The sequence below is a fragment of the Quercus robur genome, chromosome 8, assembly GCF_932294415.1.
Source record: "Quercus robur chromosome 8, dhQueRobu3.1, whole genome shotgun sequence".
Taxonomy (NCBI): domain Eukaryota; kingdom Viridiplantae; phylum Streptophyta; class Magnoliopsida; order Fagales; family Fagaceae; genus Quercus; species Quercus robur.
This window is the reverse complement of record NC_065541.1, coordinates 40,290,327-40,412,222: the sequence shown is the minus strand read 5'-3', so window position 1 is coordinate 40,412,222 and position 121,896 is coordinate 40,290,327. Positions and strand designations below refer to the sequence as shown.

The 121,896-nt window shown below is 36.9% G+C and overlaps 4 protein-coding genes across 10 annotated transcripts; all 4 read left to right on the top strand.

The window, feature by feature from the left end:
* The first annotated feature begins 2,166 nt into the window (after window positions 1-2,166).
* LOC126695493 (xanthohumol 4-O-methyltransferase-like) lies at window positions 2,167-35,056 on the top strand. 7 transcript variants are annotated; one of them, XM_050392255.1, is made up of 3 exons: window positions 2,167-3,092; window positions 24,009-24,126; window positions 34,811-35,056. In XM_050392255.1, the coding sequence occupies exons 1-3, from the start codon at window positions 2,325-2,327 to the stop codon at window positions 34,927-34,929; spliced, it is 1,005 nt and encodes a 334-aa protein (XP_050248212.1). In that variant the 5' UTR covers window positions 2,167-2,324; the 3' UTR covers window positions 34,930-35,056. The 7 variants fall into 7 exon arrangements, with proteins under 7 accessions (XP_050248212.1, XP_050248214.1, XP_050248215.1 ...); XM_050392257.1 differs by lacking the exon at window positions 34,811-35,056 and adding an exon at window positions 34,715-34,741 and having other exon boundaries at window positions 2,171-3,092; window positions 24,009-24,092; XM_050392254.1 differs by lacking the exon at window positions 24,009-24,126 and adding an exon at window positions 5,750-5,867 and having other exon boundaries at window positions 2,173-3,092.
* Window positions 35,057-39,121: 4,065 nt separating this feature from the next.
* On the top strand, window positions 39,122-41,704 carry LOC126696287 (xanthohumol 4-O-methyltransferase-like). Its single transcript, XM_050393050.1, has 2 exons — window positions 39,122-39,909; window positions 41,405-41,704. Exons 1-2 carry the CDS (start codon window positions 39,145-39,147, stop codon window positions 41,702-41,704), a joined length of 1,065 nt encoding a protein of 354 aa, XP_050249007.1. The 5' UTR covers window positions 39,122-39,144.
* A 2,218-nt stretch (window positions 41,705-43,922) lies between these two features.
* On the top strand, window positions 43,923-46,849 carry LOC126695496 (xanthohumol 4-O-methyltransferase-like). The gene is made up of 2 exons (XM_050392260.1): window positions 43,923-44,709; window positions 46,550-46,849. Exons 1-2 carry the CDS (start codon window positions 43,951-43,953, stop codon window positions 46,847-46,849), a joined length of 1,059 nt encoding a protein of 352 aa, XP_050248217.1. The 5' UTR covers window positions 43,923-43,950.
* Window positions 46,850-60,289: 13,440 nt separating this feature from the next.
* Window positions 60,290-63,438, top strand: LOC126695494 (xanthohumol 4-O-methyltransferase-like). The gene is made up of 2 exons (XM_050392259.1): window positions 60,290-61,179; window positions 63,020-63,438. Exons 1-2 carry the CDS (start codon window positions 60,409-60,411, stop codon window positions 63,314-63,316), a joined length of 1,068 nt encoding a protein of 355 aa, XP_050248216.1. The 5' UTR covers window positions 60,290-60,408; the 3' UTR covers window positions 63,317-63,438.
* Window positions 63,439-121,896: the final 58,458 nt, after the last annotated feature.

Sequence of the window (121,896 nt, the reverse complement as noted above, 5' to 3'; positions counted from 1 at the left end):
TCTCTCTCATCAAATTGAACGCTTGAAACCCTAGCCTCTCTCCACAAATTGGAGCTTCTGATCAAAATCCATGGCCGATAAACCTAGCCTTTGTTTTGCCAATATATGCATTGAAGGATGGCAATGGAGCTCATGGTTTTGGCCACTATTGAGCTTAATATAGAGAAATCTGGGAGAGAGGGAATTCGGTAGATGAAAGCTATTGTTGTGATGGCTTATGTGAATGACTGTGGTCAATAGTGGTGGTGATAGATGTTTGGTGAAGAGGGATTTGAGAGCCACCCTTATTCTGACTCATGGTGGTTGTTGGTGGTGACCACAAGAGATCCAGCTATGGAAGTTCAAAGCTTGACTGAGATTGATGAGGATTTAGAGAGAGATAGATATGAGAGTCATAGATTAGAGAGAAAAATGGGTATAATATGTTTGGTTAGTGAGAAAGTGTGGGAAAGTGTGATTTGAGATGATGTCTAGTTGGTGAGAAAATGTAGGAAAGTAAAATAAATTTTAATTTAGTAATTTAGTCATCTTTTATATATATATAGGTTGAGTTTAAATTACACCTGATGTAACTTTAAGCAAAATTACACCACTTAATAACTTATTATTGTATTCATATTTTGAAAATCCAACCGTTGAATTATATGTTCTATATGTTCTTAATATATATGCCAAATTTCATACTAATCGGATGTAATTATTGTGAAAGTTGTCAAGCGCCGCTATAGGTCCATTATTATTATTATTATTTATTTATTTTGGGGTTTGACCTATGTTAGCACTTTGTAATCACCACAATAGGCCCTGTGTTTAAAAATGCAGCTATAGACCCTTAAAGACATGGCTATAAACCTCCCCTATTACAACACTCTTAAAGCGCCACTATAGAGTACCTATAGTGGCATTTTTCGAAAACACCGCTATAGCCTTCCTTTTTTGTTGTGCATGCTCAGGCTTTGCATATAAAAGGAATGAAAATAACAAAGGATAGAAATTTGTAGTAATTTTGATAATAGATGTGTGTTGGCAGTAATTATGCAAGTTATCAACACATTTTCCTTTTACTACACTTTTGATTTTAAAATGATATAATTAATACTATACTCAATTAATGTGGATATAATACTCAAAATATATACATATATAGAAGATGTAATTCAAATTTAAAAATCGACCAAGAAACAATTAAATAATGAATAACAATATTTGATTATAGGATAAAGTTTAGTTATAAACTTGGTTGTAGCAAAAAACTACAATTTCACTTAATATTTTTTTATTGGATGTGAATTTTTATAAATCCATCATTAGATTATATTTTCTTTTTATATGTTCCATACTTGCAAAATTTTTAGAAAATTAAATATCAATAACTATGTCATCAATCGTATATTTAAATTTCAAGTTCTTTAATCTAAAATTATGGATAAAAAATAAGTTTAGAATCGGATAGTAAATAATATCTGACTGAAACAAAATTTGATATATTTATTAAGAATATAAAAAACATTCAGGATCTGCTTAGATACCGCTTGTTGCTGAAAATTGAAAACTAAAAATACTGTATCAAAATAATTTTTAAATATGTGAATAGTATCGTGAAACTCAATTTTAAAGTTGTTTTTTTTTTTTAAAAATACTTACAAATCTCGTAAATAGTGCACGAAACCCACCCTTATTTCAGTTAAAAAATATTCAAGATCTGCTTAGATATCGCTTATTACTGAAAATTATAAACTAAAAATACTGTAGTAAATTAATTTTTAAATATATAAATAGTATCGTAAAACTTAATTTTAAAGTTTTTTTTTTTTAAAAAATATTTACAAATCTCATAAATAGTACATGAATCCCACTCTTATTTCAGTTAAACGCCGGAACGCATGTAAACGTGCGTTCCAAACGTACACTCAATCCAATAAATTTTTTTTTTTTTTTGGGCTAAATCAATCCAATAATTTCAAAATGTCATGTTATTATTTTTTATTTTGGTTGGAAATTGTATCCCTGGTCGGCCGAGTACAGCTGGGTTTGGCCATCACTATTCACATAGTAATCCAAACGTACACTCAATCCAATAATTTTTTTTTTTTTTTTGGGGTAAATCAATCCAATAATTTCAAAATATGTAGTGTCATATAGGATACGACAAGACTTCTACCAAAAAGGAGATATGATGTTTTAACCTTCTTTAAGTTGGAGACACTCAAAGCCAAGTCAGGAAATTATATACTGCTTTTACCCCTGGTTCCACTTCATTTGAGAGAGAGAGTACCGGGTGTGTGTGTGTGTGTGTGTGTGTGTGTGTGTGTGTGTTTTTGAGAATGGAAGCAAAAGAAGCTGAAGCAGAGCTACAAGGGCAAGCTGATATATGGAAATACATGTTGAGCTTTGCAGATTCCATGGCAGTGAAATGTGCTGTGGAGCTCCGCATAGCTGACATTATAAACATGCATGGTGGCCCAATGACCTTGTCCCAGATAATAGCTGGTATTCCTGATGCACACTCCCCAGATATCAGCTACCTCACACGCATCATGAGATTGCTAGTCCGCAGAAAGATCTTCACCACACAGTCAGATCATCATCCATCAGAAGGTGGAGACACTCTGTACGGCCTGACCCACTCATCAAGATGGCTGTTGCATGATTCCAAGATGACCCTAGCTCCTATGCTACTCATGGAGGACCATCCTTTGCTAATGGCGCCGTGGCACTGTTTCAGCCAATGTGTCAAAGAAGGTGGCATAGCCTTTAAAAAGACTCATGGCCGTGAGGTTTGGGATTTTGGTTCTGTAAATCCTGAATTCAACAAATTGTTCAATGATGGCATGGCTTGTACGGCCAATATTGTGATGAATACTATTGTCTCTGAGTATAAAGATGGTTTTGGTTCTGTGGGATCATTAGTTGATGTGGGAGGTGGGACCGGTAGTGTGCTAGCTGAGATTGTGAAATCCTATCCACACATCAAAGGTATTAACTTTGATCTACCACATGTTGTTGCTATGGCACCCATTTATGATGGAATCACACATGTTGGAGGAGACATGTTTGAAGCCATTCCAAACGCTGATGCAGTTTTCATGAAGGTATGTACATATATTGTTTTGAGATGCAAATTTTTTTTTTAAGCCATTATTATTATTATTATTATTATTATTAATTATTATCGTTGTTTTCCTTAGCTCACAGTTGCGGCTTTAGAATTTTTTTTTTCCAGGATTGGGTTGAAGTAATTATTGAATTGTTAAAGGAGTTTTCTATTTTTTGTATTTGAAATGTTAAAAATGGGCTTTTTATTAAATATTTTGGGGTTGATTGATCTCATATGGTTGTTGTTTGGATTATTTTTCTGTTATTTGAGTTAATTTTTACCAGAAATGTTATGTTTATAATATTTTTGTAATAATTTCATATCAAATTCTATGTGATAAGTTATGGATGTGTAAAAAAATGATGTCAAAGATGTCAATAACATGTCACGACCTAATCATTTGTTATGCAAATGTTTTTGAATGTAGCATTACTCAATTTTTATTTTTATTATTATTTTTTGAGTGACTTCCATGACATTTTAAAAACAAAAATCTAATGGATAAAAAAGTGATTTTGAAAGTGGGATAGGGGATATTTGTTTGGTTTCTGTATTCAAATAATTATTTTTAGTTTTTAAATAACATTACATGTATTTTTACACATTATTTTCACATTTTTTTTAACCATAAGTATGTTTACAAATGATTTCAAATAATAATTTTTCAGTTTTTAAACAAAATGTACCAAATGGGCTCATAATCTATGGGCTTTAATTTCATGAGTTTTACTTATTTGGAATGTTGGATCTGTTTTGGGAGTAATTGTTCTGATGCTCTATGCCCAATTTGCGGTCACTAGTATTTTTATCTTTTGGTCTTAAATGGGTTATGCCAATGATGGGTTTGAGTTGCTTCTTTGTTTGATATGGATTTTTCGGCAATAGAATAGCAGAAGGGTTTGGAATGTAATGTTGTTTTGTCTCTTGTAAAGGATTTGGTGTGAAATGAAATTTGATAGGATTAAGCTTCCCCTTATAGGCAAAAATACCTATACTTTTAGTTCCATGGTTCAGTGGACATGTGCAGATGGCAGTATACCTTCTTTGTAAAAAGTTTTGAACATTTTGTCTTTGTAATTTGTTACGTTTGAGCGGAAACAATACTCTTACTGTGTACTTCAGTTATTCCTTCTACTTAAACAAATTCTTACAAATCGAAAAGCAAAATTAATGAGTTTTAGCCCAGCGTTTTTGCTGTTCATGTTACTGTTCATGAACAGTAACAGTATATTTCTTATTTTCCTTCCTCAGTTTGTGTGTCTGCACACTGTTCATAAGACCCACAAAATTTACTTTTTAGCAATTTTTCATTAAAAATGGGGTCTTACGGCACTATTCACACATTTAAAAATTATTTTGCTATAGTATTTTCAGTTTTAACAAAATAAGTTCTAACCAAATTTACATTTACTGTATACTTCAGTTATTCCTTCTACTTAAAAAAATTCTTACAAATCGAAAAGCAAAATTAATGAGTTAGCGCCCAGCGTTTTTGTAAGGCTTTTGTGATGAACTCTCTTTGTTTGTAATAAATAAAAATGAAATGCAATTTTTTTTTTTTTATGAAAAAGAAAGAAATGCAAATTTGATTAATGCTTGTATACTAAAAGCAGTGGAACGTTACGGTTTTTCAAATATAATATGACGTGGCAGTATAGGATAGTTGACGTGGCAAAAAATAATATCTTATTTGGGCCATTAGCTACGTCAGCATATAATGGCAGAGACCAAATTGATATAATTAAAAGATTAAGAACCAAATTGACATATGATGTAAAAGATTTAATTTTGTAATTTACCCAACATTTTATAATTATTATGCATATAAGGATAGTGAGTATTTTGGAAATATTATAATTTTTAAAGTTGTTATGTGTATTAAGGAATAACTATTACATTTTTTGATAATTGAGAATAACTATTACATTTCTTCTAGAGATGAATCAATTTTATGGAATTGCTATGAATAACTATTCCACATAAGGAAAAATCAACCAAACCCTATTCCACAGAAATAAAAAATTCCATTATGTATAAAATCTGTTGCATTGTACCCAACATGCTAAGGAATAATTATTTCATGTAGTAAAGATATAACCAAATAATTATTACTCATGAATAACCATTCCAATATAGGATCTATTACAACATACAAACATGCCATAAGTGTTAGTTTGTCATGTTTGCCTATAGTTACTACCTCATGTTACTACTTCTCAAAAACTATATAATATATTATATTATTGGGCATTATACAAATTATTGTGTTGTTGCTATTTTATTTTATTATAATTTTTTTAACTCAACCATAAAACAAAAGAAAGAAAAAGTGATTGTGGAATGGATTGCATAGAAAATATGGCAGATGTTTCCAAAGACTTTTAGTTGAAGTTTTATCATTTCTATGAATAACAAGTTTATAACACGTATTTATGCACAAAAGCATTCAATGGTAATGATTATGAGGTGGACTTATTTAGGTGAGTGGGATGATATCTTCACTTTCATGTTGAGCATTATAAATAGGCTATTTGGCACTAAAATTAAGAAAATTAAAATGAAAACACTTGGCACTAAAATGTAGTACAATTAGAAGTTAATTTATATTCGATTTGGATTTTGATTGTGACATTGCCACTTTGAATTATGCAGTGGATCATGCATGATTGGAATGATGAAAGTTGTGTCAAGATTTTGAAAAATTGCCGAAAAGCAATACCAGAAGAGACTGGAAAAGTTATTATTGTAGATGTTGTGCTACAGCCAGAGGGTAACGGTCTATTTGATGACACATGTTTAGTATTTGATTTGCTTATGATTGCACATTCCTCAGGTGGCAAGGAAAGGACTGAACTCGAGTGGAAGAAAGTATTGGAAGAAGGAGGCTTTCCTCGCTACAATATCATCAAAATTTCAGCTTTACCATCCATTATTGAGGCGTACCCAAAGTGATATGGTTATGATGTAGTCATTATTATAATGTTACTAGTTTCCAACATATGTAATGCATGAGAAAGTTTGACAAATAAATTGTTATCTACATTACAGATTATTTTAGTAAGTTGTTGAAAAACTTGAATGGTGGCTAGTGTTTATAATTTGCTCGAGATATAAAGGTTGAAATATGAGGGCATCCTAGCTTCCAAGAATTTAGAGAGAGAGAGAGAGAGAGAGAGAGAGAGAGAGAGAGAGTTTAATTTCTAATAGATCTCATTACAAGACCAAAGTTCTATTTATACATGCTCAAATCCTAATCAATGAGGCTAATCTACTTAATCGGTCTAGCAGCTACTTATACCCATTGGCATAACTACCTCCAAAGCCCAACCTTCTAAGCAATCCTTACTTTAAAATCCCCTTGAGGAGCTGTTGTCCAACTAATTGAATTAGTCCCAGACTCAGTAAGGTATTGGTATTGCTTTGCTTTTTAGGCTGTGTTTGGTTCGTGTAAAAGTATTTCCGGAAAATATTCTATTTTCCGGAAATGCTATTTTCCGGAAAGGAAAATGTTTTCATGTGTTTGGTTGCATTTCAAAAAATATTTCGGAAAATATTTTCTGATGTTTGTTTGTGTTCTTGAAAATAGCATAGAAAACACATTTTCACATTTTCTTGGTTACCAAACGATTATATAATATCATTTATTCATCAAAACACAAACAAAACCCAGAAAAAAATCATCAAATCCGGACAAACGAAGGCGAGCTCGCGATCGGAGAGATCGCGATCGGCGCGATCGCGCTCGGCGGCGCGATGCGTCGATCGCGATGAGATCGCGATCGGCGCGATCGTGATCGGAGCGGTCGGCGCGATCGCGCTCGGCGGCGCGATGCGTCGATCGCGATCGCGATCGACGCGTTCGCGCGATCGCGATCTCTCCGATCGGCGCATCGCGATCGCGCGAAGATCGACGCTTCGCGCGAAGATCGAAGCTGAGATCGCGATCGGAGCTCTGGGTGGCTGGATCGATCGGAGCTCTCGCACTTCGTTGGCTTCGATCTCGCTCGTTGGCTTCGATCTCGTTCGTGGATCGGGGTTCGTGATCTCGCTCGTTGAAACGCAGTGTTCTTCGATTGTTTTTTTTTTTTGTTCTTTCTCTCTCGCTTCTGTTTTCTGTTCTCTGTTTTTTCTCTCTCTCTCTGCGTTTTGCAAGCCACGGAAATGAATTGAAGTGAAAATGAGGGCAGAATTTCATTTCCGTGGTCAAGGCTTCAAACTTCGGTCAACAGGAAAACGTTTTACGGAAAATAATATTTTCCGTGGTTGGCCAAACGCCCTATTTTCCAGAAAACGTTTTCCTGAATTCGTTTGAAGCCGATTCAAACGCACCCTTAGTCTTAACTCCAATGGGAAAATAAAGGAGCAAGAATTTAAATTCCAATTAATTGCCTTGTACCAAAAAATGAAGGAGACCTGGGTTTATTAGCTGCTGGACCAAAGAACATAGCTTTGCTTGCTAAGCTTAATTGGAGATTATATGGGGGAAATGACCAAGCCTGGGCTAGAGTTCTTCGAAGCAAGTGTGCAACTCCCTAAAAACCCTGCTCACGGACCAGCTGGTTTGGCATTAAGAAGGGTGAAGAAATTTTTGTAAAAGGTTCTAAGTGGCTAATTGGTTCAATAGTCATTTAAATAAATGTATTACATATTTATAGTAAAAATCTAGAAACCATGAGTAATACACTAATACGTATACACGGTATACTTTTGAAGTGAGGATGAATCTTTGAAGTGAACCTTCCGGCCTACATGTGAAAATATCCATATTTAGTAATACACTTTTATTCGAGGATGTCAATATTTAGCATTTTCTTTAAATAGTTAGTGAATTTAACATTTTAATTTTATTCATGATGAGATTTGATGTGTATTTAAAAAAAAAAAAAAGAGATTTAACTTATGCAGATATAGATAATATTTTGACTCTTTGACTTTGAAGTACTAGATGATCAAAGCCCTGTTAAAATATAATTTGCAATTGACAAGTGGCTCCATATGTGTCAAAGAAAGAAGCAACTGAAATCTAATGGTCCGTTTGGATTGAGGGAGAGGGAGGGGGAGTAGAGTAGAGTAGAGTAGAGTAAATTTAGCACAAAATTAGCTTTTTTAGCCAACTCAACTCTACTTTACTCCCCTTCACTCCCCCTCCTTTCCCCCTCCATCCAAACAAGCCATAAGTGTCAACAAATGAAGAATCCAGCACCAAGCAAGCATGCAAGTAGACACCTCATGGACAAGTGTCAATTAAAGAGAAATGAAGCAAACTTCTGTGGTATTCTTGAAGCTTGTAGTCATCCTAAACTCCTAACACATCTATATATAGATGTGAGTTGTAAATGAAGTTGTAACATTCGAAAAAGAAATAAAAATTGCAATGAAATAGAGTTTCAGCAATACCCTGTTTTTTTTTTTTTTTTTCATATCTAGTGTAACAGCAACTTAAATACTAAATTCTAGGATTTTTTTAAAAAATAACTACAAAACCCATACTATATTATAAGTTAGCCAACGTTTCAAACTTATTTCATTTCTAACAATTCGAGTTTAGTGGACTCGATTTATCCAGAAACTGATACTGACAAACTAGGAAATCGAGTTCAAAAAACTCGGTTTCCATGTACAGAAACCGAGTTCATTGAACTCGGTTTATCTACATAGAAATCGAGTTCATTGAACTCAGTTTCTATACATGGAAACCGAGTTCATTGAACTCGATTTCCATGTCTCATCCATCTCCTCCCCACTCGGTCTTTGTATGCATGAAATAACTTAACCCCCGTTTTACTCTCCACAAAACAGAGCATACTTCACAAGGCATCAGAATCACTGTTAAAACTATTCAAATAGCTAGGAAGTCCCTCTAGTTTGGTGTAGAGTTTCATGTCATGTTCAGATAGCAAACAAAAGTCTAACATCATCACTGTACTTTGATAGCTTTGTGTACTATAATATTTTCCAAAGTAATGTTTAGTCTTAGAGCTTTGTAACTGATTTTGTCTTTCTTGAAATCATAATGCTTTGTTTTGTGGAGAGTAAAACAGGGGTGGTGTAGTTTGAACAAAAACTGAGTGGGGAAACATGGCTGTAACTGATTTTGTCTTTCTTGAAATCATAATGCTCTGTTTTTTGGAGAGTAAAACAGGGGTGGTGTAGTTTAAACAGGGGTGGTGTAGTTTGAACAAAAATCGAGTGGGGAAGCATGGATGAGACATGGAAATCGAGTTCAAAGAACTCGGTTTCTGTGTATAGAAACCGAGTTCAATGAACTTGGTTTCCATACATGGAAACCGAGTTTTTGAACTCGATTTCTGTGTATATAAACCGAGTTCAATGAACTCGGTTTCTGTACATGGAAACCGAGTTCATTGAACTCGATTTCCTAGTTTGTCTTCTGGGTAAATCGAGTCCACTGGACTCGAATTGTTAGAAATGAAATAACTTTGAAACGGTGGCTAACTTATGATATAGTATGAGTTTTGTAGTTATTTTTTAAAAAAAACCCTAAATTCTACTCCTAGCCATATTGTTCTAAACTTGCACCAACAAATTTGGTATCAGAGCACCAACCCCTTTTGTCCTAGAATTATAAACCAGACAACCATAAACCATGGTAGCAAGTACAAGTATAGCGATCTTCAACTATGCCCAAAACATCGTTCCCATCTTCACAGCTATGATTTTTGGAGCACACAAAAGAAGACACTCTTCATCTCACAAGATTTGTGGGATTTAATTGAAGAAGGCTATGAACAGCCAGAAGATTTGTCAACTTTGGCAGCAGCAAAGCTAAAGGAGTACAAGCAAAACTATTTTCCCTAGAATTTGTGGTGCAACTAAATCTAAAGAAGCATGGGAAATTTTGAAAAAGCAATTTAGTGGCTATGATAAAGTAATTTCTATTAAACTACAAAATCTTTGGAGAGAATTTGATAACTTGCAAATGAAAGAAAATGAAACTGTGCAAGAATTTTTCTCTAAAGTTTCAACAATAATAAATCAAATTAGAGGCTATGGAGATAATGTAAATGATCAAAAAATTGTAGAGAAAATACTAAGAAGTTTGTCAATAAAATTTGAACATGTGGTTGCTACAATTGAAGAAGCTAAAGATTTATCAAAGCTCATGAGCTTTGTGGATCTCTTGAAGCACATGAAAAAAGGATGGGTAGATTTTCTACTCAATCTTTTGAATAAGCATTTCAATCTAAAGTGAAAAGTATAGACAATAAAAACACAAAAAATGAACAAGAAAATAAAGCCAGCAATTCCTCCCAACAAAGGAATCAAATTGGAGGAGGACGAGGAAAACATAATTTTAGAGGTCAAGGCAAAGGAAAAAGAAGTTTTTCAAGCCAAAGAAAATTTTCTAGTAACTCAATGCATAATCTGTAAAAAATCTGGACATGAGTCCAAAAATTGCTATTTTCGATGCACTAAGTGTAAAATCCCAAATCACTCTCAAAGAGACTACTGGTATAAAGATGATAAAAGTGCTAAAGAAGAACATCATGTCAACTTCACTAAGGAGGTTGAAAATGAACATGTGTTTTTCTCATGTATGTCTGTACAACAAGAACCAAGAAGTACATGGTATCTGGATAGTGCTTGCAGTAATCATATGACAAGAAGCAAAGAATTTTTCGTGAGTCTTGATGAAATGTGCTGTGGAGCTCCGCATAGCTGACATTATAAACATGCATGGTGGCCCAATGACCTTGTCCCAGATAATAGCTGGTATTCCTGATGCACACTCCCCAGATATCAGCTACCTCACACGCATCATGAGATTGCTAGTCCGCAGAAAGATCTTCACCACACAATCACATCATCATCCATCAGAAGGTGGAGACACTCTGTACGGCCTGACCCACTCATCAAGATGGCTGTTGCATGATTCCAAGATGACCCTAGCTCCTATGCTACTCATGGAGGACCATCCTTTGCTAATGGCGCCGTGGCACTGTTTCAGCCAATGTGTCAAAGAAGGTGGCATAGCCTTTAAAAAGACTCATGGCCGTGAGGTTTGGGATTTTGGTTCTGTAAATCCTGAATTCAACAAATTGTTCAATGATGGCATGGCTTGTACGGCCAATATTGTGATGAATACTATTGTCTCCGAGTATAAAGATGGTTTTGGTTCTGTGGGATCATTAGTGACGTGGGAGGTGGGACCGGTAGTGTGCTAGCTGAGATTGTGAAATCCTATCCACACATCAAAGGTATTAACTTTGATCTACCACACGTTGTTGCTATGGCACCCATTTATGATGGAATCACACATGTCGGAGGAGACATGTTTGAAGCCATTCCAAATGCTGATGCAGTTTTCATGAAGGTACGTATTATTATTATTATTATCCTTAGCTCACAGTTGCGACTTTAGATTTTTATTTTATTTTTATTTTTTTCGGATTGGGTTGAAGTAATTATAGAATTATTAAAGGAATTTTCTATTTTTGGTTTTTGAAATGTTAAAAATGGGCTTTTTATTAAATATTTTGGGGTTGTTTGATCTCATATGGTTGTTCTTTGGATTATTTTTCTGTTATTTGAGTTAATTTTTATAAGTAATGTTATGTTTATAATATTTTCGTAATAATTTTATATCAAATTTTACATGACAAGTTATGAATGGGTAAAAAAATGATGTCAATGATGTGATCAATAACAAGTCATGACTTAAGATTTGTTATGAAATATTTTTGATTGTAGCATTACTCAATTTTTATTTTTTTATTATTATTTTTTGAGTAATTCTACTTCCACACCATTTTAAAAACAAAAATCTAATGGATAAAAAAGTGATTTCGAGAGTGGTATAATCTCTAGGCTTTAATTTCATGAGTTTTACTTATTTGGAATGTTGGATCTATTTTGGGAGTAATTGTTCATGATGATGCCGAAAATCATCAGTAAGCTGCACAATACTCATGTGCTCAAAGCAAAACATGCGAAACAAAGACAAAGAAAAACCCTAGGAGAGTACTGGTGCAGTATCGACCGAAGACCCTCCGAAAATTAGGTCAGAAAACTTTTCAATACTCTAGAGTGCTAGAACTGGGGTAAATTATGTGTACCTTGTTTTCTGAGGGCCTTTGGGTTTTTATAGTAGTGTAAAACTGACATCTGTTTCTTGCGTAGAAAGACATTTCATTATGGAGAAGATTATCATTAATAGGCATATATTACTGGATCCTTCTCATGTTAGGATTCTATTCATATTGAAACTCTATCAACTAGGGTTAATTGTGGGACACAAGTTGTTTCCAGTTAAGATTCCTTGAAGGTCACTTAAACCATGTGGATGCCACGTGGCCTTGAGATCTGACCACCTTGCGCCTGTGCATCTTGGATCCGTCCACTGTTAGCCCACTGGTCTAGCATCGTCAGGTTTATTTTAATGGATCTGTCGTCCTTAATTTTACCCTCTTCATTTGCCCTCTCACTCCATGAGTCCGTGATCTTTGAGTGGATGGACCCGTGGGGTGATGGTTCAATTTGCCTCCTAAGAAACACACCCAGCCTGATATGCTGGCTTAGGGTCATTAATGTCGTAGGGACATGTGGTGTCTATATAGTGGTCCATCTCTTGGAACAAAATGTCCCTTCGTTTTCCATGCCGTTCCCTCTATATAAACCTGCCTCTTTAACCCTCATTTTTTACTTTCCACAGAAATCTTACAATCAGAGTGCTACCGTCACTCTTGACAAACGAGCATACCTTCCACCTAGTGCATCTGTCATCTACACCTTTTTGCTGCTTATCTTCAACTGGTAAGTACTCTTCTCCTTCCATTAAATTTGTCACTTTTTAGACGTTGTACTCTCGTCATTTATTAGATCTGTCAGTGTCTTAGAGTTTACCGTCACGTGTAGGTGATAGATGTCTAGTCCATCAAGTAACCAATCGTGTGTTCGCGATGAGGTGGGCTACGATGAGGTGTTTCCATCAGGTCAAAAAGATCTTGACACTTTAAGTGAAGAGAGGAATCCGTCGGCCACCTCTCCTTCAAGGGATGAGGGTTTGGAGATGGATAGGTTAGAGGGTGAGGGTGACTCTAGTGACGGCCTAGATGGTGTTGAACCCCCAATCCAATCCATCGTAGGTCTTGATGGATTTAGGGAGTTCATAATGCTTCTTTTGTGGATGGTTAATGATTTTGTTTCTACAATCAAAGAATCACACTTCAAAACACTTAGGGATAAGTATTAGATACCCGTTCATATACCCCCTCATCTACCTTACAAATCAGAGAAGTGTTATTATGAGGGTGTTGAGGACGTAGGAGTCTACGAGTAAATGCTGAAGGCGGGGCTCAGATTCCCCCTAAGTGCACTCCATCGTCGCCTCCTCCAGTACCTTGGGTTGGTCGTCACCTAGATCTCTTTAAACGCCTGGAGGGTCATCCTTGGCATGGAGGTTTTGTATAGGGCTATGTCTGACGGAGTACGGAGGTTGACAGTGGAAGGATTCTTTCATTATTACCATCCTGCTGAGATTGCTCAGTCTAAGGGCATGTATAGCTTCTAGCCCAGGAGCCCGTTGCTGAGGCTCATTTGTGAGACTCTCGACTCCAACAGGGATTTGAAAAGTCGTTATTTCTTTATGGAGGGTGACGAGTGGATGTGTCACCCCGGTGACCATGAATATATGCCCGTCGATAAAACATGGGGCATAATGCCCCCGTTTGGTATGCATTCATCCATATTCAGGTTCTCTATTGTTTTAAGTTTTCTTCATGTTATTTTGACCATCCGTCTCCTATTGTAACTCGGGACTGTCCACAAGTTTCGCTTGAACAATGGAGCTTTTTGGAAAATATTTTCAACAAAACTAAACTATCTGAGAGGACGTGGGCAAATTTGGTCACCTTAGACACTCTACATTGGTATTGTGACGGACCAGAGCCAACTACAGCCACCTGTTGCTACGACCTTTAAGTTCGCCAACGTAAATCTGTCACCCTACACTTTGGTTTCTTTCTTTTTACTTTATTTAACTCTAGAAATCCGTCTCCTATTGTAACTCGGGACTGTCCACAAGTTTCGCTTGAATAGTGGAACTTTTTGGAAAATATTTTCAACAAAACTAAACTATCTGAGAGGACGCGGGCAAATTTGGTCACCTTAGACACTCTACATTGGTATTGTGACGGACCAGAGCCAACTATAGCCACCCGTTGCTACGACCTTTAAGTTCGCCAACGTAAGTTTGTCACCCTACACTTTGGTTTCTTTCTTTTTACTTTATTTAACTCTAGACATCCGTTTACCTTTGTGAAGAGATGGACGCCGCCAAGAGAAGGGCCTATATTAAACAGCAAGCTGCTTTGAAAAAACAAGCGGAGGGTTAGCCTTCTAAGGGGACGGGTTCTTCTAACCCGTCCACTAAGAGGAAGTAGTTGGAGAAGACTGACCGTCTTCCAAAGAAGCCTAAAACTGTCCCCGAACTCGTTGTGGGGTTGAAAGCTGAAACCAAGAAGCTTGGCCCATGAAAGGGCAAGGGACTCATGATGGGCTCGGTCCTCGTCACTGAAAAAGCACCCGTCCTCCTTCGTGAGGACTCTAAGTATGTATTGGAGCAGCTCTCATCCATCATCATGGCTGATGATTATGAGGACTTGAGCAACCACGCAACCGAGGCCATGGGGGAGACGGGTCTCTTTTGCATTGCTCAGGTAACTACGTTCGTCCACTTTCTCTTTTCCTTCCCTTCAACTTGCCTTGTTACTAACCCTTTTATCTTCAGGCAATGTTGATGATGAAGGGGTTGATAAGCCGTTGCCTGAACCATGAGACGACATTAGACCGTATAAGGGCAAAGGCGAGATCGACGGAGGACGAGTTGAATGAGTTGAAGGCCTGGAAGACAGTCCGGGAGAAGAAGCTCACTTTGTCAGAGGAAGCTAGGGGTGAGTTGGAAAAGCAGATGAAGCTATTAAGGCAGGTCTTGGCAGACAAGGAGAAAGAAATCAGTGACGCCAAGGACTGGCTCTGTCAGGTGAAGGATGAAGTGATATGTGAGTACTGTGACTCCGACACCCTTCTGGTGGTAGAGCTCGGAGAATCCTTTGCCGAAGGCTTTGACGACTGCCTCCATCAAGTCAAAGCTTCTTATCCAGACCTGGACTTATCCCATGTGACTATTGATGTCTAAGCCCAGACCTCAGTTCAGCCCATCCACTCTGAGAGCACGGACAAACTATTTGCTAATGATGCCCTCGTTGACGACCCTCGTGGTGATGGAGAGATTGCCCTCGTCGTAGACAGCATCGGTCACCAGCACGCAGTACACTTAGTTGTAGATGAAAACACTCCCGTCCAACTGTAGCTTTATTTATTTATTTATTTTTATGGTGGAAATGTAAACTTTTTGAAGAATAGTTTATGTTTAATTTATCTGTCACTTTTTGTATTCAGACTTCTCCCTCTATGAGCTTTTAGTAATACTTGATTACTTATTTTATCCGTCTACTTTTTATTCCTGTAGATGAATCTTTTCAGCTTATGGTTTCATCTGTCCACTTTTATGGATCTCAATGGACTAGTGATTTTAATTCAGTGTGGTTGAATCCATCTATATTATGGATCTTATAATTTTTTGATCATCCTCTTGGATGAACCCATCCTTTTATGGATTTAATTTCAACATGTGGTTGAAACCGTCCACTTTATGGACTTCATAATTTTCTGATCATCCTCTTGGATGAACCCGTCTTTTTATGGACTAGTAATTTTAATTCAACGTGTGGTTGAACCCATCCAATTTATGAATTTTATCATGAATATGTCCACTTATGGACTCAATAATACTAACTCACCCTTATGGGATGAACTCGTCCACTTATGGACTTATTTATGAATCTGTCTACTTGTGGACTCAATTAACTCGTCCGCTTGTGGACTTTTTATTCAAAGCATCCTTGTAGGATGGACTCGTCCATTTGTGGACTTGATAATTTCCAAGCATCCTTATGGGATGAACTCGTCCACTTGTAGACTTGATAACGAAAGTAGTTTAGTAGAGAAAATATACACAACTTATATTTGAATAACTCCTCTTATTTTTGGTAAATGTGTGCATAAGTAAAAGATTGTTCTTAAAAAGGATAAAAAACTTGCCCTTTGGGCTTAAAAGGTACTGTAAAAAATTTAACTAAAAGAAATAAACTGGAAATGAGGAGTATCACTCTTTATGCTATCTTCTACTAGTAGTAATTTCGGAGATGCTTTGTGTTCCATAGATGGTGTAACCTCTGTTCGTCCAATGTTTCCAAGTGGTATGTGCCTTTCCTCTGCCATGACGTGATTTTATAGGGTCCCTTCTAGTTAGGGCCGAGCTTTCCTTAGGTAGGGTCTTTAGCTGTGCCCATTACTTTCCTCAAGACGAGGTCTCTAACCTTGAAGTCTCGGTGTTTGACTCGAGAGTTGTAGTGCTTGGCCATGAGGTCTTGGTGTCGTGCGAGTCTTTGTTCAGCTGTTGCCCTGACTTCGTCTAATAGATCCAGCTGTAGACGCATAGTCTCGTCGTTCCTTCTTTCATCATAATTATCCACTTTGTAGCTTGTGAGTTCGACCTCTACTGGGATGACTACCTCGCTTCCATAAGCTAATCGAAACAGTGTTTCCCCTGTAGGCATCCTTGTTGTCGTCCTATATGCCCATAGTACGCTTGGCAGCTCTTCTAGCCATACACCATTTGCCCCATCGAGCCGAGTCTTAATGATTTTAAGCAAGGATCGGCTCGTGACCTCAACTTGCCCATTGGCTTGTGGGTGGGCGGGGGAGGAGCAGTGGTTCTTGATTCCCAACTGTGAGCAAAAATCTCTGAAAGAGTCGTTGTCGAATTGTTTCCCAGTTATCTAATACGAAGACTCTGGGGATTCCATACCTACAGACGATGTTTCTCCAAATGAAGCTTCTCACATTCTTCTCCGTAATGGTCGCCAAGGCTACTGCTTCTACACACTTAGTGAAATAGTCTATATCGACTATAAGGAACTTCAGCTGTCGCATTGCTATCGAGAATGGACCTATGATGTCAAGTCCCCATTGAGCGAATGGACACGGGGCTATCATCGGGGTCAATTCTTCAGTTGGCTGTCTGATGACGTTGCTGAATCTTTGACATTTGTCACATGCTTTGACTTAAGTTTGGGTATCCTTCTACATAGTAGGCCAATAGTATCTAGCTCTAATCAGTTTGTGAACCAATGACCGCGATCCTGAATGATTGCCGCAGATCCTTTCGTGTACTTCTCTCATGACATAGTTCACTTTTTCGGGGCTTAAACACATAAGGTACGGGCAGGAGAAGCCTCTCATGTACAAGACGTCCTTTATCATAACAAATCGTGCCACTTGGACCTTTAGCTTTCTTGCAACTGCCTTATCGTTTGGTAATGCGTTGTTTTTTAAGTAGGAGATTAACGACGTGGTCCAGTTGCCTTCATAGTTAATTTCCTGTATATCGACAAGATCTATTAATGGTGAAAATTGAACAAAAGACAGTACCTTGCTGGGGATGATCATGTGTTTTGCTGACGCGGCTTTGGCAAGATGGTCGGCTTGCTCATTCTCTCCTTTGGGGATTTGAACAACCTTGTCCTTTAAGTCGTCTACCCTTCTCTTTACTTGCTCTAGGTACTTCTTTATCCTTTTGCCCTTACATTCGTAATCCCCGTTTACTTGGTTGGTGACGACTTGAGAGTTACAATGAATGACCACGCTCGCGGCCCCTGCCGCTTTAGCGTGATCTAGTCCTATCACCAAAGCTTCGTACTTTGCTTCATTGTTGGTAGTAGGGAAGTCGAGATGAATCATGCATTTAATTTCATCCCCTTCCAGAGATTGAAGCACAATACCTGCCCCTCTAGCTTGCTGGTTGGACGATCCGTTAGTATGTACATTCCATCGAGGATACTCTTCTACCTCCTGGCTTTCTCTGTTAGTGAATTTTGCAATGAAGTCAGTGACTACATATCCCTTAACGGCACTACGCAGTTGATACTATGTGTTAACCTCACTTAACTTTATCGCCCATAATGCTACTCGTCCAGCAGCTTCAGGATTGCTCATTGCTTGTCGTAAAGGCTTGTTAGTGAGGACAATCATTGTGTGGGCTTGGAAGTACAGCTTGAGCTTGCGGGCTACTATAACCAAAGCGAAGGTGAGATTCTCCATTGGTGGGTACCTTTCCTCTGCCCTACGAAGCGCTCGGCTGGCATAATATACGGGTTTTTGTACCTTGTCTTCTTCTCTAATTAAGGCCGTGCTGATGGTGGCCGGTGATACAGCCAAATAGAGGAATAATTCTTCCCTTGGCTTCAATGGACTCAACAATGGTGGGGAGGAGAGGTAGGCCTTCAGGTCCTTAAACGCTTGCTAACACTCGGCTGTCCACTCAAAAGATTTCTTCAACGTGCAGAAGAAAGGTAGACATTTTTCTGTCGCTCTCGACACGAACCTATTAAGCACGGCCATCTTGCTATTGAGGCTTTGCACTTCTTTCACGTTCTTAGGGGGTGCCATTTCTATTATGGCCTAGATCTTGTCTGGGTTAGCCTTGATGCCTCTCCAGGATATCATGAACCCTAGGTATTTTCTTGCGGTTACTTCGAAGGCACACTTGCCTGGATTGAGTTTCGTGTTGTAGGAACAAAGGGTGTCGAATGTTTCCCTGAGATCCTTCAAGTGATCGTCCTTCCGTTTTTTACTAGCATGTTGTCAACATAGACCTAGACATTTCTCCCCATCTACTGTGCGAACATCTTGTTCATGAGCCTCTGATATGTTGTGCCTGCGTTTTTGAGGCCAAATGGCATTACTTTAAAGCAAAAAAGGCCCTGGCTAATAACGAATGAAGTCTTCTCCTGATTTGCTTCGGCCATTTTGATTTGGTTGTGACCCGAAAAAGCATCCATGAGGCTTAATAACTAGTGTCGGGCCGTAGAGTCAACTAGGACGTCGACCCTTGGGAGGGGGTAGCTATCTTTGGGGCATGCTTTGTTTAGGTCTGTGAAATCCACGCACATCCTCCATTTCTCGATGACTTTCTTGACCATTACCACGTTTGCTAGCCACTCGGGGTAGTAAACTTCCCTGATGAAGTTCGCTTCTTGTAGCTTGCGAACTTCCTTCATTATAGCTTGGTCTCGTTCTGGGGTGAATACCCGCTTCTTCTGATGGATGGGTGGAGAAGAAGGCGACACATTCAGCCTGTGCATCATGACCGAAGGGTCTATTCCTGGCATGTCTTCATGGCTCCAAGTGAATACATCCCGGTTATCTTTGAGAAAAGTTGTAAGTGCTTAGCGGACCATCGGGCTGGCGAGGGTACCAATCCTGGTTATTCGATCAGGCTTGGAGTCGTCGAGAAGTATCTCTTCAAGCCTTTCAACAGGCTCTATCACTGTCTGGTGTTCTTCTATGTTCATGGCTTGGAGGTGGTCGTCTATCTCCATCATAGCTATGTACCATTCGCGTGCGGCCACCTGATTTCTGCGTAGCTCTCCTACTCCATAATCGGTAGGGAATTTAATCATTAAGTGGTAGGTCGAGGTTACAGCCTTCCATGAATTAAGGGTAGGTCATCCTAGGATGGCATTGTAAGTGAACGAGTAGTCAACCACAAGGAATGTTACATCCTTAGTGATCTGTTGGGGGTAGTCGCCTACTGTGATGGATAATGTGACTGTACCAAGGGGGAACACCCTTGTTCCTCCAAAACCAGCAAGTGGAGCGTTCGTTGAAACCAGTCGCTCTATATCAATCCTCATCTGTTGGAATGTTGGATAGTAATGGATGTCAGTTGAGCTGCAATTGTTAACCATAACCCGGTGTGTGTTGTAATCCCCTACTCGTATGCTGACGACAAGTGTGTCAACATGTGGGTGGTGAAGACGTCGGGCATCTTCTTCCGAGAATTCGATGATGGGGTTGTCGATCCACGACATCTTTGGCACCAAACCCGCTAGCTGGACGTTCTAAACCATTCTGAGGTAAGTCTTACGAGCCTTTTTGGACGACCTAGTAGCTATTGTGCCCCTTACTATTATTCTTATATCTCCTATGGGCGGCTTAGGACACTCGTTCTTCCATCAAGGAACCTGCTCTTGAGGTGGATCTGCTCTCTCCTTGCTGACGAACCTCTGCAGCTTTCCTTGCCTGATAAGGGCTTCAATTTGTTGCTTCAAGTCATAGCAATCAGCGATGTCATGGCTGTGATCATGGTGGAAGCGGCAGTATTTGTCTCTAGACCTTTTATTAGGATCTCCTTTCAGTTTGTTGGGAAAGGTCAGGGCTCCTTCGTCCTTAATTTGCATCAAGATTTAGTCGATCGGGGCAGTTAGTAGAGTGAAGCTTATGAACTTCCCTATAGGGGGCTTGGAGCGTCTGTCCTCCCGCCATTCTTTGATCCTAACCATCTTTCGCCCCCTGTCCGACCGTATGTCTTCTTATCTATCCCTTTTCTTAGGCTTCTCTTCTCGACCCAATAGTGTGTCTTCCGCATTCATGTACTTGGTCGCCCTGTAAAGCACATCTGACACAGTCTTTGGGTCGTTCTTATACAGAGAAAATAGGAACTTACCTTTCCGTTACCCATTGGTGAATGCCGCCACGAGTATCTTGTTGTCCGCTTCGTCGATCGAGAGGGCCTCCTTGTTAAAGTGGGTTATGTAAGATTTCAGCGTCTCATCCTCTCGTTGCTTAATGTTCATTAGGCATGTAGTAGACTTCTTATACCTGTGCCCCTAGATGAAGTGTGAGGCAAACTGGACGCTTAGCTCCTTAAAGGTACTAATGGGGTTGGGTGTCAGCCTGTTGAACCAGATCCTTGCGGGTCCCTTCAGCGTGGTGGGGAAGGCTCTGCACATGATCTCATCTAGCACCCCTTGAAGGTGCATCAGAGTCTTGAAAGACTCCAAGTGATCTAAGGGGTCCTTGGATCCGTCGTAATTTTCCACTTGTGGCATACAAAACTTCGGTGGAAGTGGGAATGAAGTGATGGATGCTGTGAATGGCGAATCAGTTCGATGGACCAAGTCATTGAGGTCGCTAGACACTCGTCTTCTAAGGGTGTTCATCATAAAATCCATCCGTTCCTTCATCATCTGCATTTTGGTGATTATGTGAGGTGGAACCGTATCGGTGATGGATGGCCAGCTAGCATCCTGTCGTTCTGGTCTGCTTAGGGCGTTGCTACCTTTCGGACCTTCTTGGTTCCTTCTCTCAGCGTTGGTGCCTTCTTGGTCTTCCTCCTTAGTATTAAGGTTTGCATTCTTTTGACGCAACTGTTCTTCTAGGTTATGGTTTTGTTTGGTGAGGCACTCCAAAGCAACGACAAGAGTTTGAACCTGTCTCTCGAGGGCGGTCTTGCATGGTTCATCTCCTTGAGCGTCGTTAGTGGTTGCCATCGAGTGAGTGAGCACCATGTAACTCTTTGTCCGGGAAGCGATAGTATGGCTTACAAGTCGCAATTTCCCACAGACGGCGCCAACTGATGATGTTGAAAATCGTTAGTAAGCCGCACAATACTCACATGCTCGAAGCAAGACCTGCGAACAAAGACAGAATAAACCTAGGAGAGTACCGGTGCGGTACCGGCTAAAAACCCTCCGAAGGTTAAGTCAGAAAACTTTTCACAACTCTAGAGTGTCAGAGCTTGGGTAAATTATGCGTACCTTGTTTTCTGAGGGCATTTAGGTTTTTATAGTAGTGTAAAACTGACCCCTGTTTCTTGTGTAGGAAGGCGTTTCCTTATGGAGAAGATCATCACTAATGGACGTATATTACGGGATCCTTCTCACATTAGGATTCTATTCATATTGGGACTCTATCGACTAGGGTTAATCGTGGGACGCCAGTTGTTTCCATTTAAGATTTCTTGGAGGTCACTTAAACCATGTGGATGCCACGTGGCCTTGAGATCCGTCCACCTTGCGCCTACGCATCTTGGATCCGTCCACTGTTAGCCCACTGATCTAACAACGTCAGGTTTATTTAAATGGACCCGTCATCCCTAATTTTACTCTCTTCAGTTTAGATGCTCTATGCCCAATTTGCGGTCACTAGTATTTTTATCTTTTGGTCTTAAATGGGTTATGCCAATGATGGGTATGAGTTGCTTCTTTGTTTGATATTGATTTTTCGGCAATAGAATAGTAGAAGGGTTTGTAATGTAATGTTGTTTTGTCTCTCGTAAAGGATTTGGTGTGAAATGAAATTTGATACGATTAATAAGCTTCCCCTTGATAGGCAAAAATACCTATTCTTTTAGTTCTTTGGTTCAGTGGACATTTGCAGATGGCAGTATACCTTCTTTGTAAAAAGTTTTGAACTTTTTGTCTTTGTAATTTGTTACGTTTGAGCGGAAACAATACTCTTACTGTGTACTTCAGTTATTCCTTCTACTTTAAAAAATTCTTACAAATCGAAAAGCAAAATTAATGAGTTAGCCTAGCGTTTTTGTAAGGCTTTTGTGATGAACTCTCTTTGTTTGTAATAAATAAATAAAAAAGAAATGCAATTTTTTTTTTTTTTTTGATGAAAAAGAAAGAAATGCAAAATTTGCTCAAGGTTAGTTGACGTGGAAAAAAATAATATGACGTGGCAGTATAGATTAGTTGACGTGGCAAAAAATAATATCTTATTTGGGCCATTAGCCACATCAGCATATAATGACAGAGACCAAATTGATACAATTGAAAGATTAAGAACCAAATTGACATATGAGTGGAGTTGTAGTGTGTTTTTGTGTTAGAACTCCTTTCCCTCTCCCTTGTGTGTGTGTGTGTGTGTTTGTTTCTCCAAAAAAGAAAAAAAAGAATGGGCAATTGTCTCACATTGCTTAAGAGAGTGTGTTGTGTGTAGTATAACTTGCCCCATCATCCCTTAAAAGTTACCATGACTTTTGAGTGGAGTTGTGGTGTGTCTTTGTGTTAGAACCCATTTCCCTTTCCCTTGTGTGTGTGTGTTTGTTTCTCAAAAAAAAAAAAAAAAAAAAAAAAAAAAAAAAATTGACATATGATGTAAATGATCTAATTTTGTAATTTACCCAAAATTTTATAATTGTTATGCATATAAGGATAGTGAGTATTTTGGAAATATTATAATTTTTAAAGTTGTTATGTGTATTAAGGAATAACTATTACATTTTTTGATTATTGAGAATAACTATTACATCTCTTCTAGAGATGAATCAATTTTATGGAATTGCTATGAATAACTATTCCACATTTGGAAAAATCAACCAAACCCTATTCCACAGAAATAAAAAATTCCATTATGTATAAGATCTATTGTATCGTACCAAACATGCTAAGGAATAATTATTTCATGTAGTAAAGATACAACCAAATAATTATTACTCATGAATAACCATTCCAATATAGGATCTATTACAACATATAAACATGCCATAAGTGTTAGTTTGTCATGTTTACCTATAGTTACTACCCCATGTTACTACTTCTCAAAAACTATATAATATATTATATTATTGGGCATTATACAAATTATTGTGTTGTTACTATTTTATTTTATTATAATTTTTTTTTAACTCAACCTTAAAACAAAAGAAAGAAAAAGTGATTGTGGAATGGATTGTATAGAAAATATGGCAGATGTTTCCAAAGACCTTTAGTTGAAATTTTATCATTTCTATGAATAACAAGTTTATAACACGTATTTATGCACAAAAGCATTCAATGGTAATGATTATGAGGTGGACTTATTTAGGTGAGTGGGATGATATCTTCACTTTCATGTTGAGTATTATAAATAGGCTATTTGGCACTAAAATTTAGAAAATTAAAATGAAAACACTTGGCACTAAAATATACTACAATTAGAAGTAAATTTATATTCGATTTGGATTCTGATTGTGACATTGCCACTTTGAATTATGCAGTGGATCATGCATGATTGGAATGATGAAAGTTGTGTCAAGATTTTGAAAAATTGCCGAAAAGCAATACTAGAAGAGACTGGAAAAGTTATTATTGTAGATGTTGTGCTACAGCCAGAGGGTAACGGTCTATTTGATGACACATGTTTAGTACTTGATTTGCTTATGATTGCACACTCCTCAGGTGGCAAGGAAAGGACTGAACTTCAGTGGAAGAAAGTATTGGAAGAAGGAGGCTTTCCTCGCTACAATATCATCAAAATTTCAGCTTTACAGTCCATTATTGAGGCATACCCAAAGCGATATGGTTATGATGTAGTCGTTATTGTAATGTTTCTAGTTTCCAACATGTGTAATGCACGAGAAAGTTTGACAAATAAATTGTTATCTATATTACAGATTATTTTAGTAAGTTGTTGAAAAACTTGAATGGTGGCTAGTGTTTATAATTTGCTCTAGATCATATAAAGGTTGAAATATGAGGGCATCCTAGCTTCCAAGAATTTAGAGAGAGATTAATTTCTAATAGATCTCATTACAAGACCAAAGTTCTATTTATACATGCTCAAATCCTAATCAATAAGGCTAATATACTTAATTGGTCTAGCAACTACTTATACCGATTGGCATAACTACCTTCAAAGTCCAACCTTCTAAGCACTCCTTCCTTTAAAATCCCCTTAAGGAGCTGTGTTCAACTAATTGAATTAGTCCTAGACTCAATAAGGTATTGGTATTGCTTGATTTTTAGTCTTAACTCCAGTGGGAAAATAAAGGAAGAAGAATTAAAATTCCAATTAACTGCCTTGTACCAAAAAATGAAGGAGACCTGGGTCTATTAGCTGCTGGATCAAAGAACATAGCTTTGCTTTCTAAGCTTAATTGGAGATTATATGGGGAGAATGACCAAGCCTGGGCTAGAGTTCTTCGAAGCAAGTGTGCAACTCCCTGAAAAGCCTGCTCTTGGACCAGCTGGTTTGGCATTAAGAAGGGTGAAGAAATTTTTGTAAGAGGTTCTAAGTGGTTAATTGGTTCAATACTCATTTAAATAAATGTATTACATATTTATAGTAAAAATCTAGAAACCATTAGTAATACACTAATACGTATATATACTTTTGAAGTGACGATGAATCTTTGAAGTGAACCTTCCGGCCTACATTGTAGAATATGGCTTGAATTAGGAGTTCGACTCCTTGTTGGATTTGGATAAGGAAGGAATTTTATTCCTTTTGGATTACCGTTGTTTGAAGTTAATAAACCCTATTAGAAGTCTTGTCTACCACTTGATTTTGAATTCTATGTGGAATAGGAGTGATTCTCCTTTTGTGTGTGGAAAAGAAGTCTAGTTCTTCTTGGTTTTGGATATGCTAGCCGACTCAAGTCTCCTATATAAATAGAGTGCGACTGCAGTAAATTTAGAGAGTGTGTGTGAGAAAAAGAGGCACTCTCTTTGTTTGGTTATTTGATATTTGTGAGTTACAATTTGGAATAGTGAGAGAGGTTTGATACCACTTGGTTTTGGTTCTGCGGTTTGGTGATTTTCTCTCTCTTGGTGCGTTGCAACTTTTGAATTTGCTTTGTGACTCTTTCTTTGGTTTGTGCGCAATTCGTATTTGGTATTTGGTATTTGTAAACCTTTAATTCTTTGGTTTTGTATTTGTGAGAGAGAGAGAGTTATTTGGATATATTTGGGATTTGGGTTTGTGAGAGTGCCTCTACACTAATTTGTATTATCCCAACTTTGTTATAGTGAAATTTATTTGTTGTCGCCTGTGGAAGTAGGCTATTGCAGAACTACGTAAATCTTGATATTTTGTGTCTATTTTCTTTTGGATTAATTTTCTTCGTTCCCATTGTTAGTTTGAAGATCTTTCACAAGTCTAAAATATTTTCACAATCCTAAAATATCAAAGCCAAGGTTCGCTACCTAGGCATTTGGATTTGTTCTCTTTGGAGATTTTGGTGATTGGTTCGTGAATCTGATTTTTAGGGAGAAAGATGTCAAGTGATTCCTCTACAAAATCTTCGACGATTTCCTCTAGGAAAGCTTTGGCAAAGTCTTCTACAAAACCTTTGGTGGTTAGAACGATGGTTTCTAATGCCAAATTTGAAGTAGAGAAATTTGATTGAACGAATAACTTTGGCATGTGCCAATGCGCGAAGTTATGGATGTTTTGGTCCAATAAGAGTTGGATATTAATTTGGAAGATAAACCTAAAGGGATGCCAGACAAGGATTGGGAAAAGATTAATAGACAAGCTTGTGGCACTATTCTTTTGTGTTTGGCCAAAAATGTTAATTTTTGGTGGTGACATGGTGATTAAGCCTTTGTACAAGTTCAAGTGTTGTTTGGTCTTGTTCAGAATTTGCAATTTGAATTAGCCCGTAGGGGCTTTGATGGTGGCGACGGAGAAGTTTCGTTTGTGGTGATATGCACTTTGATTTGGACTCTTATTTGGATTTGGCACCATCTTTAGGTGCATTTGGCATCCATTGGCGTATTTGGAAGTAATTTTGGATAATTTGCACTTTTTGTGTTGAAAACTCTAATTTATTGAGCGCTTTGCATTTGTGATTTAGGAGATGTCTTGTCAAGGTGGAGACCTGTTAAGGATTTATATTTGGTGGTCTGCAAATTTCATTTGTGAGGCTTGATGGAATTCAAGTCAAGGTGGAGATTTGTAAAATATGGCTTGAATTAGAAGTTTGACTCCTCTTTGGATTTGGATAAGGAAGTAATTTTATTCCTTTTAGGTTACTGTTATTTGAAGTTATCAAACCCTATTAGAAGTCTTATCTACCACTTGATTTTGAATTCTATGTGGAATAGGAGTGATTCTCCTTTTGTGTGGAAAAGAATTCTAGTTCTTCTTGGTTTTGGATATGCTAGCTGACTCAAGTCTCCTATATAAATAGAGTGCTGCTGAGGTAAATTTAGAGAGTGTGTGTGAGAAAAAGAGGCTCTCTCTTTGTTTGGTTATTTGATATTCGTGGGTTGCAATTTGGAATAGTGAGAGAGGTTTGTTACCACTTGGTTTTGGTTTTGTGATTTGGTGATTTTCTCTCTCTTGGTGTGTTGCAACTTTTGGATTTACTTTGTGGCTCTTTCTTTGGTTTGTGCACAATTCGTATTTGGTATTTGGTATTTGTGAACCTTTGGTTCTTTGATTTTATATTTGTGAGAGAGAGTTATTTGCGTGTATTTGGGATTTGGGTTTTTGAGAGTGCCTCTACACCAATTTGTATTATCCCAAATTTGTTATAGTGAAATTTTTCGTCGTCGCCCGTGGATGTAGGCTATTGCCGAACTATGTAAATATTGGTGTTTTGTATCTATTTTCTTTTAAATTAATTTCTTCGTTCCTATTGTTAGTTTGAAGATCTTTCACAAGCCTAAAATATTTTCACAATCAATCTTTGTAATTTGAGCTTCTGTTATTTTACAACATACATGTGATGATATCCATATTTAGTAATACACTTTTATTCGAGGATATCAATGTTTAGCATTTTCTTTAAATAGTTAGTGAATTTAACATTTTACTTTTATTCATGATGAGATTTGATGTGTATTTTTCAAAAAAAGAGATTTAACGTATGCAGACAGATAATATTTTGACTCTTGACTTTGAAGTACTAGATGATCAAAGCCCTTCAGAAAATTATATAAGGCTCTCACCACCTCTGTTCCACTTCATTTGAGAGAGAGAGAATGGGGACAAAAGAAGCTGAAGCAGAGCTACAACTACAAGGGCAAGCTGATATATGGAAATACATGTTTAGCTTTGCAGACACCATGGCTGTGAAATGCGCTGTTGAGCTTCGCATACCTGACATTATAAACAGGCATGGTGAACCAATAACCTTATCCCAGATAGTTGCTGGTATTCCTGATGCACATTCCCCAGATATCAGCTACCTCGCACGCATCATGAGATTGCTAGTCCGCAGAAAGATCTTCGCCGCACATCAGACATCAGAAGGTGGAGAAACTAAGTACGGCCTGACCCACTCATCAAGATGGCTATTGCATGATTCCAAGATGACCCTAGCTCCTATGCTAATCATGGAGGACCATCCTTGGCTAATGACACCATGGCACTATTTTGGCCAATGTGTCAAAGAAGGTGGCCTAGCCTTTGAGAAGGCTCATGGGCGTATGATTTGGGACTATGCCTCTGTAAATCCTGAATTCAACAAGTTGTTCAATGATGGCATGGCTTGTACGGCCAATATTGTGATGAATACTTTTGTCTCTGAGTATAAAGATGGTCTTGGTTCTGTGGCATCATTAGTGGATGTGGGAGGTGGAACTGGTACTGCCATAGCTGAGGTTGTGAAATCCAATCTACACATCAAAGGCATCAACTTTGATCTACCACATGTTGTTTCTACGGCACCCATTTATGATGGAGTCACACATGTTGGAGGTGACATGTTTCAAGCCATTCCAAATGCTGATGCAGTTTTCATGAAGGTACCGTTTATAGGGATACTATTTAAGGGTTTTATTAATGTATGATTTTAGGATATATATAAACTATTTTAGAAAAATTTATGAAAAAATGATTAACTATTTTGACAGTTTGTTCAATTCTTTATAAAAAAAAATTCCAAAATAAATGGTTAATGTATATCTTAAAGACATACATTAACCGAACCTTTTAAAAGTTGTATGTTTTTGTTTTGTTTTCTTTAAGCCATTATTATTATTATTATTATTATTATTATTATTATTATTATTGTTGTTGTTGTTGTTGTTGTTGTTTTCCTTTGCTCACACTGGTGGCACTAGGATCATTATTATGATTTTAGGATAGCCATTAAAAAAATTAAATAGAAAATTAGAGATTTTTTTTTTATTTTTTTATTTTTATGGATTGGAGTAATCATTGAATTATTAAAGGATTTTTTTTTTTGAAATGCCTAAAAATGGGCTTTTATTAAATATTTTGTGGTTTTTTGGCCTAATATGGTTGTTGTTTAGATTATTTTTGCTATCATGTTTGCTAATTTTTATGAGCAATTTTATGTCTATGATAATTTCATAACAATTTTATAACAAATTCTACGTGACAAGTTTTTTAGGAGTAAAAAAGTGACGTCAATTATATAGATGATATTAAAAAAGTACATTATTTTAAATTAATAATTTGATATGGTATTATATTATGTAATGAAAACTTAAGTATATTTATTTTATATATAATAACTTTAGTGTTAACCTCGAAATGGAACATCAAAATAGATTGGTATCAAAATATCTCATTTCAATAGATAAACTAGAATAGCCATCAGAATAGAATTGATAGCCTTGTGCCTATTAAGAGTTAATAACTAGGATGACAATTTATCCTTGCCATATCCCACCGTGCTCTATTAGTGTTAAACACTTAGTTTGTATTACTAATATTTAAATGCATGAATATTGAGACTTTTTGTTTTATTGTGATATTGTTAGTTTGTCATGTTTTGCTACGGTTGCTACCTTATGTTACTACTTCTCAAAAACTATATAATATATTATATTATTGGGCATTATACAAATTATTTTGTTGTTACTATTCTATGTTAATTCTTTTTAACTCAAGCCCCCATTTCCCAGGGCTAAATAGAAAAAAGAAAAAGAAATGAAGAGAAAAGAAAAAGAGATGGTGGAATAGAATGCATAGAAAATATGGCTGATGTTTCCAAAGACTCTTAGTTGAAATTTTATCTTTACAATGAATAACTAGTTTATAGCACATTTTTATACATGAAAGCATTCAACAATACTGATGATGAGGTGAACTTATCTAAGTGAGTGGGATGGTCATCTTAGCTTTCATATTGAGTATTCTAAATGGACCACTTCGTACTAAAATTAAGAAAATTAAAATGAACAATTGGAACAAAAATATACTACAAGTTGAAGTTGATTTGTATTGGATTTGGTTTCTAATTGTGACATTGACACTTTTGAATTATGCAGTGGATCATGCATGATTGGGACGACGAAAGTTGTGTCAAGATTTTGAAAAATTGCCGAAAAGCAATTCCGAAAGAGACTGGAAAAGTTATTATTGTAGATGTTGTGCTACAGCCAGAGGGTAATGCTATATTTGATGACACAGGTATAGCATTTGATTTGCTTATGATTGCACACGTCTCAGGTGGCAAGGAAAGGACTGAACCTGAGTGGAAGAAAGTATTGGAAGAAGGAGGCTTTCCTCGCTACAATATCATCAAAATTCCAGCTTTACCATCTATTATTGAGGCGTTCCCTAAGTGATATGACTATGATGTATTCGTTGTTATTGTAATTTCAATATTACGTATTCTTTTAATAAGTTGTTAAGAACTTGAATGGCATAGTTATTGAGGCATACCCTAAGTGATATGGTTATGATGTAGTCATTATTGTTTTTGTAATATCACTAGTTGCTAACCTGTACTATGCACGAGAAAGTTGGACCAATAAATTGTTAATCTACATTACATATTATTGTTATCTATATTATAGAGAGAACAAGCATTTATTTAATTTTTGATAGATCTCATTACAAGGCCAAAGTTCTATGAAAACATGCTCAAATCCTAATTGATACGGCTAATCTACTTAATTGGTGTTGCAACTACTTATGCCCGTTGGCATAACTACCTTCAACTTTCTTCTAAGGGTGTTCATCATAAAATCCATCCATTCCTTTATCATCTGCATTTTGGTGACTATGTGAGGTGGAACCATATCGATGATGGATGGCCAGCTAGTATCCTGTCGTTCTGGTCTGCTTGGGGCGTTGCTACCTTTCAGACCTTCTTGGTTCCTTCTCTCAGCACTGGTGCCTTCTTGGTCTTCCTCCTTAGCATTAAGGTTTGCATTCTTTTGACGCAACTGTTCTTCCAGGTTATGGTTTTGTTTGGTGAGGCGCTCCAAAGCAACGACAAGAGTTTGAACCTGTCTCTCGAGGGCGGTCATGCATGGTTCATCTCCTTGAGCGTCGTTAGTGGTTGTCATCCAGCGAGTGAGCACCATGCAACTCTTTGTCTGGGAAGCGATAGTATGGCTTACAAGTCGCAATTTCTCACAGACGGCGCCAACTGATGATGTCGAAAATCGTTAGTAAGCCGCACAATACTCACATACTCAAAGCAAGACCTGCGAACAAAGAGAGAATAAACCTAGGAGAGTACCGGTGCGGTACCGGCCAAAAACCCTCCGAAGGTTAAGTCAGAAAACTTTTCACAACTCTAGAGTGTCAAAGCTTGGGTAAATTATGCGTACCTTGTTTTCTGAGGGCATTTAGGTTTGTAAGGTTGAATTTATTCAACCATCTAATTGGCTTTATTCCGTGCCAAATTTGCTTGTAATTCAGCATTTAGTAACCCTGTATTTAGGTGGGATTGTTGTAAGGGTAGTGAGTGAGATAGAGTGCAGATTGCTCAAGAGTGTGCAAGAAAACAGAGTGTCGCGGCTGGGACTCGCGGGTGGACTCGCGGGTGGACTCGCGGCTTCAACCCGCCAGAAGATGCACACGTGCCAAGCATGCTGGAAGATGAACAGTCATGCTAGCTGGAGCACTACAGGACAAAACAGGACAACTGGCCATACGGTTAACTCGCGACTGGAACTCGCGACTTAGTCAAGCCGCGAGGTCAAGCCGCGAGCCACCCCTGTTTTGGAAAAACCTGACATTTCGCATTCCTCTTCACTCCAGTATAAATACCCTTTTAACCCACGATTGAAAGAGAGCTTCCAGAGAGAATTTTGAGAGAGAAACCCTAAAGAAAAACCAGATTGTTTCACCCACAATCTCTACCTTAGAGTCTCATCAAATTCCCTCACTCTCTTCCTCTCCATTGTCAAATCCTTGAGAGGCTTTATACCAAACCTGGTTCTCACCATTATCATCTCTGTGAGACAGTCATTTGGAGTTCTGGGAAGCAGTTAGGAAGGAGCCAATCTTCATTGGTTGATGCTACGGTGTAGTAGCGGAATCCGGAAAGCTAGAAAAGAAAAAGGTTCGGCGCAACCTCGTTGGAGCAAGAAGCTTGGAGGGCTTAGGTGCATTGGGTAGATTAGGCTTGGAGGGTCTATTGCTGTCCTTGTATCCCAACTGTATTTTCTAGTGGATTGATTACCGCTTGGAGGGCGGCGGAGAGGTTTTTCGCCGAGGTCTTCGGTTTCCTCTTCGATAACATATCTGGTGTTATCTCTGTGTTTGCATCTTCCTTCCTCTCTATCTCTGCCTTTACATTATCTGCTGTGGTTTATTTTGTTGTGGCTTAGATAGTTGTTTAATCAATTCCATATTATAGCATATGTTAAGTTTCCGCACACTAGTTGTTTGACATATTGCTTGGGTTGGTTAAGTTGGTTTTTGGGGGTCTAAACGTTCAAAAGTGTTTTTGTACACGTTTTTGAACTTTCAAGGTTTTTATAGTAGTGTAAAACTGACCTCTGTTTCTTGCATAGGAAGGCGTTTCCTTATGGAGAAGATTATCACTAATGGACATATATTACGGGATCCTTCTCACATTAGGATTCTATTCATATTGGGACTCTATTGACTAGGGTTAATCGTGGGACGCAAGTTGTTTCCATTTAAGATTTCTTGGAGGTCACTTAAACCATGTGGATGCCACGTGGCCTTGAGATCCGTCCACCTTGCGCCTACGCATCTTGGATTCGTCCACTGTTAGCCCACTGATCTAGCAACGTCAGGTTTATTTAAATGAACCCGTCATCCCTAATTTTACTCTCTTCAGTTTAGATGCTCTATGCCCAATTTGCGGTCACTAGTATTTTTATCTTTTGGTCTTAAATGGGCTATGCCAATGATGGGTATGAGTTGCTTCTTTGTTTGATATTGATTTTTCGGCAATAGAATAGTAGAAGGGTTTGGAATGTAATGTTGTTTTGTCTCTCGTAAAGGATTTGGTGTGAAATGAAATTTGATACGATTAATAAGCTTCCCCTTGATAGGCAAAAATACCTATTCTTTTAGTTCTTTGGTTCAGTGGACATTTGCAGATGGTAGTATACCTTCTATGTAAAAAGTTTTGAACCTTTTGCCTTTGTAATTTGTTACGTTTGAGCGGAAACATTACTGTTACTGTGTACTTCAGTTATTCCTTCTACTTTAAAAAATTCTTACAAATCGAAAAGCAAAATTAATGAGTTAGCCTAGCGTTTTTGTAAGGCTTTTGTGATGAACTCTCTTTGTTTGTAATAAATAAATAAAAAAGAAATGCAATTTTTTTTTTTTTGGATGAAAAAGAAAGAAATGCAAAATTTGCTCTAGGTTAGTTGACGTGGCAAAAAATAATATGACGTGGCAGTATAGGTTAGTTGACGTGGCAAAAAATAATGTCTTATTTGGGCCATTAGCCACATCATCATATAATGACAGAGACCAAATTGACACAATTGAAAGATTAAGAACCAAATTGACATATGAGTGGAGTTGTAGTGTGCTTTTGTGTTAGAACTCCTTTCTCTCTCCCTTGTGTGTGTGTGTGTGTGTGTTTGTTTCTCCAAAAAAAAAAAAAAAAAAAGAATGGGCAATTGTCCCACATTACTTAAGAAAGTGTGTTGTACATGTGTGTAGTATAACTTGCCCCATCATCCCTTAAAAGTTACCATGGCTTTTGAGTGGAGTTGTGGTGTGTCTTTGTGTTAGAACTCATTTCCCTCTCCATTGCTTGTGTGTGTTTGTTTCTAAAAAAAAAAAAAAAAAAAAAAAAAAATTGACATATGATGTAAATGATCTAATTTTGTAATTTACCCAAAATTTTATAATTGTTATGCATATAAGGATAATGAGTATTTTGGAAATATTATAATTTTTATAGTTGTTATGTGTATTAAGGAATAACTATTACATTTTTTGATTATTGAGAATAACTATTACATCTCTTCTAGAGATTAATCAATTTTATGGAATTGCTATGAATAACTATTCCACATAAGGAAAAATCAACCAAACCCTATTCCACAGAAATAAAAAATTCCATTATGTATAAGATCTATTGTATCGTACCAAACATGCTAAGGAATAATTATTTCATGTAGTAAAGATACAACCAAATAATTATTACTCATGAATAACCATTCCAATATAGAATCTATTACAACATATAAACATGCCATAAGTGTTAGTTTGTCATGTTTACCTATAGTTACTACCCCATGTTACTACTTCTCAAAAACTATATAATATATTATATTATTGGGCATTATACAAATTATTGTGTTGTTACTATTTTATTTTATTATAATTTTTTTTAACAAAACCTTAAAACAAAAGAAAGAAAAAGTGATTGTGGAATGGATTGTATAGAAAATATGGCAGATGTTTCCAAAGACCTTTAGTTGAAATTTTATCATTTCTATGAATAACAAGTTTATAACACGTATTTATGCGCAAAAGCATTCAATGGTAATGATTATGAGGTGGACTTATTTAGGTGAGTGGGATGATATCTTCACTTTCATGTTGAGTATTATAAATAGGCTATTTGGCACTAAAATTTAGAAAATTAAAATGAAAACACTTGGCACTAAAATATACTACAATTAGAAGTAAATTTATATTTGATTTGGATTCTGATTGTGACATTGCCACTTTGAATTATGCAGTGGATCATGCATGATTGGAATGATGAAAGTTGTGTCAAGATTTTGAAAAATTGTCGAAAAGCAATACCATAAGAGACTGGAAAAGTTATTATTGTAGATGTTGTGCTACAGCCAGAGGGTAACGGTCTATTTGATGACACATGTTTAGTATTTGATTTGCTTATGATTGCACACTCCTCAGGTGGCAAGGAAAGGACTGAACTCAAGTGGAAGAAAGTATTGGAAGAAGGAGGCTTTCCTCGCTACAATATCATCAAAATTTCAGCTTTACAGTCCATTATTGAGGCATACCCAAAGTGATATGGTTATGATGTAGTCATTATTGTAATGTTTCTAGTTTCCAACATGTGTAATGCACGAGAAAGTTTGACAAATAAATTGTTATCTATATTACAGATTATTTTAGTAAGTTGTTGAAAAACTTGAATGGTGGCTAGTGTTTATAATTTGCTCTAGATCATATAAAGGTTGAAATATGAGGGCATCCTAGCTTCCAAGAATTTAGAGAGAGATTAATTTCTAATAGATCTCACTACAAGACCAAAGTTCTATTTATACATGCTCAAATCCTAATCAATAAGGCTAATATACTTAATTGGTCTAGCAACTACTTATACCGATTGGCATAACTACCTTCAAAGTCCAACCTTCTAAGCACTCCTTCCTTTAAAATCCCCTTAAGGAGCTGTGTTCAACTAATTGAATTAGTCCTAGACTCAATAAGGTATTGGTATTGCTTGATTTTTAGTCTTAACTCCAGTGGGAAAATAAAGGAAGAAGAATTAAAATTCCAATTAACTGCCTTGTACCAAAAAATGAAGGAGACCTGGGTCTATTAGCTGCTGGATCAAAGAACATAGCTTTGCTTTCTAAGCTTAATTGGAGATTATATGGGGAGAATGACCAAGCCTGGGCTAGAGTTCTTCGAAGCAAGTGTGCAACTCCCTGAAAAGCCTGCTCTCGGACCAGCTGGTTTGGCATTAAGAAGGGTGAAGAAATTTTTGTAAGAGGTTCTAAGTGGTTAATTGGTTCAATACTCATTTAAATAAATGTATTACATATTTATAGTAAAAATCTACAAACCATTAGTAATACACTAATACGTATATATACTTTTGAAGTGACGATGAATCTTTGAAGTGAACCTTCCGGCCTACATTGTAGAATATGGCTTGAATTAGGAGTTCGACTCCTTGTTGGATTTGGATAAGGAAGGAATTTTATTCCTTTTGGGTTACCGTTGTTTGAAGTTAACAAACCCTATTAGAAGTCTTGTCTACCACTTGATTTTGAATTCTATGTGCAATAGGAGTGATTCTCCTTTTGTGTGTGGAAAAGAAGTCTAGTTCTTCTTGGTTTTGGATATGCTAGCCGACTTAAGTCTCCTATATAAATAGAGTGCGACTGCAGTAAATTTAGAGAGTGTGTGTGAGAAAAAGAGGCACTCTCTTTGTTTGGTTATTTAATATTTGTGTGTTACAATTTGGAATAGTGAGAGAGGTTTGATACCACTTGGTTTTGGTTCTACGATTTGGTGATTTTCTCTCTCTTGATGCGTTGCAACTTTTGGATTTGCTTTGTGACTCTTTCTTTGGTTTGTGCGCAATTCGTATTTGGTATTTGCTATTTGTAAACCTTTGATTCTTTGGTTTTGTATTGGTGAGAGACAGAGAGTTATTTGGATATATTTGGGATTTGGGTTTATGAGAGTGCCTCTACACTAATTTGTATTATTCCAACTTTGTTATAGTGAAATTTATTCGTTGTCGCCCGTGGAAGTAGGCTATTGCAAAACCACGTAAATCTTGATATTTTGTGTCTATTTTCTTTTGGATTAATTTTCTTCGTTCCTATTGTTAGTTTGAAGATCTTTCACAAGTCTAAAATATTTTCACAATCCTAAAATATCAAAGCCAAGGTTCGCTACCTAGGCATTTGGATTTGTTCTCTTTGGAGATTTTGGTGATTGGTTCGTGAATATGATTTTTAGGGAGAAAGATGTCAAGTGATTCCTCTACAAAATCTTCGACAATTTCCTCTTGGAAAGCTTTGGCAAAGTCTTCTACAAAACCTTTGGTGGTTAGAACGATGGTTTCTAATGCCAAATTTGAAGTAGAGAAATTTGATTGAACGAATAACTTTGGCATGTGGCAATGCGCGAAGTTATGGATGTTTTGGTCCAATAAGAGTTGGATATTAATTTGGAAGATAAACTTGAAGGGATGCCAAACAAGGATTGGGAATAGATTAATAGACAAGCTTGTGGCACTATTCTTTTGTGTTTGGCCAAAAATGTTAATTTTTGGTGGTGACATGGTGATTAAGCCTTTGTACAAGTTCAAGTGTTGTTTGGACTTGTTCAGAATTTGCAATTTGAATTAGCCCGTAGGGGCTTTGATGGTGGCGATGCAGAAGTTTCGTTTGTGGTGATATGCACTTTGATTTGGACTCTTATTTGGATTTGGCACCATCTTTAGGTGCATTTGGCATCCATTGGCGTATTTGGAAGTAATTTTGGATAATTTGCACTTTTTTTTGTTGAAAACTCTAATTTATTGAGCGCTTTGCATTTGTGATTTAGGAGATGTCTTGTTAAGGTGGAGACCTGTTAAGGATTTATATTTGGTGGTCTACAAATTTCATTTGTTAGGCTTGATGGAATTCAAGTCAAGGTGGAGATTTGTAAAATATGGCTTGAATTAGAAGTTTGACTCCTCTTTGGATTTGGATAAGGAAGTAATTTTATTCCTTTTAGGTTACTGCTGTTTGAAGTTATCAAACCCTATTAGAAGTCTTGTCTACCACTTGACTTTGAATTCTATGTGGAATAGGAGTGATTCTCCTTTTGTGTGTGGAAAAGAAGTCTAGTTCTTCTTGGTTTTGGATATGCTAACCGACTCAAGTCTCCTATATAAATAGAGTGCTGCTGAGGTAAATTTAGAGAGTGTGTGTGAGAAAAAGAGGCTCTCTCTTTGTTTGGTTATTTGATATTTGTGGGTTGCAATTTGAAATGGTAAGAGAGGTTTGTTACCACTTGGTTTTGGTTTTGTGGTTTGGTGATTTTCTCTCTCTTGGTGTGTTGCAACTTTTGGATTTATTTTGTGGCTCTTTCTTTGGTTTGTGCACAATTCGTATTTGGTATTTGTGAACCTTTGGTTCTTTGGTTTTGTATTTGTGAGAGAGAGTTATTTGCGTGTATTTGGGATTTGGGTTTTTGAGAGTGCCTCTACACCAATTTGTATTACCCCAAATTTGTTATAGTGAAATTTTTCGTCGTTGTCCGTGGATGTAGGCTGTTGCCGAACTATGTAAATCTTGGTGTTTTGTATCTATTTTCTTTTGAATTAATTTCTTCGTTCCTATCTAGGAAGCACGGGTGCGTTTCGGGACTCGGGTGCGGGTGTGGGTGCGGGTGCGTGACTCGGCAATTTTTGAAAAAGGTGGGTGCGGGTGCGACAGGACTCGGCGATTAAAAATTTAATAAAAATATTTTTATTTATATTTTTAATATATTACTTGGCATATTTTTTCACATTATTTACACATATACCAAATTTAAGAGTAACAGTAGATAATAACTAAAACATGATTTTCACAAATTAAATAAAACCCACAAGATTAATCTTTTTTTTTTTTTTTATTCTCTCCATTCACCTGCCACTCCAGTGCCAACAAGTCACGGTCTCATCAGAATATCAACTTTACCTTTTTTTTTTTTTTTTTTTTTAAATTTTATTTCCCCAAGGCTCCCATTTTCCAAAGCTTAATCTACACCACACATTTTTAAAAAAAATCTCTACACCAAGTCAGCCTATCACGTCTACATGTTTTTTCTTCTTTCGTCTTCTACCTTAACCTTTGTTTCTTCCGTCACTCCCCTTCCCACTTCATACCTTTTCTTTTTTTAACCCTTCTTTAGTTTTCTTAAACTAGTTTACGCAACATCTAGACTGAGTAGAGGCAGGAAAACAAGACAGAGAGAGAAAGAGAAGAGGATTCTGCACTCTTTTTTTTTTTTGAATTTCGGCGTTTCGGCAGGACGCGGCATCGACACGCGGTCAGCGGCGTCCCTCGCGCGTCGCCGCATCGCGCCACGTCAGACGCGGGTGCGGCTCCTCTGGTACCGCGTCCGTGCATCCCAGGTTCCTATTGTTAGTTTGAAAATCTTTCACAAGCCTAAAATATTTTCACAATCAATCTTTGTAATTTGAGCTTCTACTATTTTACAACATACATGTGATGATATCCATATTTAGTAATACACTTTTATTCGAGGATATCAATGTTTAGCATTTTCTTTAAATAGTTAGTGAATTTAACATTTTACTTTTATTCATGATGAGATTTGATGTGTATTTTTCAAAAAAAGAGATTTAACGTATGCAGACAGATAATATTTTGACTCTTGACTTTGAAGTACTAGATGATCAAAGCCCTTCAGAAAATTATATAAGGCTCTCACCACCTCTGTTCCACTTCATTTGAGAGAGAGAGAGAGAGAGAGAGAGAGAGAGAATGGGGACAAAAGAAGCTGAAGCAGAGCTACAACTACAAGGGCAAGCTGATATATGGAAATACATGTTTAGCTTTGCAGACACCATGGCTGTGAAATGCGCTGTTGAGCTTCGCATACCTGACATTATAAACATGCATGGTGAACCAATAACCTTATCCCAGATAGTTGCTGGTATTCCTGATGCACATTCCCCAGATATCAGCTACCTCGCACGCATCATGAGATTGCTAGTCCGCAGAAAGATCTTCGCCGCACATCAGACATCAGAAGGTGGAGAAACTAAGTACGGCCTGACCCACTCATCAAGATGGCTATTGCATGATTCCAAGATGACCCTAGCTCCTATGCTAATCATGGAGGACCATCCTTGGCTAATGACACCATGGCACTATTTTGGCCAATGTGTCAAAGAAGGTGGCCTAGCCTTTGAGAAGGCTCATGGGCGTATGATTTGGGACTATGCCTCTGTAAATCCTGAATTCAACAAGTTGTTCAATGATGGCATGGCTTGTACGGCCAATATTGTGATGAATACTTTTGTCTCTGAGTATAAAGATGGTCTTGGTTCTGTGGCATCATTAGTGGATGTGGGAGGTGGAACTGGTACTGCCATAGCTGAGGTTGTGAAATCCAATCTACACATCAAAGGCATCAACTTTGATCTACCACATGTTGTTTCTACGGCACCCATTTATGATGGAGTCACACATGTTGGAGGTGACATGTTTCAAGCCATTCCAAATGCTGATGCAGTTTTCATGAAGGTACCGTTTATAGGGATACTATTTAAGGGTTTTATTAATGTATGATTTTAGGATATATATAAACTATTTTAGAAAAATTTATGAAAAAATGATTAACTATTTTGACAGTTTGTTCAATTCTTTATAAAAAAAAATTCCAAAATAAATGGTTAATGTATATCTTAAAGACATACATTAACCGAACCTTTTAAAAGTTGTATGTTTTTGTTTTGTTTTCTTTAAGCCATTATTATTATTATTATTATTGTTGTTGTTGTTGTTGTTGTTGTTGTTGTTGTTGTTGTTGTTTCCTTTGCTCACACTGGTGGCACTAGGATTATTATTATGATTTTAGGATAGCCATTAAAAAAATTAAATAGAAAATTAGAGATTTTTTTTTATTTTTTTATTTTTATGGATTGGAGTAATCATTGAATTATTAAAGGATTTTTTTTTTTTTTGAAATGCCTAAAAATGGGCTTTTATTAAATATTTTGTGGTTTTTTTGGCCTAATATGGTTGTTGTTTAGATTATTTTTGCTATTATGTTTGCTAATTTTTATGAGCAACTTTATGTCTATGATAATTTCATAACAATTTTATAACAAATTCTACGTGACAAGTTTTTTATGAGTAAAAAAGTGACGTCAATTATATAGATGATATTAAAAAAGTACATTATTTTAAATTAATAATTTGATATGGTATTATATTATGTAATGAAAACTTAAGTATATTTATTTTATATATAATAACTTTAGTGTTAACCTCGAAATGGAACATCAAAATAGATTGGTATCAAAATATCTCATTTCAATAGATAAACTGGAATAGCCATCAGAATAGAATTGATAGCCTTGTGCCTATTAAGAGTTAATAACTAGGATGACAATTTATCCTTGCCATATCCCACCGTGCTCTATTAGTGTTAAAGACTTAGTTTGTATTACTAATATTTAAATGCATGAATATAGAGACTTTTTGTTTTATTGTGATATTGTTAGTTTGTCATGTTTTGCTACAGTTGCTACCTTATGTTACTACTTCTCAAAAACTATATAATATATTATATTATTGGGCATTATACAAATTATTTTGTTGTTACTATTCTATGTTAATTCTTTTTAACTCAAGCCCCCATTTCCCAGGGCTAAATAGAAAAAAGAAAAAGAAATGAAGAGAAAAGAAAAAGAGATGGTGGAATAGAATGCAGAGAAAATATGGCTGATGTTTCCAAAGACTCTTAGTTGAAATTTTATCTTTACAATGAATAACTAGTTTATAGCATATTTTTATACATGAAAGCATTCAACAATACTGATGATGATGTGAACTTATCTAGGTGAGTGGGATATGGTCATCTTAGCTTTCATATTGAGTATTCTAAATGGACCACTTCGTACTAAAATTAAGAAAATTAAAATGAACAATTGGAACAAAAATATACTACAAGTTGAAGTTGATTTGTATTGGATTTGGTTTCTAATTGTGACATTGACACTTTTGAATTATGCAGTGGATCATGCATGATTGGGACGACGAAAGTTGTGTCAAGATTTTGAAAAATTGCCAAAAAGCAATTCCGAAAGAGACTGGAAAAGTTATTATTGTAGATGTTGTGCTGCAGCCAGAGGGTAATGCTATATTTGATGACACAGGTGTAGCATTTGATTTGCTTATGATTGCACACGTCTCAGGTGGCAAGGAAAGGACTGAACCTGAGTGGAAGAAAGTATTGGAAGAAGGAGGCTTTCCTCGCTACAATATCATCAAAATTCCAGCTTTACCATCTATTATTGAGGCGTTCCCTAAGTGATATGACTATGATGTATTCGTTGTTATTGTAATTTCAATATTACGTATTCTTTTAATAAGTTGTTAAGAACTTGAATGGCATAGTTATTGAGGCATACCCTAAGTGATATGGTTATGATGTAGTCATTATTGTTTTTGTAATATCACTAGTTGCTAACCTGTACTATGCACGAGAAAGTTGGACTAATAAATTGTTAATCTATATTACAGATTATTGTTATCTATATTATAGAGAGAACAAGCATTTATTTAATTTTTGATAGATCTCATTACAAGGCCAAAGTTCTATGAAAACATGCTCAAATCCTAATTGATACGGCTAATCTACTTAATTGGTGTTGCAACTACTTATGCCCGTTGGCATAACTACCTTCAACTTTCTTATAACCTACTAATTAGTCACATGCACTAATCCTAGTCTGTTACACTAGTTATCTAACTGAAATTAATATGAAATAATCCCCTACATGCTACTATACTCACCAGGATACGTGCCTAACTACGTACCTTGTAGTTACAATAAGTATTACATCAATTTACACATGCAACCTAGGTAGCACCTTTTAGTGTATAACAAAGCACTAGGTAGCAAGCCACAACTCACTCACTAACATATCATTACAGATCTTCATTATGCCCCCTTAAAAAGGTGAGGAAATTGGTTTTGAGAAGTCTGTGAGTTCTACAAAGTTTCACCTTCTGGTGAGCAGCCATGCCACTGAACTAGTACTTCAGTAACTGTCATGCTATTAAGCTGGTGTGATCTCTCCTACTACATAGCAGCTGGTTAAGGCGAGAGGATACCAGCTTGGTCCGTTTCTGGAAGAGTAGGTTAAGAGAAGTCAAATTCTGGCCTAGGTTAATAATTTATTTAGGGCATGTGCGTTTTTTTTTTTTTCTTTTTTATTTAAAAAATTCAATAGTTACAATAGGAGAAATGATTTGAATTCTAAATGTCTTCTTTAAAAATATCAAAAAATGTCAATAAGTTAAGTTACAAAACTTTTTGCAAGGTATGTACTTATTTAAGATCTATTTTATTTATACTAATTACAATAGTTATATAAATATGTGTAAAAATGTTTGTGTCACTAAATTTATTCAACTTGCTACCATTCTAACATTCTGACTAGACAAAATATGAATTTATCATATTTGTGAAAGATATTTTAAATAAACAGTGTTTTCATCCAACCCAGTTTAGAGGAAAGTGCTTCCAATGTATCAAGCAGTAACTCAAAATATTACATACATGTATATTTAGTCACATGAGTTATTTAATAGTTATACGACTTGTTTAAACTTTAAATAATAATGAATCATGTAATTTTAGTAACGTAGATGATTTTATAAACTATCATATAATAGATGAGAAAATATTCCTTCAAATTAAAAAAAAAAAAAAAAAAAAAGCTTTGTACAACTTAAAATACCCTATTAAGAACTTATTTATTTATTTTTTCCGTATGATGTATTACCTATTAAGCTTTTCTCTCTCTCTCTCTCTCTATATATATATATTAACTCCAACAACAATCGGACAATGACATTTTAAATTCAATAGATGATAATGATCATCAATTTGTTTAGCATATTCTTTTGCTGGGTGTTAAGCATCAGACTGGCAATATTTAGAGGAGAAATGCTTGGGGAGCCACATGTGCATTGTTATTCACGAATTACATTGAATTAGTAAATTCTCGTTAAAGAATTAATGGCAATTAATCCATTTCAAAAAGAGTGATCCTTGTCCTATATCATAATAAAAACGTGTGCTAAAATAAAATAAAATAAAAACCCTAGTGTTAGGATCGAATACTTTTATTAAATACAATCTAGTTGAAGATAATCGAATCTATAGGATTGTATCTCTATTCCATAGGATCTAAGAGTACTCTTGACAAAGGAAAAGTTCTAAGAGTACCCTTGACAAAGGAAAAGTTTTAACTACACATTACTTGCAACATACTTTGACACAACTTATACACATGTCAAATGAAAATTGAATTACTTTGTATCAAATATAGTAATCAATGGACTATATATAAATGATGGAATCCAAACACAAAAGAACACGTTAACAAATTGTGGCAAAGTGTGGTTGTAGAAGAATTGATTAACAAACTTCGTCCAAACCTCTCCTACTTTCACTCATTCAGCAAATTATACCCACCTTCACCCCCTTCAGGTTCCATTTCACATTTCATTAGAGAGAGAGAGAGAGAGAGAGAGAGAGAGAGAGAGAGAATGGGGCCAAAGGAAGCTGAAGCAGAGCTACAAGCGCAAGCTGATATATGGAAATACATGTTGAGCTATGTAGACTCCATGGCAGTGAAATGTGCTGTGGAGCTCCGCATAGCTGACACTATAAACATGCATGGTTGTCCAATTACATTATCACAGATAGTAGCTGATATTCCTGATGCACTCTCTCCAAATGTCAGCTATCTCAAACGCATCATGAGATTGCTAGTCCGCAGAAAGATCTTCACCGAACATCATCCATTAGAAGGTGGAGACACTAAGTACGGCATCACCCACTTATCAAGATGGCTATTGCAAGATTCACAGATGAGCCTAGCTCCTATGCTACTCATGGAGACCCATCCTAGGCTAATGACTCCCTGGCACATTATTAGCCATTGTATCAAAGACGGTGGCATATGCTTTGAGAAGATTAATGGGCGTGCGATTTGGGACTTTGCTTCTGAAAATCCTGAATTCAACAAGTTGTTCAATGATGCCATGGCTTGTACGGCCAGGATTGTGATGAATACTGTTCTCTCTGAGTATAAACATGGGTTTGATTCTGTGGGATCATTGGTGGATGTGGGAGGTGGGATAGGTAGTGGGCTAGCTGAGATTGTGAAATCCTATCCACACATCAAAGGTATCAACTTTGATCTACCACATGTTGCTGCTACAGCACCCATTTATGATGGAATCACACATGTTGGAGGTGACATGTTTCACTCCATTCCAAATGCTGACGCAATTTTCATGAAGGTATGTATATGTATAAGAGATTCATGTCTTTTCTTCTTTTTCTTGACAACCCATTGTTTTTTTTTGTTTTTTTTTTTTCCTTTGCTTACTAAGAAAAATTAAACCTTGCATGATATATAATTGTATATATATATATATATATATATATATTTTTTTTTTTTTACAATTCTATAATTGAGTGATGAGAGACTTGAACCTTAGATGTCTTTATTCGAATTTAAAAAAAAAAATGTTAATTAAGTTATAAGGCTCTTTGCTTGCATGATTGTTGTCTACAATAAAACATAAAAAAATGTTGCTTCTATGACACCCATTTATGATGGAATCACACACGTTGGAGGTGACATGTTTCACGCCATTCCAAATGCTGATGCAATTTTCATGAAGGTATGTATATGTACAGAGTAATGATGTGACACTAACTTTGGCACAATTTTGTGCCACAATTTGCCATGTGGCGAGTTGTGGCACAAAGTTGGTATTCTCAGCATTACTCGTATGTATAAGAGATTCAACTTTTTTTTTGATAAGCCATTTTTATTTTATTGTTATTTTCCTTCGCACACTAAGAAAAATTAAACCTTACATGATAATTGTGTGTGTGTATATATATATATATTTTTTACAATTTAATAGTTGAGTGATGAGAGACTTGAACCTTAGATGTCTTTATTCGAATCCCAAAAAAATGTTAATTAAGTTATAAGGCTTTTTGCTTGCATGATTGTTGTCTACGATAAATCACAAAAATTTGTTAATTAAGCTATAAGACTTTTGCATGATTTTTTTACTCACAGTGAGTCCAGTATGCATCTAGGATAAAGTGCTCAGAAACTAGCATGTATAGTTAGATAAATTCTCGCAATACGTTCGAATAAGCCAATACTTCGGGTGAGTATTGGTCATTTGAGAGAGAGAGAGAGAGAGAGAGAGAGAGAGAGAGAGAGAGAGAGAGAGAGAGAGAGAGAGAGAGAGAGAGAGAGAGAGAGAGAGAGAGAGAGAGAGAGAGAGAGAGAGAGAGAGAACCAATACTTCGGTGAGTAGAAGTCTATGTTAGGCTTGAAGAAACTTGGATGATCAAATCAAATCTTTTGCATTTACTAAAACCAAAACCTTCAAGTTATTATAACTGGCACATATTTGAAGCAGATAACCAGCATTATCAACTATTTTTTTGTCTCGGAGAGAAGGTTTTACTGGAATCATGATTAAAGTAACGCATTTCATAACAACTAAAATTTTGGAATCAATTGATAGGTTTTGGAGCCAGCTAGTTAACAATCAGTTTGAGTCATGTTTGTACCCTTTACTCTAACTCCTAATTAAAAGGTTAAAAATCACAGTTAGATCCTAATTATTATACGACACATAGAAAAGAACTTTCAACCTACTTGTAGGGAGTAGTGTTAGAATAATGATTAAATAATTAATTTTACTATCAAAAACCTTCTACCTTAACTAGCACCACTTGACATTTCTAACGGAAATTAATTATCGGGGTTAAAATTCCTCTTCCCTATTGTACCTATAGAATTATTTAAATAAATAAAAAAGATTAAGTTTACACTTTCTTTATATCTCAAGTTTTAGGAATATTATATTTGGTCAAAATTGCTACCTCATGTTATGAACCCCTAAAAAAAAAAAAAAAAAAAAATTACTGTATAATGAGTAGAAAATATGGCTAATGTTTCAAAGTACTTTTTACTTGAAATCTTACCCTTTTTATAATTGATGTGTAAATTAAATCTGTTTTTCCCATACTCTAAACTCATTATAATGTGGATAAATAAGTCATATTTAAAAATTAATGACATTGCCCTTCTCAACAATAATGCAGTGGATCCTACATGATTGGAGTGACGAAAATTGTGTTAGGATTTTGAAAAACTGCCGAAAAGCAATACCGAAAGAGACTGGAAAGGTCATTATTGTAGGTGTTGTGCTACAGCCAGATGGTGATGGTCTATTTGATGACACAGGCTTTGTATTTGATTTGCTTATGCTTGCACACACCTCAGGTGGCAGGGAAAGGACTGAACTTGAGTGGAAGAAAGTATTGGAAGAAGCAGGCTTTCCTCACTACAATCTCATCAAAATTCCAGCTTTACCATCCATTATTGAAGCGTACCCTAAGTGATTTGATTACAATGTAGTCTTTTTATTATAGTAATCTTAGTAGTTTTTATCTCATGCAATATATGAGGAAGTTTGGTAATTTTTTATTTTATTTTAATAAGTTTTAATAAAATATATTATATTAATAAGTATTAAAGAATAAAAATTTGAATTACAAAACTTTTGGAAAATAATATGCCAAATTTAATTTAAATTTCTTTATAGAAGATCAAACCCAATTTATTCCAATTTGTATAGTGTAGTGTTGCGTTGCTTTATCTAAAAAGTTTGTAAATTCCAATTAGTTTAAACATATTTACGAAACAAATTAGGTTAAACTTTAAAATTGAGATTTGAAAATTTTGTATGGCAACTTTGAAGAAGTAAGCAAAAAGTTAATAGTTTTCATTTTATATTATTACATTAGTGTATATAGTTATGGATATAGATTAGAATATGAGACATATTTAAAACTCTAAATAGGGTTGTCCACGTGTTGGTCTAGGTTGAGTTTGTTCCCAATCTGCAACTGACCTGATCAAATTGGGTGGAGAAGACCCAGACACACCGTCGACCACAAATAACCACAGGTCAAGTCAGATCGGACTTGGGTGGATAGCGATCGGCTTTAATTTCGACCAATATACAAAGATCAAACACTAAAGTTTGATTCCTAAATAACAAAATATACAAATCTACAAACCCAAAGAATCTACAAATCCAAAGAACAAAAGCACCAATAGACACCAATTTCACATATAATCGAATCTGAGGGAAGGAATAGAGAGATTGAACCTAAGAGACATGGAGGCAAATTAGTGATGGAGACGAGTTGGTGACATTAGTGATGGAAATGATGGAGGTGAATTGGTGACTCCCAGCACTTTCCTTGTAGATTTGAGTTCTAGGGAAGGGAGATACTTATCCCATCAGGGGTTTCTTCCTCTTTTTTCAAGGAATAAGTGGGTTCTTTGTTGGGGGATACTGTTTTAACAGGTCATTAGGCATTTAATATAACCTTTGTCTAGTAAGTACAACCATTTAATGCAAAGGGCTTGTTGCCGATTTTAGGTGCTACCTTCTCTTGTTCCTTGGCTGTCCTCTTTCATCAGTCTTGTTGTTGTCCTTATCCTTCCTAGTGATGACCTGGTTCCTTTGCTATGTTCCAAGGAAGGGAGACACCTCAGAGGGTTACACCTTCTTCTCTCCAGTGCTTGAGCTCTACAGTCCCTTTCTTTTCATCTTGTGATCTTACGAGGCTTGGCCTAGTGTTCCCTTTGTCCCCTTTTTTCTTCTCTATTCTAATGGGCCTTGGGCCTTTAGGCTTGTGACGCCATCCTATCCCCCCACAAGAAACATGGTAGAAACAAGAATGCACAAGTTTGATAATTGCCTATTAAAAAATGGTTACCAGTGTAGATGTTAACAATGATTTTGAACTTGATCTTCATTCCAATCTGGTTTCCCACTTTAGCTCTCCACTTCTCTTTGCAAATGCCTCAGACTTGTTCTTCAAGAAGTAAACCCAAACCTTTCTGGAATAATCATCAATGAAACTCATAAAATACCGAGCTCCACCTTTAGAGACCACTTTCACCAGTCCCTAGATATCAAAGTGTACATAATCTAATATACCCTATGTCTTGTGCGTGGCTATTTTGAATCGCATCCTACACTACTTTCCCATGACATAGTATTTGCAGAAATCTAACTTACATGACTTAGCTCCAGCCAACAGATTTCTTTTTTGCAATTCCCTAATACCACGCTCACTTATATGCCCTAATCGCATATGCCACGAGAGTGTATCATCCTACTCAAATTCAGTTACTGCAGCAGCTCCAAAAACAATGGTATTGCCGAAAAGCTTGCAAATATTACCTTCTACTTTTTGCCTCTTCATCACAACCTTAGCACCCCTTGACACCTTTATTAACCCATTCTTAGACTTATAGCAATAGCCATTAGAGTCTAGGGTTCCCAATGAAATTAAATTTTTTTTCACATATGGAACATGTCATACCTCTCCTAATGTCTTCACCACATTATCGAACATCTTTATCTTAATTTTTCCTATTCCAACAATTTTGCAAGCAACATTGTTGCCCATTAGAACAAAATTGCAATTAATCAACTTGTAAGTGTCGAACCAATCTCTGTGAGGAGCCATGTGGAAAGAACATGCTAAATCCAAAATCCAAGAATTGATTAGCAAGTTGGCACTAGATGAAACAGAAAGCATATCTCCATCTAAATCTAAATCTATTGCCACAACATTTGCAAATCTTAAGGACCCTTCCTTGTCTTTGTCCTTGCCTCTTTTCCACTCTAGACAGTCTTGCTTAATATGCCATTTCTTCTGGCATTTATAGCGCTTCACTGTCTTGCTTTTGGATTTATTTCTACAAATGTCACCTAGTAGAATTGTGATCTTTGTCTTTCTTCATTCCACGATCTTGATTACCCTTTACCATAAGCCCTTCACCAGAAATTTCACTCAAATTCTGTTTCCGTTGGTAGTGATCCAACAAGACTCTTAAGATCTCTTCAAATTTCAAAGTCTCTTTCTCCCAAAGTAGGGTTGTAACTAAATACTTGTAGGAAGCTAGGAGATATGACAAAGGCATTATCACCTTGTTTTTATCATCGAATTTTATTTTGATTTGTAACAAATCACTAATAATTTGATTGAACATATGGTTGTGCTGAGCCAAATCCACACCCTCTGCCATCTTAAGCTCGTATAGTTTTTGCTTAAGATTTAGTTTATTTGTGAGGGATTTGGACGTATATCAGCTCTCCAAATTCAACCATTCAATCGTAGTTGACACGTCATCCATGACATCATACATAAGCTCATCTGCCAGACATAGTCGAATTGAACTTACCGCCTTCATATCGAGTTCTTCCCATTTGGCATATGTCATCATATCTGGTTTCTTTGCTTTCCCATACAAACCCTTCATCAAACCTTGTTGTACCAACAAATCTTTCACCCTTCTTTGCCATAACCAAAGTTACCAGTTTTGTCAAACTTAACTACGTCTACCTTGGCAATAAAAGCGTTGATCTCCATTGAATATATCAACTTGGAGCTCTAATACTAGTTGTTGTGAAAAAAATTGAGAAATAATCTATTTACATAAGGTTAAAGGGTAAAGAGAAGACATAATATGACACAAGAAATTTATGTGATTCATCAATATGCCTACGTCCATAGGAGGCGACAGAATAAAGTTTCACTATTACTTTGGAGATTACAACAATAGCTTGAAGATACTCTCACAAACCCAAACCCCCAATACACCCTTGGTTGTCTCACCTTTTTTTATTTTTTATTTTTTATTTTTTTTAATAAGAAACCTTTGGTTTTCTCACAAATAAATAGAGAACATCCTATTGTATTTAGACAAGAGTTGCAGGACAGTCTAACTTCTATCTTTGGTGCACACACAAAAGAAGCCCTTTGCTATCTAGCCGAATTTTTAGTAGTTCAGCACATGAAAATAATGCAAGACTTTTGTTGACTAAGAAGTTAAAAAATTCAGCCAAGAATCCATGCATCAAGACTTCTGTATTCCTTCATGCATGCTCTTTGTGGATGCCAATCTTTGGCTTGGTTAAATATCAAGCCATACTTTCTAACATGGGCATGTTAACATTTAATGGCTTGTTGGTTTTTGACCATTCAAGCCATTCCAACATGTTTGTAGCTCGTGGTGGGCTGTTGGTGCAACTTCTTTGTTGGGGGCTTGGATCCTCTCGATTTCTCTTTGAAATGGAGAGTGTCCATTTTATGGACAAGATTGTTTTGAAATAAATCAAAGGTGTAGAGTATGCCACCTCATTTAAACTTAACCCAACAACTTAACTCTAGACTCTAGAAACTTAAACGGTGAAAAGTAAACTAACGTTTAAAATTTAAAAAAAAAAAAAAAAAAAAAAAACACACACACACACACACACATAACAACAACAACAACAACAACAAACAAACAAACAAACAAACAAACAAATAAACTTGTGTTAGTTTAAGTGTTAGAGTCTTGGAGGTGATGACTAATGAGCTTCTGCTCGTTCACCATAAATTTAAACAAAAAACAGAGTCCTATTTATTGCATTTTTAATGAAATCGTTGAGGGTAATTTTTCAAGAGCAAGTTCATCGGAAACCATTTTAGCAAGGTTTTGAAACCCGGACCGTTCAATGAACCGTAAAAGAGAGAGGTTCAAGGTTTTTGAGGTTGGACTGAGGTCGAACCGGGATCGAACCGTGATGACGTCATAATTAATTTAATAATTATTTAAATATAAATAATTATATTAAATTAGTATAAATATAAAAATTAAATAAAATAATTTAATTAAATATAAAAATCTATCTTTCAAATATATTTTTTATATCATAACTTTCCCAAAACAAATAAAAAATATTAAATACTAAGTAAAGGTAGATATGGTATTCTTTATTTATTTATATGTTGATTAGTTAAACTTGTGATAGCAATAATAATATACTAATTAGAAGGACACTTATATTATATTATATAAAATAAAAGTTTTAAATTATTTAATAGTCTTAAATTAAAATAATTTTAGAATCACACAATTTTATATTTTTTTGGGCACAATTGTAAATTTGAATACCTATCAAATATATATAAACCCATTATTTTTCCTCTACTGCCTACTCTCTATCCCATTAGAATTACAACCAAAAAAAAAAAGCTAACAACCAAAAAAAGCTAAGACAAATTTCGGTATTAGATTTTTTCTTTAAAAAAAATTGTAAATATTAATTAGAAGTACTTAACAATTAAGAGAGTTGTCACATCATGTTGGGAAGGTGAAAAAAATGGATGGCTGAAACTCTTCTTACCTTTCCAATGTAATCACATGGAGGGCTTTGGAAAAACACAAATAAAAAAAATAATACAAAAACTAATGAGTGGAGTTAAAAGAGAGAAAGTGCAGACGGACAAAAGAAAGAGAAGGAGAAAAAGAAGAAAGAAGAAGAAGAAGGAGAAACAGCACCAGAGGATGAAGCGTTCACCAGCACTACCTCGTCCACCACTCCACCGCCGTTCGTCCTCCTCCCCACCACCAGACTGGGTCAGATCGGCTTGTTCTTTTTTTTTTTTTCTTGTTCTAATTCAACTTCATTGTAAGAATTGGATTTTGTTTTGTGTTTTGTGTTTGGATTATTTGAGATGTTTTTTGAGATTGAAGCAAAGTTAGATCGGCTTGTTCTTCCCAGCAGTTGTGTTTCTTTTTCTTTTGTTTTTCTATGTTTTTTTTTTTTTTTAAAGGTTCAAATTCAAAGGGAACCGTGAGAAGCGGTCTGATCACGGTTCTTAGAACCGTGCAGTTGAACCGCGGATCGAACGGTTCCCTGCTTTTTTGACATAGATGGGTTTTTAAGCTTAAAGAACCGTGATGGTGGGAGGTTCATGGTTTTTCCGGTCAGACCGTACGATCCGGTCCGGATTTCAAAACCATGCATTTTAGAGCTAGAGTCATTTATGTGATTGAAACTCGATAGGAAAATCAAGGATTTGATTCTACTGTTATTTTGGGCAATGCATGTTGAAAGTTGTCACTATAAATAACAATGGATTGGGAAAAGTGCCTTGAATTTTTTTTTGTGCTACTACTATTAGATATCAACAATGATCCAAAGATTCGCTATTTTCCTATACTGAACGGGAATTCTTTAATGAGTTCTCAATTTTGAGAGCAACCATGAAGCCCCTAAGAATTCCAAAAAAAATTACCAAATCGCCGCTTTGCATCACATAGTGGTTTATTAGAACTAGAAAGTAGTTCTCTGTTTCTTGTAATTTCAAAAATCAGAAGATTCTGAACTCAGAAAGGTAGAAGAACCAAAAAAAAAAAAAAAAAAACCCCACCTTATATGTAATCAAACCTAGTTTTTCCCCTAAAATTTAAGATGAACCCATTTTTATGGAAACAAACACATATGCTAAGCTTCAAACCACGCCACCGCCCGACCATCATTAATAGCCTACCATCGTGACCACTAGTCTTAGCCAGTCAGCCTTCATCACCTCCACCCCTTACAGACTACACATTAGAAAGGCACAAGGAGCATGTTAAATATATTAGCAACTCGATGTGTTATACCATGTTATATATACTAGAATGGATGCAGAATGAGAAGTATAGAATAAGAACACCAAGAACACGAAGGTTACGTGGTTCAGCCCTGTCGGCCTACATCCACGAAAGAATCCCTTAAGGGCTACATCTTTAATATGTAAGAGTGTAGTACAATAACATGTGTTACAATGAACCCTAACATGAATATATATAGGTGACTAAACCCTAAACTACTAGTACAAATAAGAGTGGGCTTGGGCCTATTACATTGTGTTAGATTATAAAAGTTTAGAACAATTGGCAAATTGTAAACACAAACTTGTCTAAATATAGATCCTTGAGTCTATAGGTATTATTAGACAATACTCAAGATGATACAAGTCAAGATCCAAGAACAAGCAAGCTGCAAAAAAGAGAATTTGAAATTTGCTTGATTCGACCAATCGAGAGACAAGTTTGATTGATCGAGATTCGTATCTTCAGAATTTTAATTAAGCCCAAATAGTAGTTCAAGCCCAAAAAGGATTAGGGTTTCAAATCTACTTCTTCTAGTATATAAAGAAAAACTTAAGCACATTTTTATAAGGCTTTTTAGAGAGAGAAGAGTGTAACTCTTTTGTACCCAAAAAACTTTCTCATGTCTTCTATCGGTGTTATTCCTTGAAGAATCTCAAGATCCGATATTGTAGAAGTTGCCACCTTCTCTAATCATCAAAGGTGCTGATGATCTAAACCTTCAAAGGTGGTCTTGGAGTCACAAATAGGAAAGTTTATGTTTTTTATCACAAGTGTGGGTGCTTGTGTTGCAAAGGCCAAGGAAAAAAGTAGTTTGTGAACTCAGAGCTATCAAGGGGTCATGGTAGTAAGTTTTCTACTCGAGGTAGCAATAGAATGTTAGTGGTCTAAGTTCTATTGTATAAACTTCAATTCTTTCATAGTGGATTTGCTTTTTACCTTGAGAATAGGTAGGTTAAATCCTCCCTAGGTTTTTTACCGGTTTGGTTTTCCTGGATCATTATATCATTATGTTCTTTATATTTTCTGCTACTTTACATGATATGATTGTTATTGTTTTAACCTAGATCTAAATAAAAAACCTAAGTATTCACTTGATTAATTAATTAGGTTAAACAATCTAGTTTAAAGGGGTCTAAAAACCTAACACATTGGGCTGCGAGATGCCATGGAGTCTAGATCCAGTATGTTAGGTTCTAAAGTTTAGGACCTTATGTATTTTAGAACTCTAATGTGTAATGTTGGCAAACCATGATCAAAACAATGTGTTTAGAAGTGTTTAAAGCTAGCTCAAAGTTGTATGTCAATGTAAAGTTGGAATCGAGTGTAAAGCAGAAAGCAGTGTGGCTTTCGGCCTGGCTTGATCGATCGAAGCTTAGGCTCGACCGATCGAACGTCGGGCAGATTGCTTTTCTACAGATTCGTCCAACTCAGCCCTATGTGTTTAAAACATTTTTAGGGTTTCTTATTTGTCCTAAGTATAAAAGGCAAACTCTAGCCACGTTTTAGTGTCGCTCATATTGCGGTTTGTGTAAATCTCTTGTGAGATCTAGAGGAGCTTTCCTTTACACAAACTTAGGGTTTTCAAGGAAGAGACATTCTCTAAACCTTAATGATCAAAACAGTTGCTGTCATTAAAGCTTAAAGAATACACAAGTGGGGGTGCTTGTAGCTGGTGGGAATCCAAAGAAAGAAGGAGTCCGTGGATTCGGAGCTTGCACGTGGTCGTGTCAGTAAGTTCTACTGGTTGGTAGCATTAGGAAGTCGAGCGGGGGTGCTTGCTTGTAAGTCCTTTTGTATGAACTTCGATTCTTTCTAATCGTGGATTCGAGTTTAACTTGAGGATAGCTAGGTCAAATCCTCCCCAGGTTTTTACCGGTTTGGTTTCCTGGGTGATCATATCATTATCTTATTTATTTTCCGCTGCTATGCATGATATGATATATTTGTGTTAACCTAGACTTGTTAATTTGACTAAGTAACAACTTGGCTAATTATCTAGGGTTAATTCAATTGTTTAAGGGGTCTAAAAACAAACAAGTGGTATCAGAGCGAGTAGCTCTTTTGTTTTAGATCTTTTGATCTAAGAGCTGATCCTTGACCCCTGTTGTCATGGATAATTTGAAGTGTATTTCTGATCATGTTTCTGCTCATGCTTCTACGGATTTTATTGATGCTTGTGAAACTCTTTGTAAGGAATTATTGAAATCTATGAAAATTGCTAAGAAATTCAAGGAAGAGTTAAAATTGGCTAATCTTGAAAAAGAGGAATTGATTGTTAGATTAGATGAATCTAATAAAAAGAATGAATTTTTGAGAAATCAAATTCCCTCTCAAGATGAGAAGATGAAAAGCTTGGAACAAGAGTTAGTTGAATCTAAAGCTAAAATTGAAAATTTGACTAGAATTAAGCCTGTTGTTGATAACAGAAGTGTTTCTGTTTCTCTTAAGTCTAAAACTGAAAAAGTTTATATCCCTCCTTTCAAGAGGAATAATAAAGAAAAGGCTTATTTTGCTAGGTTAGACAAAGGTAAAAGTTCTGATGTTGACGCTGATGTTTCTAAACCTATGTCTAAACCTACTGTTAGAGAGCATAATAAATTTGTTTTTGTGCCTACTTGTCACCTTTGTGGTGTTGTTGGTCATATTAGACCAAATTGTTCTTTGTTGAGGCAAGAACCAAAGCCTGTGACCAGAAACCCCACTAGGAATACTGATGTTTCTAAATTTGTTCCTGTCTGCCACTTTTGTGGTGTCCGTGGTCACATTCGTCCTAATTGTCATAAATTAAAATTTAAGCATTCTGTGTTTCAATCTAGGATATGTGATGATATTTCTCATGCCATAAGTCCATATAAATTGTTTCATATTATTTTGAAAAATTTGAGCTTGTTGGCTTGTGAAAGGAATTTGCAAGATTTTAGTCTTTCTCAGAAGATTGGTGTAATTCCTCAAATACACTCTGCTTCTCATGGATTTTCACCTACAAAGCCGAAGACTCGTGCTATATGGGTGAGAAAAGATTCTCCAAGGTGAGTGTTGCTGACTTGTCCCTAATTTAATTCTTTCAATTATTTGTGGACATGCCTTGTTTCTGTTTTTGGTTGTTTTGTTTCTTTTAGAATTTTTTTATTTAAAAAAAAAATCCAAAAACATTGAAAATTTTCAAAAAGACAAAAATATTTTATTTTGTGTCTAGTTTTATTTTTCTTAAGGATTACATGAATTATGATATCTCTCTTGATTTAGAACATGCTTGACATTGTGGAGAAACTTGAATAGTATGTGTTAAATAAGTGCTAAGCTATTTCTGATTTTGTGTGAATATGTACTAGTTTGTACATGTACTCAAGGGTTAATTAAGAAATTGATATTTCTTGTTTGTGTACCCTCTATAGCTTAATTAAACGCTGTCATGCATTGCATTTGCATTGTTCATTTAGCATAATGTTTGTTTTTTGTTTTTGGTCATAAATTTTTTAAAACCAAAAAGATTTTTGTGTTTTGTATTTCACATCTTGGATTTATAATCAAGGATTGGCCATATTATTTTTACATAACAAGTTTATGTACCTTGTTTAGCTTTGATGAGCTTATTTATTGCACTTGACTAGTTTAAGCTTTGTAGTGCATGTTGTGTAGGAGATGTTTATAGTTGTTGATCACTATGTCTTAATCTTGAAGTCACATGTTATTTGACTGTCGGACTTGAACCTTTTGAGAAAGGCATAAATAACCATCTCACCATTGTTCACTAGCCAATTATGAACACCTTAGTGCATATTATAAGATTTTGTGCTCGAGAAAGTGTAGCACATGTACAAAAAGAACATAAAGTGAAGCCTCGATTTAAATTGCTTAATACTTAAAATTGGTGTGTACTATTAGGCTTGATGCCAAAATCACATGACTTAAAATTGGTATGCATATTATGAGGCATAAATTCAAGAAACTTACGTGATTGCAAGCTTATGATCTAGGAGATGTGAGAGTTATATGATGTAACTCTTTAGGTGATAGTCTCTTTTAAATCCTATGTGATGAATTTTGTAGACTTTGTGATTGATTGCTATTCACATATCACCTCATATGTATCTCAAGTTTTTGCTAGTTGCACACACTACACAAGTTACTCTTTGTTAAACTTGGTACATTATATTGTGTGTAATCTTGTTGTGGCCATCCAAGATTAAAGTTCCTTGATTTTGATGCAAAATGTGCTTAATGTTTGAGTTTTTGAGGACAATTAGTTGAAAAACTTGTTTTTGGAAATTTTGGGTTGAATTCAAGCGTTTTTGAAAAACTTTTAATCTCATACTCATGCATTTCATTCATGAAATATTGTGCTTTGAGGAGTTTCTGCATTAAATTGCTGTTTTTCAAAAATTTGTTTTTTCCATGCATCATTTGTGTTTAGGATTCACATGCATTGCATTGTTTTTGTATCCATCTTGCAGTTTTGCAATCATATGTCTCATTGTTTTCACACAACATGCATACACTTTACTACATTGGGTACTCAACTTGATCAAAAAATTTATTAATTAATTTTTGAGTTATGTACTTTCTAGTATATGCCTTTTTTATGTGTGAACTGTAGAAAATTTTTTTCTTAAGAGATATGATGGATAATCAATGTGCAAATATTTTCTCTACTCATGCAACTGTTTGTGGGTCACATAGTACCATGTTTGCATTTTATTGAAAGAGATAATATTTTTTCTTCATGTGTATCCTCAACTTAGTTTTTTTTAAAAACTTGGTTTGTGTCTTTTTCTTTATCCCCACTCCCTTTATTTTTCCCTAAAACTGTTTTTCCCAAAACTTGTTTTGTTTTTCCTATTTTTATAGGGGGAGAAATTTTTTTTAACCTTTGTGGTTCTTAGGGGGAGTTGTTGCTCTTCCTAGGGGGAGTTGTCTCTATTTTCTCTTACTTTGTTGCGTATGTTTTCTGTCTACCTTTTGATTGGGTAGTCTTAGGGGGAGAAATAGATGACATGTTTGTTTTGTTTAGGGGGAGTTAACATTGTTTTTGATGTATCTAACTTAGGGGGAGAGTTAGATTGCATATTTTTTGATTTCATGCGGTTATGCATTTTGTTTAGTGTTTTAGGAAATATACAAGTTGATTCAATTGAGCTGTTGTCTACACTTGCAACTGATGGATAGTAGTTAGGATTGAATTTTTGTTTATGAGCATTATTTTGTAAAGGGTTTTTTCATGTTGTAAACTTTGAGCTTATATATTGTGTTTTGTCACGGATTGCCAAAGGGGGAGTTTGTTAGGTTCTAAAGTTTAGGACTTTATGTATTTTAGAACTCTAATGTGTAATGTTGGCAAACCATGATCAAAACAATGTGTTTAGAAGTGTTTAAAGCTAGCTCAAAGTTGTATGTCAATGTAAAGTTGGAATCGAGTGTAAAGCAGAAAGCAGTGTGGCTTTCAGCCTGGCTCGATCGATCGAAGCTTAGGCTCGATCGATCGAATGTTGGGCAGATTGCTTTTATGCAGATTCGTCCAACTCAGCCGTATGTGTTTAAAACGTTTTTAGGGTTTCTTATTTGTCCTAAGTATAAAAGGCAAACTCTAGCCACGTTTTAGTGTCGCTCATATTGCGGTTTGTGTAAATCTCTTGTGAGATCTAGAGTAGCTTTCCTTTACACAAACTTAGGGTTTTCAAGGAAGAGACATTTTCTAAACCTTGATGATCAAAACAGTTGCTGCCATTAAAGTTTTAAGAATACACAAGCGGGGGTGCTTGTAGCTGGTGAGAATCCAAAGAAAGAAGGAGTCCGTGGATTCGAAGCTTGCACGTGGTCGTGTCAGTAAGTTCTACTGGTTGGTAGCATTAGGAAGTCGAGCGGGGGTGCTTGTAAGTCCTTTTGTATGAACTTCGATTCTTTCTAATAGTGGATTCAAGTTTACCTTGAGGATAGCTAGGTTAAATCCTCCCCAGGTTTTTACCGGTTTGGTTTCCTGGGTGATCATATCATTGTCTTATTTATTTTCAGCTGCTATGCATGATATGATATATTTGTGTTAACCTAGACCTGTTAATTTGACTAAGTAACAACTTGACTAATTATCTAGGGTTAATTCAATTGTTTAAGGGGTCTAAAAACAAACACAGTAGACAAGCATGTGTGACTTCAGATGATGGTGTGCATGTGAGAATCTTCTTTGCTTGCTCGAGATGTTTGTTTGATGCCAAGAATGAAATTTGACTTTGATACCATGTTAAATATATTAGTAACGCTATGTGTTATACCATGTTATATATACTAAAGTGGATGTGAAATGGGAAGTATAGAATAAGAACACCAAGAATATAAGGGTTTCATGGATCAGCCTTGTCGGCCTACATCCACAGAGGAATCCCTTAAGGACTACATTTTTATTATGTAAGAGTGTAGTACAATAACCTGTGTTACAATGAATCCTAACATGAGTATATATAAGCGACTAAATTCTAAACTACTAATACAAGCAGAAGTGGGTTTAGGCCTATTACATTAGACTAATATGTCTAATATATTTCTAACAAAACCCAAAAAGATAGAGATATCAAATTTGGTTGCAGCAAAGTTAACATAGTTTATGTTTTTTTTTTTTTTTCAAACGTTAGTTTACTTATCACCTTTAAAGTTAATTTAAGGATGCGTTTGAATACCGCTTATTTTACTGAAAACTGAAAACAATAAAAAAATAATTTCCAATTACTATTCACTTTTTAAATTACTGTTCATATCCTATGAACAGTGCAAGAGTCACTGGTAAAAATAAAATAAAAAGGAGCAAAACGCAAAACATGGAACTGAATATGATATCCAAACGTTCACTAAGTATGTGTTTGGATCCGCATCACATCTACTATGTTTGCATTTTTTGCTTGTTCTTGTTCTTCTTCTTTTTTTTTATGCGTTTTGCTTTAGGCCAGAGGACAATTATCACTGTTCACACACTGTAGCAACACTGTTTACACACTGTTCATAAGACCCACAACCACTTTATTCAAAAAAAATATTAAAAATAGGTCTCATGGTATTATTTACACATTTAAAAATTATTTTATTATAGTGTTTTCAATTTTCAATTTTTAATTTTTAGTTTAAGCAAAAATATATTGTATCTAAACGGACAATAAATTGTTGGGTTGGGACATTGGCGTTTAAATGAGGCGGCATGGCCTTCACCCTTAAAATCATTTCAAGTTGATCTTTCCATTTCCCTTTCTTGGGTCGTGGCCCTTGTGGGTAAATGGGGTCACGTGGTTGCTTATAAATCTAGATTTGATTTTTATTTAATTTTTTATTCTGTTGCGGTCTGGATGGTGGGAATAATTGTGACTCTTTATTGGGTAGTGAGAAAATGTGACTTTTTGTTGGATTGCTAAGATCTATTAATTTGGGTTCCACTTCATTTGAGAAAGAGAGAGGGTGTTTGAGAATGGATGCAAAAGAAGCTGAAGCAGAGTTACAAGGTCAAGCTGATATATGGAAATATATGTTGAGCTTTGCAGACTCCATGGCAGTGAAATGTGCTGTGGAACTCCGCATAGCTGACATTATAAACTTGCATGGTGGCCCAATGACCTTGTCCCAGATAGTAGCTCGTATTCCTAATACTGATGATGCACTCTCCCTAAATATCAGCTACCTCACACGCATCATGAGGTTGCTAGTCCGCAGAAAGATCTTCTCCGCACATCAAACATCCGTAGGTGATGAAGAAACTCTGTACGGCCTAACCCATTCATCAAAATGGTTATTGCATGATTCCAAGATGAGCCTAGCACCTATGGTACTCTTGGAGGCCCATCCTTGGCTAGTGGGTCCATGGCACACTCTTAGCCAATCTGTCAAAGACGGTGGCTTAGCCTTTGAGAAGGCTAATGGCCGTGAGATTTGGGACTTTGCTTCTGAAAATCCTGGATTCAACAAGTTGTTCAATGATGGCATGGCTTGTACAGCCAGGATTACTATGAATGCTATTCTTTGTGAGTATAAAGATGGGTTTGGTTCTGTGCGGTCATTGGTTGATGTTGGAGGTGGGACCGGTAGTGGGCTGGCTGAGATTGTGAAATCCTATCCACACATCAAAGGTATCAACTTTGATCTACCACATGTTGTTGCTACGGCACCCATTTATGATGGAATCACACATGTTGGAGGTGACATGTTTCAAGCCATTCCCAATACTGATGCAGTTTTCATGAAGGTACGTATATAAGGTTATTGTTTAGAGATGAATGTGTTTTCTCTTCTTTTTTATTAGACCTTTTTTTTTTCATCAAATTTAACCTTGCAATTGCATGATTTGCTTTTCAAAGTCACGCATGGTTTAATATTAATTGTTCAAGGGTATTAGTCTTTTTTTTTTTTTTTTTTTTTTTAGTTCACAATGTCATAAGGATGGCAATGGGGCGGGGCGGGGTCGAAGAATGGGGTTTTCGTTCTCGCCCCGCATAGTTTTGTCTTGTCCCATCCTCGCCCCGCCCCGCTCCGCATGACGGGGAATACTTTCTCACCCCATTCCCGCCCCTTGGGGCCCTGCGAAGCCCCGCCCCGTAAAACTCTAATTTTGTTAATTTGCCCTACAACTAGTACATTTTTTTTTAATGAAACTTATTTCATTAATAAAAATATACTTGAAATTACAAATTTATCCCATCAAATTAAATCAATTTTTAGAAAAAATTGAATTATATATCCAAGTATTTAATAAGACAATCATAGAAATAAAATAAAAATCTCATATTATAACACATAACAAAATAAAGACAGAGAATCACATTGAGTAGAATAAAATATGCTAATATTAATATGTTTGTTTAAAATATTAGGGTTTTAGGGTATAAAAAATTTACAATTATAACCCTTAGTAATGCGAGGCAGGGCGGGGATAGGGAGGGGCAGGGCGGGGCGGGTCTAAAAAGTCTAAACCCATTCCTGTCCCTCCTCGTGGTGCGGGGCTAAAATCTTGCCCCATCCCTGCCCCACTGCCTTTACGGGGTGGGGAAACCCACACGGGATGAAGCGGGGAGGGGTGGGTTAAGCAGGGCGGGGAAAAATTGTCATCCCTACACAATGAGTCTAGCATCTAGCTAGGATAAAGTGCTCGAAACATGCATATATATATATATATATATATATATATTGTGGATAATTTGACGCAATAATAAAAAGAGCCAATATTTCTGGTAATTGAATTATGTGTTAGACTTTGATGTTTTGATTATTAAATCAACTCGTTTGCTGTTACTAATGAAAACAAAGATGAAAGAGTTCAAAAGCAAATATTTGCGGCCAAAACCTTCATGTTCTTCTAACTGGCACAAATTTGAAACAGACTTGACGCTGTACAATGTTTAACTGGATCCAGTAGTTAAGCCGATGACCAAAGGTCATTCTTGTACATTTATTTATCAACACTGTTCTTTTTGTCTCGCAGAGAAGGTTTTATTAGAATAATAATTAAATTCTCCAATTTCTTAACTTCTTAAATTTTGGAATAATCCAGTTATAGTTAAAAAAAAAAAAAAAAAGTTTTAGAGATAACTTTATCATTAATAAGTTTGAATCTGTTTCCACTCTAACTTCCATTTACAGAAATGAAAACTTCATTTAAAAAATTCACTTATTATTAGAGGAGTATGCAAGTATATTCATTTTTTTTTTTGCTAAATGCAAGTATATTCATTTACTTATAAAGAGGAGTGTTAAAATAATGGTTAAATGCCAACTCATGTTACTTCATCTCAAAAAGTTTATATATTATAATTATTATTCCTCATTTAATAATAATAATAAAATACAAAAATACGAAAAAAGTTGGTGGAGTTGAGTGGGTAGAAAATATGGCCCAGTTTCAAACGACTTTTTACCTTTTTTTTTTTTAAAAAAAAAAAAAAAAAAACTACTTTTTCCTTGAAATTTTATCCTAATGATTAATGTGTAAATTAAGTTTTTTTGTCTATATTCTAAACCCACTAACACTAATGTGCATAGATATGTCCTGATCAAAAGCTTAATGACATTACTACTTCTCAATAATGCAGTGGATTATGCATGATTGGAGCGATGAAAGTTGTGTCAAGATTTTAAAAAATTGCCGAAAAGCAATATTGGAAGAGACTGGAAAAGTTATTATTGTAGATGTTGTGCTAGAACCAGAGGGTAATGATCTATTTGATGACACAGGCTTAGTATTTGATTTGGTTATGATTGCACACACTAGTGGCAAGGAAAGGACTGAACTCGAGTGGAAGAAAGTATTGGAAGGAGCAGGCTTTCCTCGCTACAATATCATCAAAATTCCAGCTTTACAATCTATTATTGAGGCGTACCCTAAGTGATATGGTTTCGATGCAGTTTATTTATTTATTTAATAATGTCAACAGTTTTTAACTCAGGTATTGGTGAGAAAGTTTGATAATTAATATGTATATATATATATATATGTGTGTGTGTGTGTGTGTGTGTGTGTGTGTGTGTGTGTGGGGGGGGGGGGTTAAAAGTTCTAATGAATAAAAAGTTTAATTATGAAAATTTTGGAAAATAATATGCCTAATTTGTTTAGAATTTTCTTACAGAAGATCAATCCCAATTTAATAGGATATTTTTAGTGTTGTGTCGTTTTTCTCTATTTTAAAAGGTTATAAGCTCTAATTAATTTAAATTTTTCTTAGCAAGCTAAATAGTTTAAACATAGACTATATATTGCTACTTGTCCGTTGTCACTCTAAAAACTAAATTAAGAAATATATATTAGAATGACAAAGGTAGAAAATTTGAGATTTGAAAATTTTATGTGGCAACTTTGAAGAAGTAAACAAAAAGTTAATAGTTTTCATTTTCTATTTTTAGATTAAGTATATATATAGATATAATTTATATCTATATATAATACTAAAAGTTGAAACTTAGCATTTAATATTGCTACGTTCACGTTAAACCACGTCAGTAGTCAGATCATTTCCATAATATTTTTTGTATTTGTCCAAGAATTTAAAAATAATTTCTATCAATTTTAAAATACTAAAAAATATAAAATAAATCTCACCCATATCTCCACCATAACCCCACTTCTTATCTATATATCTCTCTCAACTTATCATCTTCCTCTTCTCAAAAAAAAAAAAAAAAAAAAAAAAATTCATCTTCCCACCAAACATATTGCTAATGTTTCTCCTATTAATGACTTCACCATTAAATTTCAATTGCCTTAAATTCAAAAATCAATCCTCTCCCCACCCCCTCTCTCTCTCTCTCTCTCTCTCTCTCTCTCTCTTTTGACTTATCATCTCCTTATCTCCACTATAAAACCCACTTCTTATCTATATCTTTGTCTCAACTCATCATCTTCCACTTCTCAAAAAAAAAGAAAAAAAAAAAAACACATCATCTTCTTACCAAACAAATTGCTAATATTTCTCCTATTAATGACTTTACCATTAAATTTCAATTGCCTTAAATTCAACAATCAATCATCTCTCTCTCTCTCTCTCTCTCTCTCTCTCTCTCTTTGACTTATCATCTCCTTATTTTATGGTTTGTGCTAGATTTTTATTTTTTTTACGATGTTGTAATACAGTGTTTTTTTTTTTTTTTCCACTTTTTAATTTTTAGTCTTTTTCTTTATATTCATGTTTACAATTTTTCTATACATAATTGCATTTTAACCATTAAAATTGTTTGTCTAAAAATTGGAATGCATTTTATTGATTTAGTACATGTGAAATAATTAAGTTCTTTTTTGTTTCTTTTTTGGTTTGGTAATGTTTGTTTTGTATTATCTGTTATTATGTCTAGATTTCATAGATAGAAAATAAAGAGTATAGTTTTAATGGTTCTTTTTTTTATTTTTTTTTTATGGCAAACTACCTTTCTCCTAGCCTCTTCCACAAAAAAAAAAAAAAAAAAAAAAAAAAAAAAAAAAAAAAATCATTTAATTCATTAATGTTAATGTCATTTTCATCATATTTTTTTGTATTTGTCCAACAATTTAAAAATAATTTCTATCAATTTAAAAATACTAAAAAATATAAAATAAATCCCACCCCTATCTTCACCATAAATCCCACTTCTTTTATATATCTCTCTCTCAACTCATCATCTTCCTCTTCTCAACCCAAAAAAAAAAAAAAAAACACATCATCTTCCCACCAAACAAATTGCTAATGTTTCTCCTATTAATGACTTCACCATTAAATTTCAATTGCCTAAAATTTAACAATCAATCCTCTCTCTCTCTCTCTCTCTCTCTCTCTCTCTCTCTCTCTCTCTCTCTCTCTCTCTCTCTCTCTCTCTCTCTCTCTCTCTCTCTCTCTCTCTCTCTCCACCATAAAGCCCAATTCTTATCTATATATCTCTCTCAACTCATCATCTTCCTCTTCTCAAAAAAAAAAAAAAAAAAAAACACTTCATCTTCCCACCAAACAAATGCTAATGTTTCTCCTATTAATGACTTCACCATTAAATCTCAATTACCTTAAATTCAACAATCAATCCTCTCCTTCTCCCTCTTTTTGACTTATCATCTCCTTATTTTATGGTTTGTGCTAGAATTTTATTTTATTTTTATTTTATTTTTATTTTTTTTTTTACGATGTTGTAATACAGTGTTTTTTTTTTTTTTTTTTTTTCCACTTTTCAATTTTTAGTCTTTTTCTTTATATTCATGTTTACAATTTTTCTATACATAATTGCATTTTAACCATTAAAATTGTTTGTGTCTAAAAAATTGGAATGCATATTAGTAAATGTGAAACAATTAAGCTCTTTTTTTTCTTTTTTGGTTTGGTAATGTTTTGTTTTGTATTGTCTGTTACTATGTCTAGATTTTATATATAGAAAATAAAGAGAATAGTTTTAATGGTTCTGTTTGTTTATTTGTTTGTTTTTTTTTTTTTTTAATTTTTAAATCTATGGCAAACTAACCTTTCTCCTTCTCATTAAAAAATAAATAAATAAATAAACACTAACCTTTCTCCTAGCCTCCTCCCCAATAAAAATCATTTAATGCATTGATATTAATGTTATGGTATTCGTTCATCAATATTAGCCCAATTGAGGGAGCTTTCTTAACAAACCAGCTAACAAAGAGTTTTTTTTTTTTTTTTTTTTTTTTTTTTTTCGTCTTTCTTTCGAAGAGGCAAATAAAGAAGTTAATAATTGATTAAGGTAAGGGAGTCATTAATTAACACATGGCAGCCATTTTAAAACGGCTTCTCTCCCCATCAAAACATTCATTTGCCTCCTTTTGTATTTAAAACCACCTGATTTATTTTTATTTTTTATATATAAATTTTAAATTGCTCTCTTTCCACCCCATAAGTCATCAAATTACAAATATAATTGGAAACTCCCTTTGAGTTCAATTTTTTCTTTTCTTCCCCCTCAACTTCTTTGCTTTTCAACTGCAAAGGTTATGGTTTGTATATATATATATATATATATATATATATATATGTATATATGTATATATTTTTACAATGTCATAATACATTGTTTCTTTTTTCTTTTTTCCAATTGTGAATTGTTAGTCTATTTCTTTATATTCATGTTTAAAATTTTCCTATACATAATTTCACTTTAACCAATAAAATAGTGTAAAAAATTGGAATGTGTTTTATTAATTTAGTACATGATCATTTCCCTCCCATTTATTTTTTTATTTTCTGAATGGCTTTGTTATTGGTTCTATTTATGTTTACTATATAAATTCTTGCTAATTTTCTTTATAAGTCTCATCTAAATCTATGCTAACTTCTAACTTCTTAGGATACTTTGGAAGAAGAAACAAGATCTTCTACATATTATGATCGATAGGTATGGAGCATATGATGTTCCTCTTTTTTCTTTGTATTTGAGATTATAACTTAGTTTTGTATGGTTTTCTTATTAATTTTACAATGTAAATAACTTTACAGCAAGTCATACATACTAATGTATTTTTTTTTAAAGATCTGATCTCTAATTCTTACAATTTATCATCTCCAAAAAAAAAAAATTCTTACCAATTATAATTTGTAAGGAAACAACTCTAGGATGCTTACAATGTTTAACTATTGCTTTATATTTTCCATGATAATACTAATATCCATTACTCCTACTTGAAGCATTTACCTCAATGTGATCTCACTCTCACATAAAAAATTTTGGGAAAAAAAGTAATGAATATGGAAAGTCTCTAATTTTCCGTAAACCAATATGGTAGTCCAAAAGTTCTCTATTCAGACTTGCTATTATGTTACCACACTTAATTCGATGAGTTTATACAGACACACACACACACACACAAACACAAACACCCATATATGCAACTTTGCAGTTACAAATACAATTTTTAATTACCAAAATATACAAAGTCTCTTCCTCTTCTCTAACCTTTCCCCTCCCACGACACTTATATATCATTTACACCTTTTCCCCTTCCCCTACATACTTGAAATATATATATATATATATATATATATATATAAGGCGAAAAACACATTTTCGTCCCTACATTTTCACACGATTCCCACTTTGGTCCCTATTTTTTATTTTTACCGCTTTTAGTCCCTATTTAGAAAAACGCCATCCATTTTAGTCCTTTCCGTAAGTACCCTAACGGCAAAGTCCTAGGTGGCAGACGGAGTGCATCGTTGGCACACTAAATGCCGACGTCAGCATTAAAATAATAATATAATATATTATTTAGAATTTTAAAAATGCCACGTCATTTTTTAAAAACAAAAAATTAATTTATGAATTAAAAAAAAAAAAAAAAAAAACCCAATCTAACCTGAGCAACAACCCAGAGAAACTCAGCCACCACACTTACTCAAGCCTAATCTGATGTGAGCAATAACCCAGAAAAACCCAGTCACATCATCCTCAACCTTACTCCCACTTCGTCCTCCCCTTTCATAGAACTCGCCTTCTTCGACACCGTCGACGGCATCTACAACGACTCTCTCCTTATCGCCGTCGTAGCTGATGGCTCTCTCAAGATCTACGATCTATCTCTTCCCCCAACCTCCAACTCAATCTGCTCCCTCCACAAACGCTCTCGCAAGGTCTAGTCCGTCGACTACAACCCTGTCCGTCGACTACAACCCTGTCCGCCACTACTCCTTCATCTCCTCGTTGTGGGATGACTCCACCACTAACGCCCATTTCCGTTCACCAGTAAGAGAGAGAAAGAGAGTCTGAAATTGCATTTTGAAGAGAGAGCTTGAGAGAGTCTGAAGAATCTGATAAGGAATTTGGGGTTTTGAATGTGAAAAAAGTTCAAGCAAATGAAGTTGGGATTATGCTGTCTCGTTTGATCGTTGATTTCATGTTTCTAATGTCAGGGAAAGAACAATGGGTTACTAATTTTTTTTTTTTTGATAAACACTGACTGGGTTTATTTACCTATTTTCCCATATCAAAAAAAATATTTTTGATAATAAAGGGTTTTCAGTTGATATTTTGTTTGGTTGCCAACAAAACAATGACTGGGTATGTTTATGTTCTTGTTTGTTCTTACTCAAAATAAAGTTAGATCTTAATTCATATTATTTTTTATTTTTATTTCTGTTTTTTCCTTTTTTTCATTTAGTTAAAATTCATAAATTAATTTTTTGTTTTTAAAAAATGACGTGGCATTTTTAAAATTCTAAATAATATATTATATTATTATTTTAATGCTGACGTCAGCATTTAGTGTGCCAACGATGCACTTCGTCTGCCACCTAGGACTTTGCCGTTAGGGCACTAACGGAAAGGACTAAAATGGATGGTGTTTTTCTAAATAGGGACTAAAAGCGGTAAAAATAAAAAATAGGGACCAAAGTGGGAATCGTATGAAAATGTAGGGACGAAAATGTGTTTTTCGCCTATATATAAATATATATATATATATATATATTCTCTTTTTATCTCTTTTAAAACCAATAAGCTTAGTATTTGTGATGGAAAAATTTCAATTATCAATACATGTTTGTTTTTTATATCTACTACATATCAAAGGTCTCTCTCTCTCTCTCTCTCATTTAGATTTCTCTATAATCTTGACATTCTATTTGTTTTAATGCTTTATGATAGGCATTTTACAAGTTCTAGAAGTTCTTAGATTAATTAGAATGGAGAAAGTTAATATATGAATATTGATAAGTATTGTCAAGATAATAACAATAATTTTTTATGTCAGTAAAGCAATTTGAATAACATAATTTAAATGATAAATGGTTTTTAGGTTGTCTATATGTTGATATTACTAATCAAATTCTCTTACATTATTTCACTCTTTGTATTACAAATTTTTTTTTTTTACTTTCACATAGGTCACACTTTTTAGCAAGTTTTCCTGACCATATATATATATATATATATATAGTCATCTACTTGGATGATTTCCTTAGCAATTCTACAATCATCAATGCATTACCCTTGAAATATAATTATAGATTATTGCATTGTTTGTTGACACATGATAATTTATAATTCAAGATCTTTTCCTACTATTTTCTTGGCTAATTTGTTAAAATTTAGAAATTATGTTTGGCTTCATCTTTCTAGGTTCTTTTTTCATGATCATTGGTTTATATGCTATGAGTTGGGCTAAAGTTAAAGACCTGGGAGAGATCAAACAAGATACAGTTGTACAACTACTACATGAATCTTTTAGAGAACATGAGTATTAAATGTATAAATTTCTTAGTAGCTTAACATAATGAGGTGATTCTATGGTATAAAAAAACAAATATGGACATGTATAAACAATTATATCATGAATATGTTTGCTTTTATCTACCCCTTTTATGTTTTTTATTGATTGACTAAAATCAAGTACACATTTAGCTTCTTCTCAAAAGAAAAAAAAAATTACTACACATTTAGCTTTCTTAGTTTTTCAAACAATTATAAATTGTGTGTAAAGGAAAAATATAAATCAATGTATGTTTTGGGGAGAAATTTTTTTTGTAATAGTTGATTCTCATATATAAGTTTAGTGATTATCAAAATATAAATTGTCATAACTTTTTTTAATAGTTCTTATGCAAAAAAATGAAAACAAAGTTTGGATAAATTGCTCATTAACATCTCCAAAAATGCAAAATAATGTTAGCTTTCATATGAAATCATCAAGATTCATTTTCAGGTTCTAATAAAAATTATACATTCTCTTTTTTTTTTCTTTTTCTTTTTTGTGTTGCATTTTGGTGCATATCTCACTATATTATAATGTATTACAAAATATTTTTTCATATTTAATAATTAAAAATAAAACGCAGCATGTTTCCTTGGCAAAAAAAAAATATATATATATACAAAAAATCAAGATATAGACTTCTTTAGTTACAAAATATATATTATATATTATAGTGTAATCACATTATTGTGAGATGGGTTTGGGAATATTATTTATAAGTCTTAGCCACTATTTTCATTTTTTACTTAACATAAAAGAATATGATGTCAAAATTTTCCGCATATTGCACGGGTTTGTGACTAGTTTCTAATTAAATTAGAATAAGAGACATCCAAACCTCTAGAAACCATGACTTCCATGACTAATCTTTTCATTCCCCATTCCCTCCTTCAAAAGGACTCTCCTTAGAAGTATAATGATCCGTCACAAGAAGGTAAATTGATTTACAACTAAATCCTTTAGTCAGGGATTTAAACCACATTCTTTCATCTAGCTAATCACTGAACCTTCCAGTAGGGTTTGCTTTTAAAACTTGTAGAAGCTCTATTAGAATTGAGAGTGACAACCTACTAATATTGATGATGCATAAAATCGTTAGTGAGTTGATTGTCTGCAAGTATGCTAATTAGGGTACCTAAAGAACAAAAGAAAAAAGAACCTACAGAGAGCAAAGATAGGATGCCGGCTAAAAGCCTTCCGAAAATTAACTTAGTGATAAAAGAATCTCCAATTAACCAAAAGTGTGAGACCTAGGAAATTTCACGTACCTTGGAGAAGATGAGACTTGATGATGCTTATATAGCGGAGAAGAGCTAACCAAGATCCCATGAACACAGGATCTTTCCTCTTGTAGGGAAGATATGGAGTTAATATGCCAAGATTTAAGGACTTTACTACCCATACTGAGAGGTGGTGTGCAAGTTCTTTCTATATAGGGATGCATGAATGGAGAACACACAGATGGTGTGAGACTAAGCATCATCCATCATCAGTAGTGGGTAACACGACGGGTGATTCTATACCTGACGGTTGAGATGGATGGGAGGACGGAAGGTCCCTACATTGGCATTAGACTCAAAGGGCACTCTCATCCCAAAGGATCCTTCAAACCCAAAGGATCTAAGAAATCAAAAAAGCAATTACAACCCAAAGGGTAAAAGGAGTTAGAAAAATTCTTAGTAAAAATATTATCAAATATCAACCTGTCTATTACCCAAAAGTATATCCTTGGCTACATGATTGCCTTCTTGGAGAAGTAACTGTCCTATAAGAAAACTCTTGAGGGAATCTTTACCGATCTAGTTATTCTTCCAGATGTAAGTTCCACAATGTGTGATCTCTGTAGCTTACATAGGCCAGGGACTCAAGGTTAATTCAAAGAATGGGAATTGCCCTTTATTTTGGATCTAAGAACCACTTTAGACCCAATGAAGAGATCTTACAAATATATATAAGACTATGAGCTTAGAGTTAGACTATTAGTTTTCATAATTTTTTTAGTTGATTCTTCCATCCTAGGTTAGATTCAAGTATGTTTAGATATGATTTTCAGAATAAAATATTTCCTTATCAATGCATGCCTAATTATATTTTCAAAATTTCCTTTACCAATATCTAACTTTATTTGTGCTTCAAATATGTTTCCTTCTTTTCTTACGTGATCTTTGAAAATATTCCCCCTTGTGTGTTCCATTTAATGTAATAGACGCAGAATTAAGATAGAGTTCCCATTTATATTTTCCTGATTTAAATATTAATAATTTTATAGAATTGGAGTCAAGCAAAATCACAACAAATGTGGAAAATTAAACAAACTAATCGAAACATAATATTCTGCTGATTTGGGTTCAAGATGCGTACATAAACACAGAGGCTGCGTACGCATAAGGTATACGGGTATACAGGATGCATATATATGCACTATCACATCAAAATGAGGATATTTTGAATCCCTTCGTATATTTTATTTTATTTTTTGGTAAATCATACAAACATTCAAACAAACTACATTAAATAAGTGGATTATGTTTATCCTATTTATAAAAGAATGAAACTTGATAATCCCAACTTTTACACGGTAATTAGCTTCAAGAGAAGACTAGTGATGGTATTGCTTATTGCCTTTTACTGATACATACGATTAAGGTTGGCTCAACGGCTTGTTTAGTGGGCTTAATGTCAGGTTAGGGTGAGAGAAAGAATTTTAAAGCATACAAAAACCTGATAATTATGTGAAAAAAAAAAAAAAAAAAAAAAAAAAAAAAAAAAAAAAACCCATGAAGGCTAGGGCATAAAACCATGGTTGGAGTATAGAAAGAATGCTTTGCTCCTAAGACTAATATTTGCTTTTTTTTTTATAAACGACTTGTAAAGTTGTAATTTACAACTATGTGTTTTGTTGGCTTTAATTTCGTGCCAAATTTGATTATGATTTTATTCAATCTTTTGTACCCTGTATTTATTGTAGGATTTAATTGTAAGGATTGTGTGATAGAGAGAAAGTGTGTGAAGACTCATGCAATTGAAGACAGAAGAGTTTTCATGGGTAACTCGTGACTAAGCATCCTGCGAAATGATGCATGTGTCCTGCACATGACTGGAACATGAAGAATCAAGACAGATGGAGACAGTTGTGTTTCGTGAGTAGCTCGCGGGTAAGCCTTCCCCGCGAGACACTCGCGACACATTTTGTTTTGCCAGACTGTGCTATTTGATATACACTTTCTGTACCCACACTATATATACCCACATTACCCACAAAAGTTGAGAAGTGCTTCAGAGAGAAAACCCTAGCCACAAACCTTGAGAGTTAGAAATTGTTTTACCCACAATCCTCTACACAATTGCTTGTGGATTTTCCTCAACTCCTACCTCTCCATTTCCATATCATTGAGAGGTTAATAGCCCAAACACTTACCATACCTTTTCAGAGTATTTAGTGAGGTTTTGGTGCTATTGGAAAGTATTAGAAGAAGCTAAGGATGGCAGATGCAATATGGAATTTGTTGCGGGATCCGAAAAGCTAGACAAGACACGGTTCCGAGAAACCTTGTTGGAGTAGGAGCTTGGAGGGCTTAGGTACATCGGGTAGATTAGGCTTGGAGGGTCTCTTGCTAACCCATGTATCTCAACTGATTTTCTAATGGATTGATTACCGCTTAGAGAGCGGCAGAAAGGTTTTTCACTGAGTTCTTTGGTTTCCTCTTCAATAACACATTGGCATGTTATCTTGTGTTTGCATTCTTCTTCACTATTCTTTTACCTTTCATTTTACTGCTGAGTTATAATGTTTATGGGTTAAAGTAGCTTGTTTGTTTATCCGATCACATTTACTCTATTCCACACTTAGTATTGAGTTAGAGTAAAATCAATTAAGCCGTAACTTTAATTTGGAGGTCTAAATAGCTCTTGTGTTTTCACACATTTTCGAGCATTCAATTGATATCAGAGCGAGTATACTTGTTTTGGTTTCATTACTTAAGTGTGATCCTTGACCCCTTGTGTGTTTTGCCATGGATAATGCTTTGTGCGCTTCTATGGATATTGTTGATTGTAACATGCCATGTGTTTGTGAAAATGCCTCTATAAGTGTTTATCCACATGATTGTGATGCCATGTTACATGAATCTATGGGTGTTGTTGTTGCTATTCAAAATGTCAAACTCTTAAAGAAAAAGACTAAGAAGTTTCATGAGAATTTCAGCAAGTTCATTTGTGAAAATGATGATTTGATTGCTAAGCTTAAAGAATCCAACAAATTGGTTGAGAAATATAAAAAACTTGCTGAAATTTCTCTTGAAAAACTGAAAGAGTTTGAATATGGACTTGGATGCTAAACTTGTTTTGTCTAGCAAACTTGTTGATGAGCTAAAATGTGAAAATGAATTTCTTAAGATGCATGTCAAGTGTTTGATTGCTGAACCTGTTGCTAAAAAGGAAGATAATATATGTTGCAATCATGTTGTGGTACCCGATTTTATGCCTATTGTGTGTTCCACCTCAAAGGATAAATCGGTGTACATTCCTCCGCATAAAAGAAATCAAAAGATGAAGAGAAAGACTCTTAAGCCTAAGCCTCTGTTTAGGTCTCAACTTAAGGTTTTGGATGTATCTAAGTTTGTTCCAACTTGCCACCATTGCGCTGTGATTGGTCATATAAGACCTCAATGCTCCAAGTTGAAGAGAGAACAAAACAATGTTGCTAGATCCCTTCCCAAAAAGCCTAGTGAACCTAAACACATTGTTTGTCACCATTGTGGTGCCTTTGGTCATCTAAGACTGCATTGCTCTAAGGATGTGGGCTGCTAAGGATGTTTCTCTTAGAGGTAGGCATAACGTTGTTAATTTTGGTGGGACTACTAAAATTGACATGATGACTAAGCCAATTTCTTTGTACAAGTTCAAACATTGTTTGGACTTATTTGGTATTTGTAATATGAATTAGCATTTAGTGGCTTTATTGGAGGCAGCAAAGGAGTTTCTTTGGTGAGATAGTTTGGGGTGATATGCACTTTATTTTGTTTGGGCTCTCATTTGGATTTGACACCATCTTTTGGTGAATTTTTGGTGTTTGTTTGTGGATTAATTTGGAAGTAGTTTTGTTAATTGGCACTTTGCCTTTGGTTGGGTTCCAATTTAATCCGGCACTTGCGACATTTGTAACTTGAAAGATGTCTCGCCAAGGTGGAGACTAGTTAAGGGTTTGTATTTGGTAGTTTGCAAATTTCATTTATGAGACTTGTTCAAATTCAAGTAAAGTTGGAGATTTGTTGAAGTGACTTTGAATTCGGTACTTGGCAATCAATTTTCCGACTTTGTCTCTTGCTTGCAGTGGCATGCAAGACTTAAAGACTCCTTGGTCTAAGTGATGTTGCAATAGAATGTGAGTGAGAGGAGTGTGCCGCAATATTGAGATTTGAGAATTCGTGAAGTGTAGCACTTTGTAATCTACTTGTGAGAGCTTCTCACATCAATTGGCATTTAAAAGATCTCTCTCGGTAATTGTTTGTTTGTTTAGACCCCTGTACACTCAAATTGTTTAACCTAATTAATTAACCAAGTTGTTACTTAGTTCATTTAAACAGATCTAGGTTAAACACAAACAATCATATCTCTAAGTGTGAAAAGGTAAAGAAGACAAGCGATATGATAACCTGGAAAAACCATGAAATCGTCTAATTTTAAGGTAAAAAACCTTGGGAGGATTTAACCTAAACTATCTTCAAGGAAAAAAATTCACTATATAGAATGGAATTTTTACAATACAGTTTTCCCTAAATCTAAAGCTACCTCTTATAGTACTTACTTATGTGACCACACGTAACTCTAAATCCACGAACTCTTCTATCTGAATTTGTTGAACACAAACACCCACGTTTGTGACTTTGAGATCCCACTCAAAACTTTAGATAATCAACAATAGTTGATCTTGTATGCAGTAACTTCTACAACTCCGGATCTTGAGTTTCTTCAAGGAATATTGCATGTAGAAGATTTAAGAGAGTTTGGGGTACGAAAATCCTAGATCTACAATTGGAGGCACAAGATGCACTCTTCTCTCTCTAAAAACCACTCCTAGGGTTAGCTTATAATGTCCTTTAAATACTATTAAAAAAAAGATTACGATTTGGGCTCCAAATGGACAAGTTATAGGCTTTTGACTCTTAACCGATCAAATACCAATCGAGAGCAATGGAACAGCAATTGAGAGAACCATATTGCATCTCACTTTTTTTTATCTTGAACTTGAGTTTTTTGTCTTGGACTTGAAAGTACACTATTCTAACTCAATGAGACTTACTTTTTGTCATGGTTTGCCAACACTACAAACTCAAATCCTAACAATCTCCCCCTTTGGTAATTTGTGACAAAACTTACATACAACATAATGCCCATATACAATAAAATGCCCAAATACATCACGAATCCAAATCCAAGACTCCTAACCTAGAAGTTACAAGAAGAGACAGAAAATAGTACATCAATGCATGTGTGGAAATAAAGACAGATAAACAATATGAATCACAAGGATGACAATCAATCAAACTAACTCTCCCCCTAAGATAGATACATCAAAAACTTTTTATTTTCTCTCCCTTTCAAAAACAATTTCATCTCCCCCTAAATAAAAACAGTTAAAAACCTTTTCCAAAATTCATCTATTTCTCCCCCTTTTTGTTACATATTGACAAAGACAACTCAATTAGAAGGTAGACAGAAAACATACGCAACAAAGGTCAAGAGAAAATAGAGAATCAAGGGAACACAAAAGAATTATTCTCTATAGAAAATAGAGGCAACCCCCCTCCCCCCCCCCCCCCCCCCAATGAATAGCATAGGTTTGAAAAACAGGTTTCTCCCCCTATAAGATATAGGAAAAACAAAACAGGTTTGTGGGAAAACAGTATTGGGGAAAATTTAGAAGGTGGGGAAAACAAAAAAGACACAAACCAAACTTAAAAAATAAGCTAAGGACACACATGAATCCAATTATTCTCACTTTTAATATATGTAAACTTGACACTATGTGACCCACAAACAGATGCATGCAAACATTTCAGGCACAATCAATTAAGACTATACAATATAGATCTCAATGATATAAAAATTTAGTATGCAACGTGTTTTCAAGTGTCAATGGTATTTTGTAAACTCAAATCAACCTCAAGAGAAGAGAAAATATTTTCACATTTATTATCCACCATATCTCTCAAAAAAATATATTTCCAATTTTCAATAGTTCACACATTAAGAAGAATAGCATATACTAAAATGTACAGAACTCAAAAATTAATTAATCAATTTTTAGATCAAGTTGAGTACTCAATTTAGCAAAGTGTATAGGTGTTGTGTGTGAAAACAATCTATGAGAGATATGACTAAAAAAATGCAAGATAGATAAAGAAAACAATGCAATGGCATTTCCTAATCTATACATGCAATACATGTGAATCCTATAAAAAAATGATGCATGAAAAGACTGATCAATCAAGAACCTAAAAAACTGAAATTTTCCAGCTACAATTGGTCGAAGATCGATCAAGCATCGATCGAGAGAGACAGAGAGTTTTAATACAAAGCTCACAATTTCGATTGGTCGAGGGAGATTTTCAATTAGTTGAACAATGTAAATTTTAAACTTTAAAAATCTGAAAATTTTATGTAGAAAAACAACTTTAAGAGCAGTTTTTGAGACTCAATACATATGCACATGATCCATAAAAGTTTTAAAAAACATGATGCCTCTTAAATGTAAATATCAAAACCAATTAAGAAGTTAAAAACACAGATTTTAAAATTCTAAATCATAAAAAATAAAAATAAAAAAATTTTCTTTAAAGTTCCAACCAAAACAAATATTTGTATTTACACATTAGATCATATGCAATTAAAGATGGTCAAATTAGACAACACACATAGTCTCATGTACTTGATTTAGCAAAGATTTGTGTGTAGTGTGTGCAAAAACTAATATGTGTACAAAGTACAGAAAAGGTAATATGTAAATAGTAATCAAACAAATTTTCTACATTATCATTCACATTGGTTTGAAAGTAACTATCACATAAACAGTCACATTATATAACTCTCAAATCTTAGAAAACACTCTTGCAATCATGTAAAAGCATTTTGATTCTTTTTGCTTTTTCTTTTTTTGCTTTTTCTTTTTCTTTTTTTTTTCTTTTGAGCACAATCAAAGATATCATGCATGGGGCATGCTAGGACTTAAATAATGCTCCCAAGTGCAGGATTGTTGCGAAGTAATAATTCGATAAGTCTGAGGTCGAATCCACTGGGAAAAGGGAATTGATTAGCAAACCACAAGAGAATAAAGACAAAATAATAAAGTTTAATTGAAGAGATTTTTGATAGTTTAGTAAAGGTAATTTAAATATTAAGTTGCTAAGATTTAGGGATCCACACACAACACATCTATTGGTAGTCTTCACAATATTTATTTTATAACTCAACTAAAATTCATACAAATGATGATCTTAGCCGGATGATTTAACAATAAAAACTCAAGAATTAATTGTCTAAGGTAGTTTCATGAAATTGATTGATTTTAGGAAAAACAAAACTAGTGAATTAGTTTATAGGGAATACTAAGCATTTAACGTGCCCGGAGTCTATGATAAATCAAAGGATTATACAAAACTAAACACTTTTCTAGATGAGTAAAACAAAAAAAAAAAAAAAAAAAAAAAAAAAAATAAAAACATAAGAATTAAAACCAATAAATAATTGTTAAAAACATACTAATAAACAGTTGGGTTTCACCCCTTACCTTAGCAAGGCTTCAGGCAAGCCATAACACAAATAAAACTCTAAAAACTATAAAGAAACTTTAAGAAAACCAAAATTATGTTCTACGGCAGCTCTCCCTTGAATTTTGCCCTAAAAAACCTTTAAATAGGTCAAAGAATCCTATTATAAGTTGAATTCCCGTTTAGAGAAAATCTCTGGTTTTTAGGCTTCATTTAACCGACGTTTTTGGCATATTTAACTTCAGAATTCAGACTTTTGGTAAACTACAAAGTTGTATCCCTTTAAGTTAAATTTCCAGCCCAACTTGAATCATCTCAATTGGATATCTGAACAGAAAGTTATACTCCAAATACTAACTGGTGCGCAGGCTGAAATCCTAATCCAAATTGGACTTGGATTTGGTGCAAATTTCCTTTGATTCCTTGCTCCAATTGGACTTGAATTTAATTGGAGTGGCCTTCTTTGACTTCATCATGGCCCTTGTAAAAGTAAAGTCCATTATCTTTCTTCTTTGCACAAATTCACTTATTTAATTTCATTATCCTACAAAAGACAAATTCACGCATTAAGGCTGTGTTTGTTTTGGCTTCAAACTAATTTCAAAAATGCTTTTCTGTAAAATAGGCTGTTTGGTTGGTTCGGAAAATTGGGTCAAACGGAAAATAACTTCCGTTGACCGTAAAATATGCCCTCTGACCCTGTAAAAGCATTTTCGTTTTTATTTTATCTTCAAATCACTTCCGGAACTCAAACATGCAAAGAGAGGAACTCACAGACGCGCAAAGGGAGAAAGAGAGAGAGAAAGAAGAGAGAGTAGGGAGAGTGAGCAGCGGCCCAACCCCAGATGCTGCGGCGAGATCGTACCCCAACCCCAGACACAACAGCGAGATCACGCCGCTGAGTTCTCAGTTCGCGTCGCCGATCTCTCTCTTTCTCGATCTCCCTCTCCCTTTTGAACCGGGTCTGATCGTCGATCACTCTCTCACTGATTTGCTTTCTCATCGATCATTCTCTCGTTGATCTGCTCTCTCACCGATCTGCTTGATCTCTTTGATCTCTGATTTTTTTGTTGTTGTTGTGGTGGTGTGGGTGGTGGCATTTTGGTGGTTTTTGTGTTGTGTGGTGGTGGGTTTTGTGTGGATAGTGATGGATTTTCCATGGGTGGCGGTGGTTTTTTGATATAAAATTTGTTTGGAAGCTGAGAAAGTGTGAAAATTTTGTAGGAAAATAGCATTTTCAGAATATTACCAAACACTGAAAATTGTTTTCTAATATAATTTTTACAATGCAACCAAACACTTGAAAATATTTTCCTTTCCCGAAAATAGCATTTCTGGAAAATAAAATTTTCTGGAAAATATTTTACATTGAACCAAACACAGCCTAAAATTCAACTAAACGCAAAATTGATTATTCAACATTATTCCAAAACCAACTATAAAATGCATGAATTAACTCAAAATAAAAATGATAATGCTTTCTAATAAAGATATAAATATGCAAAATTAAGCTATTATCAGGGCATATAGGAGATAGAAAAGAAATACCCTTATTACACATTTTTTTTTTTAAAATAACACCTTTTTTTATCTTGTTGTGCAAATGCTACACCTTACCAAGATGATTTGCACACAGGTATTCATGATTGGCTAGTAACAATGGTGAGATAGTTATTTATGTCTTTCTCCTTGGATTTTCTTATCCTAATGATCAAAAGAATGTGACATCAAAATCAAGATCATTTGTTCAAAGATTATAAACAACTCACATAATTAAGCACTAAATAGCACAAACTAGTAAAGTGCAAAAAGTAGCTCTTTAAAGCTTAGCAAGGTACATAGTCATGAAACGTAAGTTTCATTGGCCAATCTTAATTAAACACTTAGTGGGGTGCAATACAAAACAATAAAAATCTTTTTGTGTTTTTAAATTATGACCAAAAATCAAAAAGCACACATTATACCAAATGAATAAAATGCAAAAGCAATGCATGACAACATGTAATGCACAACTAAGCTATAGTGGGCACACAAACAAGAAATATCTAATTCTTAATTAACCCATTAGTACATGTACAATCTAGCACATACTCATACAAAATCAAATAAAGCTCATGCACTCAGTTATGCAATACACACTTTCTATGTTTCTCCATAATATCAAGCATGTTTTAAGTCAAGAGAGAAATATTATAATTCATGTAATCCTAAAAAAAAAAAAAAAAAAAAAAAAAAAAAAAAAAACAAGACTCAAAATAAACTATTTTTGTCTTTTTGAAAATTTTCAATGTTTTTGGGTTTTTTTTATTTATTTTTTAAAAACAAAACAACCTAAGTAAATAAAACAATAAAAAACTGAAAGAAAGCATGTCCACAAATAATTGAAAGAATTATATCAAGGACAAGTAAACAAACACTCATCTTAGAAGATCTTTTCTCACCCATAATGCATGAATCTTTGGACTTGTAGGTGTAAAACCATGAAAAGCAAAGTGTATTTGAGGAATTACATATTTCTTCTGAGAGAGACAGAAATCTTGCAATTTCCTTTCACAAGCCAATAAGCTTAAATTTTTCAAAAGTATATGAAACAATTTTTCAGGACTTATGGCAGGAGAAGTATCATCACATATACTAAACTGAAACACAGAATGCTTAAATTTCAATTTATGATGGTTAAAATGAATGTGACCAAGAACATCACAAAAGTGACAGATAAGAAAAAATTTAGGAACATCAGTATTCCTAGAAACATATCTAGTCTTAAGTTTTGGTTTTTGGTTTTTGCTTCAACAAAGAACAATTTGGTCTAATGTGACCAACAACTCCACAAAGGTAACAGGTAGGCACAAAAGCAGATTTCTTCTGCAATTGATTAGAAGGTTTAGATGTAGGTTTAGAAACTTCAGAGTGTACATCAGAACTTTTACCTTTGTCTAACCTAGCAACATAAGTCTTTTCTTTATGATTCCTCTTGAAATGAGGAATATAAATTTTGTCTTTAGTCTTAATAGGAACAAAAATAGAAATAGATTTGTTATTAACAGCAAGTTTGGTACTAGAAAAATTTTCAAGTTTAGCTTCAAATTCAGCTAACTTTTGTTCCAAACTTTTCATCTTGAGAGGAAAATTGGTTTCTTAAAAATTTATTCTTTTTATAGGATTCATCCAATCTTAAAATCAATTCCTCTTTTTCAAGATTAGCCAATTTTAACTCTTCCTTGAATTTCTTAGCAATTTTCATAGATTTTTTTATATAATTCCTTACAAAGAGTTTCAAAAGCATCAATACAATCAATAGAAGCATTAGTGTCTTTTTTATTCAAATCATCACAACCAAAAGCAGTAAGACACATAAAATTATCCATGATAGTAGGGATCAATGATCTCGCTCAGGACATTAATCCATTCAGAGTGAACCCGCTCTGATACCACTTGTTGGTTTATTTAGACCATTGTACACTCAGATTGATTAACCTAATTAACTAACCAAGTTGTTACTTAGTTCATTTAAACAAATCTAGGTTAAACACAAACAATCATATCACTAAGTGCGGAAAAGTAAGGAAGATAAGCGATATAATAACCTAGGAAAACCAATGAAACCGTCCAATTTCAAGGTAAAAAAACCTAAGAAGGATATAACCTAAACTATCTTCAAGGCAACAAATTCACTGTATAGAGTGAAAATTTTACAATAGATTTTTCCTTAAACCTAAAGCTACCTATTGTAGTACTTACTCATGTGACCACATGCAACTTTAAATCCACGGACTTTTCTATATGAATTTGTTGAACACAAACACCCACGTTTGTGACTTTGAGATCCCACTCAAAGCTTTAGATAATCAACAATAGTTGATCTTGTATGCAGCAACTTATACAACTTCAGATCTTGAGTTTCTTCAAGGAATATTGCCAGTAGAAGATTTGAGAGAGTTTTGGGTACAAAAACCCTAGAACTACAATTGGAGGCACAAGATGCACTATTCTCTCTCTAAAACCACTCCTAAGGTTAGCTTATAATGCCCTTTAAATACTGCACACAAAAACAAAAACAAAAACAAAAAAATCGCGATTTGGCTCCAATTAAACAAATAAGTTATGGGCTTTTTACGTTTGATAATTTTTCTTAATCTGCATCTATCAACCAATCAAATAGCAATCGAACAGCAATCAAGAGAACTAGATTGCATCTCACTTTTTTTATCTTGAACTTGAGTTTTTTGTCTTCGACTTGAAAGTACATCATTCTAACTCAATGAGACTTACTTTTTGTGTCATGGTTTGCCAACACAACAAACTCAAATCCTAACAATAATACTGCAGTTTTTGTGTTCGGTGCTTGGTATTTCTTTCCTTGGTTTGTGCTTTTTGGTATTTATGAATCTTTTTTCTTTTTTCTTTTTCTTTTTTTGGTGAAATAAGAATATTAAAGGGTGATATTTGTGAGTCTTGGTTTGTTAGTTTTGGTTGGTAGAAATCACTTATGCGAGGTGCAACTTTTAAGTTTTGTATTTATGAGAGAGAACTAATTAGGTCTATTTGGGATTTGGGTTTATAAGAGCATCTCTACACTAATTTGTATTCTACCAAATTTGATATGGTAAAATTTCTTTGTCATCGCACATGAATTGCCTAGCCAGGTAATTCTTAGTGTTCTTGTCCCTATTTTTCTTTTGCTTTAGTTCTCTTCATTGCTATTATTGGTTTGGAGATATTTCTCATATCCAAAATATTTTCACAATTAATCTTAATAATTTGAGTTTCCACTATTTTATAACAATAGCTTTACCATTTCTTAAGTTCTTTATTCAGGCCACATTACTTTTTGTTATTCACTTCGTAAACTAGCAACATTGTGTCAAGTGAACCATTTCGTGCAAATAAAATCTGGTTGAATTTGAAAACACAAAATCTCAAATTTGGAAATCAAACGATTGAAAATGTTTAACAAATGGAAATTTGTATTAATGAAGTACAATCCTCTATATTTTGATTCTATTAAAATAGAATAACCCTCCGGTTCAATCTCCTTGGAAAAGTTATCGATTCTTGAATTGTCTTGATTCAAACACAAATTGTCTTGATCTTGATTGGAAAGTGGATTGAAAAAGCTTTGAAATAGAATTGTGATAAATCTTTGGCTATAAGGTTATTAGAAATTCTTCATTCTCTGCGTTGATGAAGTACAATCCTCTGTATTTTGATTCTATTAAAACAGAATAACCCTCTGATTCGATCTCCTTGGAAAAGTCTTCGATTCATGAATTGTCTTGATTTGAACACAAATTTTGTTTTGACCTTGACTGGAAAATGGATTGAAAGATCTTTGAAATAGAATTGTGATAAATCTCTGGCTATAAGCTTGTTAGAAATTCTTTGTTATTTGAGTTCTTCGAATGTGGTGAAAGTTCTTTAGGACTTTAGAGCTTGAATCTGATGAAGTTTCATTGGATCAAAGCCTTTGAAGTTTCTAGGAGGCTTGATTCCTAAAAAATTTTGAGACTTAAAATAATGAGTTGGATGAATGTTCTTTTTATTCAAAGATCATGATGTAGAAATTCTTTGGGGCTTTAGAGCTTGATTTGAAACGAGTTTTGAATGTAGAAATTATTGAAGTTCTTGGAGGCTTGAGAACTTTATTCCAATAGAACTTTAAGACCTAGGAGGATGAATGATTTCTCTTCGAATGTTTTTCATATTTGAAGGTTGAAGTTCTTGGAGGCTTTAAAGCTTGATTCCAGCAGAACTTCAAGACTTCTAAATATGCTCCCACAAGACTGAGAGAGTCTCTATTTCTAGGAATCTTGGGGAAGGTGTGATGAAACATTATTGGTTTTGAGCAGTGACACATTGAATAATTTAAATGGAAGGACTTATGTCTTGTTCTACAAGGGACACATGGCATCATTTAATTAGCAAAAGTGTCTTAATTTAAAATAAAAATAGCAAAATTTAATTTGATTGTTTATGTCATTTTAAATTAAAAATTAACATGTGTCAACATGTGACTAGCTCTTAGGTATTCTTCATAATTTTTATTCAGTGACATTTGGAAATTTTCCATTGGTCTTTGAATAACAGCGATCCATTAAATAACATGTGGTGTTTTGTAATTGACCAATGTACTACATGGATTGGATAATATGATGTTGGAGTTTGTAATTGGTAGAAAATTTTCCGCTTCAACATAATTTTATTTTCTTGTTTTGGTATCTAAAAGCACTCACATCAGTGCTTGTATAATAAAAATAAAAATAAAAAAGTACCACATTTTAACCAAGCAAATCCAAATTTCACCCACATCAGATCATACAAAGTTGTGTAAAAATACATGATTGCGACAATCAATAACCATATAAATTTACACTAGTACTATCCATTTTGCATTTTAGATTTTTATTCTTTCTTTATGTATTCGAGAATGAAGGAAGAGAATGTATGGTGATTGTTGTATATAAAGAAAGATAAATAATTTTAAAAATCAAGAAAAGAACTAATATTTTAATAAAATGTAGTATAAAATAAATAATCTAATATGGGGTGTTTTAAAAAGTAAGCATGTAAAAAAACAAAAAAAGACTTTTATACTAAAGTAGATATAAAAAAAAAAAAAATTGTACGAGCTGATATATATATACTCTAAGCACACTAGGGGGTATGTATAAGCTTCTATATTATATGGCCACTTTTAAACCAACAGTACATAAAGTAAACAGTCTAGCAAAGGAGGCAATCAAGAGCTTCACCCTTAGAGGCATCAAACATTCTTAAAAAAATACTATTTAGATACATAAAAAAGTTACTTTATCTATTTTAACACACCACTTTACAATATATTTCACATCACATATTATATTCTTTTACCACTTTATTTAAATATTTTTTCTTTATTATTTTAATATAATTTTTATTATTTATAATGAGTGGCTGAGTGAGAGAACGAGAGAGTGATTGTGAGAGTGACGAGTGGTTGAAAGAGAAGAGACAAATATGTTAATATAAAAGAGAGAGAAATACAACCTATGTCAGTACCATTCAATTGTTTTTTTTTTTTTTTTTTTTTTTTTTTTTTTTTTTTTTTTTTTTTTTTTTTTTGATGAAATACCATTCTATTGTTAGAACATAGCTGTAACAAATGTCAAATTATTTAAAATTTGACACATTTTATTGAGGTGAGTTGTTGTGTTTGATGCACTAAATGCTAAATTTTTTTTCATTTAGCACATTTCTTTTCATTTTTCACCCGAAGCTATTTCTTTTGTTTTATTTTTGTCGCTCGTGGGCAAAACGACGCAACTTCTTTGTTGGGTTGTGGGTAAACAAGGTTGCTTATAAATCTAAATTTGCTTTTTGTTTAATTTTTACTTCCTTTGCGGTCTGGATGGTTTTTTCTTCTTTTTGATAATAAGACCTTATTTATTTCATCAAATATAACCTTGCGATTGCATTATTTGCTTTACAAATTCATGCATGAACTAATATTGTTCATGGGTATTAGTTTATTTTTTAATTCACAATGAGTTTAGCTGCTCTAGCATCCAGCATAATGTGCTCGAAACATGCATATATGGTTGGATAATTTGACGCAATAATAAAAAGAGCCAATACTTCCTGTAATTGAATTCTGTGTTAGACTTTGATGTTTTGATTATTAAATCAACTCATTTGCTGTTACTAATAATAAGAAAGAAAGATAAAGACAGCCACCGAGTAGGAGTTTTTTCCTCTCATTTGAATACGAGTTGTTCCATCCCTAATCTTCCATTTTAGGGGTTGTATAGTTTTCTTTTTTCTCTTTAGGCAAGAGCCAATAATCTCTAGTCATGGACCCAAGTATTCTCTCTAGCTTACAGAACCTGCAACTCACAAAAGAAGAAGAAGAAGATATCCCTATCACAGTCACAAACTACTCCGGCCTCTTGGAAGAATGTTCCCTAACTCTTTTTGGGCGGCTTGTCTCTGATCGGCAACAGAACCAACGTGCTCTGAAGAACACCCTTAAATCAACATGGAAAATGGGTTCAAACATGAGAATTGTGGAAGTTGGAAATAATATACTCCAATTCAAGTTTAGCTCAAAATATCAAATGGAGTGGGTTGAGAGGTGTGGGCCTTGGAGCTTTGATAACAACGTCCTCTTGCTCTGTAGATGGAAAAAAGGGCTGACTTCCACAAATATTTCTTTCACCTATTCTCCCTTTTGGGTCCAAATTTGGGGTCTTCCTATTGAGCATATGTCACAGGATGTTGGGGAAGAAATTGGTAGCAAGTTAGGTAAATTCATTGAAGTCAATAGGCGTTCGTGGCAATCTGATCAGGCAAAATTTAGGAGAGTCCGTGTGGAGTTGGAGATTGATAAGCCACTAAGAAGAGGAGCTTATATTGCAAGCTCTGAAGGTGAACAACTATGGCTTATGTTCAAATATGAAAGGCTACCTACTGTTTGCTTCATCTGTGGGAAGCTTGGGCATGATAAAAAACATTGCCCAACATCTGGGGTTTGGCAAACTGCTTGCCATCAATATGGAGACTGGTTAAGGGCGGGGTGGACCGCAAAAGTGGCAGCCAAAGAAAGGAACTCGAGCAAGGACACAATCCGAGTGAGCTCCAATGAGTTAGAAGTGCAGCAAATGACCTGGTCGGTGATTGGTTTTGCTTCGACATGGCTTGAGGCTTCAGGTCTTGTGGGCGAGAAACGAAACTTGGAGAAAGGTGATGCCTGGGGAAGCGATAACACCACATGTGCGGATGGACAACTTGCTGGTGACATACAAGACTTCAGTAGACCTACAGAGCAGATGATGAGTGTAGCGGCAGGATAGGACGTGAGTGTTTTGGGTTCCTATGAGAAGTTACATGATCATTTAAGGCAGGATTCTTCAATTGAGCATAGAGGCTCTTTCTCCCATGGGCCAAAAAGCCTTGCTTCACAAAGCCCAGAAGGCTCTATTTCTCAAGGGAGCCCAAGTACTAAAGCCCCTTTAGATAAAAATGAGAAAGACAACCCAGAGAAGAAGAATCCGGCCAATGATGTCCAAGTTGGTGTAATTTTTCAGGCCAAAGCTCATGGAAAAGGAAAACAGATTTTGGGTAAAGGCAATCTAAAAATAGTTGCCCGTGCAAAAGGAAAAGTTAGTGATGATCAAACTCTTGCCCAGATGTTGAAGATTGGAGCAAAGCGCTTGAGAGCGAATGAAGCTTCAGGGGAAGAGAACAACCGGGTTCCTAAGCGCCTCTGTGAACCGGTCAACTCAGGTCTAACTGACAATGTCTTTGGGATAGTTTCACTTGACTGCACTTTTCGGTGCTTGTTGGGATCTTGGGCTTATCTTGCTTTTTTTAGTTTTGTCTTCTTGAAAAGGGAGTTCAACAAGATAGTTTATAAGTTTTTAGCTGGCTAGTGTGTATAAGCTTTTTAGGTTTGGGAGGGTCCTTCTTGGTTTGCTGTTCCTGCGCTGGCAGGTTAGTAGCTAGAGGTCTCTTTTCTTCTTTTGTCTTTCTTGTTGTATTTCAATTTCTTGAAGCAATGAATCCTTGTTTCCCCTTCAAAAAAAAATAATAATAATAAGAAAGATGAAAGAGTTCAAAAGCAAATATTTGCGGGCAAAACCTTCAAGTTCTTCTAACTGGCACAAATTTGAAACAGATTTGACGCAATGCAATGTATAACTGGATCCAGTAGGTAAGCCGATGACCAAATGTCATTCTTGCACATTTCTTTCATTATTAACACTGTTCTTTTTGTCTCGCTGAGAAGGTTTTATTAGAATAATGATTAAATTCTCCAATTTCTTAACTTCTTAAATTTTGGAATCCAGTGATAGTTTTTACGTTTTAGAGATAAGTTTATCATAAATAAGTTAATTAAAATGTAAATTAAGTTTCTTTGTCTATATTCTAAACCCACTAACACTAATGTGCACAGATAAGTCGTAATCAAAAGTTTAATGACATTACTACTTCTCAATAATGCAGTGGATTATGCGTGATTGGAGCGATGAAAGTTGTGTCAAGTTTTTAAAAAATTGCCGAAAAGCAATATCGGAAGAGATTGGAAAAGTTATTATTGTAGATGTGGTGCTAGAACTAGAGAATAATGGTCTATTTGATGACACAGGATTAGTATTTGATTTGGTTATGATTGTACACACCTCAAGTGGCAAGGAAAGGGCTGAACTCGAGTGAAAGAAGGTATTGGAAGGATTCTTCACTACAATATCATCAAAATTCTAGCTTTACAATCCATTATTGAGGCATACCCTAAGTGATATGGTTATGATGTAATCCTTGTTATTACAAAGTCAATAGTCTTTAACTCATGATATGCATGAGAAACTTCAACAAAAATAAGTATTAATGAATAAAAAGTTTTAAATAAAAAAAATAGAAAATAATATACCTAATTTAATTAGATTTTATTTACAAAAGTTCAAGCCTAAATTAATCAGAATTTGTTTAGTATTGTGTTATGTTGCTTAGAATAACAAGGTTGTAAGTTCTAACATTATTTTTAGGAAACTAATTAGTTTAAACGTAACTAACATAGTTTATTACTATTTTTAACTCTAAAAACTAAATTAAGAAATATATATTAGAATGACAATGTGGAAAATTGAGCTTTGATAAACTTGTGTGTCAACATTAGAAGAAGTACACAAAAAGTTGAAGGGTTTCATATTTTATTATTATAATATTAAGTGTATATATATTAGAATGGGAGACACAAACTTTTAGAAACCATAAATTCCTTGACCAAGCTTTCCTGGCCCAATTCTCTCCTTCAAAAGAACTCTCCTTTCCAGTGCAATGCTCATTCACACAAGGGTAAATTGATTTAAGGCTCAAATCCTCAGTAAGAGAATTAAATGACATTCTTTGATCTATTGATAATCACATCAACCCGTCTATTGCCAAAAAATAGATCCTTGACTAATAATGATCCAAAAAGAAAACCCCCAAGGAAATCCTTATCAATCCAGTTATCCTTCTAAATGTAAATGTCGTGACGTGTGATCTGTGCATCCCAGTATGGACAATTCCTAGACATAGGCTCAGCCTCTCAAGTATATGCCACCAACTAAAGGTTAAGGGAGAGAATCGGAGTCATCATCTGGTTTAGGTCCATAAATCATTGGAGCCTTATGCAAAGATCTAAAGAACGAAAGAATGAGTTCAAAGTTATGGTACGAGTTTGGAAAGGTTTTACGCACCCAAGCCCTCCTAAACTAGTAGCACAACCTCTATTACTGTTGTAAAGTCATTTCTAAATTAGGAGAATATTAAGATGAGCCCTGTACAAATTTTGTGCTTATTACATTAAATGGAATTCCAACAATTGCATATTTTCAAAGATTACATCAAGCAAAGAAGGAAACATATTTGAAGTTCAAATGAAATCAGATATTGGTAAAAGGAAATTTCAAAAAATTAGGCATGCATTAATAAGAAAATATTTTATTTTGAAAATAATATCTAAACATATTCGAATCTATCCTATTACAAAGAACCAACTAAGATAATCATGGAAAATAATCCAATATTACTAATCTTAGGCATTAAGAGTCAAATCAAATCACAAAAATGTGAAAAATGAAACAAATTAATCAAAACATATGCCTATGCTGGGTGTGAGATGCATATGCAAACACACCTAAAAATCTCTAAACTAACCAAAATATTCTTAAAAACCTTTAAAATGTTGAAATCCCCACCACTAAAGAAAAGTTCTAAAACAACCAAAATGCCTTCAATACGTTCAATATGATTGAAATTTTCCTAAACCACCAAAATGACAAAAATACCACTCCAAAATCAGTATAAAAAAAATTACCTGTTAAAACCTCCTAAATGAGTGCAACGTGTCTCAAACTTTAAAAATCACTCTCAAACTTTTAAAAATCACATAAAAACTACTTTTAAGAGTTTGTAACTATGCATGTGAATGTCTAACTTTACTCAGATAGTTTATGTTAATTGTTTTACTTTTTGTTTGTTTTATTAGGTTTTTTTTTTAATGTTTAAGTTTTGTTTTGATTGTGTTTAGGTTTGTTGAGGGCTATCTGTGGAAGCCCAGGTAGACAGAAAAGCCCAATAATGAGGGCTACAAAGAATTGACAAGATAAATAGCAAAAAACCCATTAGGCTCAAGCGGCAGGAATAATGGATCATAGGCCCAACAAATAAATAAATGGGTCTTGAAAAGGTAAGCGGGCTCAAACAAACCAGGAAAGAAAGAAATAGCATCCCATGGGCAGTGTATGAGGTAGAAAAGTAAGAAAGGGCCACCGTATGCCCAAGGCAATACAAACTAAGACAGTAAGGGGTTTATGGCAAGCCCATGAGCCCCAAAGATAAGAATAAGATTATTGGGCCGGGGAAGCCCAATGAAGTTAGTAAAAAGCCCATAGGTGTGTGGAATTAGCAAACGGGTCAAGGAAACCCAAAGAAAGTAATCAGGCCATGATTGCCCAAAGGGACATAGAAGCCCATGAGTAAAAGCAAAACAATGCCCATGACAGGCCACTGAGAAAAGGGATAAACAGCTGGCCCAAAAAGAGGTTCAGCAGGATTAAGTTATTACGGCAGGAATAACAGTTCAACGTGGCAGGCAATAAAGAAAATCAAAAGTGGGCCAAAGAAATGTAAGGCCCATCATCATACGAAGCCTAGCTCCTAAATGGAGCGAGAAACCAAAGAAAAGCCCACATGAAGGGTCAGGAAACGCAGACGGAGAGTCTCCAGGTTACGGCAGACGCATGAGCAGCAGGCAGACTCTTGGACAAATCTGAAAGGAAAGCACGCGCAAGGCCTAGGCACCACCAACCTGTACCCATCCAATATAGGACATAGTGGGGCCATGGGCCAGAGGTAAGTGGTAAAGGGGGTATGGTTTGGTGGTGGGGAGAGGGGAAAAGGTCTATTTCGCGATTTCTGCCCAAACCCTTTTGGGAGGTACGTCCTGCTGGGATGATATACCACCCAAAAGAGGCAAGTTTGAGGAGGAACCGTTGGGTGCATTATCTGAAAGTAGAGAGAGAAAGCATTAATACCGTGGCAGGAAGAAATGTTACGGTATACAGAGGAACAAAACAAACCTGCCTCTGTCTAGCAAGGGTGGACGTCGCACAGACCTGGTGGTCGGCAAGTACTCCCAGACCAGACAAAGGCGGTTAAGGGGCAAAACGGTAAAACACTAGCCATGACAGGCGCTATAAAAGGGCCCATGTTGTGCCCTGAAAAAGGGATCGAAAAACAGAGCAGGAAGAAAAGAAAAAAAGATAAGAAAGAAAACAAAGAAGAAAAGAAAGGAAACTAAGGAAAAATGAGAGTTAGTTCAATGGGCATGCACCAATAGATCGGTTCCCCTCTCTCCCCCTTCAAATCTTACCTTCTTCCAAAACGTAAACAAGGACTCTTCCTTTTTTGGGCAATAACCATTCAGGTTCGACTCCCTCAAAGCCATTAATCCCCACGGCAGGATCTTTTTCCTGGGGGATTATTTGCATTGAGAAGAGGCGTTCTCTCCTCTTTGGCTTTGCTGCGGCAGACTAAGCTTAAAACTTGATTTATGCCCATTTGATTACCTAGTATTATTTTCTTCATTTTTTCTCTGTGATTAATATCATTATGACTGTAATCATGCTTTATTAGTAGGGAGTACATAGCCATTTATTTAAATAATCAGAGTACTCTGTTTTAGTTATTATTATATCTGCCTGCCGTAACTCGTCTGCAGCAGTTCTACTTGCCATAAGTTTACTCCTGGCAGACAAGGCATAAGTTTGTGCACAAACTGGCCCAAATTGAGTTACAATTGGACCGGCCCCAACTCCCATACTCAGAAATATTCGGGCCCATCACCACAGGAGGCAACCCAGCCTATTACAGTAGGAGGCAACCCAATACACCATACACAAAAAGGCCCCTACATTAAATTGGCGACTTCAATGGGGAGTTGGGAAGCAGACAGGGGTGAAGGAAAAGAAAAAAGAGCCCCTTGCAAACAATGCCACCCAAGTCCAGGATGACGCGGAATATGAGTGTCGTACCCTCACAAGCAGAATCCAGGCCAACGATGCCTCACCAAGAGCAACTCAACCAAACAGAAGGTGCCAACAGAACAGGGGCTGATCCTCAGCCTCAGACAAGAGTCTTCGTGGACAATGTCAACACCTTTGTCGAAGTATTGCAATCATTGCAGCACTCGCAGCAACAAATGATGGAAGAGATTCGTCAACTAAAGGCAGATAAAACAAAAGAGAAAGGTAGCCAGCATGACCCGGATCATGTGGCAGACAGATAAGAGACACTGGCAGGAGGTGTCCCTCGGAACGCAGGACAGCGTTTCATTACCATGGCTGAGGTAGTGGCTCTCTTGGAGCAAGAAAGAGCCAGAAAACCAAAGGAGAGATTTTACGCACGGAGACCTCCTTATCCTCTAAAAGTACTCAGCAAGCCGTACCCCGAGAGGTATGAACCAAGGGCCTTTGCCCAGTACAATGGCAGGAAGGGAAGTGCAGTAGAGCATGTGAGCAAATTTATTGACACCATTGGCCCTTATGCAGCAGACGAAGACTTATGTCTGCGGGAGTTTTCAAAGTCACTATGCGACCGGGCATACACCTAGTACATTGGCTTAAAACCAGGATCAATCCCAACCTGGGATGACATGGTGGACGTATTTTGCACTAAATACTTTCACGGGGAAGAAACGGTGACACTTGCAACTTTGCAAGCAACCAAGCAAAGGAATGGAGAGGATCTGATGGAGTACATCAAATGGTTCAAGGACATAGCACTTGATTGCTATGACCACTGTGAGGAAAGGACGTTGGTAGAAATGTGCATGACCAATATGATTCGGGAGTTCAGAGCTGTCCTAGAGAATCTGGAGATTTCCCAATTCGCACAGCTATTGCAGAAGGCTAGAAAGACGGCTCAGTCCGTGAAACCCAGTTTAGATAAGAGAAATGCACCGTAGGCTATGGCAGTGTCCACTGGAAACCAGAGAAGAAAAACAGAGGGGAGGGAGTATGATACGCCCCCACCCTTACCATGTACTCCCAAGGAGCTAGATGTGCTACTTGACAAATGGATAGCGGACGGAATCTTTAAACCCAACCAGGTTTCTAGAGAGCCTACAGAGGAAGAAAGGAGGGATCCTCGCTTCTGCCGCTTGCACAACTATGTACAACATCCCACTGCAGAATGCTAGGCGCTTCGCAGGCTGGTGCACTGCAGGATCAAATAAGGCACATTAGAGCTGACCCAGCAGGAAGTCCAAAGAAACCCACTCCCAAACCACAAGGAAAAGGGTGTAGCAGCAATGGTGATATGTGCAGACCCGAGAGAAGATGAGGAAGAAAGCTTGGCCCTGCCTGCCGTGGCGATTACCACTCTTCAGCAGAGTGTCAAGTTCAAAAATCTATTTGACCAGTTGAGACTTACAGCAAAAGAAAGAAAAATAGCCACGGAGGCTTTGGTAAGCATCGCCTCCGGGGTAGGGGTGGAATGCCTGTCAACAGAGATGCCAGAAGACAGGGCCTTCCTGCAGGAATCAACAGAAATCACGTTTAGCAGTGAGGATATGGAAGTGGGGCACCTAAACCATAGGAGGCCTCTCTATTTAGTAGCATCTATAAATCAAATTCCCATTAAGAGGGCCCTGGTGGACACAGGTGCTTCCGTAAACCTCATTCCGTTGAGCACCTTGCAAGCCGCGGGAATTTCAGAGAAAAAGATCCAAGGATGCCCGATGGAAGTAACGGGGTTCGCTGGAAGAGGCGAGTACACCGCAGACCATATTCAGTTATGGTTGAAAGTAGGCCCTATAGTCTCTTTAGCTCGCTTCCACGTGGTCAGAACGGAAGTATCTTACCATGTGCTTTTAGGAAGACCCTGGTTACACAAACACCGACTAGTCCCGTCCACCTACCACCAATGTGTGAAGGGAAGATTGAATGGCAGGATGATACGCATAGCGGCGAACCCCTCGCCGTTCGAGCAGGCAGAGCCCATTTGGTGGAAACCATGTTTTATGACCAATGGGCTCCATCTGGAGAAAATTCGGTTGCAAAGCCACGAGGCACCTTTGTGCCTAGGTGGGAAGATGTTCAAGATAACCCAGAACCTGATTTAAGAGAGCTACTGGCGCGAAAGAAGAAAAGGAAAGAAGCGCCTGCCGCAGAGCCAAACGAAATACCTCAGTGCATCATGGTCCGAGGTCTTGATGGCAGGATTATCTATAAATTATGAAGGTGCGTGGAGCCCACGGGTAAGATGCAAGTGGGTCCCACCCAAAAAGGGTAACACAAGAGTTTGGCATGTTGCGTTGCTGAAGGAAGTTTGAGAAAAGAAGAAGAAAAGGATGAGGCAGTTACGACAGAAAATGACATCCAGGTTATGGTAGAGGAAGAGTTGGAAGAAGTTGAATTAGGGTCTGACCCGCAAGAATCAAGGCCCATCTCAATTAGTACAAGCCTGACAGAAAAGGAGAAGTCAGAACTCATACTGTTGTTGAAAGAATTCAAAGACGTTTTTACTTGGGATTACAATGAAATGCTAGGGCTCGATCCCGGGCTTGTTGCGCATACATTGAATGTGGACCCAGAGGCCAAGCCGGTGGCCCAACCTGCCAGGATATTTCACACAAAAATAGAAGGGCAGATAGTCAAAGAGGTGCAGAAGCTGCTAGCCGCAGGATTCATCAAATCTATCCAGCATCCTCGCTAGCTATCCAACATAGTACCAATAAAGAAGAAGAACGGCCAGATAAGATGCTGTGTAGATTTCAGAAATCTCAATAAAGCTTGTCCAAAGGATGAATTCTCATTGCCAAACATGGATTTACTAATAGACTCCGTGGCAGGAAGTGCCATGTTCTCATTCATGGACGGTTTCAGCGGGTACAATCAGATCAAGATGGCGCCAAAGGATGCAGAGAAAACTACCTTCAAAACACCCATGGGCAATTTCTATTATACTGTGATGCCCTTCGGGCTAAAAAATGCAGGTGCAACTTATCAACGAGCAATGACGGCCATATTTCACGACATGATGCACCAGGAGCTAGAAGACTATGTGGATGACATAGTAGTTAAGTCAAGGAGAAGAGAAGAACACTTTCGGGTGTTAAAAAGAGTATTTGAAAGATGCAGAGCTTTTAAGCTAAGAATGAATCCCCTCAAGTGCGCATTGGGAGTATCCTCTGGGAAATTTTTGGACTTCCTGGTTCACAGCAGAGGCGTAGACGTGGATCCGGCCAAAGCCACAGCCATAGCAACTATGAGACCTCCTGCCACAGTAAAAGAATTGAAGAGCTTCTTAGGGAAAGTCTCATACTTCCGGAGATTCATCCTTGGGTTGGCATCAATCATCTCTGCCTTCACCAAATTGCTTAAGAAGGGGCAAAGTTTTGAATGGGGGGAAGCACAGCAAACAGCCTTTAAAAGACTATAGCAGATAATGATGAACCTTCCCATAATGCAGGCCCCTATTCATAAAAAACCCCTGCTACTCTATCTGGCCACCAACTCATATGTCATCGGCGCACTAATCGCCCAGGAAGATGGAGGTGCTATCGAGCAGCCAATATACTATATCAGTCGCGCCTTAAAAGATGCAGAAACTCGTTACCCAAGGGCGGAGAGAGCATGCCTAGCCATTGTATACACTTCACAGAGGTTGCGTCACTATTTCTTGGCATATGAAGTATGGCTGATGACTAAGTCACATGCCATTAAAGTTCTGTTACAACAGCCGATTCTCTCCGGCAGGATATCCCAGTAGTTGCTACAGTTATCACAATACGACTTGAGAATGGGGACACCTAGGGCAGTGAAAAGTCAGGCTATAGTAGATTTATTGGTGCAGTTTCCAGGAGAGGAAGAATTCCCACTGGATGATGAAGTTCCAGGGGAAATAGCTATGGCAGAAGAAGTCAGGGAACAGTGGGTAATGAAATTTGATGGGTCTTCTACTACCCATTCCGGAGGGGTAGGAGTAGTTCTGTATCATGAAGAAGACAAGGCAGTGGCACTGTCATTTAAGTTGGAATTCCCCTGTTCAAACAACACGGCGGAGTACGAGGCTATCTCACTGGGCTTGCCACAGCGCTCGAAATGGGAGTCAAACATTTGAAAGTACTGAGAGATTCGAACTTGGTCGTCTGCCAGGCCAAAGGAAGTTTTTCCTTAAAAGAGCCCAGCCTAGCCCCGTACAGAGTGATGGCCCAGAGAATGGAAGAGAAATTCTCAACCTTTGAGATAGAACATACTTCGAGAAATGAAAATCGGTTTGCGGACGCGTTAGCTGCACTGGGTTCGTAAATAATCTTTAAAGGGAATAACACTAACATAGAAGTCAGCAAGAGGGAAGAATCCATCATTGAGATGCTGAAGGAAAAGTTCCGGGAGGAACAGGGCAAAGGAGATTGGCGAATCCCCATAAAGGAAACCTTGGTAAAGGGAGACTATGCAGAAAAATTGAAGATATTAAAAGACTATGCCTTGGTAAAAGAAGAATTGTACCGCAGGATGCCAGGGGGGGTCTTATCCAGATGCGTGGGCCAGGAGGAAGCCTAGAGGAAATTGAAAGAACTACATGATAAGACTTGCGGATCTTGTGGCGAAGTTAGTCTTTATTGCAGACTCTAAAGAGCAAGCTTCTACTAGCCAAGCATGGGTAAAGACGCAGATCAAGTCCAAACCCAGTGTGGGACCTGCCAGCTTGCGGCAGACTGGGAGGAAAGTTATGCTGTGTTCATCAGCGAGGATTGGAGAAGCCCTTTCATGCAGTACCTAATAGAAGGCGTCCTACCACAAAGGCACAGTGAAAGGTACAAGCTTAAGAGGTTGGCAACACGTTACTTCTTGCATAACACGATCCTTTTCAAAAAATGATATGATGGAGGCCCTTTGAGGTGTTTGGGCCCTGAATAGGCTAAAGAAATGATAAAAGAAGTACACTCAGGGGAATATGGTGAACATCAAGGGAAGAAAAAGCTTTACAGATGCCTGCTGCAGATGGGCTACTACTGGCCAACCATGAAGAAAGATGCGGCAGAATTTGTAAAGAAGTGTCACAGTTGTCAGGTACAAGCCAACTTGATTCATACCCATCTGCAAGGCTTGCATAGCATGGTCACCCCATGACCCTTCCACACTTGGGGGCTAGATTTGGTAGGGCCAGTCAACCCACCATCACGTGGGTACATATGGATATTGGTAGTTACAGAATATTTTACTAAGTGGGCGGAAGTAGTGCCACACCGCAAGGCCACAGGGGGAGCAGTGGCAAACTTCATCAAAGAAAATATAATTGTAAGGTTTGGGGTGTCTCACAGGATCATTAGTGACAATGGCATGCCATTTGTCAACAGTGATGTAAGGAGAATGCTAAAGTTCTACCAAGTCAAGCACCATAGATCATCACCCTATTACCCTCAAGGGAATAGGCAGGCAAAGGCAACAAACAAAATCCTCATAAAGATCATTAGCAAAAAGAGCCAAGAGTATGCGGGAGGATAAGCAATACATCTGCCAGATGCTCTCTAGGCTTACAGAAAATCGTCAAAGTCAGCCACAGGCTTTTCACCCTTTTCCTTAGTCTACGGAACTGAAGTAATGAGTTCGGCAGAAATAATGACACCGTCCCTAAGGGTTATGCAGATGCGAGAAAAAGAAAAAGAGGGAGAAGCCTTCGCGGCAGAAAGGTTTGAGGACCTGGAAGAACTTGATGAAAAGAGGGAAGAAGCCCAAGAACGCAGCCGGAGATACTGGCAGAAGATGACTGAAGCCTACGGCAGGATGACCAAGGAAAGAGTGTTTACGGAAGGACAACTAGTGTTAAAAGTGGTAGACTACGTCAGGTGAGGTCTGGCAGGACCATCCAAGTTTGCACCAAAATGGGAGGGACCCCTTGTGATAAGGGAAGTGTATCAAAGTGGGTATTATCACCTAACTTAAATGGATGGCAGGGACTTGATGGATCCTGTAAGGGTAAAATTCCCAAATCAAGCAATGGGCCTTGGGCCCCATACAGAGTCCAGCCACGACCGAGGAGAAAATGGGGCACCAAAAAGACTTCCAGCCCAACCCTAATAAGTCCAAACTTATTTAAAAAGATTTCCGAGGAGGAATGTCTCCTTGGACGTACCAAATATGGGCCCAACGTGCACCCGATCCATAATAAGGAATCACTCCAAACGAATATTGGTAGTAAAGACGAGCCCCACAAAGCCGGGAGAAGGAAGAGAGTATAGGATGTCAAGGGGGAGACCACAACTGCCGCATTAAATGCAAGGAAGCTACTTTTCTGGCCGTATTAATGTGGAGAGGACAGGCGAACAGTGCTACCTTGGTCACTGTAACTCACAAAAAGGTAGGATGGATGTCCGATGGGACGGGCACTCAAGTGAAGGTCCAGATGATCAACAAGTGTAAGGTTCTTATTACTTTAAGGAGGCTATATAAGACAAGGGCATCCCCATGAAAAGGGGATCGGAAAAAAGAAAAAAGAAAGAAGGAGAGATAGAGAGAAAAAAAACTATAGCCTTTAATCAGGAACAGAGGTGCACCCATACATCTCCTCGGACCGAACATCCCGTGGGCATAAAAGAGATATTCTTACGTTCAACCGCTGCATGGCCTAGAATTAACTAACGTTCACTTCGTTAAGGCCTAGTTCTGTAACCCGCTCTCTACAAATTCATTGTCAAGGGTTCTTTGGGCCAGAATCACCTACCTGCTGGGCCTGGGCCCCAAAACACCCCTACAATTGGCGCCGTCTGTGGGAAGAACTTGTGTCTCAACAAGTGAAACCGTAAGAAATGGAAGGATCAGGACCATGCCAAACCGAACACGCAAACTCCCAACGGCAAGACAACTTTTTGAATCTCGAACGAGAGAAAGATCAAGACAAGCAACGAGAGGGCAGTGTGAACACCTCCCACACGAGTAGAAGTCGCTCGAAAGGGAAAGGTCACGCATCCCATAAGTGAAACGATTGCAAGGCTTTACAGCAAGAAATCGATGACTTGAAGAAGAAGCTGCGCCGAGCGCAGCGAAAATGTCCTTCACCCAGCTCGGACACGAGCAGTGATGAGGACAATGAATACATGCGGAGATCAAGAACCCTTCCAAGCGAGACTTTTTTCTATGAGGAAGAGCAACCTCGCAAATGCGGCCACAAAAGCCCATCTTACCAAGGCCTGGTAAATGATGCCATGAGCAAGGCCCTGGATCGCCTCTCCCAGTCGCCTTTCACGCGTAGAATAGAGGGGGCAGAGCTTCCTCGGCAGTTCCATCAACCAAGCTTTGCCAAATACAATGGTTAGACAGACCCAGTAAAGCATGTAAGCCAGTTTAATCAGAGGATGGTCGTCCATTTCAAGGACGAGGCATTGATGTGTAAGGTGTTTCCGTCCAGCTTGGGACCTATAGCGATGAGATGGTTTGATGGCCTTAAACCAAATTCCATAAATTCCTTTAAGCAACTGACACAAGCTTTTGGTTCTCGCTTCATTACCAGTAGCAGAGTCCCTCGGCCCCTAGATTCCCTCCTATCTTTGTCCATGCGAGAAGGAGAGACACTGAAGGCCTATTCAAATAGGTACTGGGAAATGTATAATGAGATAGAGGGAAATTACGATGACGTCGCCATTAGTACATTCAAGAGGGGCCTGCCAATAGAGCATGGTTTAAGAAAGTCCCTGATTGGGAAGCCGGTCACTAGTGTGCGCCAACTCATGGACAGAATTGACAAGTACAAAAGGGTCGAGGAAGACCAGCAGACGAGGAAGGGCAAAGCGAAGGTTGTCCCTCAGGAGAGGAGGGACTTCAGGTCGGACTGCTCTAACAACAGTAACAGGCCGAGAAAAGATTACTCGGAATAGTTTGGATCCACTGGGGCACAGGCAGTTCATGTTATGTTCTGAGAACCATTACACAAGATCCTAGAAAAGGTAAAAAGCGAACCGTTCTTTCAATGGCCAAGCAAGATGGCAGGTGACCCCTCAAAACGTAACTAGAATTTGTATTGCGCGTACCACCAAGAGCCGGGTCACACCATCGATGATTGCAGGAATCTAAAAAACCACTTGGACCGGCTTGAGTGAGAAGGGAAGTTGAGGCATCTATTACATCACCCTGTGGGATGGCAGGAACAGTCAAACACCAAAACCAGACAAAGCACATTGAGGCCACCCATTGGCACAATAAATGTCATTCTTGCCGCACCTGGAAGGACCGGTTCCAATCCTTTCAGGGTAATGTCAGTGGGCAGGCTCCCGGCTGAAGCAGACGACAGGGAATCCAAGAGGGCCAGAGCGATTGCCACGCCCTTAATCGGATTCTCGGATGAGGACAAATTGGGAACCCTTTAACCCCACGATGATGCCCTAGTCGTCACGCTCAGAATTGGGGGTTATGACATGAAGAGGGTGCTAGTTGACCAAGGCAGCGCCGTGGAAGTAATGTTTCCCGACTTGTATAAATGATTGAACCTGAAGCCAGAGGACCTGTTGGCATACGACTCCCCTTTGGTCAGTTTTAAAGGAAAACCGTCACCCCGAAAGGCATGATTAGGCTGCCTATACAAACAGATTCAAACGTGGTGGAAGTGGACTTCATTGTGGTAGATGCATACTCCTCCTACACAGCTATCATGGCCCAACCGTGGCTTCATGCATTAGGGGCTGTGTCATCAACCTTACACCAAAAAGTGAAGTATCCGTCAGGGGGTCGAGTGAAAGAAGTAATAGGGAACCAGGAGACGGCCCAGCAATGCATGGTGTCAGCAATCTCATGACGATCAAATAGTGAACCCTCCACCTCAGCCAAGAACGGCTTATAGCAATTAAAGACCCCGGTCCCAGCCTCGGGTAGTGGAGGACCAACCATGGAGGTGAATTGCAAGGATCTAGAGAAAGTACTTGTCGGATCAGACCCAGAGAGGTTTTTTCAGGTCGGCTCAGAATTATCGCCCCAAGAGAAGTTGACACTAATTGATTTTCTCAGACGGAATGTGGACGTGTTCGCCTAGGATGCCTACGAGGCCCCTGGGGTTAACCCAGATTTCATCTGCCATCACCTTAATGTTAGCCCGACCGTAACACCTAAGAAGCAGTCTCCTCGGCGACCGCCGAAAGAACATGCAGACGCCGTGAGAGAGGAGGTCATAAAATTGAAGAAAGCGAGGGCTATCAAGGAGGTATTCTACCCCGAATGGTTAGCCAACACAGTCGTGGTAAAAAAGAAGAATGGGAAATGACGGGTCTGCGTAGATTTCACGAACCTAAATAAGGCCTGCCCGAAGGATCCCTTCCCCATGCTGCGGATAGACCGATTGGAGGATGCGACCATCGGACACCCTCGAATGAGCTTTTTGGACGCCTTCTAAGGCTACCATCAGATACCCCTAGCTGCTAAGGACCAAGAGAAAACGGCTTTTGTCACCCCCGTCGGAAATTATCATTATAAGGTGATATCCTTTGGCTTAAAAAATGCCGGGTCAACCTACCAAAGGATGATGACCAAGATGTTTGAACAGCAGATAGGTAAGAGCATTGAAGTTTATATAGACGACATGGTGGTAAAAAGCAAATTAGTGGCCGACCATGTCAAAGACCTCGGTGATATCTTTCGAATTTTGAGAAAGTACAGGTTGCGCCTAAACGCGTCCAAGTGCTCATTTGGAGTGGGATCAGGGAAATTCTTAGGTTACATGATGACCCAGAGAGGCATCGAAATTAACCCTGACCAAATTAGAGCTATCCATACCTTCAACCTCCTCGGAATCCCAAAGAGGTCCAAAAGCTCACCGGCATGATTACCGCTTTAAACTGTTTCATTTCCCGCTCAGGGAACAGATGCTGGCCTTTCTTCCTCCTATTGAACAAGTGGAAAGGTTTCGAGTGGACTGAAGAGTGTGCTTTAACTTTCCAACAGCTTAAGGAATACCTCGCCCGACCACCAATTATGTCCAGTCCTAAGGCCGACGAGGTGCTGTTCGCCTACATCGCTGTAGCCTCTCATGCAGTGAGCTTAGTGCTAATCCGAGAAGACAATGGCACGCAACGGCCCGTCTACTATGTAAGCAAATCGCTGCACGAGGCAAAAATCCGTTACCTCCCCCTCGAAAAGGCCATCTTGGCAATCGTACAAGCCATGCGAAAGCTCCCCCACTATTTCCAGGCACATGCTGTAGTTGTACTAACCCAACTTCCGCTGAGGTCCATTCTCCGAAGCACCGACTACACGGGCAGAATTGCAAAATGGGGAATGATTCAGGGCGCCTTCAACATTAGGTACATGCCTCGCACGCTGTGAAGGGTCAGGTCCCTGCAGATTTAGTAGCTGAATTTACGGAGCCCACACCAGAAGGAAGGGGAAGGTCAGGGTCACTAAGCCCTGATGGGAAACTGATCAGTACAATTTCTTAGCAAGAGCCCAATTGGTGGAAAGCACACATCGACGACGCAGCCAACCAAAGGGGCTCAAGGGTGGGGCTCGTTCTGGTCTCCCCCGAAGGGATCACCATCGAAAAATTGTTGATGCTTGGTTTCTCGGCCACGAATAACGAAGCAGAGTATGAGGCACTATTGGAAGGAATGTCAATGATCCAGAAACTGGGTGGAAAATCTGTGAACATGTTCTTGGATTCGAGACTCATCGTGGGACAAGTAAACGGGGAGTTGGAGGCGAAGGATGAAAGAATGCAAGAGTACCTCGTCCAAGTTAAAAGCCTACAGACCCATTTCTATCACTTCTATCTAGCGCACGTGTCCAGGAGTGGGAATACCCATGCTGATTCTCTTGCAACGCTCGCCACCTCCTTGGCTCAGCCACTTCCTCGGGTTATTCTAGTAGAAGATCTCTACTGCCTAACGACGGCGAAGGCCAACAAAATACGGGTCCACAACGTCAGGGCCGGACCTAGTTGGATGGATCCTCTAGTGCTGTTCTTAAAGCACGACACCTTACCAGATGATAAGAATGAGGCCGACAAGATTAAAAGGAAGGCTTCTCGATTCTGGTTGTCCGAGGATTCCAAACTGTACAAGCGCTCGTTCTCAGGGCCATACTTGCTGTGTGTGCACCCAGATGCCACTGAACTCATCTTGGAGGAATTACAGGAAGGAATTTGCGGAAGTCATACGGGGGGTAGGTCCCTGTCCCATAGGGCCATAACATAGGATTATTGGTGGCCGAACATGCAGAAAGAGGCGCAGGAATATGTGAAGAAGTGCGACCAGTGTCAAAGGTTCACCCCGAATATACACCAGCCGGGCGAAAACCTTAACCCGCTGTCCAGCCCTTGGCCATTTGCACAGTGGGGCCTAGACATCCTAGGACCATTCCCCAAAGCAGCAGGGAACAAGAGATTTCTTCTCATCGGCACGGATTATTTCATGAAATAGGTCAAAGCTAAGGCGCTGGCAAACATTAGGGACGTTGATGCCAAGAAATTTATTTGGAAAAATATCGTCACTAGATTCAGAATCCCTCACACACTGATCTCGGAAAACGGTCTCCAGTTTGACAGTAAAGCTTTCAGAAGATATTGTAGCGAGCTGGGAATTACCAACAGATACTCCACACCGGCTTACCCGCAGGGTAATGGGCAGGCGGAAGCCATCAACAAAACTATAGCGAATGGGCTGAAAAAGAGGTTAGACAACGCAAAGGGGAGGTGGGTAGAAAAGTTGCCCCATGTCTTGTGGACGAACCGCACCACACCTCGCAGGTCCACAGGGGAAACCCCCTTTTCAATGACCTATGGGGCCGAGGTTGTTATTCCTCTGGAGTTAAACTTCCCAACACAAAGGACCACTGCGTTCTGCCCCAATGCCAACAACGGACTTCTGGAAAAAAGCTTGGACCTCATCGAGGAAAGAAGGGAAAGCGCAATGGTCCAGCTTGCCTACTATCAGCAAAAGCTCAAGTAGGGTTACGATGCCAAGGTGAAGCTAAGGCCCTTGGCACCCGGGGATCTGGTACTGAGGAAGGTCCTGGGCACTACGAGAAATCCTGCGTGGGGAAAACTCGGACCAAATTGGGAAGGCCCATATCGTATCACCTCTATAGCCGGCATAAGAGCCTACTTTTTGAAAGATTTGGATAAACGTTTAGTGCCACGCCCTTGGAATGTAAATAACCTGAAAAACTACTGTTATTAATGAAAGACGTAATTCTTGGCGCCACAATATTATGCAGCTACTTGGACTAAGTGTTAAACAGAACCCAAGTCCTGTCTAGCTTCCCGAACCACAGGTTTGGGGGAAATTAACAACTCTACCACTTTCGCTAAGTGTTAAACAGAACCCAAGTCTTACCTGACTCCTCGGACCACAAGCTTGGGGGAAATTAACAACTCTACCTCTTTCGCTAAGCGTTAAATAGAACCCAAGTCCTGCCTGGCTCCTCGGACCACAGGCTTGGGGGAAATTAGCAACTCTACCATCTTCGCTAAGTGTTAAACAGAACTCAAGTCCTGCCTGGCTCCCTGGACCACAGGCTTGGGGGAAATTAACAACTCTACCATTTTCGCTAAGTGTTAAACAGAACCCAAGTCCTGTCTGGCTCCCCAGACCACAAGCTTGGGGGAAATTAGCAACTCTACCATTTTCGCTAAGTATTAAACAGAACCCAAGTCCTGCCTGGCTCCTTGGACCACAAGCTTAGGGGAAATTAACCTCGAAGCAGTCCCATCTAATTGTTGACTATCGTTTTTTACACATTCATTCATGCTTGCCCACATTGTGTAAATCTCCAACAACACTTGGTTCTCAATAGTTAGTGGCAGAATAGGAATTCATTCATGATGAAAACAGAAAAGGAAGCAGCGCAACAAAATTTAAAGGAAAATGACATCATTCATTGAAATCCAAAAGTGTTCTTTTACAAACTTTGACAGAACAAAATGTAAAGGGTAAAGAAAGCAGCTACAAATAAAGTCCTACACTATTTTCCTAAGTCTTAACCCTGAGTAGGCTCAGGTTGATTATCTCTTGCCTGAGGTCCTGGAACAACCTCCTTGGCTTGCGCGATAACATCCCTAATTGTGAGACTGTCCTCAGGCGATTTGTCCTTCGCGGCCAGCTGCGCTTCCTCAGCTTCAGGCATATGGGAGTCCAAGGTTAAGGCCTTCACAGGGAGAGGCTCCTCAGGAGCAACCGAGTCCGGAATCTCACAAATATCTTTCGGAAAAAAGATGTTCTCAACTTTCCGGAGATCGGAGTCCGCTGTTGCCGCCCGATCCAAGGCTACACCCCAAGGCATAGTGATGTAATTCCTGCATACGACGGCCACCTCCTCGGTCAACCTAACCTCAGTATCCCTGACTCCATGATCATATGACGTCGCCATTACTGCCTCGGCCGCCTCCCTGGCCACATGAGCCACCTCCTTGACCTTTGATAGCTCGGCCTTGAGATCTGAGACCGCCTACTTCTTTGTCGCGAGGTTTGCCTCGGACTGACGGAGCTGTTGGCGCAGATCCTCAGCCTGCTTGGTAGTGTTTTTAAGCCCGGCCTCGGTGCTAGCGCAACCCTTTTGCGCCTCCTTCACTTCACTACTCAGGCGATCCTTTTCCCGCCTAAGGGCGCCGGCAGCCTTCTCAGCAGGGACACGGGACTGGGCCTCACTGTTCAGGTCCTCGCGAGCCTTCTTAGCCCACTCCTCGGTAACAAAAATTTGTTGAGTGACCTGCGCAAAAAAAAAAAAAAAAAAAAAAAATTGAGGTCTAATTAAAAGAAAATAACGAATAAACAGATACGGAATAAGAAAACTGGATAAGTGAAGTCTTCGCTTACCATAGCCATATCTTTCTTCAGCGACATGAAAAGGTCCAGTTGCCGAGTAGCCCGGAGACCCTCCATATTGCGAGGCAAAAGAAGAGGTTGTTGTAGGGCCTCAGCCAGGAAGGACGCCTGTCCTCGTTGGGACTCCCATAGAGTCGCGTCCCATGAAATCGGGGCGCCGTCCAACTCGAGCCATGGCGACCTGGTTCGCTGCTCCCTCCAGATACTTGCCTCGTCTCGGCTGTCAACGGACCTGGTCTTCTTCTCCTTGGGCTCTTTGCCCTTCTTTTGGTGCTTGGCCTTTTCAGGGCCAACGTTGCCCTCCTCCAATTCTTCCATGAGCCTCTTCCACCTCAAATTGGACATAGGCTGTAGTGTTGCATCAGTCGTGGGAGGAAGGGGAGAAGGGGCCTTGGAGGTAGCTTGTTCCTTTGGGGCATCCTTGGAAGATTGCCCCTTATTCCTGTTGGACAGGAGACCCCTGAGACCAGATCTTGGTTTCAGATCCATGCCTTCTTCCTCAACTTCTTGGCTTGTATCAACTTGTGCAATTACCAAACTAAGGTTGGGAGCCGTCAAGGCACGGTCTATATCTGAATCGCTGTCCGAGAGCTCTATAAGCTTGGCCGATACCTCTCCCTCCTCGGAGAAGCGGAATTGATCAATTTGAACCTCGAGGGATGAATGCGAGGAGTCAACTCCATCTTCTGGAACAACTTCCGCGGGAATAACTTGCTGAGTAGGCAACGAGACGGGAGGTAGGTCTCTCCGAGCAAGAAAACCCAGTATAGAAACGTCGATGCGTGCTAGCCGGGGACTTCCAGCCCTGATGGCTTGACTGGCGTCCACTAGAGTGCGCGAAAGGAGCTAGTAGTCCAAGATTAAAGGAGCAGCACGCAATTACCCGTCCTCGCTCACGTAAATTTCAGACCTTAGGAGGAAGTTGAGCATCTGGACGTTAACCAAACTCAGCCGAGGAGTTGTTCGCTCCTTGTCTGCAAAGTCCAAAGAAAGGGTTACATTAGTCCGAGGAGGCAAACAAGCAAAATCAAAACTGAAACAAAGAAAGGAAAGCTCGACACTAAGATTCCCTCCAAGGAATCTGACCCTACAATTCCCCACTTGGTGTTCCTGCCCTAACTAGGTAGTGAATACCGTCGTGCCATGCTCCGGAGATGATCAAAAGGTCGTCCTTCAAGCCTTTGTTGGACTTGGGAAGGCAGGATTTCAGCCTCACCTCGTCGGACCTGGATTTCAGGTAATACGACTCGTTGAGGCTATGGCATTCGTATAGGTGAACTATGTCGTGCCATGAAAGGCCGAGGTTCATCTGATTGTTTAAGACGTCTATGACCACGCAAATAATCCCTAGTTATTCTCCCCATAGGGTTCGTCATTCCGCCCTCCACAAAGGCTATCATTGGAATGGCGACCTACCCCATCTTTCTCTTAATCAGGACTTCTTCCAAACAGCAGTACTCTAGACCTACTCCCGGCGGAATACAGTATTTAGCCCTGAAGCCTTCCATACCAGTCAGAGAGTCTACCATTTTCTCAAGCTTACCCATCCCCCTAATCCAAGGTGATGCGAAGGCGATTTACTTAAGGAAGGAAGTCGGGAAAGGCAACGAAAAGGAAATGAGCACTTACAGGTGAGGAACTCGCTAGGAATCTTCAAGGGAATGTCTGCGGAGTTTTGACCGCTTTGAAGGAGAAGGTGTTGGAGTGCTCTGGGTGCTTGAGTGCTTTTCCAAAAAATGGGAGTAAGTTCCCTTAAAAATCTTATATACCTAGGAGAAGCTGAACGGACTTACTCTCGCCCAGAGAAATGGAAAGAATATCAACCATTGATCTGGCACCCCACCGTTGGATTGAAAGGATATAAAGTCACTAAGCACAATAATTAGCGCCTCATGGGTTATGAAATGCCTTTAGTAGTAATGAGGCACATGGGAAGCATACCTCTGCATGGGTAAAGCAGGAATCCACAATAAATGACCCTATGAATGTCAAAATCCCGCTTTTTCTCCTCGGATAAGAGAGAAAGAACCAGAATTTTGAGGGGCTATTGTAAGGGTAAAATTCCCAAATCAAGCAATGGGCCTTGGGCCCCATACAGAGTCCAGCCACGACCGAGGAGAAAATGGGGCGCCAAAAAGACTTCCAGCCCAACCCTGATAAGTCCAAACTTATTTAAAAAGATTTCCGATGAGGAATGTCTCATTGAACGTACCAAATATGGGCCCAACGTGCACCCTATCCATAATAAGGAATCACTCCAAACGAATATTGGTAGTAAGGACGAGCCCCACAAAGCCAAGAGAAGGAAGAGAGTATAGGATGTCTATGGAGAGACCACAACTGCCACATTAAATGCAAGGAAGCTACTTTTCTGACCGCATTAATGTGGAGAGGACAAGCGAACAGTGTTACCTTGGTCACTGCAACTCACAAAAAGGTAGGGTGGATGTCCGATGGGACGGGCACTCAAGTGAAGGTCCAGATGATCAACAAGTGTAAGGTTCTTATTACTTTAAGGAGGCTATATAAGAGAAGGGCATCCCCATGAAGAGGGGATCGGAAAAAAGAAAAAAGAAAGAAGGAGAGATAGAGAGAGAAAAACTATAGCCTTTAATCAGGAACAGAGGTGCACCTATACGTCTCCTCAGACCGAACATCCCGTGGGCATAGAAGAGATATTCTTACGTTTAACCGTTGTATGGCCTAAAATTAACTAACGTTCACTTTGTTAAGGCCTAGTTCTGTAACCCGCTCTCTACAAATTCATTGTCAAGGGTTCTTTGGGCCAGAATCACCTACCTACTGGGCCTAGGCCCCAAAACACCCCCTATAGATCTAATCAATGGAAAATGGCTGAAGCATTATTTTTCTTAGAGAAGAAAGTCATGTGGTTGTCCCTTTCCTTAGTTCTTTTGTTTATGTTTCCTTTACTTTTTCTTTTATTCCTCCAAGTGACTATGTCACAAAAGAAATTGCAACGTGCTTTCATGAGTATGCAATGAAAAAGTACGAAGTATTAGCATCATATCATAGCAATAGTAACAGAGAAACAAAGAAACAAAGAGAAGGAAAGGAAACAGTGCCACCATCAATGAAGTCCATAAATGAGACTCTGATCTCCAAAGCGACTGGGCCCATTGATGCTGGAAAGAAGACGTTCACGGTGACCCTCCAAATCAGCCACCTCTTTCTTCAAAAGCTCAATACGAGCGTCTATGGCCTCGACGGCTGGCTGGACTCTCCTCATGAAAAAGGCCTGGGCAACTTCGTGTAGATGTTCAAGAATAAACTCCATGGTGAAACCCACACTAATGAGCTCTTGAATCACGGCCCTCCACTGCAGAATCCTCCCAGCAGAAACAAAGTCAATGAAGTTATGCTCGATGTCATTCAACACACACCCCAGCATTTTCAAGAAATGCTCCCTAGAGGAACGACCAAGGTGAAACTCCTGCATAAAATTGTCGTGACGACTGTAGATCATCACTAAGTGTGAGACGTAGTCCTTAGGGACTCGGAAGCCATAAAAGTCTACATAAGGAGGACCTGAAGCCCAGAAGTCTGCCGGACCAAGGTCATTAACCTCCGACTGGTCAAAGCGGACAAAGAAGGTCGCAATATCATCCGGGACGGCAGCAGAACTACTACCCGCCTCAAACTGAGAAGGGATAGTAGGGAGTGGACCTATAAAAAAAAAAGGGGGAAACGCAAGGCAAAATGAAAAAAAAAAAAAATGGCACGGGAAGAGAAGACTTGCAGAAAAAGAAGGTGAAATAAGAAGAGAAGGAAAATTTTCAAAATTACCAGGAATGGGGGCTACGAGTGTAGCAGAAACAAGCACTGTAGGCACAGCAGAAGCAGGAGTAGTAGGTACAACTGAAACAAGTACTGAAGGTGCGGTAGGAATTGGTGCTACGGGTGCGGCAGGAGCAGTCATTCCTACGCCTGCTGCAATTTCTGGCACCTCAGAAGTTTCTACAAGTAGGGAGATAAATATGCAAATGAAACGCAAATACAAAAAAAAAAAAAAAAAAAAGATAAGGGGAAGAAAGACATACCCATGAAGTCAAGCTCCAGCGAAGCACTCCCCTCTTCATCAGAATCGGAAATTCTCTTTTTTAGCACGGGTGCATCATCAGGATACTCAAGAATGTCATCGGACCCCTCCGAGGATAAGTCTGAATCAGGGCCACGGGTAGCAGAGCCGGAAATGGAGGAAGGAGTAACAACAAGTGAGGCACCACCCTTTGTAGCCTGGGAGATAGCTGAAAAAGAGTCACTAGTCGAAATCACAAGTGACAGAATGAGAGAAGTGGTTTTGGTTTGAACAGCGGCAGGAGAAATGGCTCCCTCTGAAGGAGTGGGTCTCTCAGCAGGCAAAGGTGTAGTCTTACCAACCCTTTCGACATAAGTACCCTCTCTAGGTACCAGCTTGGTAGAAGAGGTGGGAGTTTTGGAAGGAGTCTTGTGCGCAGTAGTAGAAGGAGCAGGCGTTGCTAATACCGCCTCAACCCCATCAAAAAAGTCTTCCATAGGTACACCCATTGAGGCGGAAATCTCTTCGGCAGTGGGGCGATATATGGATAGAGGCTCAGGCTCCTCCTAAAAAGAAAAAAATTTTGTTAAAAAAAAAAAAAAAAAACAAAAGACCCGTGGCAGAGGCGTGCAAAAAAAGAAAGAAGAGAGAAGTGGAGAAAAGGGACTCACCTCAGATTCAGGCTCATCAAGCAAAATGGGGCAGGTAACTGATGAGTCTTCCTTATGCTTGGACTAAAAGGAAAGAGGCAGAAGAAATTGGCGAGTTAGCCGCAAGAAAATTAAGAAATTTTGTCGAAGAAGAAAAAGGGGAGAAATAACTTACCTTCCGTTCAGTGGCAGATACGGGGTGAGGAGTAGTTTTCCTTTTGCTACCACGAGTCCTGCTATCCAGCGGAGCACCTGCAGGAGGCAGTGGTGTGGCAGGCTTGGTTTTGCCGGAAGACTTAGGTTTGGCAGGCACTTTCTTGATCGATGCAGAGAAGTTAATTACTTTAACTTTTTTCTCCCAACTAGGGGGATAGTCGCCAGCGTGCCAGAACCATCCTTTCTTCTCTGCGTCCCATTCAAAAATGGCAGACCGACTTTGTTTTCTAGCATATGCTAAAACAAATTTAGAAGGAAGCAGTAGGCAACGGTTAACTGAGACAACCATACCTAGCCCTTCAGGAGGAATAAGGGAGAAGCCACGACTCCCCGCCAATTCAGCCACAAATGAATCCATCACTGCATGCTAGTAACCATGCATGGTAAAAGTATAGACACCCTCCCTTAGTGAACCGGGAACTGTAATGGCATTGAAACGCTTCTTCCAAAATTCAAAGGCAGTGTGCCGCAGGAAAGGACGGACTGAAGTAGGAGCTCCCATGAGGGAAGAAATGTCATCGGGGATGTCTTGATCCAACCCAAACTGCCTTCTCACCCGGTTGGTAGGATAGTGAACAAACCTAATGCCTTCATCGACTAGGTAAGGCAGCCATCCGGCATTGGTGTTAGCAAGATAGGTAATCCCAGTTTCATCAAAGCTAACCAATGGGGTAGTGGTTCCAATAGTGTCAACAAACGAACCCATAACAGAATCCGCACAAGTACCCAAATTTCTATAGGCTCTCCAAGAGAAACCCATACCCTCATCAAAAGATTCAACCACAGAATAGCCAATCGGCTTTAAACCAAACCAACGAAAAGCAAGCGAGAAATCGGATTCAAACTTGCCACAAAAATTGGTAATCATTCTCGGACAACTCTGGTACTTCTCTCTGGCAAACCGAGCGGGTCTATATTTTGTCAAGTATTGAGCAACGCTCAAACAACAACTGCTGAAGTATAGTGCAATGAACAGAAGAAGTGACAATATGGCAGGACCCAACTTGACTCTCATCACTACGGAGGATATCTAATTGAACATACAAGTGCCCCAGGAACATAGGATCCAGCGACTGGCTCACCCCAGCAGATATTTTGATAGCCAAACGAAAGTACAAAGGCTTTATGGCGTAGTGGGGTGGGATCCAAAAACAAACTTGCAAAGCCAAAATGCGATAAAAGCCGCACGGCGGGCAGCAACAGAAAACTTAGAGGAAGAACTCACCTAGTAGGACAACTTGGTGTTTCTGGTCATCCTTTTCCTCAATTCAGCCTCAATGGCCACTTCCTCTGGAGAAAACTCTAAGGCGGTAGGATCGGCATCCCCGAGAATGGGCAAGAGCAACTGGTTAGCCACATCTTCAAGGGTCACGGTGAGTTCGCCGCACGAGAAAAAGAAGGTGTGGGTGGTGGTGCACCATCGCCTGACCAAATGACGGAAGTTATAGAGGTCCCAGAAATTCAACAAGCAGCAAGACGAGACTATAGCCTTCAAAACGCCGGCTCATTACAGCAAACCCATAAAACCCGTGTCAGAAAGTTCGCTGTTAACCCATTCCTTCCAACCCAAGGAGGTGCCGAACCCAAATTCAAAATGAAGGGGTACAGGAAGCGAGGTACCTTAGTGAATGGACAGATCAGGGATTGAAGATGCTAAAGGAGCCCAAGAGACATCGGGTTTCTGCCGGACAAGGGCAAGCCATACACGACCTGGCGGCAGCGGTACGTATTCACCAGGGATTTTCGGGAAGTGAGGATTGACTTTGTACCATGGGTCGATTAAAGGAGCCCACTCGCTGTTGGAGTTGCGCTGCATCTCTTCCTCAGCAGACCGCTCCGAATCAGAACGTTCCAGCTCCTCACCCACATCAGGAACGGCAGGAGAATCGGAAGCAACCGCCTTCCCTTTGCGTCGGGAAGAGCCTTGGCTTTTCACCGGCGACATGGTGAGGAGGCTTAGTCGGAGAAAATGGGTATGGGTGTTTGAGAAGAAGAATGAGAGTAAGAGACGGAAAGTGTATGTTCTGGGAAAAGAAAGAGTTTGTGATTAAAGTGCAGAAGGATTCTTCCTTAAATACCTAGGTCATTAATAGCAACACGAAAGAAGGTGACAGGTCAGCCATCAAAATGGAATGAAATTAATGAAGCGGCGGCTCTGTTTTGAAAATAACTGCCAAATTAGGAAATTCAAAGAGACAACCCTATTCGCGGTAGGAAGGAGAATATATGTATGTATAAGAAAGGGTCCACAGCTTAAAAAAAGACCCACAAAAAATAAAAGAAGAAAAAAGATGAGAGAAGGGCAGAAACGCTTTTTCATTCACATATGAATCGCAGGAACGTTTCATATGTTCAGGGGGCTAAATGTTGAGGGCCATTTGTGGAAACCCAGGTAGACAGAAAAGCCAAATAATGAGGGTTACAAAGAATTGACAAGATAAATAGAAAAAAATCCATTAGGCCCAAGCGGCAGGAATAATGGATCATAGGCCCAACAAATAAATAAACGGGTCTTGAAGATGCAAGCGGGCTCAAAGAAGCCAGGAAAGAAAGAAATAGCATCCCATGGGCAGTATATGAGGTAGAAAAGTAAGAAATGGCCACCGCAGGCCCAAAGTAATGCAAACTAAGAGAGTAAGGGGTTTATGGCAGGCCCATGAGCCCCAAAAATAAGAATAAGGTTATTGGGCCGAGGAAGCCCAATGAAGTTAGTAAAAAGCCCATGGGAGTGTGGAATTAGCAAACGGGCCAAGGAAGCCCAAAGAAAGTAATCGGGCCATGATTGCCCAAAGGAAAGCCAAAAGAGACATAGGAGCCCATGAGTAAAAGCAAAACAGTGCCTATGATAGGCCACTGAGAAAAGGGATAAACGGTTGGCCCAAAAAGAGGTCCAGCAGGATTAAGTTATTACGGCAGGAATAACAGTTTAATGTAGCAGGCAATAAAGAAAATCAAAAGTGGGTCAAAGAAATGTAAGGCCCATCATCATACGAAGCCCAGCTCCTAAATGGAGCGAGAAACCAAAGAAAAGCCCACATGAAGGGTCAGGAAATGCAGACGGAGAGTCTTCAGGTCACGACAGACGCATGAGCAATAGGTAGACTCTTGGACAAATCTGAAAGGAAAGCATGCGCAAGGCCCAGGCACCACCAGCCTGTACCCAGCCAATATAAGACATGGTGGGGCCATGGGCCAAAGGTAAGAGATAAAGGAGGTATGGTTTGGTGGTGGGGGGAGGGGAAAAGGTCTATTTCGCGGTTCCTGCCCAAGCCCTTTTGGGAAGTACGTCCTGCTAGAATGATAGACCACCCAAAAGAGGCAAGTTTGAGGGGGAACCGTTAAGTGCATGCTCTGAGAGTAGAGAGAGAAAGCATTAATACCATGGCAGGAAGAAATGTTACCGTATACAGAGGAAAAAAACAAACCTGCCTCTGTCTGGCAAGGGTGGACGTCGCACAGACTTGGTGGTCGGCAAGTACTCCCAGACCAGACAAAGGCAGTTAAGGGGCAAAACGGTAAAACACTAGCCATGGCAGGCACTATAAAAGGGCCCATGCCGTGCCCTGAAAAAGGGATCGAAAAACAGAATATTTTACGGAGTAAAAAGAAAAACAGAACAGGAAGAAAAGAAAAAAAGATAAGAAAGAAAACAGAGAAAAAAAGAAAGGAAACTAAGGAAAAAGGAGAGTTCAATGGGCATGCACCAATATATCGGTTCCCCTCTCTCCCCCTTCAAATCTTACCTTCTTCCAAAACGTAAACAAGGACTCTTCCTTTTTTGGGCAATAACTATTCAGGTCCGACTCTCTCAAAACCATTAATCCCCACGGCAGGATCTTTTTCCTGGAGGATTATTTGCATTGAGAAGAGGCATTCTCTCCTCTTTGGCTTTGCTGCGGCAAACTAAGTTTAAAACTTGATTTATGCCCATTTGATTACCTAGTATTATTTTCTTCATTTTTCCTCTGTGATTGATATCATTATGACTGTAATCATGTTTAATTTATTAGTAGGGAGTACATAGCCATTTATTTAAATAATCAGAGTACTCTGTTTTGGTTATTATTATATCTGTCTGCCGTAACTCGTCTGCAGCAGTTCTGCTTGCCGTAAGTTTACTCCTGACAGACAAGGCATAAGTTTGTGCACAAATCGGCCCAAATTGAGTTGCAATTGGACCGGCCCAACTCCCTTACTCAGAAATATTCGGGCCCATCACCGCAGGAGGCAGCCCAGCCCATTACAGCAGGAGGTAGCCCAATACACAAGGTTGATATTAGCTAAGTGTATTAATATTTTAAAGCGAATTAAAGTTGTATTTAATAGTATGTAAAAAGGGGGAAATTTGTGATTTTTCATATGAGCCAAACGCTAGAAGGTTGATATTAGCTAAGTGTATTAATATTTTAAGGTGAATTAAAGTTGTATTTAATAGTATGTAAAAAGGGGGAAATTTGTGATTTTTCATATGAGCCAAATGCTAGAAAATGTTTGATAAATAGTCGCAGCTCCACGTTCAAGTCAAGGTGTTCAAAAAATGTACAAATATTTGTAAAAAAAAGTTTAGTATACTAAACTAACTTATTTTGAACACCCTAAAAAAAGTATTGAATTCCATGACTTGAGAATCACAAGAATTTGGATTTAACAAATAGAAGAGTAATGCTATAGTTACAACAATTGTACAATAATTTTACAACAAATCCTAAGTAATAAGTTCTTACAAGTTCTAATTTGGGCCCAATACTAGCATCACCTTTTTTACTCACCAATAATAGCTTGTCACGTAAGTTTTGTTCTACAAATGTTGTAGATGTAGCATTAATCTAAAAATAATTCTAGCCCCTAAACATATTCTTTAATCCCGTACAAATAAAAGAAAATATATATTAAAAAAAAAAAGTAAATAGAGGATTCAAGAGGCCTGTAACCAAAATAAAAAAATTAAAAAAAAAAATCAAATAATAACCATAAAAATTAGGTAACAAGAAAAATAACCTAAACAAAACAAGACTAGGCTAAACAACGATAAGTGAACAAATTATTCAACAAAAAGCCTATTTAAAAGCAAAAAAATTAAAATCCCTTAATAATTCAAATTTGTAACTCGTTTAACCCATTAAATAAAAATAATCTCTAATTTCATTTTTTTTCCTAAAAAAAAGTATCATAAGAAATATTTTGGTCATGAGTTCTCCTTGGTGATGTTGGTAGCTCTGCTTTCTTCAGCTTTACAGTCACAACAATTTTGCTTTCCTTGGCAACTCAACTCTCAATTTTAGCAAATATCATCTGTTGCTCTCTCTCTCTCTCTCTCATTTTATTACTCTCATGACTTATATTAGCATTTTCAATTCATACTTTATCTCTTATCAGTTCTACTTTGTTTTTTTTTTTTTTCCTTGTTAGTAAAATGATATTGTAATCCTTCATGTATTTGAGTGTTTTTTTTTTTTTTATGACATCGATATATTCAATTTCTCTCTCTATTGAATTTTATTATATAATTTAATTTTCACCGTTGACAAAACCATTAACCAAACACCAATAAAGCATTTTACGTCAAAAGAAACTGAGTCCAAAGTGCTGACCCAAATCCATGTATTAATTTAAAACTGAGTCCAAAGTGCTAACCCAAATCCATGTATTAATTTTTTTTATTTAGGTTTTAAATTTGCAGGAGTAAATCCCTAGGTTTGCTACCAAGGGCGGCTGCATTTGTAAGCCAAGGGGTTCAAATGAACCCCCTGACTTGAAAAAAAATATATATATATATATATATATATAATATTCTTTTTATTAATTTAATTACCCTTAAAAATATTTTTGTACAACTTGGCTTAAATCTTGCACACCCTGATCACAAATCAATTTAACACAAAAATTAAACAACATAGATTAGTTCATCCCAAAACTAATTAACAACACAAATCACTCTCCCTTTCTCTCATGAATCTCGTCTCATCTCTATTCTCTATCTGACTCTCTATATATCTCCGACTCTAAGAGTAAAATGTGAGTATTTATGAGTTCTGAATGTCTCTCTTTGTTATAAATTTATATTATATATATGAGAGAGAGAGAGAGAGTGTGTGTTTGATACTAATTTTGTGCATTATTTTTTTTATTTTTTGATATAATGTTATTTGTGTGAATTGTGATGTGTGTGAAGGTGTACATGTATAGTATAAATATACTATAACTTTATATAATTTAATAACCAAGAAATACAAAGGGTTTGTTACATGTGTATATTATTATGATGTCATAATAACTTTTTGTTATAAAACTAGTGATTCAAGAAAAAAAAATAGTAAAGTTAGTGATTGTTAAATATATTATTTATGTATGGATGAGTGTGGTTATGTGAGTCAATAATTAATATAAGGTCAATAATTTATAAAATAACTAATAAATAATGACAACTACACAAAAATAAAAATGTTATACAAACTTAACAAAATAAAATAGTTACATCTACATTGACAATAGATAATGACAATTGATAGTAAACTATCATGTGACAATTTCAAAATATGAAAACTATTTAAAAAAATTGTAAAATTTCTTGCATGTGTTTTTTTTTTTTTTTTTTCAATAACACAATAAATTCAAGTTATCTTTTTATTAAAATTTTTTTAATTTAATTTTTTTAATTACCCTCTTTAAGAAAATTCTTGAAGTCGTCACTGTTCGCAACCTAACTATGTTAGAGGATACTACTATAATGGAATTATGGGAACCGACCCAAAATTATCACGAGTAGAAGATCTAAACGAACTAAGATTTTAGCTTTACTATCCAGTATCAAGGCCTATCCAGCATGGAACAGATATGTTTTTATGGAGCCCACCGATATTGGGCCATATGAGTTCCATTGGTTAAATATAAAGCCCATAAAGTGGTTGCTCTTGGTCACAGACAAGTACAAACCCCAAGGAGATTGGACCAAAGTCTTGTAGCTTGAATATAATTGAAACATTCTTCAGCCCCAAAACACAAAGCAGTTTCTTAATTTTTATTTCAGTATAAATTTCTTTTCTTTTCTTTTTTTTAATGAACTCAGTTTAAGGGATGGCAATGGGGCGGGGCAGAGCCGAAGGATAGGGTCTTCGTCCCCGCCCCGCATGGTTTTGTCTAGACCCATCCCCGCCCCGCCCCGCATGATGGGAAATACTTTCTCACCCCATCCCCGCCCCTTGGGGCCCCGCGAAGTCCTGCCCCACCCCGTAAAACTCTACTTTTTGTTAATTTGCCCTACAACTAGTACAATTTTTTTAATGAAACTTATTTCATTAATAAAAATATACTTGAAATTACAAATTTATCCCATCAAATCAAATCGATTTTTAGAAAAAATTGAATAATATATCCAAGTGTTTAACAAGACAATCATAAAAAAAAAAAAAAAAAAAAAAAAAAAAAAAAAAAAAAAATCTCATAGTATAACACATAACAAAATAAAGACAGAGAATCACATTGGGTAGAATAAAATATGCTAATATTAATATGTTAGTTTAAATAGTAGGGTTTTAGGATATGAAAAATTTACAATTATAACCCTTAGTAATGCGGGGGTGGGCGGGGCGGGGACAGGGAGGGGCGGAGCGGGGCAGGTCTAAAAAGTCTAAACCCATCCCCGCCCCGCCCCGTGGTGCAGGGCTAAAATCTTACCCCATCCCAGTGGGGCGGGGAAAACCCGCGTGGGGCGAAGCGGGGAGGGACGGGTTAAGCGGGACGGGGAAAAATTGCCATCCCTAATGGGAACCGACCCAAAATTATCACGAGTAAAAGATCTAAACAAACTAAGATTTTAGCTTTACTATCCAATATCAAGGCCTATCCAGCATGGAACAGATATGTTTTTATGGAGCCCACCGATATTGGGCCATATGAGTTCCATTGGTTAAATATAAAGCCCATAAAGTGGTTGCTCTTGGTCACAGACAAGTACAAACCCCAAGGAGATTGGACCAAAGTCTTGTAGCTTGAATATAATTGAAACATTCTTCAGCCCCAAAACACAAAGCAGTTTCTTAATTTTTATTTCAGTATAAATTTCTTTTCTTTTCTTTTTTTTTAATGAACTCAGTTTAAATTTCTTATGTAACCCCATGTTTGGTCCTCTCTCCGTTCCAAACATACCATTTTTTTTTTTTTTTTTGAGATCTTAAATCAAATCTTATCTTTGTCAACAGAGAAATTCATCTATCAAAAAATAACAAAAACAAAAAGATTCAATAAAAAATTAGAATGTTACCGTTTCTTGTATAATTTAAAAGACTTAAATTCTTTTTTCTTTTTTTTTCTTTTTTTCTTTTTTGCCTCTGGGAGGTTGGTCAGGCTACTCAGGCCTTGGATTAGACATGGTAAAATAGATCAAGATTCGCAAAACCAACCCGAATCCGAACTTGAATTTTTTCAACCTGAATTAAAAATAGGTTGACCCGTGACCCAACCCCTATTTTGTTGGTTAACCCGACCTGACCCATTTTTTAAGACCTTTTATTTTGGGTAAAAAATAATAAAATTAAGACATTATTGGTTTAATTATTTATTGTGAGTTTTAAAGTGTACAACTCAAACTTAGTTGACAAGTATAATGCACGTTATTTTTTTAAAAAAATATCAAATTTTCAATATTTTTTGGATAATGTCATTTAAATACAATTGAGTCCATTATCTAGTTGTATACAAAAAAATTGAAAGATGAATAGTTAAGACATTCTCTTACTTGAATAATATGATAAGTAAAGTTTTTAAAAATCAAATAATAAAGTATATGCCAAGATAATCTAATTGCAACAGAGTTAAAAACCTACATTTGAAATTATAAACATATATAAGAAGCATTCATTAGTGGAAAAATAGTGAAGCCAAAGTATATCGATGAAATTTAGCATAAATTATAGATGCTTAGACCTATTTTTAACAATTAATGATCAAAATAAAATTTTTTTCAAAATAAAACATAATATTTCCTAAAGTGTGCGTTACTTAATAATGACATGATATTTATAAAAGATATCATGTATAAATAAGTAAACAATTAAAATCTAATGTATATTCTCAAATTGAAACAAAGTATCAACCATAATTGATATTAGATTATAAAATTAGTTTTCTAGATTATAAATTGCTTATACGTTTTTATTATTTGTTAAATTAACTATCCAATAGGGCATTTGTAATTTTGTATTATGTTTTGGAATGTTGATATTGTGTAGAAATGAAACTTGCGTGTTTGTTTTTATTAGATGTTCAAAGGGTAGAATAAACTCCTTTATGCTTTTTTGGTTAGTAGTATTGGCATTTGTATAATTATTAAACAAGTATTAATTTGTTGAGTTAATCTCATTCCTGATATTAGTAGTGAATTCAAATTAATGTATTTTACACCAAGTAATTTGCTACATGATTTTCCAATTTCCAAATGCATTTTTTTTTTTTTAATTCATGTGACAAAAATACGAGTTGACTTGTCCTAACCCAAATAACCCTACCATTTTCTAATTCGTTTAAAATTACCTATTTTGACCTAAACCTAATTGACCCAACCTGAACCACTCATTTTACCACATCTACCTTGGGTATACTTCTTAGAGATCACCAATTCAACTCGTCATAAGTCATAACTTTTATTATTTGTATAGGTATCGAACATGCTACATAGGCCCGTCAGGGGATTATTCTAAAGCCAAATGTCTAAACTACCCCTAATAATAAAAAACCTAATTTTTTTATTTTATAAAATAACTCATATATACTCGCTCCAAAATTTTGTGGAAGAGAAAAGATATACCATTCTTTCGCCCATAGTTTTTTTTTTTTTTTTTTCACTCCTAGTTTTGGTTTTTTTTTTTTTTTTTTTTTTTTTTTCACCCATAGTTTTGGTTGTTTGGTCATGTTGTGACAGAAAATCCAAAATATAAGTCTAAGTTCATATCTAAAATGTAAGTTCATATGTAAAATGCTCGGTATCTTTGTGGAAGTAGAAGCTACGTAATCTTTTTGCCCAAAACATGACTATAATTATTATATTTTTTTTAATTATAGGTAAATGGTAAGGGACGGCAGGATTCAAACCTCGTAAATGAAACACTATAAAAAATGTCATTATCAATGAATTATCACATGAATCTGTTGACTATAATTGATTTATCCAAAATATCAGATCTATACAAAATATCAGTCAAAGTTTAATATACCATGCATGTCCTTTTTTCCTCCTTTAACCACCATTTGAGTAATGATAGCGCAAATGGTAACTTAATAGTCCTCACTCCTCACTTCTCAACGCAGTGGATAATGCACGATTGAAGTGACAAGCACGAACGACATTTCAAAATCCTAAAAAAAATTCCACAATGATCATGATTGAACTGATTGTGTCCTAAAAAGTGAACAGCTATTGGTTGTATACATATATTGTCTCAAAAAGCTTATGTATACATATATGGAAGATGCGTACAAAAATGAAAAATCACCACCCCATTGTTAATCCCTCACCTAACTTCTGCAATAATAAGTTTCTCTCAAGTCTCAACCCCAATTACTGGATAAAAGGAGCCAAAGTTTTGCAGAAATCATGTCTATTTGCATAGCATGGGAACATTGGGAAGTGTTTTGAAACCAAATAACCTCATAAAAACTAAAAAAGTTCCTCAAAAGATGGTGAGATTATTCAATAATTTAAATAATAAATATATGTGTAGTTGCACGAATTTCCTTGGCCCAAACCCTTTTGATTAAGCCCTG

Bases quoted from the DNA above. Each gene is read 5' to 3' on its own strand.
- LOC126695493 (XM_050392252.1), top strand. From the start codon at position 2,325: ATGGAAGCAAAAGAAGCTGAAGCAGAGCTACAAGGGCAAGCTGATATA. The intron at 3,093-5,749 runs GTATGTACATAT...TGAATTATGCAG, and splicing joins CTGATGCAGTTTTCATGAAG to TGGATCATGCATGATTGGAA.
- LOC126696287 (XM_050393050.1), top strand. From the start codon at position 39,145: ATGGGGACAAAAGAAGCTGAAGCAGAGCTACAACTACAAGGGCAAGCT. The intron at 39,910-41,404 runs GTACCGTTTATA...TGAATTATGCAG, and splicing joins CTGATGCAGTTTTCATGAAG to TGGATCATGCATGATTGGGA.
- LOC126695496 (XM_050392260.1), top strand. From the start codon at position 43,951: ATGGGGCCAAAGGAAGCTGAAGCAGAGCTACAAGCGCAAGCTGATATA. The intron at 44,710-46,549 runs GTATGTATATGT...ACAATAATGCAG, and splicing joins CTGACGCAATTTTCATGAAG to TGGATCCTACATGATTGGAG.
- LOC126695494 (XM_050392259.1), top strand. From the start codon at position 60,409: ATGGATGCAAAAGAAGCTGAAGCAGAGTTACAAGGTCAAGCTGATATA. The intron at 61,180-63,019 runs GTACGTATATAA...TCAATAATGCAG, and splicing joins CTGATGCAGTTTTCATGAAG to TGGATTATGCATGATTGGAG.